The following is a 122185-nucleotide window of genomic DNA, read 5'->3' on the forward strand; positions in this document are numbered from 1 at the left end:
AACAACACCATGCCGCATTGAACAACACCATCCTGCACTGAACAACACCATCCTGCACTGAACAACACCATGCCGCACTGAACAACACCATCCTGCACTGAACAACACCATGCCGCATTGAACAACACCATGCCGCACTGAACAACACCATCCTGCACTGAACAACACCATCCCGCACTGAACAACACCATCCCGCATTGAACAACACCATCCTGCACTGAACAACACCATGCCGCACTGAACAACACCATGCCGCACTGAACAACACCATTCTGCACTGAACAACACCATGCCGCACTGAACAACACCATCCTGCACTGAACAACACCATCCCGCACTGAACAACACCATGCCGCATTGAACAACACCATCCTGCACTGAACAACACCATCCTGCACTGAACAACACCATGCCGCACTGAACAACACCATGCCGCACTGAACAGCACCATGCCGCACTGAACAACACCATGCCGCACTGAACAACATTATGCCGCACTGAACAACATTATGTCGCACTGAACAACACCATGCCGCACTGAACAACACCATGCCGCACTGAACAACATTATGCCGCACTGAAAAACACCATGCCGCACTGAACAACACCATCCCGCACTGAACAACACCATGCCGCATTGAACAACACCATGCCGCACTGAACAACACCATGCTGCACTGAACAACATTATGCTGCACTGAACAACACGATCCTGCATTGAACAACACCATGCCGCACTGAACAACACCATCCGGCACTGAACAACACCATCCTGCACTGAACAACACCACCCCGCACTGAACAACACGATCCCGCATTGAACAACACCATCCCGCACTGAACAACACCATGCCGCACTGAACAACACCATTCCGCACTGAACAACACCATGCCGCACTGAACAACACCATGCCGCACTGAACAACACCATGCCGCACTGAACAACACCATGCCGCACTGAACAACATTATGCCGCACTGAACAACACCATGCCGCACTGAACAACACCATCCCGCACTGAACAACACCATGCCGCATTGAACAACGCCATGCCGCACTGAACAACACCATCCTGCACTGAACAACACCATCCCGCACTAAACAACACCATGCACTGAACAACACCATCCCGCACTAAACAACACCATGCCGCACTGAACAACATTATGGCGCACTGGACAACATTATGCCGCACTGAACAACACCATGCCGCACTGAACAACACCATGCCGCACTGAAGAACACCATGCCGCAATGAACAACACCATCCCGCACTGAACAACATTATGCCGCACTGAACAACACCATGCCGCACTGAACAACACCATGCCGCACTGAACAACACGATCCCGCATTGAACAACACCATCCTGCACTGAACAACACCATGCCGCACTGAACAACACCATGCCGCACTGAACAACACCATTCCGCACTGAACAACACCATGCCGCACTGAACAACACCATCCTGCACTGAACAACACCATCCCGCACTGAACAACACCATGCCGCATTGAACAACACCATGCCGCACTGAACAACACCATCCTGCACTGAACAACACCATGCCGCACTGAACAACACCATGCCGCACTGAACAACACCATGCCGCACTGAACAACACCATCCTGCACTGAACAACACCATCCCGCACTAAACAACACCATGCCGCACTGAACAACATTATGGCGCACTGGACAACATTATGCCGCACTGAACAACACCATGCCGCACTGAACAACACCATGCCGCACTGAACACCATGTCGCACTGAACAACACCATGCCGCACTGAACAACATTATGCCGCACTGAACAACACCATGCCGCACTGAACAACACCATGCCGCACTGAACAACACGATCCCGCATTGAACAACACCATCCTGCACTGAACAACACCATGCCGCACTGAACAACACCATGCCGCACTGAACAACACCATGCTGCACTGAACAACATTATGCTGCACTGAACAACACGATCCTGCATTGAACAACACCATGCCGCACTGAAATACACCATCCTGCACTGAACAACACCTTTCCACACTGAACAACACCATGCCGCACTGAACAACATTATGCCGCACTGAACAACACCATGCCGCACTGAACAACACCATGCCGCACTGAACAACACCATGCCGCAATGAACAACACCATCCCGCACTGAACAACACCATGCCGCATTGAACAACACCATGCCGCACTGAACAACACCATCCCGCACTGAACAACACCATCCCGCACTGAACAACACGATCCCGCATTGAACAACACCATCCCGGACTGAACAACACCATGCCGCACTGAACAACACCATTCCGCACTGAACAACACCATGCCGCACTGAACAACACCATGCCGCACTGAACAACACCATTCTGCACTGAACAACACCATGCCGCACTGAACAACACCATCCTGCACTGAACAACACCATCCCGCACTGAACAACACCATGCCGCATTGAACAACACCATCCTGCACTGAACAACACCATCCTGCACTGAACAACACCATGCCGCACTGAACAACACCATCCCGCACTGAACAACACCATGCCGCACTGAACAACACCATGCCGCACTGAACAACACCATGCCGCAATGAACAACACCATTCCGCACTGAACAACACCATGCCGCACTGAACAACATTATGCTGCACTGAACAACACCATGCCGCACTGAACAACACCATGCCGCACTGAACAACACCATGCCGCACTGAACAACACCATGCCGAACTCAACAACAGCATGCCGCATTGAACAACAGCATGCCGCATTGAACAACACCATGCCGCACTGAACAACACCATCCCGCACTGAACAACACCATCCCGCACTGAACAACACCATGCCGCACTGAACAACACCATGCCGCACTGAACAACACCATGCCGCAATGAACAACACCATCCCGCACTGAACAACATTATGCCGCACTGAACAACATTATGCCGCACTGAACAACATTATGCCGCACTGAACAACATTATGCCGCACTGAACAACACTATGCCGCACTGAACAACACCATGCCGCACTGAACAACACCATGCCGCACTGAACAACACCATGCCGCACTGAACAACACCATGCCGCACTGAACAACACGATCCCACATTGAACAACACCATGCCGCACTGAACAACACCATCCCGCACTGAACACCACCATCCCACATTGAACAACACCATGCCGCACTGAACAACACCATGCCGCACTGAACAACATTATGGCGCACTGAACAACATTATGCCGCACTGAACAACATTATGCCGCACTGAACAACACCATGCCGCACTGAACAACACCATGCCGCAATGAACAACACCATCCCGCACTGAACAACACCATGCCGCACTGAGCAACACCATGCCGCGCTGAACAACACCATCCCGCGCTGAACAACACCATGCCGCGCTGAACAACACCATTCCGCACTGAACAACACCATGCCGCACTGAACAACATTACGCTGCACTGAACAACACCATGCCGCACTGAACAACACCATGCCGCACTGAACAACACCATGCCGCATTGAACAACACCATGCCGCACTGAACAACACCATCCTGCACTGAACAACACCATGCCGCATTGAACAACACCATGCCGCACTGAACAACACCATCCTGCACTGAACAACACCATCCCGCACTGAACAACACCATCCCGCATTGAACAACACCATCCTGCACTGAACAACACCATGCCGCACTGAACAACACCATGCCGCACTGAACAACACCATTCTGCACTGAACAACACCATGCCGCACTGAACAACACCATCCTGCACTGAACAACACCATCCCGCACTGAACAACACCATGCCGCATTGAACAACACCATCCTGCACTGAACAACACCATCCTGCACTGAACAACACCATGCCGCACTGAACAACACCATCCTGCACTGAACAACACCATGCCGCATTGAACAACACCATGCCGCACTGAACAACACCATCCTGCACTGAACAACACCATCCCGCACTGAACAACACCATCCCGCATTGAACAACACCATCCTGCACTGAACAACACCATGCCGCACTGAACAACACCATGCCGCACTGAACAACACCATTCTGCACTGAACAACACCATGCCGCACTGAACAACACCATCCTGCACTGAACAACACCATCCCGCACTGAACAACACCATGCCGCATTGAACAACACCATCCTGCACTGAACAACACCATCCTGCACTGAACAACACCATGCCGCACTGAACAACACCATGCCGCACTGAACAGCACCATGCCGCACTGAACAACACCATGCCGCACTGAACAACATTATGCCGCACTGAACAACATTATGTCGCACTGAACAACACCATGCCGCACTGAACAACACCATGCCGCACTGAACAACATTATGCCGCACTGAAAAACACCATGCCGCACTGAACAACACCATCCCGCACTGAACAACACCATGCCGCATTGAACAACACCATGCCGCACTGAACAACACCATGCTGCACTGAACAACATTATGCTGCACTGAACAACACGATCCTGCATTGAACAACACCATGCCGCACTGAACAACACCATCCGGCACTGAACAACACCATCCTGCACTGAACAACACCACCCCGCACTGAACAACACGATCCCGCATTGAACAACACCATCCCGCACTGAACAACACCATGCCGCACTGAACAACACCATTCCGCACTGAACAACACCATGCCGCACTGAACAACACCATGCCGCACTGAACAACACCATGCCGCACTGAACAACACCATGCCGCACTGAACAACATTATGCCGCACTGAACAACACCATGCCGCACTGAACAACACCATCCCGCACTGAACAACACCATGCCGCATTGAACAACGCCATGCCGCACTGAACAACACCATCCTGCACTGAACAACACCATCCCGCACTAAACAACACCATGCACTGAACAACACCATCCCGCACTAAACAACACCATGCCGCACTGAACAACATTATGGCGCACTGGACAACATTATGCCGCACTGAACAACACCATGCCGCACTGAACAACACCATGCCGCACTGAAGAACACCATGCCGCAATGAACAACACCATCCCGCACTGAACAACATTATGCCGCACTGAACAACACCATGCCGCACTGAACAACACCATGCCGCACTGAACAACACGATCCCGCATTGAACAACACCATCCTGCACTGAACAACACCATGCCGCACTGAACAACACCATGCCGCACTGAACAACACCATTCCGCACTGAACAACACCATGCCGCACTGAACAACACCATCCTGCACTGAACAACACCATCCCGCACTGAACAACACCATGCCGCATTGAACAACACCATGCCGCACTGAACAACACCATCCTGCACTGAACAACACCATGCCGCACTGAACAACACCATGCCGCACTGAACAACACCATGCCGCACTGAACAACACCATCCTGCACTGAACAACACCATCCCGCACTAAACAACACCATGCCGCACTGAACAACATTATGGCGCACTGGACAACATTATGCCGCACTGAACAACACCATGCCGCACTGAACAACACCATGCCGCACTGAACACCATGTCGCACTGAACAACACCATGCCGCACTGAACAACATTATGCCGCACTGAACAACACCATGCCGCACTGAACAACACCATGCCGCACTGAACAACACGATCCCGCATTGAACAACACCATCCTGCACTGAACAACACCATGCCGCACTGAACAACACCATGCCGCACTGAACAACACCATGCTGCACTGAACAACATTATGCTGCACTGAACAACACGATCCTGCATTGAACAACACCATGCCGCACTGAAATACACCATCCTGCACTGAACAACACCTTTCCACACTGAACAACACCATGCCGCACTGAACAACATTATGCCGCACTGAACAACACCATGCCGCACTGAACAACACCATGCCGCACTGAACAACACCATGCCGCAATGAACAACACCATCCCGCACTGAACAACACCATGCCGCATTGAACAACACCATGCCGCACTGAACAACACCATCCCGCACTGAACAACACCATCCCGCACTGAACAACACGATCCCGCATTGAACAACACCATCCCGGACTGAACAACACCATGCCGCACTGAACAACACCATTCCGCACTGAACAACACCATGCCGCACTGAACAACACCATGCCGCACTGAACAACACCATGCCGCACTGAACAACACCATGCCGCACTGAACAACATTATGCCGCACTGAACAACACCATGCCGCACTGAACAACACCATCCCGCACTGAACAACATCATGCCGCATTGAACAACACCATGCCGCACTGAACAACACCATCCTGCACTGAACAACACCATCCCGCACTGAACAACACCATGCCGCACTGAACAACATTATGGCGCACTGAACAACATTATGCCGCACTGAACAACACCATGCCGCACTGAACAACACCATGCCGCACTGAACAACACCATGCCGCACTGAACAACATTATGCCGCACTGAACAACATTATGCCGCACTGAACAACACCATGCCGCACTGAACAACACCATCCCGCACTGAACAACACCATGCCGCACTGAACAACATTATGGCGCACTGAACAACATTATGCCGCACTGAACAACACCATGCCGCACTGAACAACACCATGCCGCACTGAACAACACCATGCCGCACTGAACAACATTATGCCGCACTGAACAACATTATGCCGCACTGAACAACACCATGCCGCACTGAACAACACCATGCCGCACTGAACAACACCATGCCGCACTGAACAACACGACGCCGCACAGAACAACACGACGCCGCACAGAATAACACAATACCGCACAGAACAACACAATACCGCACAAACAGTTTTAGATAATATTACGTCGCAGTCATGTGACGCGGACATGACGTCAATAGGCGGAACTCACGGCAAAATTATAATCCGTGGGCGTGGCTTGCAACAGGAAGTAGGAAAGCGGCAATTCTGGCAAACAAGACACAGCGGTTAGTAACACGATGACTAACAAGGCAAATATTTTTGTTTTCAGCTTGCAACTTGACCGTCTAGAGCGTACAAGGTAATTACAACTGTTTTTTTTTAGCCCTGAAAAGCGAGGGAGTGTGGCGTTTGGGAGGAATGTCGAACTCGGCGTCTGCTTCCAGCCACAGACGCCAAATTTCGACGATTATTTCGACTGCTCAACGGTTGTAAATTATTGCGTTGACTAAAAACTTTATTTAACTCTACTCTTAACTTTGCCGTTTCAGATATGCGGGTATTACACCGCGGAAATGACGTCAATAGGCTGAACTCTCGCCAAAATTCAAATCTGTGGGCGCAATGGCCTTGAGCGAGACACCGGATACAAACACGACGATTATCAACAGAAATATCTTTATTTTCCGCTTGCAAGTGGACCGTCTAGAGCGTACACGGTAAGTACAACTCATTGTGTTTAAAAAGATTTACGTTTGTGTAGTTTGCGTTGCGTTGTATCTGTGAATGTTGGTTGAGGCTAAATGTTAATGTTTAATTTCATTCCTTTAGGTTCCACGGTGTTTGTTGGCTGTATGTTTTCCACTGCAAGAAGAGGCTCGTATCATTGACCAGCAAGAGCTACAATGGTGAGTACCCCTTTCGTCTTCCATTTATGTTAAACACTTCCTATTTCATGTCTAACAGTACTCGATTTAACAAATAACCATAAATAAATACAGTGTGGGCAGTCACGTTAACATATGTGATTATCCTGCCTAATATGTTTATCACAAATATGTCACTAATCACTAATATGTTTATTTGTTTATCACAACACCTTTGGACCTTCAGCAATCGATTATTTCCCTTCATCTACATAGAGACAGAACGATGGTGTCTTAAACATCTCATTCATTTCACCAAATAACTTCACGCAGGTGGATAACGGCCGTCTCGGTCACGCTATGTTGCGTGATGCAGTTTTGAAGAACCAAATGCATTTATTCAATGAATAAGTCAAGCTAGTTCTATGTTTATGATGTTGTAAGTTACGGTAGCGATTGAAGTTGAGTTCGAAGCCAGTGGAAAACAGCGCTGCGTTTGTGCTCTCCAGGTACAAATGTTGTGATCTCTGACTGACGACCGGGCGAGACTCGAGTAAGAGATGTCCAAACGAGCTCCGGCAGGGCGGGCCAAGGCGGAGCGAACGGACGCCCTTCAGGCCGCCAATGACGAGCTGAGAACCAAACTGATGGACGTCCAGTTAGAACTTCAGCAGGAGAAGAACAAGGTGAAAACCTCAACAGACAGACACTGCCTGCCTCCCTGCCTGCCTCCCTGCCTGCCTCCCTGCCTGCCTCCCTCCCTCCCAGTTTTCCCGATGTAGATTAGACATGCGTGTGCCATGACTGTGTCAGCCTACATCAACAAATGCACCGAGGACGTCAGCACCACTAAGAATATCATCACCCGGGGCAACCAACGACCCTGGATGACTGAGGAGGTACGTCAAACGCTACGAGCGCGGAACTCTGCCTTCAAGTCTGGCGACAAGGAGACACTGAGGACAGCGAGAGCCAACTTGAACCGTGCCATCAGGATAGCGAAGCGAGACCGCAGTCGAAAATTTCAGGATCGTTTCCACGACGTCAAAAACATCAGGAGTATGTGGCAAGGCATACGGGCGATTACAGACTACAACTCACCCTCCCCCCCCCCCGGTGGGTGTAGTTGATGCTGACTTTCTAAATGGTCTAAATAACTTCTTTGGGAGGTTCGAGGCACTAAACGGCACTCCAGCAGTTAAAACTGTCCCCCATCAGGAAGAGGAGGTACTCTGCCTTGACTCCGCCGATGTGTTGAAGACCCTGAGGAGAGTCAACCCCTGTAAGGCCCCTGGCCCCGACAACATTCCTGGGCGTGTGTTCAGGGAATGTGCAAGTCATCTGGCTGGGGTCATCACAGACATTTTTAACACCTCGCTGGGCCAAGCCACAGTGCCGGCGTGCTTTAAGACTGCCTCCATCATTCCGGTGCCGAAGAAACCTCAAATCACCTCATTTAATGATTACCGGCCTGTTGCACTGACTCCGGTTATGATGAAGTGCTTCGAAAGGCTGCTTAAAGGTCACATCGTTTCCAGACTCCCCCTATTATTTGACCCGTTCCAGTTTGCCGACCGGCAAAACCGCTCCACTCAGGACGCCATCTCCTCCGTTCTTCACCTGAGCCTGGCTCACCTGGAGGAGAAGAACACCCATGTGCGGAGGCTGTTCCTGGACTTCAGCTCAGCGTTTAACACCATCATCCCACAGCATCTGGTAGGAAAATTGGAACACCTGGGCTTCAACACCCCCCTTCGCAACTGGCTGCTAGACTTCCTCACCAACAGACCTCAGTCAGTCCGGGTCGGACAGAACACCTCTGATGTCATCACCCTCAGCACAGGCTCCCTTCAGGGCTGCGTCCTGAGCCCCCTGCTGTGCACCCTGATGACACACGACTGCGTCCTCAGGTTCACCACCAATCACATCGTGAAGTCAGCAGACGACACAACGGTGGTGGGGCTCATCAGAGACAACAACGACCTGGACTACAGAGAGGAGGTGGAGCAGCTGGTGGGCTGGTGCAGAGAAAACAGCCTGATCCTGAATGAGGAGAAGATGAAGGAGATCATCGTCGACTTCAGGAAAAAACAGCCTCACCACGCTCCACTGATCATCAACAGCTCAGCTGTGGAGGTGGTCAGCACCACCAAATTCCTGGGGGTCCACATCACAGAAGACCTCACCTGGACTATGAACACTACGGCACTGGTCAAGAGGGCACAGAAGCGCTTGTACTTCCTGCGGAGGATGAGGAGAGCCCACCTGCCCCCACCCATCATGAGGACGTTCTACAGGAGCACCATAGAGAGCATTCTGACAAGCTGTCTCTCTGTGTGGTGTGGAGGCTGCACCGCCTCCGATTGGAAGAACGTGAGGAGAGTGGTGAGGACAGCAGAGAGGATCATAGGGGCTCCTCTTCCCTCCATTCAGGACATTTCATCTCAGCGCTGCATGTCCCGTGCCCGTAACATCATCAATGACCCATCACACCCCCACCATGGACTGTTCTCCCTGCTGCCCTCTGGGAAGAGGTTTGCAGCATCCGCTGCAGGTCCACCAGGTTCTGCAACAGCTTTTTCCCTGCTGTCATCAGACTGTTGAACACTAGAACTGTTGAGCTCTAAACTGAACTCTGCATCACACATTCACAGAACTGTACTTTATGACACTACGGACCTCTATCTTGCACTATCTCGCACTACCAACTTTACTGAACTTGTATAAACCCTTTAAATAGAAGTTTAATACATGGTTTAGCATTCCTCTGCACACTCTTGAATACTGTTTTGCCTACTTGCACTATTGCATAATTATCACTGCTGCACTTTATACTTATTTTTAATATATATATATATATATATATATAGTATATATGTATATATATATATTTTCATAGGATATGTTACTTCTATTCAACTGCAATATCACTACTTTGTTGTAAGACGTATGCAACGGAATTTCGTTTTGTATGCACCATGTGCAGACAAGATGACAATAAAGTTTGTCTAAGTCTAAGTCATGTCAGGTCAGCTGTCTGGAGAGAGAGAGAAGTCAGGACCTGCGGGCGGAGCACCACCGTGCCACCGCCGCCATGACGGAACTCAAAAGCAAACTCCATGAGGAGAAGCAGAAAGAGTTAGCCATTACCAGGGAGACATTACTGCGGCAGCATGAAATGGAGCTGATGAGAGTGATCAAAATCAAAGATGGAGAGATCCAGCGACTGAATGCCTTGGTCCTCAGCCTGAGGGACGGCTCCATGGACAAGGTGATCCGCTCTATCCGTGTCTGACTATCCGCACGCCACGTCGGGCTTCGATGCGGCCGCTACCGTATTGTGTAGCTTGTCCCCAGTAAGCGTCGCGGCGCTCCGTTGCGGTCTCAACGGCCCGGTGTGGCGCAATGTCTGCTCAGGTGAGGAGGGGGGGCGCTTTGCTGGCGGAGGTGGAGGAGACGCGGCGGTGTCGGGAGACCGAGCGGTGTCGCCTCCACCAGGAGCGCGGAAGAAGCCCTGGCAGCGGCCCAGCAGGCCTGGCAGTCCCGAGCGGCCGAGCTCCGATCGGCTCATCACCAGCATCGGGAGGAGCTGAGCCGAACCAAGAGAGACTGCGAGAGGGAGATCCGCCGACTGGTAGGACTGATCAGATGCGCGGTGCGTGGCTATGTTCCCAATTTCGTTGTATACCTGCAGTGCAATGACACCTAAGGCATTCTATTCTATTCTATTTCACAAGAAGAAAATGTCCGGTTGCTCACTTCGCTTTTGTCACAGCAAAGGTGTTCTAGTCGATTCAAGAAAAAAATTGGCCGGTTGCTCTCTTTGTTTTTGTCACAATTCTGGCAAATGAGTTTGCCCGCCTGCCTGAGCGCTCCCCGTTTGTACATCCAGACGGATGAGATCAAGCTGAAAGACAGAGCGGTTAGTGTTTTGGATGAAGCCCTGGGGCCGGCCACGTCCACCGCCTTCAGCTGCAGACTCAGGCTGCCGAGCAGCAGATCGCTGCCCTGAGGGATTCCCAAAGGGCGGGCCTAAACTACCCTGGAAGTGGGGTCAACGCCGCTACTAGCAATCCTCTTCATTGCGTAAGCCACCTCATCACACACTTGCAGTACGCATGACTTAGTTCGTTGCTGGAGGAAGGTAGCACAAAAACAGTTTTGAACTTTGAACGAGTGCTTGTGTGTGTGTGTTGCGGGGCGTTTTCAGTCTCAGGAGGATCGGGACACGCGACGGTTTCATCTGAAAATCGCTGAGCTCAGCGCAGTCATCAGGAAACTGGAGGATCGAAACGCCCTGCTTTCTGAAGAGCGCAATGAACTGGTAATTTATTGACGGCACGCTTGAAGGTTTGCGCTACGTTTGATGCGCGCCATCCAGCGAGGCACCCATTGCGCTTGCTTATTAGTTGAGCGGCGCGGCGAGTCGGTTGCCTGGTAGATGTCTTTTATTGGGAGCCAAAGCCACGATTCCGTTCAAACCGATGCAAAAGGAATGGATACGTTCTGGCCCGCGTGTTGTGCGTCTTTCACATCCCGCACTTCATGCTTGCAGCTAAAGCGACTGAGAGAAACAGAAAGCCAGTTTCTGCCACTCCTGTACAAAAACAAACGCCTGAGCAGGAAGAATGAAGAACTCTCGCTGGTGCTGTGTCGCCTTGAAAACAAAGTGCGCTTTGTCACCCAGGAGAACGAGGAGATGGCAAGCTTGGTAAGTCGACGCGGACAACGGCGGCGTGCCAACAGAGTCCACTGCATTTGTGTTCCACAGAGAAGGCCTAGTTCGCTCAATGACCTGGACCGCGGTTGCGGCCAGCAGGACGGTGAAATGGAGTTCCTTCAAGTTGTGGAGCAGCGGCACATCATCGACGACTTGTCCAAGGTCTTCAGGCAGGCGACTCGGTGCACGTACGGCAGCGCCGCGCTCGCTCGCTGTCGCCAGGAAACCTTTTCCGTCCAAAGCTTGGCCGGCGGCCGCCATCCAAAAAATTGGCCCCTTAAATTCCGACCTTTCAAGCAGGAGCATTGTGCGCACGCGTTTGAACACGCTTTAGACTTGTTTTGCCGTTTTCAGCAGCTCAAAGCTCCCGTTTTGTCAGCGCCTTTGCCACTCGCTGTGCGCTGAAAACGACGGACTTGCCCGGCTGCTCAGCCCGTCAACCATGAGCCGCGAGCGCGACGTCATTGTCCGTAGGCAGCTAGTGGCAAAATGCACCCTGTTAGAGTTGCGCTCGCTCCAACTTATTTTGCAAGAACCACACGGGAGACAAGTAAGTTCTTTTGGACACCTGCAGGTGGAGAGTCCATCCGTTGTACGAATGAAGTCTGACTCTCGGCTCCTGCACGAGCATTTTAATTAAGAGAAACAGGGTGGGTGTAAGAGTGGATTGAATAGAGGAAGCCCTTGACCTCTAGTCAAAACATAGCAAGGGGTGTTTTACGACTTTGTGTAGGAAGGGATAAGCGATAGGGATAAATAAGGGATAAATAATATTAATTATTACAGGTCGCAGTCAAAGTCAAAGCAACACAATGATACGATAAAGATAATCTGGAAAACCCTGACACACCCTGTAGTTGTCACTTTTGGAAAAGACGAGCGTCCCTCCAATCATCGCCGGTGACGTGTTTTTCAGGCTCTGGAGACAGGAGCTCATGTCAGAAATGTCATTGTGAGTCGCGTTTGTTTCTGCGCCGGAGCCGTTCGTTCCCTTTGCATCCAAAGAATCTCAAAGGCGGATTATTTGTGTCGACAGGAGAGAGATTTGCTGCTACGATACCGACGTCGAGAATCTCTGAGGAGGAACAAAGCGTGAGGTCCTGCAAGGTGAGTCTGTTTGTTTGCGGCTGCTTGGTGTTGCGCAAGATGAAATGGCCTTTTTCTCGCTATCGTTCCTCTCGTCGATTCATCGTGAGGTGTCGCTTCAGTTTGTTCAGAGAGATGTTTGCTTCCGCGCCCGCAGGTCATCGAAACATTTTACGGCTACGACGAAGACGTGTTGGTGGACTCGGACGGATCGTCCTTGTCTTTTCACACCGACAGAACCCCCGACACGGAACCCGAAGAGGTAGCCCGCCATTTCTGCCAGCGTATTGGCACCAAACATTCCTCTTCAGCCTGGAATCGGACTCGTCTTTGCGTCGCGGGTGCTTTGTCGCCGGTCTGACTGATTCTGGTACTAGTGCTGTGTTGCATTGGTGTGTGCATGAAGAGGCGGAGCTTCGCTACCGCCAGCTGACGCAAGAATATCAAGCACTGCAACGAGCCTACGCTCTGCTAGCCCAGACCAGCGAAAGGGGACTACGACGCCGAGAAGGAGATCAAGGTGGCGCCCCTTCCCGCAACCCCCGGCCGGGTCGCAGCCTCCCCGTTCTCACCCAGCCTCGGGTGTTCTCTGGTCTGAAAGGAGGAGGAGGAGCCTCCCTCCTCCTCCTTTCAGACCAGAGAAAAGCTGATGGTAGAAATGGGTCACTATCAAAGCAGAGTAGCAGATCTGGAGTCAGCGCTGAAGCAACAAGGACAGGTAAGCTCATCAATGAGCACACCTTTTTCTCAGACAAAATAGCTACATTCTTCAGTCACTCATCCGTCTGGCATTACTGGACCAACCCCCCCCCCCCCCCCCCCCCCCCGAACGTGGCTGGGAAAATGCGGAGAAAAGCAAATGTCATTTTCCAGTCAACCAAAGAATTTGTGGATGAAAATGACACAACATTCCAAAGCTGTCCACGCGTTTGTCTCTTCTAGAATGTCAAGTGGGTGGAGGAGAAGCAGCTGCTGCGTCAGAGCAATCAGCAGTTGGCCGAAAAGGTGACGGAAAGAAAGGCGCTGGGCGGAGTCGCTTGGCGTCACACCTGTCGGGAAGCCCCGCAGATGAGGTCTGACTGTCTTTTCAGGTCAGGCGGATGGAGGCGGAAGAAGCGCGTCTGAAAGAGCACATCCAGGATATCCGAGACCAAAACGAACTGCTTGAGTTCCGCATCCTGGAGCTGGAGGTGGGAAGACTCGCACAAGCGTGTTGAGGCCAGAGATGTGACGGACGGACGGACGGACGGACGGATGCATGCCTCTGCCTTTCAGGAGAGGGAGTGGCGCTCCCCCGTCTTGAAGTTTCTGCAAGTCCGTTTCCCAGACGGCCTCAGCCCTTTGCAGATCTACTGCGAGGCCGAGGGCGTGAGCGTACGTAAGGCGTCCCTCGCAACCCTAACCTTAACCCGAGGTCCCAGAACACCTTACATTGCTCCTTGCGCCTTTCCCCCGGACATCGTCATCAGTGATCTGATGAAGAAGCTGGACATCCTGGGCTATAACGCCGTAAGTGTATGTCGAACTCCTTATGTTCGCACTCCACGAGACTCGGCGGCTCAAATGTGACTTTTGGAAGGCTTTGCGCTGAAAGAAGCTTGTTGACGCTGTGCCTTTGGGCTCTTGCAGAATCTCACCAACGAGGAGCAGGTGGTCGTGATTCACGCCAGGACCCTTCTCACCCTAGCCGAGAAGGTAACGCGCACGTCCACGCACGCTCTCGCATTCTGCTTATGTGACAGCAGCCTTTCCTCAGTGGTTAGAATACATCAAAGTGACCAAGTCAGCACTTCAACAGAAGATGTTGGACATTGAAAGTGAGAAGGTAGACAGACACGCGACATCAGCCAAGGGGAACTCCGGCAATGTGCCCCAACAATTCTGACCTTGAGCTGTGCTAGGATATGTTCTGCAAGCAGAAGGGCTACCTGGATGAAGAGTTGGACTTCAGGAAGTGTTCCATGGACCAGGCTCATAAGGTAAGCCGCCCTCAAATCTCCCGCCGGACCACTGATGGACGAGGATTGCGGCCCAGAGGATCCTGGAGCTGGAGGCCATGTTGTACGAGGCGCTACCGCAGCGGGACTGCCCCGCCACGGACGGCGAAAAAGCCAGCCACGCTGGCGTGAATGACGTGCTGACGGCGGATCAGAGAGAAGAGCTTAGGAGCGCCGTGGACCAATGGAAGCGAGCCCTGATGTGCGAGTTGAGGGAGCGCGACGCTTGCATCCTCCAAGAGAGAATGGATCTGCTGCACAGCGCGCAACAGGTAAGGGCCCAAAGCCAGCCCGGCACTTACTTGCACGCTTACTGGCTTTTGAATGCCACTTTCCATTTGTCCGTCCTAGAGGAACAAAGAGCTGAAAGAATTCATCGAAGCTCAGAAGAGACAAATCAAACAATTGGAGGAGAAGTTTCTGTTTCTCTTTCTATTCTTCTCCTTGGCCTTCATTCTGTGGCCCTAACACCAGCTGGTGAGTGAGCTCCAGCGGCACCGCACTCGACACCTCCGATACACTGCCAGCCGGTCTCAGACGTTGGCAGACGCTCCGATGCCAACGTATACCCCCCGCCACGGTGACAGAGGCACCGCGTCACACCGGCGCTCATCCAATCAGAAGGCAGGAAAAGCAAATTCACATGCAGGGCACTTTTGAACCAGAAGAGAGCGCCACAAAAAACGGTTGTTGCCCCAAACGCGCACTAAAAAGGGTCAGAATAACAAGAGTCCCACTGGCCAGCCGGGGCCACCCGTGCAGCTGTTTCTTCAGGGGGGAAAAAAATTGGAGTCACCGGTGAGTACATTTTGCATTTAGCTCTGCTTTTCTGCTTCTGTCTTCAAGTGTGTGGCATCCTGCGATCAAAGATTCAGCCAACCCCAAAGCGGTTGACCTCAACGTCCCACCACCATGCCTACCAGAGCAGGTGACGTGATGCTTTGGACATCCTTCCGTCTCAGATGCCCAAAAGTACTCTTTGCCACATCTGCGGCAATACGGTGTCTTTTCAAAGGTGCAAATAAATCCAGCGTGGGCGGAACACGCACGTCTTCGGTTTTTCCTGCTTTGTTTGTGTGACAGCTGTTGTGAAAATTTTATACAAATAAAGTTGTATAGTACAGGTTTGGCCAAGCCGCAACTCCCGAACCGCATGCGGCTCTTTTATGTTCATATCAACATTTGTGTGTGTGTGTGGGGGGGGGGGGGGGGGGGGGGGTTGTGCGTGTTGGCTTCACTTGAGTTCAATTTGGTATTTTGGTCAAAAGCGCATGTGGTGAAATTCCACAAAGTAGGATGGGCAAACACATTTCTTTAAACTATGAGTGTCAATTGGGCTCTCGAAATGGCAGGGAAAAGATGCACAGCAAAACGAAAATACGTAGATGAACACAGGACGTTTTAATCAGAGTGGGAAAGTTTCTATTTTTTGTTGAACGTGATGGCAAACCATTCTGCCTGATATGTCAGACCTCAGCGCATTTCAAAGATTCAAATCTTCAGCGCCATGCACTTCAGCTCACTCCATGCTAACATTGATCAGGCGTCGAACCCGCATCATCATGCTTAAGAGGTGGCCATGCTAACCAGTGCGCCATTATGTCAACGCATAATAACTAAGTCTACTGGTCAAAACAGCGGTTACTATATGACGTCGCTACGTCGTGGTCACGTGACGCAGACAAGACGTCAATGGATGTGGGCAGAGTTAACTTGTTTAAAAGGGAGTAGGCAGAAGAAATATTTAATTTATTTAAATCTATTTTGAGTGCACACCATTATGCCAATGCATAACAACTGTAAATCTACTAAACAAAACAGCGGTTGCTATATGACATCTGCCACGTCGTGGTCACGTGACATACGTGACGTCGATGGGCGTAACTTTCGCCGGAATTCAAATCCGCGGGGAGAGTTAACTTGTTTAAAAGAGAGTGGGCAGAAGAATTATTTAATTTATTTAAATCTATTTGGTGTGTGCGCCATTATGTCAATGCATAACAACTGTAAGTCTACTAAACAAAACAGCGGTTGCTATATGACGTCTGCCACGTCGTGGTCACGTGACGCGGACGTGACGTCGACGCCTACTTTACATCCCACCGATCACAGGACCCCTCGGCTGCATAACCGTGCCCCCTTCCCAACCAATCGGATTTGCTATACGCGAAAACGACGCCAATGGAAAGAGCTTCCGCCCAAATTTAAATCCGTGGGCGTGGCTCGCAGCAGGAAGTAGGAAAATGGCGGCGATGTTGACAAAGACACAGCGGATGGTAACATACGACTAACAAGAGAAATATTTTTATTTTCTGCTTGCAACTGGACCGTCCAGAGCGTACACGGTAAGTACAACTCATCGTTTTTGAAAAGAAGTACTTTTGTTGCCCTGAAAAGCGAGTGAGCGTGGCGTTTGTGGGGGACGTCGAATTTCGACGATTCTTTCTGGTCAACGGTTGTAAATGATTGTGTTGATTAAAAAAGAAAACTTGATGTAACTCTACTTTTAACTGCCGTTTCAGATAGATTTGGAATTGCATCACATCCAATTTTGCCTAGAGCGTACACGGTAAGTAACACTCGTTGTGTTTAAGGAGATTTACGTTTGTAATAGCAGAAGTGTAGCCGCGTTGCGTTGTACGTGTGAATGTTGGTCCGGGCGAAATGTTAATGTTTAATTTCATTCCTTTAGGTTCCACGGTGTTTGTTGGCTGCAAGTTTTCCACTGCAAGAAGAGGCTCATATCATTGACCAGGAGCGAGCTACAATGGTGAGTAGCCATAACATTTATGTTAAACACTTCCTATTTCATGTCTAACAGTACTTGATTTAACAAATAACCATAAATAAATACAGTGTGGGCACTGAAGTTAACATATGTGATTATACTGCCTAATCTGTCACCGAGTAGATTGTTGCAAAGTAATATAAGATCCAAAGTTGTAATTCAGAATAGTTTTCAAAAGAAGGCCATTAGAATTATATACAAGTCTGATTACCCTGAACAAGCTATTAATTAAATCACAGATTCTTCAATTCAAAGATTTGGTAGATTATCAGACAAATAATGTCTAACAGTAATTGATTTAACACATCACGATAAGTAGATTGAGTGTGGGCACTCTCAAGTTAACATATGTGATTATACTGCCTAATCTGTTACAGAGTATGTTGTTGCCAAGTAATGTAGAATAGATCCAAAGTAGTAATCCAGAATAGTTTTGAAGAGGCCATTAGAATGATAAACAAATCTGATTACCTTGAACATAATAACAAGCTAAGTGTTTAATATGTCCTATGAAGTCAAAATTGGGCACCATCATGTGGTGAAATTTGGAATTGCATCACATCCAATTTTGCCTGGGAACAAACAGATTACATAAATCTTAGTTTTGAATAAGCCACTCCTTCTCAAACAAGTAAACTCTGCCCATTTTGCGCAGTAGATGTTCTGTTAATATCTAGTATTTATACAAAGTCATAATTTAAATTGCTTTCAACCTTCATTCATCGGTTCAACCAACATTACTCGCTCTTATTACCAACTTGTATTGATTTAACTAAGCGTTTAATACTTCCTATCAGGTCTCAAATCGAGATTTGGCAAAATACAATTTCAGCAAATCCAATTTTGCCAGGGAACAAAAATAGATTAAATAAACTAAATAAGTCCTCTTCCCATTAAATAAATCAGAAAAGTCTGTCTTGTAACCAGTCCTCTTCAAACAAGTAAAGTCTGCCCATTTTGTGCCGTAGATTTTGTGTCTATGCCTAGTATTTAAACAAAATCATAATTTAAACGACTTCTTTCCTTCATTCACTTTGGAAATTTGGAATTGCAGCAAATCGAATTTTGGCAGGGAACAAAAATAGATCAATTAAACTAAATAAGTCTTCTTCCCATTAAATAAATTAAAAAAGTCTGTCTTGTAACCAGTCCTTTTCAAACAAGTAAAGTCTGCCCATTTTGTGCCGTCGATTTTGTGTTAATGCCTAGTATTTATACAAAATCATAATTTAAAGGACTTCATTCCTTCATTCACTTTGGAAATTTGGAATTGCAGCACATCAAATTTTGCCTGGGAAGAAAAGTAGATTAAATAAATTTAATAAGTCTTACTACTTCCCATTAAATAAATTAAATACGTCTTACTTGTTCCCACTCCTTTTCAAAACAGTAGTTTAAAACGAGGGCCCTTCACTCAATCTTTAACCTCAACCCCGCACGTTGTGTTGTATCTGTGAATGTTGGTTGTGGCCAAATGATAGTTTTCTTTCATTCGTTTAGGTTCCAAGAAAACTTGATGTAACTCTACTTTTAACTGCCGTTTCAGATAAGCGGGTATTACGTCGCAGTCAAATGCCGCGGATATGACGTAATTGCCCGAACCTCCGCCAAAATTCAAATCTGTTGGCGCGATGGCCGTGAGCCACTGAGCAGCGACGATTATCAACAGAAATATCTTTATTTTCTGCTTGCAACTGGACCGTCTAGAGCGTACACGGTAAGTAACACTCATTGTGTTTAAGGAGATCTACGTTTGTAATAGCAGAAGTGTAGCCGCGTTGCGTTGTACGTGTGAAAATTGGTCGAGGCGAAATGTTAATGTTTAATTTCATTCCTTTAGGTTCCACGGTGTTTGTTGGCTGCAAGTTTTCCACTGCAAGAAGAGGCTCGTATCATTGACCAGGAGCGAGCTACAATGGTGAGTAGCCATAACATTTATGTTAAACACTTCCTATTTCATGTCTAACAGTACTTGATTTAACAAATAACCATAAATAAATACAGTGTGGGCACTGAAGTTAACATATGTGATTATACTGCCTAATCTGTCACGGAGTAGATTGTTGCAAAGTAATATAAGATCCAAAGTTGTAATTCAGAATAGTTTTCAAAAGAAGGCCATTAGAATTATATACAAGTCTGATTACCCTTAACATAACAACAAGCTATTAATTAAATCACAAATTCTTCAATTCAAAGATTTGGTAGATTATCAGACAAATAATGTCTAACAGTAATTGATTTAACACATCACGATAAGTAGATTGAGTGTGGGCACTCTCAAGTTAACAGATATGATTATACTGCCTAATCTGTTACAGAGTATGTTGTTGCCAAGTAATGTAGAATAGATCCAAAGTAGTAATCCAGAATAGTTATGAAGAGGCCATTAGAATAATAAACAAATCTGATTACCTTGAACATAATAACAAGCTAAGTGTTTAATATGTCCTATGAAGTCAAAATTGGGCACCATCATGTGGTGAAATTTGGAATTGCATCACATCCAATTTTGCCTGGGAACAAACAGATTAAATAAATCTTAGTTTTGAATAAGCCACTCCTTCTCAAACAAGTAAACTCTGCCCATTTCGCGCAGTAGATGTTCTGTTAATATCTAGTATTTATACAAAGTCATAATTTAAATTGCTTTCAACCTTCATTCATCGGTTCAACCAACATTACTCGCTCTTATTACCAACTTGTATTGATTTAACTAAGCGTTTAATACTTCCTATCAGGTCTCAAGGCAAGATTTGGCAAAATACAATTTCAGCAAATCCAATTTTGCCAGGGAACAAAAATAGATTAAATAAACTAAATAAGTCTTCTTCCCATTAAATAAATCAGAAAAGTCTGTCTTGTAACCAGTCCTCTTCAAACAAGTAAAGTCTGCCCATTTTGTGCCGTAGATTTTGTATCTATGCCTAGTATTTAAACAAAATCATAATTTAAACGACTTCTTTCCTTCATTCACTTTGGAAATTTGGAATTGCAGCAAATCGAATTTTGCCAGGGAACAAAAATAGATCAATTAAACTAAATAAGTCTTCTTCCCATTAAATAAATTAAAAAAGTCTGTCTTGTAACCAGTCCTTTTCAAACAAGTAAAGTCTGCCCATTTTGTGCCGTCGATTTTGTGTTAATGCCTAGTATTTATACAAAATCATAATTTAAAGGACTTCATTCCTTCATTCACTTTGGAAATTTGGAATTGCAGCACATCAAATTTCGCCTGGGAAGAAAAGTAGATTAAATAAATTTAATAAGTCTTACTACTTCCCATTAAATAAATTAAATACGTCTTACTTGTTCCCACTCCTTTACAAAAAAGTAGTTTAAAACGAGGTCCCTTCACTCAACCTTTAACCCTATTTATTCACCTTCTAGGCTAAGTGTTAAAGGCTAAGTGTTAAAGGCTAAGTGTTAAAGGCTAAGTGTTAGAGGCTAAGTGCCAGAGGCTAGGCGCCAGAGGCGAGTTTTTGTGGGCTGAAGTTTTAGTGGGGTTAGTGTGAATACAATCCAAAAGAATACAACAGAATACAATACAATAGAATATAATACATAGATTAAATTCAATAGCTCTTACTACTTCCCATTAAATAAATTAAATACGTCTTACTTGTTCCCAATCCTTTTCAAAAAAGTAGTTTAAAACGAGGGCCCTTCACTCAACCTTTAACCTCAACCCCGCACGTCACATTGTGTTGTATCTGTGAATGTTGGTTGTGGCCAAATGATAGTTTTCTTTCATTCGTTTAGGTTCCACGGTGTTTGTTGGCTATGTTTTCCACTGTCAGAAGGATGAAAATACAAAGTACAACGCTTGGACGTGGGCGAAGGCGTCACCGGTGAGTCCTTCCTTCCTATTTATTTACCTTCTAGATGCTAGAGGCTAAGTGTTAGAGGCTAAGTGTTAGAGGCTAAGTGTTAAACACAATACGAACAACACAACGATACTGCACTGAACAACACGATACCGCACTGAGAAACACGATACCGCACTGAACAACACGATACCGCACTGAACAACACCATGCCGCACTGAACACCATGCCACACTGAACAACACCATCCCGCACTGAACAACACCATGCCGCACTAAACAACACCATGCCGCACTGAACAACACCATGCCTCACTGAACGACACCATGCCGCACTGAAAGACACCATGCCGCACTGAACGACACCATGCCGCACTGAAAGACACCATCCCGCACTGAACACCATGCCGCACTGAACAACACCATGCCGCACTGAACAACACCATCCCGCACTGAACAACACCATGCCGCACTGAACAACATTATGCCGCACTGAACATTATGCCGCACTGAACAACACCATGCCGCACTGAACAACACCATGCCGCACTGAACAACATTATGCCGCACTGAACAACACCATGCCGCACTGAACAACACCATGCCGCACTGAACAACACCATGCCGCACTGAACAACATTATGCCGCACTGAACAACACCATGCCGCACTGAACAACACCATCCTGCACTGAACAACACCATTCCGCATTGAACACCATGCCGCACTGAACAACACCATCCCGCACTGAACAACACCATCCCGCACTGAACAACACCATGCCGCACTGAACAACATTATGCCGCACTGAACAACATTATGCCGCACTGAACAACACCATGCCGCACTGAACAACACCATGCCGCACTGAACAACACCATGCCGCACTGAACAACACCATTCCGCACTGAACAACACCATGCCGCACTGAACAACATTACGCCGCACTGAACAACATTACGCCGCACTGAACAACACCATGCCGCACTGAACAACACCATGCCGCATTGAACAACACCATGCCGCATTGAACAACACCATGCCGCACTGAACAACACCATCCTGCACTGAACAACACCATGCCGCATTGAACAACACCATGCCGCACTGAACAACACCATCCTGCACTGAACAACACCATCCCGCACTGAACAACACCATCCCGCATTGAACAACACCATCCTGCACTGAACAACACCATGCCGCACTGAACAACACCATGCCGCACTGAACAACACCATTCCGCACTGAACAACACCATGCCGCACTGAACAACACCATCCTGCACTGAACAACACCATCCCGCACTGAACAACACCATGCCACATTGAACAACACCATCCTGCACTGAACAACACCATCCTGCACTGAACAACACGATCCTGCATTGAACAACACCATGCCGCACTGAACAACACCATCCTGCACTGAACAACACCATCCTGCACTGAACAACACCACCCCGCACTGAACAACACGATCCCGCATTGAACAACACCATCCCGCACTGAACAACACCATGCCGCACTGAACAACACCATTCCGCACTGAACAACACCATGCCGCACTGAACAACACGATCCCGCATTGAACAACACCATCCCGCACTGAACAACACCATGCCGCACTGAACAACACCATTCCGCACTGAACAACACCATGCCGCACTGAACAACACCATGCCGCACTGAACAACACCATGCCGCACTGAACAACACCATGCCGCACTGAACAACATTATGCCGCACTGAACAACACCATGCCGCACTGAACAACACCATCCCGCACTGAACAACACCATGCCGCATTGAACAACACCATGCCGCACTGAACAACACCATCCTGCACTGAACAACACCATCCCGCACTAAACAACACCATGCCGCACTGAACAACATTATGGCGCACTGGACAACATTATGCCGCACTGAACAACACCATGCCGCACTGAACAACACCATGCCGCACTGAACAACACCATGCCGCACTGAACAACACCATGCCGCACTGAACAACATTATGCCGCACTGAACAACACCATGCCGCACTGAACAACACCATGCCGCACTGAACAACACGATCCCGCATTGAACAACACCATCCTGCACTGAACAACACCATGCCGCACTGAACAACACCATGCCGCACTGAACAACACCATTCCACACTGAACAACACCATGCCGCACTGAACAACACCATCCTGCACTGAACAACACCATCCCGCACTGAACAACACCATGCCGCATTAAACAACACCATGGCGCACTGAACAACACCATCCTGCACTGAACAACACCATGCCGCACTGAACAACACCATGCCGCACTGAACACCATGCCGCACTGAACAACATTATGCCGCACTGAACAACATTATGCCGCACTAAACAACATTATGTCGCACTGAACAACACCATGCCGCACTGAACAACACCATGCTGCACTGAACAACATTATGCCGCACTGAACAACACGATCCCGCATTGAACAACACCATCCCGCAGTGAACAACACCATGCCGCATTGAACAACACCATGCCGCACTGAACAACACCATGCTGCACTGAACAACATTATGCCGCACTGAACAACACGATCCTGCATTGAACAACACCATGCCGCACTGAACAACACCATCCTGCACTGAACAACACCATGCCGCACTGAACAACACCATGCCGCACTGAACAACATTATGCCGCACTGAAAAACACCATGCCGCACTGAACAACACCATCCCGCACTGAACAACACCATGCCGCATTGAACAACACCATGCCGCACTGAACAACACCATGCTGCACTGAACAACATTATGCTGCACTGAACAACACGATCCTGCATTGAACAACACCATGCCGCACTGAACAACACCATCCTGCACTGAACAACACCATCCTGCACTGAACAACACCACCCCGCACTGAACAACATGATCCCGCATTGAACAACACCATCCCGCACTGAACAACACCATGCCGCACTGAACAACACCATTCCGCACTGAACAACACCATGCCGCACTGAACAACACCATGCCGCACTGAACAACACCATGCCGCACTGAACAACATTATACCGCACTGAACAACACCATGCCGCACTGAACAACACCATCCCGCACTGAACAACACCATGCCGCATTGAACAACACCATGCCGCACTGAACAACACCATCCTGCACTGAACAACACCATCCCGCACTAAACAACACCATGCCGCACTGAACAACATTATGGCGCACTGGACAACATTATGCCGCATGGTGTTCAATGCGGAATGGTGTTGTTCAGTGCAGGATGGTGTTGTTCAGTGCGGCATGGTGTTGTTCAGTGCGGCATAATGTTGTTCAGTGCGGCATGGTGTTGTTCAGTGCGGCATGGTGTTGTTCAGTGCGGCATGGTGTTGTTCAGTGCGGCATGGTGTTGTTCAGTGCGGCATAATGTTGTTCAGTGCGGCATGGTGTTGTTCAGTGCGGCATGGTGTTGTTCAGTGCGGCATAATGTTCAGTGCGGCATAATGTTGTTCAGTGCGGCATGGTGTTGTTCAGTGCGGGATGGTGTTGTTCAGTGCAGGATGGTGTTGTTCAGTGCGGCATGGTGTTCAGTGCGGGATGGTGTCTTTCAGTGCGGCATGGTGTCGTTCAGTGCGGCATGGTGTCTTTCAGTGCGGCATGGTGTTGTTCAGTGCGGCGTGGTGTTGTTCAGTGCAGCGTAATGTTGTTCAGTGCGGCATGGTATTGTTCAGTGCGGAATGGTGTTGTTCAGTGCGGCATGGTGTTGTTCAGTGCGGGATGGTGTTGTTCAGTGCGGCATGGTGTTGTTCAGTGCGGCTTGGTTTTGTTCATTGCGGGATGGTGTTGTTCATTGCGGCATGGTGTTGTTCAGTGCGGCATGGTGTTGTTCAGTGCGGCATGGTGTTGTTCAGTGCGGCATAATGTTGTTCAGTGCGGCATAATGTTGTTCAGTGCGGCATGGTGTTGTTCAGTGCGGGATGGTGTTGTTCAGTGCAGGATGGTGTTGTTCAGTGCGGCATAATGTTGTTCAGTGCGGCATGGTGTTGTTCAGTGCGGCATGGTGTTGTTCAGTGCGGCATGGTGTTGTTCAGTGTGGCATGGTGTTGTTCAGTGCAGGATGGTGTTGTTCAGTGCAGGATGGTGTTTTTCAATGCGGCATGGTGTTGTTCAGTGCGGGATGGTGTTGTTCAGTGCAGGATGGTGTTGTTCAGTGGGCATGGTGTTGTTCAGTGCGGAATGGTGTTGTTCAGTGCGGCATGGTGTTGTTCAGTGCGGCATGGTGTTGTTCAGTGCAGGATGGTGTTGTTCAATGCGGGATGGTGTTGTTCAGTGCGGGATGGTGTTGTTCAGTGCAGGATGGTGTTGTTCAGTGCGGCATGGTGTTGTTCAATGCGGCATGGTGTTGTTCAGTGCAGGATGGTGTTGTTCAGTGCGGCATGGTGTTGTTCAATGCGGCATGGTGTTGTTCAATGCGGCATGGTGTTGTTCAGTGCGGCATGGTGTTGTTCAGTGCGGCGTGGTGTTGTTCAGTGCAGCGTAATGTTGTTCAGTGCGGCATGGTATTGTTCAGTGCGGAATGGTGTTGTTCAGTGCGGCATGGTGTTGTTCAGTGCGGGATGGTGTTGTTCAGTGCGGCATGGTGTTGTTCAGTGCGGCTTGGTTTTGTTCATTGCGGGATGGTGTTGTTCATTGCGGCATGGTGTTGTTCAGTGCGGCATGGTGTTGTTCAGTGCGGCATGGTGTTGTTCAGTGCGGCATAATGTTGTTCAGTGCGGCATAATGTTGTTCAGTGCGGCATGGTGTTGTTCAGTGCGGGATGGTGTTGTTCAGTGCAGGATGGTGTTGTTCAGTGCGGCATGGTGTTGTTCAATGCGGGATCGTGTTGTTCAGTGCGGCATGGTGTTGTTCAGTGCGGCATGGTGTTGTTCAGTGCGGCATGGTGTTGTTCAGTGCGGCATGGTGTTGTTCAGTGCGGCAAAATGTTGTTCAGTGCGGCATAATGTTGTTCAGTGCGGCATAATGTTGTTCAGTGCGGCATAATGTTGTTCAGTGCGGCATAATGTTGTTCAGTGCGGGATGATGTTGTTCATTGCGGCATGGTGTTGTTCAGTGCGGCATGGTGTTGTTCAGTGCGGCATGGTGTTGTTCAGTGCGGGATGGTGTTGTTCAGTGCAGGATGGTGTTGTTCAGTGCGGCATGGTGTTGTTCAATGCGGCATGGTGTTGTTCAGTTCGGCATGGTGTTGTTCAGTGCGGCATGGTGTTGTTCAGTGCGGCATAATGTTGTTCAGTGCGGCATGGTGTTGTTCAGTGCGGCATGGTGTTGTTCAGTGCAGCATAATGTTGTTCAGTGCGGCATGGTGTTGTTCAGTGCGGAATGGTGTTGTTCAGTGCGGCATGGTGTTGTTCAGTGCGGCATGGTGTTGTTCAGTGCGGCATGGTGTTGTCCAGTGCGGCATGGTGTTGTTCAGTGCGGGATGGTGTTCAATGCGGGATCGTGTTGTTCAGTGCGGCATGGTGTTGTTCAGTGCGGCATGGTGTTGTTCAGTGCGGCATGGTGTTGTTCAGTGCGGCATGGTGTTGTTCATTTCGGCATAATGTTGTTCAGTGCGGCATAATGTTGTTTAGTGCGGCATGGTGTTGTTCAGTGCGGGATGGTGTTGTTCAGTGCGTTATAATGTTGTTCAGTGCGGCATGGTGTTGTTCCGTGCGGCATGGTGTTGTTCAGTGCGGCATGGTGTTGTTCAGTGCGGCATAATGTTGTTCAGTGCGGCATAATGTTGTTCAGTGCGGCATGGTGTTGTTCAGTGCGGGATGGTGTTGTTCAGTGCGGGATGGTGTTGTTCAGTGCGGCATGGTGTTCAATGCGGAATGGTGTTGTTCAGTGCAGGATGGTGTTGTTCAGTGCGGCATGGTGTTGTTCAGTGCGGCATAATGTTGTTCAGTGCGGCATGGTGTTGTTCAGTGCGGCATGGTGTTGTTTAGTGTGGCATGGTGTTGTTCAGTGCGGCATGGTGTTGTTCAGTGCGGCATAATGTTGTTCAGTGCGGCATGGTGTTGTTCAGTGCGGCATGGTGTTGTTCAGTGCGGCATAATGTTCAGTGCGGCATAATGTTGTTCAGTGCGGCATGGTGTTGTTCAGTGCGGGATGGTGTTGTTCAGTGCAGGATGGTGTTGTCCAGTGCGGCATGGTGTTCAGTGCGGGATGGTGTCTTTCAGTGCGGCATGGTGTCGTTCAGTGCGGCATGGTGTCTTTCAGTGCGGCATGGTGTCGTTCAGTGAGGCATGGTGTTGTTCAGTGCGGCATGGTGTTATTTAGTGCGGCATGGTGTTGTTCAGTGCGGGATGGTGTTGTTCAGTGTGGCATGGTGTTCAGTGCGGCATGGTGTTGTTCAGTGCGGTATCGTGTTGTTCAGTGCGGTATCGTGTTTCTCAGTGCGGTATCGTGTTGTTCAGTGCAGTATCGTTGTGTTGTTCGTATTGTGTTGTGTTGTTTGAATGTGTTGTGTTGTTCGTATTGTGTTGTGTTGTTCATATTGTGTTGTTCATATTGTGTTGAGTTGTTCGTATTGTGTTGTGTTGTTCGTATTGTGTTGCCTTTAACACTTAGCCTCTAACACTTAGCCTCAAACACTTAGCCTCTAGCATCTAGAAGGTAAATAAATAGGAAGGAAGGACTCACCGGTGACGTCTTCGCCCACGTCCAAACGTTGTACTTTGTATTCTCATCCTTCTGACAGTGGAAAACATAGCCAACAAACACCGTGGAACCTAAACGAATGAAAGAAAACTATCATTTGGCCACAACCAACATTCACAGATACAACACAATGTGACGTGCGGGGTTGAGGTTAAAGGTTGAGTGAAGGGCCCTCGTTTTAAACTACTTTTTTGAAAAGGATTGGGAACAAGTAAGACGTATTTAATTTATTTAATGGGAAGTAGTAAGAGCTATTGAATTTAATCTATGTATTATATTCTATTGTATTGTATTCTGTTGTATTCTTTTGGATTGTATTCACATTAACCCCACTAAAACTTCAGCCCACAAAAACTCACCTCTGGCGCCTAGCCTCTGGCACTTAGCCTCTAACACTTAGCCTTTAACACTTAGCCTTTAACACTTAGCCTTTAACACTTAGCCTAGAAGGTGAATAAATAGGGTTAAAGGTTGAGTGAAGGGACCTCGTTTTAAACTACTTTTTTGAAAAGGAGTGGGAACAAGTAAGACGTATTTAATTTATTTAATGGGAAGTAGTATGACTTATTAAATTTATTTAATCTACTTTTCTTCCCAGGCAAAATTTGATGTGCTGCAATTCCAAATTTCCAAAGTGAATGAAGGAATGAAGTCCTTTAAATTATGATTTTGTATAAATACTAGGCATTAACACAAAATCGACGGCACAAAATGGGCAGACTTTACTTGTTTGAAAAGGACTGGTTACAAGACAGACTTTTTTAATTTATTTAATGGGAAGAAGACTTATTTAGTTTAATTGATCTATTTTTGTTCCCTGGCAAAATTCGATTTGCTGCAATTCCAAATTTCCAAAGTGAATGAAGGAAAGAAGTCGTTTAAATTATGATTTTGTTTAAATACTAGGCATAGACACAAAATCTACGGCACAAAATGGGCAGACTTTACTTGTTTGAAGAGGACTGGTTACAAGACAGACTTTTCTGATTCATTTAATGGGAAGAAGACTTATTTAGTTTATTTAATCTATTTTTGTTCCCTGGCAAAATTGGATTTGCTGAAATTGTATTTTGCCAAATCTTGCCTTGAGACCTGATAGGAAGTATTAAACGCTTAGTTAAATCAATACAAGTTGCTAATAAGAGCGAGTAATGTTGGTTGAACCGATGAATGAAGGTTGAAAGCAATTTAAATTATGACTTTGTATAAATACTAGACATTAACAGAACATCTACTGCGCGAAATGGGCAGAGTTTACTTGTTTGAGAAGGAGTGGCTTATTCAAAACTAAGATTTATTTAATCTGTTTGTTCCCAGGCAAAATTGGATGTGATGCAATTCCAAATTTCACCACATGATGGTGCCCAATTTTGACTTCATAGGACATATTAAACACTTAGCTTGTTATTATGTTCAAGGTAATCAGATTTGTTTATTATTCTAATGGCCTCTTCAAAACTATTCTGGATTACTACTTTGGATCTATTCTACATTACTTGGCAACAACATACTCTGTAACAGATTAGGCAGTATAATCATATCTGTTAACTTGAGAGTGCCCACACTCAATCTACTTATCGTGATGTGTTAAATCAATTACTGTTAGACATTATTTGTCTGATAATCTACCAAATCTTTGAATTGAAGAATTTGTGATTTAATTAATAGCTTGTTCAGGGTAATCAGACTTGTATATAATTCTAATGGCCTTCTTTTGAAAACTATTCTGAATTACAACTTTGGATCTTATATTACTTTGCAACAATCTACTCGGTGACAGATTAGGCAGTATAATCACATATGTTAACTTCAGTGCCCACACTGTATTTATTTATGGTTATTTGTTAAATCAAGTACTGTTAGACATGAAATAGGAAGTGTTTAACATAAATGTTATGGCTACTCACCATTGTAGCTCGCTCCTGGTCAATGATACGAGCCTCTTCTTGCAGTGGAAAACTTGCAGCCAACAAACACCGTGGAACCTAAAGGAATGAAATTAAACATTAACATTTCGCCTCGACCAATTTTCACACGTACAACGCAACGCGGCTACACTTCTGCTATTACAAACGTAAATCTCCTTAAACACAATGAGTGTTACTTACCGTGTACGCTCTAGACGGTCCAGTTGCAAGCAGAAAATAAAGATATTTCCGTTGATAATCGTCGCTGCTCAGTGGCTCACGGCCATCGCGCCAACGGATTTGAATTTTGGCGGAGGTTCGGGCAATTACGTCATATCCGCGGCACATGACTGCGACGTAATACCCGCTCATCTGAAACGGCAGTTAAAAGTAGAGTTACATCAAGTTTTCTTGGAACCTAAACGAATGAAAGAAAACTATCATTTGGCCACAACCAACATTCACAGATACAACACAACGTGCGGGGTTGAGGTTAAAGATTGAGTGAAGGGCCCTCGTTTTAAACTACTGTTTTGAGAAGGAGTGGGAACAAGTAAGACGTATTTAATTTATTTAATGGGAAGTAGTAAGACTTATTAAATTTATTTAATCTACTTTTCTTCCCAGGCAAAATTTGATGTGCTGCAATTCCAAATTTCCAAAGTGAATGAAGGAATGAAGTCCTTTAAATTATGATTTTGTATAAATACTAGGCATTAACACAAAATCGACGGCACAAAATGGGCAGACTTTACTTGTTTGAAAAGGACTGGTTACAAGACAGACTTTTTTAATTTATTTAATGGGAAGAAGACTTATTTAGTTTAATTGATCTATTTTTGTTCCCTGGCAAAATTCGATTTGCTGCAATTCCAAATTTCCAAAGTGAATGAAGGAAAGAAGTCGTTTAAATTATGATTTTGTTTAAATACTAGGCATAGACACAAAATCTACGGCACAAAATGGGCAGACTTTACTTGTTTGAAGAGGACTGGTTACAAGACAGACTTTTCTGATTTATTTAATGGGAAGAAGACTTATTTAGTTTATTTAATCTATTTTTGTTCCCTGGCAAAATTGGATTTGCTGAAACTGTATTTTGCCAAATCTTGCCTTGAGACCTGATAGGAAGTATTAAACGCTTAGTTAAATCAATACAAGTTGGTAATAAGAGCGAGTAATGTTGGTTGAACCGATGAATGAAGGTTGAAAGCAATTTAAATTATGACTTTGTATAAATACTAGATATTAACAGAACATCTACTGCGCGAAATGGGCAGAGTTTACTTGTTTGAGAAGGAGTGGCTTATTCAAAACTAAGATTTATTTAATCTGTTTGTTCCCAGGCTAAATTGGATGTGATGCAATTCCAAATTTCACCACATGATGGTGCCCAATTTTGACTTCATAGGACATATTAAACACTTAGCTTGTTATTATGTTCAAGGTAATCAGATTTGTTTATTATTCTAATGGCCTCTTCAAAACTATTCTGGATTACTACTTTGGATCTATTCTACATTACTTGGCAACAACATACTCTGTAACAGATTAGGCAGTATAATCATATATGTTAACTTGAGAGTGCCCACACTCAATCTACTTATCGTGATGTGTTAAATCAATTACTGTTAGACATTATTTGTCTGATAATCTACCAAATCTTTGAATTGAAGAATTTGTGATTTAATTAATAGCTTGTTCAGGGTAATCAGACTTGTATATAATTCTAATGGCCTTCTTTTGAAAACTATTCTGAATTACAACTTTGGATCTTATATTACTTTGCAACAATCTACTCGGTGACAGATTAGGCAGTATAATCACATATGTTAACTTCAGTGCCCACACTGTATTTATTTATGGTTATTTGTTAAATCAAGTACTGTTAGACATGAAATAGGAAGTGGTTAACATAAATGTTATGGCTACTCACCATTGTAGCTCGCTCCTGGTCAATGATATGAGCCTCTTCTTGCAGTGGAAAACTTGCAGCCAACAAACACCGTGGAACCTAAAGGAATGAAATTAAACATTAACATTTCGCCTGGACCAACATTCACACGTACAACGCAACGCGGCTACACTTCTGCTATTACAAACGTAAATCTCCTTAAACACAACGAGTGTTACTTACCGTGTACGCTCTAGGCAAAATTGGATGTGATGCAATTCCAAATCTATCTGAAACGGCAGTTAAAAGTAGAGTTACATCAAGTTTTCTTTTTTAATCAACACAATCATTTACAACCGTTGACCAGAAAGAATCGTCGAAATTCGACGTCCCCCACAAACGCCACGCTCACTCGCTTTTCAGGGCAACAAAAGTACTTCTTTTTAAAAACGATGAGTTGTACTTACCGTGTACGCTCTGGACGGTCCAGTTGCAAGCAGAAAATAAAAATATTTCTCTTGTTAGTCGTATGTTACCATCCGCTGTGTCTTTGTCAACATCGCCGCCATTTTCCTACTTCCTGCTGCGAGCCACGCCCACGGATTTAAATTTGGGCGGAAGCTCTTTCCATTGGCGTCGTTTTCGCGTATAGCAAATCCGATTGGTTGGGAAGGGGGCACGGTTATGCAGCCGAGGGGTCCTGTGATCGGTGGGATGTAAAGTAGGCGTCGACGTCACGTCCGCGTCACGTGACCACGACGTGGCAGACGTCATATAGCAACCGCTGTTTTGTTTAGTAGACATACAGTTGTTATGCATTGACATAATGGCGCACACACCAAATAGATTTAAATAAATTAAATAATTCTTCTGCCCACTCTCTTTTAAACAAGTTAACTCTCCCCGCGGATTTGAATTCCGGCGAAAGTTACGCCCATCGACGTCACGTATGTCACGTGACCACGACGTGGCAGATGTCATATAGCAACCGCTGTTTTGTTTAGTAGATTTACAGTTGTTATGCATTGGCATAATGGTGTGCACTCAAAATAGATTTAAATAAATTAAATATTTCTTCTGCCCACTCCCTTTTAAACAAGTTAACTCTGCCCACGTCCATTGACGTCTTGTCTGCGTCACGTGACCACGACGTAGCGACGTCATATAGTAACCGCTGTTTTGATCAGTAGACTTAGTTATTATGCGTTGACATAATGGCGCACTGGTTAGCATGGCCACCTCTTAAGCATGATGTTGCGGGTTCGACGCCTGATCAATGTTAGCATGGAGTGAGCTGAAGTGCATGGCGCTGAAGATTTGAATCTTTGAAATGCGCTGAGGTCTGACATATCAGGCAGAATGGTTTGCCATCACGTTCAACAAAAAATAGAAACTTTCCCACTCTGATTAAAACGTCCTGCGTTCATCTACGTATTTTCGTTTTGCTGTGCATCTTTTCCCTGCCATTTCGAGAGCCCAATTGACACTCATAGTTTAAAGAAATGTGTTTGCCCATCCTACTTTGTGGAATTTCACCACATGCGCTTTTGACCAAAATACCAAATTGAACTCAAGTGAAGCCAACACGCACAACCCCCCCCCCCCCCCCCCCCCACACACACACACACAAATGTTGATATGAACATAAAAGAGCCGCATGCGGTTCGGGAGTTGCGGCTTGGCCAAATCTGTACTATACAACTTTATTTGTATAAAATTTTCACAACAGCTGTCACACAAACAATGCGGGAAAAACCGAAGACGTGCGTGTTCCGCTCACGCTGGATTTATTTGCACCTTTGAAAAGACACCGTATTGCCGCAGATGTGGCAAAGAGTACTCTTGGGCATCTGAGACGGAAGGATGTCCAAAGCATCACGTCACCTGCTCTGGTAGGCATGGTGGTGGGACGTTGAGGTCAACCGCTTTGGGGTTGGCTGAATCTTTGATCGCAGGATGCCACACACTTGAAGACAGAAGCAGAAAAGCAGAGCTAAATGCAAAATGTACTCACCGGTGACTCAATTTTTTTCCCCCCTGAAGAAACAGCTGGACGGGTGGCCCCGGCTGGCCAGTGGGACTCTTGTTATTCTGACCCTTTTTAGTGCGCGTTTGGGGCAACAACCGTTTTTTGTGGCGCTCTTTTCTGGTTCAAAAGTGCCCTGCATGTGAATTTGCTTTTCCTGCCTTCTGATTGGATGAGCGCCGGTGTGACGCGGTGCCTCTGTCACCGTGGCGGGGGGTATACGTTGGCATCGGAGCGTCTGCCAACGTCTGAGACCGGCTGGCAGTGTATCGGAGGTGTCGAGTGCGGTGCCGATGGAGCTCACTCACCAGCTGGTGTTAGGGCCACAGAATGAAGGCCAAGGAGAAGAATAGAAAGAGAAACAGAAACTTCTCCTCCAATTGTTTGATTTGTCTCTTCTGAGCTTCGATGAATTCTTTCAGCTCTTTGTTCCTCTAGGACGGACAAATGGAAAGTGGCATTCAAAAGCCAGTAAGCGTGCAAGTAAGTGCCGGGCTGGCTTTGGGCCCTTACCTGTTGCGCGCTGTGCAGCAGATCCATTCTCTCTTGGAGGATGCAAGCGTCGCGCTCCCTCAACTCGCACATCAGGGCTCGCTTCCATTGGTCCACGGCGCTCCTAAGCTCTTCTCTCTGATCCGCCGTCAGCACGTCATTCACGCCAGCGTGGCTGGCTTTTTCGCCGTCCGTGGCGGGGCAGTCCCGCTGCGGTAGCGCCTCGTACAACATGGCCTCCAGCTCCAGGATCCTCTGGGCCGCAATCCTCGTCCATCAGTGGTCCGGCGGGAGATTTGAGGGCGGCTTACCTTATGAGCCTGGTCCATGGAACACTTCCTGAAGTCCAACTCTTCATCCAGGTAGCCCTTCTGCTTGCAGAACATAGAAGAGCCCAAAGGCACAGCGTCAACAAGCTTCTTTCAGCGCAAAGCCTTCCAAAAGTCACATTTGAGCCGCCGAGTCTCGTGGAGTGCGAACATAAGGAGTTCGACATACACTTACGGCGTTATAGCCCAGGATGTCCAGCTTCTTCATCAGATCACTGATGACGATGTCCGGGGGAAAGGCGCAAGGAGCAATGTAAGGTGTTCTGGGACCTCGGGTTAAGGTTAGGGTTGCGAGGGACGCCTTACGTACGCTCACGCCCTCGGCCTCGCAGTAGATCTGCAAAGGGCTGAGGCCGTCTGGGAAACGGACTTGCAGAAACTTCAAGACGGGGGAGCGCCACTCCCTCTCCTGAAAGGCAGAGGCATGCATCCGTCCGTCCGTCCGTCCGTCCGTCACATCTCTGGCCTCAACACGCTTGTGCGAGTCTTCCCACCTCCAGCCCCAGGATGCGGAACTCAAGCAGTTCGTTTTGGTCTCGGATATCCTGGATGTGCTCTTTCAGACGCGCTTCTTCCGCCTCCATCCGCCTGACCTGAAAAGACAGTCAGACCTCATCTGCGGGGCTTCCCGACGGGTGTGACGCCAAGCGACTCCGCCCAGCGCCTTTCTTTCCGTCACCTTTTCGGCCAACTGCTGATTGCTCTGACGCAGCAGCTGCTTCTCCTCCACCCACTTGACATTCTAGAAGAGACAAACGCGTGGACAGCTTTGGAATGTTGTGTCATTTTCATCCACAAATTCTTTGGTTGACTGGAAAATGACATTTGCTTTTCTCCGCATTTTCCCAGCCACATTCGGGGGGGGGGTTGGTCCAGTAATGCCAGACGAATGAGTGACTGAAGAATGTAGCTATTTTGTCTGAGAAAAAGGTGCGCTCATTGATGAGCTTACCTGTCCTTGTTGCTTCAGCGCTGACTCCAGATCTGCTACTCTGCTTTGATAGTGACCCATTTCTACCATCAGCTTTTCTCTGGTCTGAAAGGAGGAGGAGGGAGGCTCCTCCTCCTCCTTTCAGACCAGAGAACACCCGAGGCTGGGTGAGAACGGGGAGGCTGCGACCCGGCCGGGGGTTGCGGGAAGGGGCGCCACCTTGATCTCCTTCTCGGCGTCGTAGTCCCCTTCGCTGGTCTGGGCTAGCAGAGCGTAGGCTCGTTGCAGCGCTTGATATTCTTGCGTCAGCTGGCGGTAGCGAAGCTCCGCCTCTTCATGCACACACCAATGCAACACAGCACTAGTACCAGAATCAGTCAGACCGGCGACAAAGCACCCGCGACGCAAAGACGAGTCCGATTCCAGGCTGAAGAGGAATGTTTGGTGCCAATACGCTGGCAGAAATGGCGGGCTACCTCTTCGGGTTCCGTGTCGGGGGTTCTGTCGGTGTGAAAAGACAAGGACGATCCGTCCGAGTCCACCAACACGTCTTCGTCGTAGCCGTAAAATGTTTCGATGACCTGCGGGCGCGGAAGCAAACATCTTTCTGAACAAACTGAAGCGACACCTCACGATGAATCGACGAGAGGAACGATAGCGAGAAAAAGGCCATTTCATCTTGCGCAACACCAAGCAGCCGCAAACAAACAGACTCACCTTGCAGGACCTCACGCTTTGTTCCTCCTCAGAGATTCTCGACGTCGGTATCGTAGCAGCAAATCTCTCTCCTGTCGACACAAATAATCCGCCTTTGAGATTCTTTGGATGCAAAGGGAACGAACGGCTCCGGCGCAGAAACAAACGCGACTCACAATGACATTTCTGACATGAGCTCCTGTCTCCAGAGCCTGAAAAACACGTCACCGGCGATGATTGGAGGGACGCTCGTCTTTTCCAAAAGTGACAACTACAGGGTGTGTCAGGGTTTTCCAGATTATCTTTATCGTATCATTATGTTGCTTTGACTTTGACTGCAACCTGTAATAAATAATATTATTTATCCCTTATTTATCCCTATCGCTTATCCCTTCCTACACAAAGTCGTAAAACACCCCTTGCTATGTTTTGACTAGAGGTCAAGGGCTTCCTCTATTCAATCCACTCTTACACCCACCCTGTTTCTCTTAATTAAAATGCTCGTGCAGGAGCCGAGAGTTAGACTTCATTCGTACAACGGATGGACTCTCCACCTGCAGGTGTCCAAAAGAACTTACTTGTCTCCCGTGTGGTTCTTGCAAAATAAGTTGGAGCGAGCGCAACTCTAACAGGGTGCATTTTGCCACTAGCTGCCTACGGACAATGATGTCGCGCTCGCGGCTCATGGTTGACGGGCTGAGCAGCCGGGCAAGTCCGTCGTTTTCAGCGCACAGCGAGTGGCAAAGGCGCTGACAAAACGGGAGCTTTGAGCTGCTGAAAACGGCAAAACAAGTCTAAAGCGTGTTCAAACGCGTGCGCACAATGCTCCTGCTTGAAAGGTCGGAATTTAAGGGGCCAATTTTTTGGATGGCGGCCGCCGGCCAAGCTTTGGACGGAAAAGGTTTCCTGGCGACAGCGAGCGAGCGCGGCGCTGCCGTACGTGCACCGAGTCGCCTGCCTGAAGACCTTGGACAAGTCGTCGATGATGTGCCGCTGCTCCACAACTTGAAGGAACTCCATTTCACCGTCCTGCTGGCCGCAACCGCGGTCCAGGTCATTGAGCGAACTAGGCCTTCTCTGTGGAACACAAATGCAGTGGACTCTGTTGGCACGCCGCCGTTGTCCGCGTCGACTTACCAAGCTTGCCATCTCCTCGTTCTCCTGGGTGACAAAGCGCACTTTGTTTTCAAGGCGACACAGCACCAGCGAGAGTTCTTCATTCTTCCTGCTCAGGCGTTTGTTTTTGTACAGGAGTGGCAGAAACTGGCTTTCTGTTTCTCTCAGTCGCTTTAGCTGCAAGCATGAAGTGCGGGATGTGAAAGACGCACAACACGCGGGCCAGAACGTATCCATTCCTTTTGCATCGGTTTGAACGGAATCGTGGCTTTGGCTCCCAATAAAAGACATCTACCAGGCAACCGACTCGACGCGCCGCTCAACTAATAAGCAAGCGCAATGGGTGCCTCGCTGGATGGCGCGCATCAAACGTAGCGCAAACCTTCAAGCGTGCCGTCAATAAATTACCAGTTCATTGCGCTCTTCAGAAAGCAGGGCGTTTCGATCCTCCAGGTTCCTGATGACTGCGCTGAGCTCAGCGATTTTCAGATGAAACCGTCGCGTGTCCCGATCCTCCTGAGACTGAAAACGCCCCGCAACACACACACACAAGCACTCGTTCAAAGTTCAAAACTGTTTTTGTGCTACCTTCCTCCAGCAACGAACTAAGTCATGCGTACTGCAAGTGTGTGATGAGGTGGTTTACGCAATGAAGAGGATTGCTAGTAGCGGCGTTGACCCCACTTCCAGGGTAGTTTAGGCCCGCCCTTTGGGAATCCCTCAGGGCAGCGATCTGCTGCTCGGCAGACTGAGTCTGCAGCTGAAGGCGGTGGACGTGGCCGGCCCCAGGGCTTCATCCAAAACACTAACCGCTCTGTCTTTCAGCTTGATCTCATCCGTCTGGATGTACAAACGGGGAGCGCTCAGGCAGGCGGGCAAACTCATTTGCCAGAATTGTGACAAAAACAAAGAGAGCAACCGGCCAATTTTTTTTCTTGAATCGACTAGAACACCTTTGCTGTGACAAAAGCGAAGCGAGCAACCGGACATTTTCTTCTTGTGAAATAGAATAGAATAGAATGCCTTAGGTGTCATTGCACTGCAGGTATACAACGAAATTGGGAACATAGCCACGCACCGCGCATCTGATCAGTCCTACCAGTCGGCGGATCTCCCTCTCGCAGTCTCTCTTGGTTCGGCTCAGCTCCTCCCGATGCTGGTGATGAGCCGATCGGAGCTCGGCCGCTCGGGACTGCCAGGCCTGCTGGGCCGCTGCCAGGGCTTCTTCTTCCTGGTGGAGGCGACACCGCTCGGTCTCCCGACACCGCCGCGTCTCCTCCACCTCCGCCAGCAAAGCGCCCCCCCTCCTCACCTGAGCAGACATTGCGCCACACCGGGCCGTTGAGACCGCAACGGAGCGCCGCGACGCTTACTGGGGACAAGCTACACAATACGGTAGCGGCCGCATCGAAGCCCGACGTGGCGTGCGGATAGTCAGACACGGATAGAGCGGATCACCTTGTCCATGGAGCCGTCCCTCAGGCTGAGGACCAAGGCATTCAGTCGCTGGATCTCTCCATCTTTGATTTTGATCACTCTCATCAGCTCCAGTTCATGCTGCCGCAGTAATGTCTCCCTGGTAATGGCTAACTCTTTCTGCTTCTCCTCATGGAGTTTGCTTTTGAGTTCCGTCATGGCGGCGGTGGCACGGTGGTGCTCCGCCCGCAGGTCCTGACTTCTCTCTCTCTCCAGACAGCTGACCTGACATGACTTAGACTTAGACTTAGACAAACTTTATTGTCATCTTGTCTGCACATGGTGCATACAAAATGAAATTCCGTTGCATACGTCTTACAACAAAGTAGTGATATTGCAGTTGAATAGAAGTAACATATCCTATGAAAATATATATATATACATATATACTATATATATATATATATATATATATATATATATTAAAAATAAGTATAAAGTGCAGCAGTGATAATTATGCAATAGTGCAAGTAGGCAAAACAGTATTCAAGAGTGTGCAGAGGAATGCTAAACCATGTATTAAACTTCTATTTAAAGGGTTTATACAAGTTCAGTAAAGTTGGTAGTGCGAGATAGTGCAAGATAGAGGTCCGTAGTGTCATACAGTTCTGTGAATGTGTGATGCAGAGTTCAGTTTAGAGCTCAACAGTGTTCAACAGTCTGATGACAGCAGGGAAAAAGCTGTTGCAGAACCTGGTGGACCTGCAGCGGATGCTGCAAACCTCTTCCCAGAGGGCAGCAGGGAGAACAGTCCATGGTGGGGGTGTGATGGGTCATTGATGATGTTACGGGCACGGGACATGCAGCGCTGAGATGAAATGTCCTGAATGGAGGGAAGAGGAGCCCCTATGATCCTCTCTGCTGTCCTCACCACTCTCCTCACGTTCTTCCAATCGGAGGCGGTGCAGCCTCCACACCACACAGAGAGACAGCTTGTCAGAATGCTCTCTATGGTGCTCCTGTAGAACGTCCTCATGATGGGTGGGGGCAGGTGGGCTCTCCTCATCCTCCGCTGTAAGTACAAGCGCTTTTGTGCCCTCTTGACCAGTGCCGTAGTGTTCATAGTCCAGGTGAGGTCTTCTGTGATGTGGACCCCCAGGAATTTGGTGGTGCTGACCACCTCCACAGCTGAGCTGTTGATGATCAGTGGAGCGTGGTGAGGCTGTTTTTTCCTGAAGTCGACGATGATCTCCTTCATCTTCTCCTCATTCAGGATCAGGCTGTTTTCTCTGCACCAGCCCACCAGCTGCTCCACCTCCTCTCTGTAGTCCAGGTCGTTGTTGTCTCTGATGAGCCCCACCACCGTTGTGTCGTCTGCTGACTTCACGATGTGATTGGTGGTGAACCTGAGGACGCAGTCGTGTGTCATCAGGGTGAACAGCAGGGGGCTCAGGACGCAGCCCTGAAGGGAGCCTGTGCTGAGGGTGATGACATCAGAGGTGTTCTGTCCGACCCGGACTGACTGAGGTCTGTTGCTGAGGAAGTCTAGCAGCCAGTTGCGAAGGGGGGTGTTGAAGCCCAGGTGTTCCAATTTTCCTACCAGATGCTGTGGGATGATGGTGTTAAACGCTGAGCTGAAGTCCAGGAACAGCCTCCGCACATGGGTGTTCTTCTCCTCCAGGTGAGCCAGGCTCAGGTGAAGAACGGAGGAGATGGCGTCCTGAGTGGAGCGGTTTTGCCGGTCGGCAAACTGGAACGGGTCAAATAATAGGGGGAGTCTGGAAACGATGTGACCTTTAAGCAGCCTTTCGAAGCACTTCATCATAACCGGAGTCAGTGCAACAGGCCGGTAATCATTAAATGAGGTGATTTGAGGTTTCTTCGGCACCGGAATGATGGAGGCAGTCTTAAAGCACGCCGGCACTGTGGCTTGACCCAGCGAGGTGTTAAAAATGTCTGTGATGACCCCAGCCAGATGACTTGCACATTCCCTGAACACACGCCCAGGAATGTTGTCGGGGCCAGGGGCCTTACAGGGGTTGACTCTCCTCAGGGTCTTCAACACATCGGCGGAGTCAAGGCAGAGTACCTCCTCTTCCTGATGGGGGACAGTTTTAACTGCTGGAGTGCCGTTTAGTGCCTCGAACCTCCCAAAGAAGTTATTTAGACCATTTAGAAAGTCAGCATCAACTACACCCACCGGGGGGGGGGAGAGTGAGTTGTAGTCTGTAATCGCCCGTATGCCTTGCCACATACTCCTGATGTTTTTGACGTCGTGGAAACGATCCTGAAATTTTCGACTGCGGTCTCGCTTCGCTATCCTGATGGCACGGTTCAAGTTGGCTCTCGCTGTCCTCAGTGTCTCCTTGTCGCCAGACTTGAAGGCAGAGTTCCGCGCTCGTAGCGTTTGACGTACCTCCTCAGTCATCCAGGGTCGTTGGTTGCCCCGGGTGATGATATTCTTAGTGGTGCTGACGTCCTCGGTGCATTTGTTGATGTAGGCTGACACAGTCATGGCACACGCATGTCTAATCTACATCGGGAAAACTGGGAGGGAGGGAGGGAGGCAGGCAGGGAGGCAGGCAGTGTCTGTCTGTTGAGGTTTTCACCTTGTTCTTCTCCTGCTGAAGTTCTAACTGGACGTCCATCAGTTTGGTTCTCAGCTCGTCATTGGCGGCCTGAAGGGCGTCCGTTCGCTCCGCCTTGGCCCGCCCTGCCGGAGCTCGTTTGGACATCTCTTACTCGAGTCTCGCCCGGTCGTCAGTCAGAGATCACAACATTTGTACCTGGAGAGCACAAACGCAGCGCTGTTTTCCACTGGCTTCGAACTCAACTTCAATCGGTACCGTAACTTACAACATCATAAACATAGAACTAGCTTGACTTATTCATTGAATAAATGCATTTGGTTCTTCAAAACTGCATCACGCAACATAGCGTGACCGAGACGGCCGTTATCCACCTGCGTGAAGTTATTTGGTGAAATGAATGAGATGTTTAAGACACCATCGTTCTGTCTCTATGTAGATGAAGGGAAATAATCGATTGCTGAAGGTCCAAAGGTGTTGTGATAAACAAATAAACATATTAGTGATTAGTGACATATTTGTGATAAACATATTAGGCAGGATAATCACATATGTTAACGTGACTGCCCACACTGTATTTATTTATGGTTATTTGTTAAATCGAGTACTGTTAGACATGAAATAGGAAGTGTTTAACATAAATGGAAGACGAAAGGGGTACTCACCATTGTAGCTCCTGCTGGTCAATGATACGAGCCTCTTCTTGCAGTGGAAAACATACAGCCAACAAACACCGTGGAACCTAAAGGAATGAAATTAAACATTAACATTTAGCCTCAACCAACATTCACAGATACAACGCAACGCAAACTACACAAATGTAAATCTTTTTAAACACAATGAGTTGTACTTACCGTGTACGCTCTAGACGGTCCACTTGCAAGCAGAAAATAAAGATATTTCTGTTGATAATCGTCGTGTTTGTATCCGGTGTCTCGCTCAAGGCCATTGCGCCCACAGATTTGAATTTTGGCGAGAGTTCAGCCTATTGACGTCATTTCCGCGGTGTAATACCCGCATATCTGAAACGGCAAAGTTAAGAGTAGAGTTAAATAAAGTTTTTAGTCAACGCAATAATTTACAACCGTTGACCAGTCGAAATAATCGTCGAAATTTGGCGTCTGTGGCTGGAAGCAGACGCCGAGTTCGACATTCCTCCCAAACGCCACACTCCCTCACTTTTCAGGGCTAAAAAAAAACAGTTGTAATTACCTTGTACGCTCTAGACGGTCAAGTTGCAAGCTGAAAACAAAAATATTTGCCTTGTTAGTCATCGTGTTACTAACCGCTGTGTCTTGTCTGCCAGAATTGCCGCTTTCCTACTTCCTGTTGCAAGCCACGCCCACGGATTATAATTTTGCCGTGAGTTCCGCCTATTGACGTCATGTCCGCGTCACATGACTGCGACGTAATATTATCTAAAACTGTTTGTGCGGTATTGTGTTGTTCTGTGCGGTATTGTGTTATTCTGTGCGGCGTCGTGTTGTTCTGTGCGGCGTCGTGTTGTTCAGTGCGACGTCGTGTTGTTCAGTGCGGCATGGTGTTGTTCAGTAAGGCATGGTGTTGTTCAGTGCGGCATGGTGTTGTTCAGTGCGGCATAATGTTGTTCAGTGCGGCATGGTGTTGTTCAGTGCAGGATGGTGTTGTTCAGTGCGGCATGGTGTTGTTCAATGCAGGATCGTGTTGTTCAGTGCAGCATAATGTTGTTCAGTGCAGCATGGTGTTGTTCAGTGCGGCATGGTGTTGTTCAATGCGGCATGGTGTTGTTCACTGCGGGATGGTGTTGTTCAATGCGGGATCGTGTTGTTCAGTGCGGCATAATGTTGTTCAGTGCGGCATGGTGTTGTTCAGTGCGGCATGGTGTTGTTCAGTGCGACATAATGTTGTTTAGTGCGGCATAATGTTGTTCAGTGCGGCATAATGTTGTTCAGTGCGGCATGGTGTTGTTCAGTGCGGCATGGTGTTGTTCAGTGCGGCATGGTGTTGTTCAGTGCAGGATGGTGTTGTTCAGTGCGGCATGGTGTTGTTCAATGCGGCATGGTGTTGTTCAGTGCGGGATGGTGTTGTTCATTGCGGCATGGTGTTGTTCAGTGCGGCATGGTGTTGTTCAGTGCGGCATGGTGTTGTTCAGTGCGGCATGGTGTTGTTCAGTGCGGCATAATGTTGTTCAGTGCGGCATGGTGTTGTTCAGTGCAGGATGGTGTTGTTCAGTGCGGCATGGTGTTGTTCAATGCAGGATCGTGTTGTTCAGTGCAGCATAATGTTGTTCAGTGCAGCATGGTGTTGGTTAGTGCGGCATGGTGTTGTTCAATGCGGCATGGTGTTGTTCACTGCGGGATGGTGTTGTTCAATGCGGGATCGTGTTGTTCAGTGCGGCATAATTTTGTTCAGTGCGGCATGGTGTTGTTCAGTGCGGCATGGTGTTGTTCAGTGCGACATAATGTTGTTTAGTGCGGCATAATGTTGTTCAGTGCGGCATAATGTTGTTCAGTGCGGCATGGTGTTGTTCAGTGCGGCATGGTGTTGTTCAGTGCGGCATGGTGTTGTTCAGTGCAGGATGGTGTTGTTCAGTGCGGCATGGTGTTGTTCAATGCGGCATGGTGTTGTTCAGTGCGGGATGGTGTTGTTCAGTGCGGGATGGTGTTGTTCAGTGCGGCATGGTGTTGTTCAGTGCGGAATGGTGTTCAGTGCGGCATGGTGTTGTTCAGTGCGGCATGGTGTTGTTCAATGCGGCATTGTGTTGTTCAGTGCGGGATGGTGTTGTTCAGTGCGGCATGGTGTTGTTCAGTGCGGCATGGTGTTGTTCAGTGCGGCAAGGTGTTGTTCAGTGCGGCATGGTGTTGTTCAGTGCGGCATGGTGTTGTTCAGTGCGGCATTGTGTTGTTCAATGCGGCATGGTGTTGTTCAGTGCGGGATGGTGTTGTTCAGTGCAGGATGGTGTTGTTCAGTGCGGCATGGTGTTGTTCAATGCGTCAGTGCGGCATAATGTTGTTCAGTGCGGCATGGTGTTGTTCAGTGCGGCATGGTGTTGTTCAGTGCGGCATGGTGTTGTTCAGTGCAGGATGGTGTTGTTCAGTGCGGCATGGTGTTGTTCAATGCGGCATGGTGTTGTTCAGTGCGGGATGGTGTTGTTCAGTGCAGGATGGTGTTGTTCAGTGCGGCATGGTGTTGTTCAGTGCGGAATGGTGCTGTTCAGTGCGGCATGGTGTTGTTCAGTGCGGCATGGTGTTGTTCAGTGCAGGATGGTGTTGTTCAATGCGGGATCGTGTTGTTCAGTGCGGCATGGTGTTGTTCAGTGCGGCATGGTGTTGTTCAGTGCGGCATAATGTTGTTCAGTGCGGCATGGTGTTGTTCAGTGCGGCATGGTGTTGTTCAGTGCGGCATGGTGTTGTTCAGTGCGGCATGGTGTTGTTCAGTGCGGCATAATGTTGTCCAGTGCGCCATAATGTTGTTCAGTGCGGCATGGTGTTGTTCAGTGCGGGATGGTGTTGTTCAGTGCGGCATGGTGTTGTTCAATGCGGCATGGTGTTGTTCAGTGCGGGATGGTGTTGTTCAGTGCAGGATGGTGTTGTTCAGTGCGGCATGGTGTTGTTCAATGCGGCATGGTGTTGTTCAGTGCGGGATGGTGTTGTTCAGTGCGGCATGGTGTTGTTCAGTGCGGCATGGTGTTGTTCAGTGCGGCATAATGTTGTTCAGTGCGGCATAATGTTGTTCAGTGCGGCATAATGTTGTTCAGTGCGGCATAATGTTGTTCAGTGCGGCATAATGTTGTTCAGTGCGGCATAATGTTGTTCAGTGCGGGATGGTGTTGTTCAATGCGGGATCGTGTTGTTCAGTGCGGAATGGTGTTGTTCAGTGCAGGATGGTGTTGTTCAGTGCAGGATGGTGTTGTTCAGTGCGGCATGGTGTTGTTCAATGCAGGATCGTGTTGTTCAGTGCAGCATAATGTTGTTCAGTGCAGCATGGTGTTGTTCAGTGCGGCATGGTGTTGTTCAATGCGGCATGGTGTTGTTCAGTGCGGGATGGTGTTGTTCAGTGCGGCATGGTGTTTTTCAGTGCGGCATAATGTTGTTCAGTGCAGCATGGTGTTGTTCAGTGCGGCATGGTGTTGTTCAGTGCGACATAATGTTGTTCAGTGCGGCATAATGTTGTTCAGTGCGGCATGGTGTTGTTCAGTGCGGCATGGTGTTGTTCAGTGCGGCATGGTGTTGTTCAGTGCGGCATGGTGTTGTTCAGTGCAGGATGGTGTTGTTCAGTGCAGGATGGTGTTGTTCAATGCGGCATGGTGTTGTTCAGTGCGGGATGGTGTTGTTCAGTGCAGGATGGTGTTGTTCAGTGGGCATGGTGTTCAGTGCGGAATGGTGTTGTTCAGTGCGGTATGGTGTTGTTCAGTGCGGGATGGTGTTGTTCAGTGCAGGATGGTGTTGTTCAGTGCGGCATGGTGTTGTTCAGTGCGGGATGGTGTTGTTCAGTGGGCATGGTGTTGTTCAGTGCGGAATGGTGTTGTTCAGTGCGGCATGGTGTTGTTCAGTGCGGGATGGTGTTGTTCAGTGCGGGATGGTGTTGTTCAGTGCGGCATGGTGTTGTTCAGTGCGGAATGGTGCTGTTCAGTGCAGCATGGTGTTGTTCAGTGCGGCATGGTGTTGTTCAGTGCGGCATGGTGTTGTTCAGTGCGGCATGGTGTTGTTCAGTGCGGCATAATGTTGTTCAGTGCGGCATAATGTTGTTCAGTGCGGCATAATGTTGTTCAGTGCGGCATAATGTTGTTCAGTGCGGCATAATGTTGTTCAGTGCGGCATAATGTTGTTCAGTGCGGGATGGTGTTGTTCAGTGCGGCATGGTGTTGTTCAGTGCGGCATGGTGTTGTTCAGTGCGGCATGGTGTTGTTCAGTGCGGCATAATGTTGTTCAGTGCGGCATAATGTTGTTCAGTGCGGCATAATGTTGTTCAGTGCGGCATAATGTTGTTCAGTGCGGCATAATGTTGTTCAGTGCGGCATAATGTTGTTCAGTGCGGGATGGTGTTGTTCATTGCGGCATGGTGTTGTTCAGTGCGGCATGGTGTTGTTCAGTGCGGCATGGTGTTGTTCAGTGCGGGATGGTGTTGTTCAGTGCAGGATGGTGTTGTTCAGTGCGGCATGGTGTTGTTCAATGCGGCATGGTGTTGTTCAGTTCGGGATGGTGTTGTTCAGTGCGGCATGGTGTTGTTCAGTGCGGCATAATGTTTTTCAGTGCGGCATGGTGTTGTTCAGTGCGGCATGGTGTTGTTCAGTGCAGCATAATGTTGTTCAGTGCGGCATGGTGTTGTTCAGTGCGGAATGGTGTTGTTCAGTGCGGCATGGTGTTGTTCAGTGCGGCATGGTGTTGTTCAGTGCGGCATGGTGTTGTTCAGTGCGGCATGGTGTTGTTCAGTGTGGCATGGTGTTGTTCAGTGCGGCATAATGTTCAGTGCGGCATAATGTTGTTCAGTGCGGCATGGTGTTCAGTGCGGGATGGTGTTGTTCAGTGCAGGATGGTGTTGTTCAGTGCGGCATGGTGTTCAGTGCGGGATGGTGTCTTTCAGTGCGGCATGGTGTCGTTCAGTGCGGCATGGTGTCTTTCAGTGCGGCATGGTGTCGTTCAGTGAGGCATGGTGTTGTTCAGTGCGGCATGGTGTTATTTAGTGCGGCATGGTGTTGTTCAGTGCGGCATGGTGTTGTTCAGTGCGGGATGGTGTTCAATGCGGGATCGTGTTGTTCAGTGCGGCATGGTGTTGTTCAGTGCGGCATGGTGTTGTTCAGTGCGGCATGGTGTTGTTCAGTGCAGCATGGTGTTGTTCATTTCGGCATAATGTTGTTCAGTGCGGCATAATGTTGTTTAGTGCGGCATGGTGTTCAGTGCGGGATGGTGTTGTTCAGTGCGTTATAATGTTGTTCAGTGCGGCATGGTGTTGTTCAGTGCGGCATGGTGTTGTTCAGTGCGGCATGGTGTTGTTCAGTGCGGCATGGTGTTGTTCAGTGCGGGATGGTGTTGTTCAGTGCGGCATGGTGTTCAATGCGGAATGGTGTTGTTCAGTGCAGGATGGTGTTGTTCAGTGCGGCATGGTGTTGTTCAGTGCGGCATAATGTTGTTCAGTGCGGCATGGTGTTGTTCAGTGCGGCATGGTGTTGTTCAGTGCGGCATGGTGTTGTTCAGTGCGGCATGGTGTTGTTCAGTGCGGCATAATTTTGTTCAGTGCGGCATGGTGTTGTTCAGTGCGGCATGGTGTTGTTCAGTGCGGCATAATGTTCAGTGCGGCATAATATTGTTCAGTGCGGCATGGTGTTCAGTGCGGGATGGTGTTGTTCAGTGCAGGATGGTGTTGTTCAGTGCGGCATGGTGTTCAGTGCGGGATGGTGTCTTTCAGTGCGGCATGGTGTCGTTCAGTGCGGCATGGTGTCTTTCAGTGCGGCATGGTGTCGTTCAGTGCGGCATGGTGTTATTTAGTGCGGCATGGTGTTGTTCAGTGCGGCATGGTGTTGTTCAGTGCGGGATGGTGTTCAATGCGGGATCGTGTTGTTCAGTGCGGCATGGTGTTGTTCAGTGCGGCATGGTGTTGTTCAGTGCGGCATGGTGTTGTTCAGTGCAGCATGGTGTTGTTCATTTCGGCATAATGTTGTTCAGTGCGGCATAATGTTGCTTAGTGCGGCATGGTGTTGTTCAGTGCGGGATGGTGTTGTTCAGTGCGTTATAATGTTGTTCAGTGCGGCATGGTGTTGTTCAGTGCGGCATGGTGTTGTTCAGTGCGGCATGGTGTTGTTCAGTGCGGCATAATGTTGTTCAGTGCGGCATAATGTTGTTCAGTGCGGCATGGTGTTGTTCAGTGCGGGATGGTGTTGTTCAGTGCGGGATGGTGTTGTTCAGTGCGGCATGGTGTTCAATGCGGAATGGTGTTGTTCAGTGCAGGATGGTGTTGTTCAGTGCGGCATGGTGTTGTTCAGTGCGGCATAATGTTGTTCAGTGCGGCATGGTGTTGTTCAGTGCGGCATGGTGTTGTTCATGTCGGCATGGTGTTGTTCAGTGCGGCATGGTGTTGTTCAGTGCGGCATAATGTTGTTCAGTGCGGCATGGTGTTGTTCAGTGCGGCATGGTGTTGTTCAGTGCGGCATAATGTTCAGTGCGGCATAATGTTGTTCAGTGCGGCATGGTGTTGTTCAGTGCGGGATGGTGTTGTTCAGTGCAGGATGGTGTTGTTCAGTGCGGCATGGTGTTCAGTGCGGGATGGTGTCTTTCAGTGCGGCATGGTGTCGTTCAGTGCGGCATGGTGTCTTTCAGTGCGGCATGGTGTCGTTCAGTGAGGCATGGTGTTGTTCAGTGCGGCATGGTGTTGTTTAGTGCGGCATGGTGTTGTTCAGTGCGGGATGGTGTTGTTCAGTGTGGCATGGTGTTCAGTGCGGCATGGTGTTGTTCAGTGCGGTATCGTGTTGTTCAGTCCGGTATCGTGTTTCTCAGTGCGGTATCGTGTTGTAGGCAGTATAAGTGCGTTATCGGTATGTAGGCAGTATAATCATATATGTTAACTTGAGAGTGCCCACACTCAATCTACTTATCGTGATGTGTTAAATCAATTACTGTTAGACATTATTTGTCTGATAATCTACCAAACCTTTGAATTGAAGAATTTGTGATTTAATTAATAGCTTGTTCAGGGTAATCAGACTTGTATATAATTCTAATGGCCTTCTTTTGAAAACTATTCTGAATTACAACTTTGGATCTTATATTACTTTGCAACAATCTACTCGGTGACAGATTAGGCAGTATAATCACATATGTTAACTTCAGTGCCCACACTGTATTTATTTATGGTTATTTGTTAAATCAAGTACTGTTAGACATGAAATAGGAAGTGTTTAACATAAATGTTATGGCTACTCACCATTGTAGCTCGCTCCTGGTCAATGATACGAGCCTCTTCTTGCAGTGGAAAACTTGCAGCCAACAAACACCGTGGAACCTAAAGGAATGAAATTAAACATTAACATTTCGCCTCGACCAATTTTCACACGTACAACGCAACGCGGCTACACTTCTGCTATTACAAACGTAAATCTCCTTAAACACAATGAGTGTTACTTACCGTGTACGCTCTAGACGGTCCAGTTGCAAGCAGAAAATAAAGATATTTCCGTTGATAATCGTCGCTGCTCAGTGGCTCACGGCCATCGCGCCAACAGATTTGAATTTTGGCGGAGGTTCGGGCAATTACGTCATATCCGCGGCACATGACTGCGACGTAATACCCGCTTATCTGAAACGGCAGTTAAAAGTAGAGTTACATCAAGTTTTCTTGGAACCTAAACGAATGAAAGAAAACTATCATTTGGCCACAACCAACATTCACAGATACAACACAACGTGCGGGGTTGAGGTTAAAGATTGAGTGAAGGGCCCTCGTTTTAAACTACTGTTTTGAAAAGGAGTGGGAACAAGTAAGACGTATTTAATTTATTTAATGGGAAGTAGTAAGACTTATTAAATTTATTTAATCTACTTTTCTTCCCAGGCAAAATTTGATGTGCTGCAATTCCAAATTTCCAAAGTGAATGAAGGAATGAAGTCCTTTAAATTATGATTTTGTATAAATACTAGGCATTAACACAAAATCGACGGCACAAAATGGGCAGACTTTACTTGTTTGAAAAGGACTGGTTACAAGACAGACTTTTTTAATTTATTTAATGGGAAGAAGACTTATTTAGTTTAATTGATCTATTTTTGTTCCCTGGCAAAATTCGATTTGCTGCAATTCCAAATTTCCAAAGTGAATGAAGGAAAGAAGTCGTTTAAATTATGATTTTGTTTAAATACTAGGCATAGACACAAAATCTACGGCACAAAATGGGCAGACTTTACTTGTTTGAAGAGGACTGGTTACAAGACAGACTTTTCTGATTTATTTAATGGGAAGAAGACTTATTTAGTTTATTTAATCTATTTTTGTTCCCTGGCAAAATTGGATTTGCTGAAACTGTATTTTGCCAAATCTTGCCTTGAGACCTGATAGGAAGTATTAAACGCTTAGTTAAATCAATACAAGTTGGTAATAAGAGCGAGTAATGTTGGTTGAACCGATGAATGAAGGTTGAAAGCAATTTAAATTATGACTTTGTATAAATACTAGATATTAACAGAACATCTACTGCGCGAAATGGGCAGAGTTTACTTGTTTGAGAAGGAGTGGCTTATTCAAAACTAAGATTTATTTAATCTGTTTGTTCCCAGGCAAAATTGGATGTGATGCAATTCCAAATTTCACCACATGATGGTGCCCAATTTTGACTTCATAGGACATATTAAACACTTAGCTTGTTATTATGTTCAAGGTAATCAGATTTGTTTATTATTCTAATGGCCTCTTCAAAACTATTCTGGATTACTACTTTGGATCTATTCTACATTACTTGGCAACAACATACTCTGTAACAGATTAGGCAGTATAATCATATATGTTAACTTGAGAGTGCCCACACTCAATCTACTTATCGTGATGTGTTAAATCAATTACTGTTAGACATTATTTGTCTGATAATCTACCAAATCTTTGAATTGAAGAATTTGTGATTTAATTAATAGCTTGTTCAGGGTAATCAGACTTGTATATAATTCTAATGGCCTTCTTTTGAAAACTATTCTGAATTACAACTTTGGATCTTATATTACTTTGCAACAATCTACTCGGTGACAGATTAGGCAGTATAATCACATATGTTAACTTCAGTGCCCACACTGTATTTATTTATGGTTATTTGTTAAATCAAGTACTGTTAGACATGAAATAGGAAGTGTTTAACATAAATGTTATGGCTACTCACCATTGTAGCTCGCTCCTGGTCAATGATATGAGCCTCTTCTTGCAGTGGAAAACTTGCAGCCAACAAACACCGTGGAACCTAAAGGAATGAAATTAAACATTAACATTTCGCCTGGACCAACATTCACACGTACAACGCAACGCGGCTACACTTCTGCTATTACAAACGTAAATCTCCTTAAACACAACGAGTGTTACTTACCGTGTACGCTCTAGGCAAAATTGGATGTGATGCAATTCCAAATCTATCTGAAACGGCAGTTAAAAGTAGAGTTACATCAAGTTTTCTTTTTTAATCAACACAATCATTTACAACCGTTGACCAGAAAGAATCGTCGAAATTCGACGTCCCCCACAAACGCCACGCTCACTCGCTTTTCAGGGCAACAAAAGTACTTCTTTTTAAAAACGATGAGTTGTACTTACCGTGTACGCTCTGGACGGTCCAGTTGCAAGCAGAAAATAAAAATATTTCTCTTGTTAGTCGTATGTTACCATCCGCTGTGTCTTTGTCAACATCGCCGCCATTTTCCTACTTCCTGCTGCGAGCCACGCCCACGGATTTAAATTTGGGCGGAAGCTCTTTCCATTGGCGTCGTTTTCGCGTATAGCAAATCCGATTGGTTGGGAAGGGGGCACGGTTATGCAGCCGAGGGGTCCTGTGATCGGTGGGATGTAAAGTAGGCGTCGACGTCACGTCCGCGTCACGTGACCACGACGTGGCAGACGTCATATAGCAACCGCTGTTTTGTTTAGTAGACTTACAGTTGTTATGCATTGACATAATGGCGCACACACCAAATAGATTTAAATAAATTAAATAGTTCTTCTGCCCACTCTCTTTTAAACAAGTTAACTCTCCCCGCGGATTTGAATTCCGGCGAAAGTTACGCCCATCGACGTCACGTATGTCACGTGACCACGACGTGGCAGATGTCATATAGCAACCGCTGTTTTGTTTAGTAGATTTACAGTTGTTATGCATTGGCATAATGGTGTGCACTCAAAATAGATTTAAATAAATTAAATATTTCTTCTGCCCACTCCCTTTTAAACAAGTTAACTCTGCCCACGTCCATTGACGTCTTGTCTGCGTCACGTGACCACGACGTAGCGACGTCATATAGTAACCGCTGTTTTGGTCAGTAGACTTAGTTATTATGCGTTGACATAATGGCGCACTTAGTTATTATGCGTTGACATAATGGCGCACTGGTTAGCATGGCCACCTCTTAAGCATGATGTTGCGGGTTCGACGCCTGATCAATGTTAGCATGGAGTGAGCTGAAGTGCATGGCGCTGAAGATTTGAATCTTTGAAATGCGCTGAGGTCTGACATATCAGGCAGAATGGTTTGCCATCACGTTCAACAAAAAATAGAAACTTTCCCACTCTGATTAAAACGTCCTGCGTTCATCTACGTATTTTCGTTTTGCTGCGCATCTTTTCCCTGCCATTTCGAGAGCCCAATTGACACTCATAGTTTAAAGAAATGTGTTTACCCATCCTACTTTGTGGAATTTCACCACATGCGCTTTTGACCAAAATACCAAATTGAACTCAAGTGAAGCCAACACGCACAACCCCCCCCCCCCCCACACACACACACACACAAATGTTGATATGAACATAAAAGAGCCGCATGCGGTTCGGGAGTTGCGGCTTGGCCAAACCTGTACTATACAACTTTATTTGTATAAAATTTTCACAACAGCTGTCACACAAACAAAGCGGGAAAAACCGAAGACGTGCGTGTTCCGCCCACGCTGGATTTATTTGCACCTTTGAAAAGACACCGTATTGCCGCAGATGTGGCAAAGAGTACTTTTGGGCATCTGAGACGGAAGGATGTCCAAAGCATCACGTCACCTGCTCTGGTAGGCATGGTGGTGGGACGTTGAGGTCAACCGCTTTGGGGTTGGCTGAATCCTTGATCGCAGGATGCCACACACTTGAAGACAGAAGCAGAAAAGCAGAGCTAAATGCAAAATGTACTCACCGGTGACTCAATTTTTTTCCCCCCTGAAGAAACAGCTGGACGGGTGGCCCCGGCTGGCCAGTGGGACTCTTGTTATTCTGACCCTTTTTAGTGCGCGTTTGGGGCAACAACCGTTTTTTGTGGCGCTCTTTTCTGGTTCAAAAGTGCCCTGCATGTGAATTTGCTTTTCCTGCCTTCTGATTGGATGAGCGCCGGTGTGACGCGGTGCCTCTGTCACCGTGGCGGGGGGTATACGTTGGCATCGGAGCGTCTGCCAACGTCTGAGACCGGCTGGCAGTGTATCGGAGGTGTCGAGTGCGGTGCCGATGGAGCTCACTCACCAGCTGGTGTTAGGGCCACAGAATGAAGGCCAAGGAGAAGAATAGAAAGAGAAACAGAAACTTCTCCAATTGTTTGATTTGTCTCTTCTGAGCTTCGATGAATTCTTTCAGCTCTTTGTTCCTCTAGGACGGACAAATGGAAAGTGGCATTCAAAAGCCAGTAAGCGTGCAAGTAAGTGCCGGGCTGGCTTTGGGCCCTTACCTGTTGCGCGCTGTGCAGCAGATCCATTCTCTCTTGGAGGATGCAAGCGTCGCGCTCCCTCAACTCGCACATCAGGGCTCGCTTCCATTGGTCCACGGCGCTCCTAAGCTCTTCTCTCTGATCCGCCGTCAGCACGTCATTCACGCCAGCGTGGCTGGCTTTTTCGCCGTCCGTGGCGGGGCAGTCCCGCTGCGGTAGCGCCTCGTACAACATGGCCTCCAGCTCCAGGATCCTCTGGGCCGCAATCCTCGTCCATCAGTGGTCCGGCGGGAGATTTGAGGGAGGCTTACCTTATGAGCCTGGTCCATGGAACACTTCCTGAAGTCCAACTCTTCATCCAGGTAGCCCTTCTGCTTGCAGAACATAGAAGAGCCCAAAGGCACAGCGTCAACAAGCTTCTTTCAGCGCAAAGCCTTCCAAAAGTCACATTTGAGCCGCCGAGTCTCGTGGAGTGCGAACATAAGGAGTTCGACATACTGTTGGATTCTGTCCACAATTTAGGGAGCGCGTTATCTGCGCCTCACGGCAAAAGCCTTTGCCAATCACCTGTTATTCAATTTACTCACTGCGTGCTCGTTTGATTTCTTCAGATTTAGGAAAATGCAAAGACACTGAAGCAGAAATTAGACTTAGACAGCTTGGTTGAGTTCAATCACAATTCTTGTTCAAAAAGCTCTGTTTTCAGGAAAGTGCAATACAGCGCTGGGCCCTTCAAGAGCGGAAAGTCTCCATTCAGAAAAGGCCAAGTCCAAGGTTATTAGATCAGTTTTATATTCAGTAGCACATTGTGGGCTGGGATTGATGGGCGATGAGTCTTCGGGGTGGGGCAAGTTCGAAGGAGAGTCTGCTTCCATGGGAGTGGTGCTGGTTATGGGCGATTCGGTGTGTTGGTGGGGGGCTGTTGGTGTGTGTGTGTGGAGGGGGCTGTTGTCTTCCATCCCGTCTCTCGGCCTTGGCGATCATCTTTGGCCGAGTTCTCGGGTGGCTCCTTCTGGCACCCACTGGTTTTATCTCCACGTGACCTTCCTGTGAACATTCTTCTCCAATCTTGGACATACACTGTCGTACCGCATTCAACCGTATCTTTTCTTTGTTAGGCAAACTATTTCCCTCTGTGCAGAGCGTTCAGTAGTAATCAAAAACTGGCGTCTAGCATTAGTCAAAACATAAGATACAATCAAGTACTGAACGGTCAAGACGACTCTGGCCGTGTCCATGATTCACAGAAAAAACATCAGGCATGCATTCCACAGTTCCTTAAGGGTCATTGAGCTATTTAGGCAATATATCAAAAGTCATTTGTTATTTCAAAGTCCTCAGAAATATATATATCAGATCATAAAGTTATAAAAACCTTTCTCATCACCACTTATCAAAAATGTCTAGTTATGTCTTCTTTATTGATTTGGTGTGTAGGTATAATTATATGCTTCAAATGTTTCTTTTATTTATTTAATATGTGAATATACTTGTCTGCTTATGTACTTTATTCAATGAGGTTTGAGCATATCTGTTTTTGTAGCGAGGCAGGACTTTTTGTATTTCGACCTCATTCCTTCAATACACTTACGGCGTTATAGCCCAGGATGTCCAGCTTCTTCATCAGATCACTGATGACGATGTCCGGGGGAAAGGCGCAAGGAGCAATGTAAGGTGTTCTGGGACCTCGGGTTAAGGTTAGGGTTGCGAGGGACGCCTTACGTACGCTCACGCCCTCGGCCTCACAGTAGATCTGCAAAGGGCTGAGGCCGTCTGGGAAACGGACTTGCAGAAACTTCAAGACGGGGGAGCGCCACTCCCTCTCCTGAAAGGCAGAGGCATGCATCCGTCCGTCCGTCCGTCCGTCCGTCCGTCACATCTCTGGCCTCAACACGCTTGTGCGAGTCTTCCCACCTCCAGCTCCAGGATGCGGAACTCAAGCAGTTCGTTTTGGTCTCGGATATCCTGGATGTGCTCTTTCAGACGCGCTTCTTCCGCCTCCATCCGCCTGACCTGAAAAGACAGTCAGACCTCATCTGCGGGGCTTCCCGACGGGTGTGACGCCAAGCGACTCCGCCCAGCGCCTTTCTTTCCGTCACCTTTTCGGCCAACTGCTGATTGCTCTGACGCAGCAGCTGCTTCTCCTCCACCCACTTGACATTCTAGAAGAGACAAACGCGTGGACAGCTTTGGAATGTTGTGTCATTTTCATCCACAAATTCTTTGGTTGACTGGAAAATGACATTTGCTTTTCTCCGCATTTTCCCAGCCACATTCGGGGGGGGGGTTGGTCCAGTAATGCCAGACGAATGAGTGACTGAAGAATGTAGCTATTTTGTCTGAGAAAAAGGTGTGCTCATTGATGAGCTTACCTGTCCTTGTTGCTTCAGCGCTGACTCCAGATCTGCTACTCTGCTTTGATAGTGACCCATTTCTACCATCAGCTTTTCTCTGGTCTGAAAGGAGGAGGAGGGAGGCTCCTCCTCCTCCTTTCAGACCAGAGAACACCCGAGGCTGGGTGAGAACGGGGAGGCTGCGACCCGGCCGGGGGTTGCGGGAAGGGGCGCCACCTTGATCTCCTTCTCGGCGTCGTAGTCCCCTTCGCTGGTCTGGGCTAGCAGAGCGTAGGCTCGTTGCAGCGCTTGATATTCTTGCGTCAGCTGGCGGTAGCGAAGCTCCGCCTCTTCATGCACACACCAATGCAACACAGCACTAGTACCAGAATCAGTCAGACCGGCGACAAAGCACCCGCGACGCAAAGACGAGTCCGATTCCAGGCTGAAGAGGAATGTTTGGTGCCAATACGCTGGCAGAAATGGCGGGCTACCTCTTCGGGTTCCGTGTCGGGGGTTCTGTCGGTGTGAAAAGACAAGGATGATCCGTCCGAGTCCACCAACACGTCTTCGTCGTAGCCGTAAAATGTTTCGATGACCTGCGGGCGCGGAAGCAAACATCTCTCTGAACAAACTGAAGCGACACCTCACGATGAATCGACGAGAGGAACGATAGCGAGAAAAAGGCCATTTCATCTTGCGCAACACCAAGCAGCCGCAAACAAACAGACTCACCTTGCAGGACCTCACGCTTTGTTCCTCCTCAGAGATTCTCGACGTCGGTATCGTAGCAGCAAATCTCTCTCCTGTCGACACAAATAATCCGCCTTTGAGATTCTTTGGATGCAAAGGGAACGAACGGCTCCGGCGCAGAAACAAACGCGACTCACAATGACATTTCTGACATGAGCTCCTGTCTCCAGAGCCTGAAAAACACGTCACCGGCGATGATTGGAGGGACGCTCGTCTTTTCCAAAAGTGACAACTACAGGGTGTGTCAGGGTTTTCCAGATTATCTTTATCGTATCATTATGTTGCTTTGACTTTGACTGCAACCTGTAATAAATAATATTATTTATCCCTTATTTATCCCTATCGCTTATCCCTTCCTACACAAAGTCGTAAAACACCCCTTGCTATGTTTTGCTATGTTATGGTCAAGGGCTTCCTCTATTCAATCCACTCTTACACCCACCCTGTTTCTCTTAATTAAAATGCTCGTGCAGGAGCCGAGAGTCAGACTTCATTCGTACAACGGATGGACTCTCCACCTGCAGGTGTCCAAAAGAACTTACTTGTCTCCCGTGTGGTTCTTGCAAAATAAGTTGGAGCGAGCGCAACTCTAACAGGGTGCATTTTGCCACTAGCTGCCTACGGACAATGATGTCGCGCTCGCGGCTCATGGTTGACGGGCTGAGCAGCTGGGCAAGTCCGTCGTTTTCAGCGCACAGCGAGTGGCAAAGGCGCTGACAAAACGGGAGCTTTGAGCTGCTGAAAACGGCAAAACAAGTCTAAAGCGTGTTCAAACGCGTGCGCACAATGCTCCTGCTTGAAAGGTCGGAATTTAAGGGGCCAATTTTTTGGATGGCGGCCGCCGGCCAAGCTTTGGACGGAAAAGGTTTCCTGGCGACAGCGAGCGAGCGTGGCGCTGCCGTACGTGCACCGAGTCGCCTGCCTGAAGACCTTGGACAAGTCGTCGATGATGTGCCGCTGCTCCACAACTTGAAGGAACTCCATCTCACCGTCCTGCTGGCCGCAACCGCGGTCCAGGTCATTGAGCGAACTAGGCCTTCTCTGTGGAACACAAATGCAGTGGACTCTGTTGGCACGCCGCCGTTGTCCGCGTCGACTTACCAAGCTTGCCATCTCCTCGTTCTCCTGGGTGACAAAGCGCACTTTGTTTTCAAGGCGACACAGCACCAGCGAGAGTTCTTCATTCTTCCTGCTCAGGCGTTTGTTTTTGTACAGGAGTGGCAGAAACTGGCTTTCTGTTTCTCTCAGTCGCTTTAGCTGCAAGCATGAAGTGCGGGATGTGAAAGACGCACAACACGCGGGCCAGAACGTATCCATTCCTTTTGCATCGGTTTGAACGGAATCGTGGCTTTGGCTCCCAATAAAAGACATCTACCAGGCAACCGACTCGACGCGCCGCTCAACTAATAAGCAAGCGCAATGGGTGCCTCGCTGGATGGCGCGCATCAAACGTAGCGCAAACCTTCAAGCGTGCCGTCAATAAATTACCAGTTCATTGCGCTCTTCAGAAAGCAGGGCGTTTCGATCCTCCAGGTTCCTGATGACTGCGCTGAGCTCAGCGATTTTCAGATGAAACCGTCGCGTGTCCCGATCCTCCTGAGACTGAAAACGCCCCGCAACACACACACACAAGCACTCGTTCAAAGTTCAAAACTGTTTTTGTGCTACCTTCCTCCAGCAACGAATTAAGTCATGCGTACTGCAAGTGTGTGATGAGGTGGCTTACGCAATGAAGAGGATTGCTAGTAGCGGCGTTGACCCCACTTCCAGGGTAGTTTAGGCCCGCCCTTTGGGAATCCCTCAGGGCAGCGATCTGCTGCTCGGCAGCCTGAGTCTGCAGCTGAAGGCGGTGGACGTGGCCGGCCCCAGGGCTTCATCCAAAACACTAACCGCTCTGTCTTTCAGCTTGATCTCATCCGTCTGGATGTACAAACGGGGAGCGCTCAGGCAGGCGGGCAAACTCATTTGCCAGAATTGTGACAAAAACAAAGAGAGCAACCGGCCAATTTTTTTTCTTGAATCGACTAGAACACCTTTGCTGTGACAAAAGCGAAGCGAGCAACCGGACATTTTCTTCTTGTGAAATAGAATAGAATAGAATGCCTTAGGTGTCATTGCACTGCAGGTATACAACGAAATTGGGAACATAGCCACGCACCGCGCATCTGATCAGTCCTACCAGTCGGCGGATCTCCCTCTCGCAGTCTCTCTTGGTTCGGCTCAGCTCCTCCCGATGCTGGTGATGAGCCGATCGGAGCTCGGCCGCTCGGGACTGCCAGGCCTGCTGGGCCGCTGCCAGGGCTTCTTCCGCGCTCCTGGTGGAGGCGCCCCCCCTCCTCACCTGAGCAGACATTGCGCCACACCGGGCCGTTGAGACCGCAACGGAGCGCCGCGACGCTTACTGGGGACAAGCTACACAATACGGTAGCGGCCGCATCGAAGCCCGACGTGGCGTGCGGATAGTCAGACACGGATAGAGCGGATCACCTTGTCCATGGAGCCGTCCCTCAGGCTGAGGACCAAGGCATTCAGTCGCTGGATCTCTCCATCTTTGATTTTGATCACTCTCATCAGCTCCATTTCATGCTGCCGCAGTAATGTCTCCCTGGTAATGGCTAACTCTTTCTGCTTCTCCTCATGGAGTTTGCTTTTGAGTTCCGTCATGGCGGCGGTGGCACGGTGGTGCTCCACCCGCAGGTCCTGACTTCTCTCTCTCTCCAGACAGCTGACCTGACATGACTTAGACTTAGACAAACTTTATTGTCATCTTGTCTGCACATGGTGCATACAAAATGAAATTCCGTTGCATACGTCTTACAACAAAGTAGTGATATTGCAGTTGAATAGAAGTAACATATCCTATGAAAATATATATATATACATATATACTATATATGTATATATATATATATATATATTAAAAATAAGTATAAAGTGCAGCAGTGATAATTATGCAATAGTGCAAGTAGGCAAAACAGTATTCAAGAGTGTGCAGAGGAATGCTAAACCATGTATTAAACTTCTATTTAAAGGGTTTATACAAGTTCAGTAAAGTTGGTAGTGCGAGATAGTGCAAGATAGAGGTCCGTAGTGTCATACAGTTCTGTGAATGTGTGATGCAGAGTTCAGTTTAGAGCTCAACAGTTCTAGTGTTCAACAGTCTGATGACAGCAGGGAAAAAGCTGTTGCAGAACCTGGTGGACCTGCAGCGGATGCTGCAAACCTCTTCCCAGAGGGCAGCAGGGAGAACAGTCCATGGTGGGGGTGTGATGGGTCATTGATGATGTTACGGGCACGGGACATGCAGCGCTGAGATGAAATGTCCTGAATGGAGGGAAGAGGAGCCCCTATGATCCTCTCTGCTGTCCTCACCACTCTCCTCACGTTCTTCCAATCGGAGGCGGTGCAGCCTCCACACCACACAGAGAGACAGCTTGTCAGAATGCTCTCTATGGTGCTCCTGTAGAACGTCCTCATGATGGGTGGGGGCAGGTGGGCTCTCCTCATCCTCCGCAGGAAGTACAAGCGCTTCTGTGCCCTCTTGACCAGTGCCGTAGTGTTCATAGTCCAGGTGAGGTCTTCTGTGATGTGGACCCCCAGGAATTTGGTGGTGCTGACCACCTCCACAGCTGAGCTGTTGATGATCAGTGGAGCGTGGTGAGGCTGTTTTTTCCTGAAGTCGACGATGATCTCCTTCATCTTCTCCTCATTCAGGATCAGGCTGTTTTCTCTGCACCAGCCCACCAGCTGCTCCACCTCCTCTCTGTAGTCCAGGTCGTTGTTGTCTCTGATGAGCCCCACCACCGTTGTGTCGTCTGCTGACTTCACGATGTGATTGGTGGTGAACCTGAGGACGCAGTCGTGTGTCATCAGGGTGAACAGCAGGGGGCTCAGGACGCAGCCCTGAAGGGAGCCTGTGCTGAGGGTGATGACATCAGAGGTGTTCTGTCCGACCCGGACTGACTGAGGTCTGTTGGTGAGGAAGTCTAGCAGCCAGTTGCGAAGGGGGGTGTTGAAGCCCAGGTGTTCCAATTTTCCTACCAGATGCTGTGGGATGATGGTGTTAAACGCTGAGCTGAAGTCCAGGAACAGCCTCCGCACATGGGTGTTCTTCTCCTCCAGGTGAGCCAGGCTCAGGTGAAGAACGGAGGAGATGGCGTCCTGAGTGGAGCGGTTTTGCCGGTCGGCAAACTGGAACGGGTCAAATAATAGGGGGAGTCTGGAAACGATGTGACCTTTAAGCAGCCTTTCGAAGCACTTCATCATAACCGGAGTCAGTGCAACAGGCCGGTAATCATTAAATGAGGTGATTTGAGGTTTCTTCGGCACCGGAATGATGGAGGCAGTCTTAAAGCACGCCGGCACTGTGGCTTGGCCCAGCGAGGTGTTAAAAATGTCTGTGATGACCCCAGCCAGATGACTTGCACATTCCCTGAACACACGCCCAGGAATGTTGTCGGGGCCAGGGGCCTTACAGGGGTTGACTCTCCTCAGGGTCTTCAACACATCGGCGGAGTCAAGGCAGAGTACCTCCTCTTCCTGATGGGGGACAGTTTTAACTGCTGGAGTGCCGTTTAGTGCCTCGAACCTCCCAAAGAAGTTATTTAGACCATTTAGAAAGTCAGCATCAACTACACCCACCGGGGGGGGGGGGAGAGTGAGTTGTAGTCTGTAATCGCCCGTATGCCTTGCCACATACTCCTGATGTTTTTGACGTCGTGGAAACGATCCTGAAATTTTCGACTGCGGTCTCGCTTCGCTACCCTGATGGCACGGTTCAAGTTGGCTCTCGCTGTCCTCAGTGTCTCCTTGTCGCCAGACTTGAAGGCAGAGTTCCGCGCTCGTAGCGTTTGACGTACCTCCTCAGTCATCCAGGGTCGTTGGTTGCCCCGGGTGATGATATTCTTAGTGGTGCTGACGTCCTCGGTGCATTTGTTGATGTAGGCTGACACAGTCATGGCACACGCATGTCTAATCTACATCGGGAAAACTGGGAGGGAGGGAGGGAGGCAGGCAGGGAGGCAGGCAGTGTCTGTCTGTTGAGGTTTTCACCTTGTTCTTCTCCTGCTGAAGTTCTAACTGGACGTCCATCAGTTTGGTTCTCAGCTCGTCATTGGCGGCCTGAAGGGCGTCCGTTCGCTCCGCCTTGGCCCGCCCTGCCGGAGCTCGTTTGGACATCTCTTACTCGAGTCTCGCCCGGTCGTCAGTCAGAGATCACAACATTTGTACCTGGAGAGCACAAACGCAGCGCTGTTTTCCACTGGCTTCGAACTCAACTTCAATCGGTACCGTAACTTACAACATCATAAACATAGAACTAGCTTGACTTATTCATTGAATAAATGCATTTGGTTCTTCAAAACTGCATCACGCAACATAGCGTGACCGAGACGGCCGTTATCCACCTGCGTGAAGTTATTTGGTGAAATGAATGAGATGTTTAAGACACCATCGTTCTGTCTCTATGTAGATGAAGGGAAATAATCGATTGCTGAAGGTCCAAAGGTGTTGTGATAAACAAATAAACATATTAGTGATTAGTGACATATTTGTGATAAACATATTAGGCAGGATAATCACATATGTTAACGTGACTGCCCACACTGTATTTATTTATGGTTATTTGTTAAATCGAGTACTGTTATACATGAAATAGGAAGTGTTTAACATAAATGGAAGACGAAAGGGGTACTCACCATTGTAGCTCCTGCTGGTCAATGATACGAGCCTCTTCTTGCAGTGGAAAACATACAGCCAACAAACACCGTGGAACCTAAAGGAATGAAATTAAACATTAACATTTAGCCTCAACCAACATTCACAGATACAACGCAACGCAAACTACACAAACGTAAATCTTTTTAAACACAATGAGTTGTACTTACCGTGTACGCTCTAGACGGTCCACTTGCAAGCAGAAAATAAAGATATTTCTGTTGATAATCGTCGTGTTTGTATCCGGTGTCTCGCTCAAGGCCATTGCGCCCACAGATTTGAATTTTGGCGAGAGTTCAGCCTATTGACGTCATTTCCGCGGTGTAATACCCGCATATCTGAAACGGCAAAGTTAAGAGTAGAGTTAAATAAAGTTTTTAGTCAACGCAATAATTTACAACCGTTGACCAGTCGAAATAATCGTCGAAATTTGGCGTCTGTGGCTGGAAGCAGACGCCGAGTTCGACATTCCTCCCAAACGCCACACTCCCTCGCTTTTCAGGGCTAAAAAAAAACAGTTGTAATTACCTTGTACGCTCTAGACGGTCAAGTTGCAAGCTGAAAACAAAAATATTTGCCTTGTTAGTCATCGTGTTACTAACCGCTGTGTCTTGTTTGCCAGAATTGCCGCTTTCCTACTTCCTGTTGCAAGCCACGCCCACGGATTATAATTTTGCCGTGAGTTCCGCCTATTGACGTCATGTCCGCGTCACATGACTGCGACGTAATATTTTCTAAAACTGTTTGTGCGGTATTGTGTTGTTCTGTGCGGTATTGTTATTCTGTGCGGCGTCGTTTTGTTCTGTGCGGCGTCGTGTTGTTCAGTGCGACGTCGTGTTGTTCAGTGCGGCATGGTGTTGTTCAGTGCGGCATGGTGTTGTTCAGTGCGGCATGGTGTTGTTCAGTGCGGCATAATGTTGTTCAGTGCGGCATAATGTTGTTCAGTGCGGCATGGTGTTGTTCAGTGCGGCATGGTGTTGTTCAGTGCGGCATGGTGTTGTTCAGTGCGGCATAATGTTGTTCAGTGCGCCATAATGTCGTTCAGTGCGGCATGGTGTTGTTCAGTGCGGGATGGTGTTGTTCAGTGCAGGATGGTGTTGTTCAGTGCGGCATGGTGTTCAATGCGGCATGGTGTTGTTCAGTGCGGGATGGTGTTGTTCAGTGCGGCATGGTGTTGTTCAGTGCGGCATAATGTTGTTCAGTGCGGCATGGTGTTGTTCAGTGCGGCATGGTGTTGTTCAGTGCGGCATGGTGTTGTTCAGTGCGGCATGGTGTTGTTCAGTGCGGAATGGTGTTGTTCAGTGCAGCATGGTGTTGTTCAGTCCGGGATGGTGTTGTTCAATGCGGGATGGTGTTGTTCAGTGCGGGGTGGTGTTGTTCAGTGCGGGATGGTGTTGTTCAGTGCGGCATAATGTTGTTCAGTGCGGCATGGTGTTGTTCAGTGCGGCATGGTGTTGTTCAGTGCGGCATGGTGTTGTTCAGTGCGGCATGGTGTTGTTCAGTGCGGCATGGTGTTGTTCAGTGCGGCATAATGTTGTTCAGTGCGGCATGGTGTTGTTCAGTGCAGGATGGTGTTGTTCAGTGCGGCATGGTGTTGTTCAATGCAGGATCGTGTTGTTCAGTGCAGCATAATGTTGTTCAGTGCAGCATGGTGTTGTTCAGTGCGGCATGGTGTTGTTCAATGCGGCATGGTGTTGTTCACTGCGGGATGGTGTTGTTCAATGCGGCATGGTGTTGTTCAGTGCGGCATAATGTTGTTCAGTGCGGCATGGTGTTGTTCAGTGCGGCATGGTGTTGTTCAGTGCGACATAATGTTTAGTGCGGCATAATGTTGTTCAGTGCGGCATAATGTTGTTCAGTGCGGCATGGTGTTGTTCAGTGCGGCATGGTGTTGTTCAGTGCGGCATGGTGTTGTTCAGTGCAGGATGGTGTTCAGTGCGGCATGGTGTTGTTCAATGCGGCATGGTGTTGTTCAGTGCGGGATGGTGTGTTTCAGTGCGGGATGGTGTTGTTCAGTGCGGCATGGTGTTGTTCAGTGCGGAATGGTGTTGTTCAGTGCGGCATGGTGTTGTTCAGTGCGGCATGGTGTTGTTCAGTGCAGGATGGTGTTGTTCAATGCGGGATCGTGTTGTTCAGTGCGGCATGGTGTTGTTCAGTGCGGCATGGTGTTGTTCAGTGCGGCATAATGTTCAGTGCGGCATGGTGTTGTTCAGTGCGGCATGGTGTTGTTCAGTGCGGCATGGTGTTGTTCAGTGCGGCATGGTGTTGTTCAGTGCGGCATAATGTTGTCCAGTGCGCCATAATGTTGTTCAGTGCGGCATGGTGTTGTTCAGTGCGGGAAGGTGTTGTTCAGTGCGGCATGGTGTTGTTCAATGCGGCATGGTGTTGTTCAGTGCGGGATGGTGTTGTTCAGTGCAGGATGGTGTTGTTCAGTGCGGCATGGTGTTGTTCAATGCGTCAGTGCGGCATAATGTTGTTCAGTGCGGCATGGTGTTGTTCAGTGCGGCATGGTGTTGTTCAGTGCGGCATGGTGTTGTTCAGTGCAGGATGGTGTTGTTCAGTGCGGCATGGTGTTGTTCAATGCGGCATGGTGTTGTTCAGTGCGGGATGGTGTTGTTCAGTGCAGGATGGTGTTGTTCAGTGCGGCATGGTGTTGTTCAGTGCGGAATGGTGCTGTTCAGTGCGGCATGGTGTTGTTCAGTGCGGCATGGTGTTGTTCAGTGCAGGATGGTGTTGTTCAATGCGGGATCGTGTTGTTCAGTGCGGCATGGTGTTGTTCAGTGCGGCATGGTGTTGTTCAGTGCGGCATAATGTTGTTCAGTGCGGCATGGTGTTGTTCAGTGCGGCATGGTGTTGTTCAGTGCGGCATGGTGTTGTTCAGTGCGGCATGGTGTTGTTCAGTGCGGCATAATGTTGTCCAGTGCGCCATAATGTTGTTCAGTGCGGCATGGTGTTGTTCAGTGCGGGATGGTGTTGTTCAGTGCGGCATGGTGTTGTTCAATGCGGCATAATGTTGTTCAGTGCGGCATGGTGTTGTTCAGTGCGGCATGGTGTTGTTCAGTGCGGCATGGTGTTGTTCAGTGCGGCATGGTGTTGTTCAGTGCAGGATGGTGTTGTTCAGTGCAGGATGGTGTTGTTCAATGCGGCATGGTGTTGTTCAGTGCGGGATGGTGTTGTTCAGTGCAGGATGGTGTTGTTCAGTGCGGCATGGTGTTGTTCAGTGCGGAATGGTGTTGTTCAGTGCGGCATGGTGTTGTTCAGTGCGGCATGGTGTTGTTCAGTGCAGGATGGTGTTGTTCAATGCGGGATGGTGTTGTTCAGTGCGGGATGGTGTTGTTCAGTGCAGGATGGTGTTGTTCAGTGCGGCATGGTGTTGTTCAATGCGGCATGGTGTTCAGTGCAGGATGTGGTTGTTCAGTGCGGCATGGTGTTGTTCAATCCGGCATGGTGTTGTTCAATGCGGCATGGTGTTGTTCAGTGCGGCATGGTGTTGTTCAGTGCGGCATGGTGTTGTTCAGTGCAGCGTAATGTTGTTCAGTGCGGCATGGTGTTGTTCAGTGCGGAATGGTGTTGTTCAGTGCGGCATGGTGTTGTTCAGTGCGGGATGGTGTTGTTCATTGTGGCATGGTGTTGTTCAGTGCGGCATGGTGTTGTTCAGTGCGGCATGGTGTTGTTCAATGCGGCATGGTGTTGTTCAGTGCAGGATGGTGTTCAGTGCGGGATGGTGTCTTTCAGTGCGGCATGGTGTCGTTCAGTGCGGCATGGTGTCTTTCAGTGCGGCATGGTGTCGTTCAGTGAGGCATGGTGTTGTTCAGTGCGGCATGGTGTTATTTAGTGCGGCATGGTGTTGTTCAGTGCGGGATGGTGTTGTTCAGTGTGGCATGGTGTTCAGTGCGGCATGGTGTTGTTCAGTGCGGTATCGTGTTGTTCAGTGCGGTATCGTGTTTCTCAGTGCGGTATCGTGTTGTTCAGTGCAGTATCGTTGTGTTGTTCGTATTTTGTTGTGTTGTTCGTAATGTGTTGTGTTGTTCGTATTGTGTTGTGTTGTTCGTATTGTGTTGTGTTGTTCGTATTGTGTTGTGTTGTTCATATTGTGTTGTTCATATTGTGTTGAGTTGTTTGTATTGTGTTGTGTTGTTCGTATTGTGTTGCCTTTAACACTTAGCCTCTAACACTTAGCCTCTAACACTTAGCCTCTAGCATCTAGAAGGTAAATAAATAGGAAGGAAGGACTCACCGGTGACGTCTTCGCCCACGTCCAAGCGTTGTACTTTGTATTTTCATCCTTCTGACAGTGGAAAACATAGCCAACAAACACCGTGGAACCTAAACGAATGAAAGAAAACTATCATTTGGCCACAACCAACATTCACAGATACAACACAATGTGACGTGCGGGGTTGAGGTTAAAGGTTGAGTGAAGGGCCCTCGTTTTAAACTACTTTTTTGAAAAGGATTGGGAACAAGTAAGACGTATTTAATTTATTTAATGGGAAGTAGTAAGAGCTATTGAATTTAATCTATGTATTATATTCTATTGTATTGTATTCTGTTGTATTCTTTTGGATTGTATTCACACTAACCCCACTAAAACTTCAGCCCACAAAAACGCCTAGCCTCTGGCACTTAGCCTCTAACACTTAGCCTTTAACACTTAGCCTTTAACACTTAGCCTTTAACACTTAGCCTTTAACACTTAGCCTAGAAGGTGAATAAATAGGGTTAAAGGTTGAGTGAAGGGACCTCGTTTTAAACTACTTTTTTGAAACGGAGTGGGAACAAGTAAGACGTATTTAATTTATTTAATGGGAAGTAGTAAGACTTATTAAATTTATTTAATCTACTTTTCTTCCCAGGCAAAATTTGATGTGCTGCAATTCCAAATTTCCAAAGTGAATGAAGGAATGAAGTCCTTTAAATTATGATTTTGTATAAATACTAGGCATTAACACAAAATCGACGGCACAAAATGGGCAGACTTTACTTGTTTGAAAAGGACTGGTTACAAGACAGACTTTTTTAATTTATTTAATGGGAAGAAGACTTATTTAGTTTAATTGATCTATTTTTGTTCCCTGGCAAAATTCGATTTGCTGCAATTCCAAATTTCCAAAGTGAATGAAGGAAAGAAGTCGTTTAAATTATGATTTTGTTTAAATACTAGGCATAGACACAAAATCTACGGCACAAAATGGGCAGACTTTACTTGTTTGAAGAGGACTGGTTACAAGACAGACTTTTCTGATTTATTTAATGGGAAGAAGACTTATTTAGTTTATTTAATCTATTTTTGTTCCCTGGCAAAATTGGATTTGCTGAAATTGTATTTTGCCAAATCTTGCCTTGAGACCTGATAGGAAGTATTAAACGCTTAGTTAAATCAATACAAGTTGGTAATAAGAGCGAGTAATGTTGGTTGAACCGATGAATGAAGGTTGAAAGCAATTTAAATTATGACTTTGTATAAATACTAGATATTAACAGAACATCTACTGCGCGAAATGGGCAGAGTTTACTTGTTTGAGAAGGAGTGGCTTATTCAAAACTAAGATTTATTTAATCTGTTTGTTCCCAGGCAAAATTGGATGTGATGCAATTCCAAATTTCACCACATGATGGTGCCCAATTTTGACTTCATAGGACATATTAAACACTTAGCTTGTTATTATGTTCAAGGTAATCAGATTTGTTTATTATTCTAATGGCCTCTTCAAAACTATTCTGGATTACTACTTTGGATCTATTCTACATTACTTGGCAACAACATACTCTGTAACAGATTAGGCAGTATAATCATATATGTTAACTTGAGAGTGCCCACACTCAATCTACTTATCGTGATGTGTTAAATCAATTACTGTTAGACATTATTTGTCTGATAATCTACCAAATCTTTGAATTGAAGAATTTGTGATTTAATTAATAGCTTGTTGTTATGTTCAGGGTAATCAGACTTGTATATAATTCTAATGGCCTTCTTTTGAAAACTATTCTGAATTACAACTTTGGATCTTATATTACTTTGCAACAATCTACTCGGTGACAGATTAGGCAGTATAATCACATATGTTAACTTCAGTGCCCACACTGTATTTATTTATGGTTATTTGTTAAATCAAGTACTGTTAGACATGAAATAGGAAGTGTTTAACATAAATGTTATGGCTACTCACCATTGTAGCTCGCTCCTGGTCAATGATACGAGCCTCTTCTTGCAGTGGAAAACTTGCAGCCAACAAACACCGTGGAACCTAAAGGAATGAAATTAAACATTAACATTTCGCCTCGACCAATTTTCACACGTACAACGCAACGCGGCTACACCTCTGCTATTACAAACGTAAATCTCCTTAAACACAATGAGTGTTACTTACCGTGTACGCTCTAGACGGTCCAGTTGCAAGCAGAAAATAAAGATATTTCCGTTGATAATCGTCGCTGCTCAGTGGCTCACGGCCATCGCGCCAACAGATTTGAATTTTGGCGGAGGTTCGGGCAATTACGTCATATCCGCGGCACATGACTGCGACGTAATACCCGCTTATCTGAAACGGCAGTTAAAAGTAGAGTTACATCAAGTTTTCTTGGAACCTAAACGAATGAAAGAAAACTATCATTTGGCCACAACCAACATTCACAGATACAACACAACGTGCGGGGTTGAGGTTAAAGATTGAGTGAAGGGCCCTCGTTTTAAACTACTGTTTTGAAAAGGAGTGGGAACAAGTAAGACGTATTTAATTTATTTAATGGGAAGTAGTAAGACTTATTAAATTTATTTAATCTACTTTTCTTCCCAGGCAAAATTTGATGTGCTGCAATTCCAAATTTCCAAAGTGAATGAAGGAATGAAGTCCTTTAAATTATGATTTTGTATAAATACTAGGCATTAACACAAAATCGACGGCACAAAATGGGCAGACTTTACTTGTTTGAAAAGGACTGGTTACAAGACAGACTTTTTTAATTTATTTAATGGGAAGAAGACTTATTTAGTTTAATTGATCTATTTTTGTTCCCTGGCAAAATTCGATTTGCTGCAATTCCAAATTTCCAAAGTGAATGAAGGAAAGAAGTCGTTTAAATTATGATTTTGTTTAAATACTAGGCATAGACACAAAATCTACGGCACAAAATGGGCAGACTTTACTTGTTTGAAGAGGACTGGTTACAAGACAGACTTTTCTGATTTATTTAATGGGAAGAGGACTTATTTAGTTTATTTAATCTATTTTTGTTCCCTGGCAAAATTGGATTTGCTGAAATTGTATTTTGCCAAATCTCGATTTGAGACCTGATAGGAAGTATTAAACGCTTAGTTAAATCAATACAAGTTGGTAATAAGAGCGAGTAATGTTGGTTGAACCGATGAATGAAGGTTGAAAGCAATTTAAATTATGACTTTGTATAAATACTAGATATTAACAGAACATCTACTGCGCAAAATGGGCAGAGTTTACTTGTTTGAGAAGGAGTGGCTTATTCAAAACTAAGATTTATGTAATCTGTTTGTTCCCAGGCAAAATTGGATGTGATGCAATTCCAAATTTCACCACATGATGGTGCCCAATTTTGACTTCATAGGACATATTAAACACTTAGCTTGTTATTATGTTCAAGGTAATCAGATTTGTTTATCATTCTAATGGCCTCTTCAAAACTATTCTGGATTACTACTTTGGATCTATTCTACATTACTTGGCAACAACATACTCTGTAACAGATTAGGCAGTATAATCACATATGTTAACTTGAGAGTGCCCACACTCAATCTACTTATCGTGATGTGTTAAATCAATTACTGTTAGACATTATTTGTCTGATAATCTACCAAATCTTTGAATTGAAGAATTTGTGATTTAATTAATAGCTTGTTCAGGGTAATCAGACTTGTATATAATTCTAATGGCCTTCTTTTGAAAACTATTCTGAATTACAACTTTGGATCTTATATTACTTTGCAACAATCTACTCGGTGACAGATTAGGCAGTATAATCACATATGTTAACTTCAGTGCCCACACTGTATTTATTTATGGTTATTTGTTAAATCAAGTACTGTTAGACATGAAATAGGAAGTGTTTAACATAAATGTTATGGCTACTCACCATTGTAGCTCGCTCCTGGTCAATGATATGAGCCTCTTCTTGCAGTGGAAAACTTGCAGCCAACAAACACCGTGGAACCTAAAGGAATGAAATTAAACATTAACATTTCGCCTGGACCAACATTCACACGTACAACGCAACGCGGCTACACTTCTGCTATTACAAACGTAAATCTCCTTAAACACAACGAGTGTTACTTACCGTGTACGCTCTAGGCAAAATTGGATGTGATGCAATTCCAAATCTATCTGAAACGGCAGTTAAAAGTAGAGTTACATCAAGTTTTCTTTTTTAATCAACACAATCATTTACAACCGTTGACCAGAAAGAATCGTCGAAATTCGACGTCCCCCACAAACGCCACGCTCACTCGCTTTTCAGGGCAACAAAAGTACTTCTTTTTAAAAACGATGAGTTGTACTTACCGTGTACGCTCTGGACGGTCCAGTTGCAAGCAGAAAATAAAAATATTTCTCTTGTTAGTCGTATGTTACCATCCCCTGTGTCTTTGTCAACATCGCCGCCATTTTCCTACTTCCTGCTGCGAGCCACGCCCACGGATTTAAATTTGGGCGGAAGCTCTTTCCATTGGCGTCGTTTTCGCGTATAGCAAATCCGATTGGTTGGGAAGGGGGCACGGTTAGGGTTAGGGTTAGGGTTAGGTATTTTGAGTTTTACTCGCTAAACCTTCCCCAAAGGGTCCGCCGACCCTGTCGGTTAGATAGAAGGCAACGGAAGGCACGGGCCTACGCATGTCTCACCAGTAAACCTCGCCGTACCAGGTCACATAAAATCTGGATTGGGTACGAAGGACGGCGAAGTGAGACTGCACTTCTGCCAGAACCTCCCCCGAGTAGCTGAGGCGCCACGCAGGTCTTCGGCCAGCAAGATGGAAAAAATGAGAGAAGAAGAAAAAAATGAGAGAAGAAAAAAAAGCAACCTAAAGTCCTACCCTTGGATTACATTATGTCTATTCACTTTGAATCATTGTTTACCTCATATCTTGTCTTTATATTCAACCAACCGCTTTCTTAGAAGTTAGGGGTTAGGGTCCGCTAAAGAGTTCCTCCCCCGAAGGAGAGGAGCAAAGGCACAGTCCTCCTATCCTTACCTGCCACCCATAACCGGCTCCAAAGTATCCTACCCATTGCGGACACGCCAGCCATGTTGGCCCGGACGACGTTGGGGTTGAGAAAGATATTTCTTTTACCTTGAACTTGTGTTTGTGCTTATTGTATGTTTGATTTTGACTGTACTTACCCGATCTGGTCACCTCTGAGGAAAAAAAACCTAATTTAAAGTCCTACCCTTGGATTACCTTTGTCTATTCCCTTTGAACTATTTTTGAACTAATATTTCGTTTTTATATTCAACCAACCATTTTCTTTAGAGGTTAAGGTTAGGGATTAGGGGTTAGGGGTTAGGTTTAGGGATTAGGAGTTAGGTTTAGGGATTAGGGGTTAGTTTCCTCTTTTTAGGGATTAGGGGTTAGGTTTAGGGTTAGGTTTAGGGATTAGGTTTAGGGATCAGGGGTTAGATCTAGGGATTAAGGGTTAGGTTTAGGGATTAGGGGTTAGGTTTAGGGATTAGGGGTTAGGACTAGGTCTATAAGGTTTACTCGCTACACATTCCCCAAAGGGTCCGCCGACCCAGCCGGCCAGACAGAAGGCCGCGGAGGGCACAGGCCGACGCGTGTCCCCCTCAACAAACCCCGCCGCACCGGAGTCGCACAAACTCCGGAACGAAGGACAGCGAAGCGAGACCGCACCTCAACCAGAACCCCCCCCGGAGCAGCCGAGGCGCCCCCCCCCCGGGGACTCCAGCCAGCAAGACAAAAAAACAGCGAGACACGAGAGAAGAAAGTCCCACCCCTGGACCACATCACGTCTACCAACCTTGCAGCATTCTTGACCCAATATCTTGTTTCTATACTCAACCAACCACTTTCTTCAAAAGGGGTCCCATTAAGTCGTCCTTATTGTCCTGGGTAATTTGAACGTCATAATTTTGTAGACACGTCATCAGTAGTGGACCTTGGGGTCACAGAGTGTTTCGGCCATTATCACCAGACACCCTCGCCCAAGGGAGGCCCCGCCGGGGTCGATCAAGCCCCGGAGTGTGTCTACATCCTCAATCGAAATCTCAGTAATTGTCTAGTCAACTGTCCAGCTTTACCGCAGACAGCATAAATCAATTGGTCAGTCTGTTAGTCCTTTTGTTGTGCTGATTTGTTCAACCGTTAAACATATGTACAAAACCTTTGTATTCCTTTGTATGGCATGCCCCAAGTCTGGTAAAACATAGTTTAGGGCTAACCTGGTATAGTTTTGCTTCGCCCGCTCCCGCATATCTTATCTCAATAAAGTCTAGCATAGCGTAGTCCAGCATAGCCTAGTCTTGACGATTAAACAAGTTTCACCTGTTACTCTCAAAGAATCGGAAGAATCTTCCATATTAACCGGAAGCCAAATTCTTCCCCAATGCCCCTCCCCCGAGTCACAGTCTTACCGCCGAGCACCTCCTCCCAAGAGCCTCAGCGAAGCAACTGACAGCTCTCGTCATAAAATCACGTTCCCACATCTAACTGATAAGCACTAAAAAAATATATCGGCAAACCCTATTGGTACTGTTTAATTGGGTTAGTCGTGCAACATTTAAATGTAAATTGAATTCACAATCTAAATCCAATCACATATTCAGGAATACATTCATCTACATAAATCGCGATTCCCCTAAGTCCCGCCCCCCGGAAACACTCAAACTCCTGTCAATCACTCTAGCGGCTGTTTTTTCTGTAAACCCCCTATCTTCCAAACCCTCCCATCGCCCCAATCAACGATCAATATGAAACAAAATTCTCCTAAAACCCCTGGTATTATTAAAGTGTATAACCCGATTCCCTTCATTCGTAAAAGTAATTTATAACATTAATACGATCGTATATTCGTAACCAAATCCCCGTAAGCGTATCGTAGCTAATGTTTTGAGCGTTAGCTGTGTTTCCTTTATTGATATCCGGTCCCATTCATCCGGCAATTTAATATTTTCTCTTTTCGTTCTCTTTTAGCTTAGCATACTCCCGCACATCCTATACCAATAAATTCCAGCATAGCGTAGTACCGCATAACGTAGCTTTAGCAATTAAAAAGAATCGGAAGAATCTTCCACCTTACCTGGAAAGAAGGTCTTCCCCAGTACCCCACTCCTGAGTCACAGCGCTACCGCCGAACGCCATCCCCCCACGAGCCTCAGCGAATTAACTGACGGCTCTCGTCATCCCATCACGTTCCCACCTCTATCAGACAAGCCCTAAAACATTCGGTAAACCCTATTGGTACCGTTTAATTGGGTTAGTCATGAAACATTTAAATGTAAATTGAATTCATCCTCTAAATCGAATCATATATTTAGAAATACATTCCTCTAACTAAATTGCCATCCCCCTAAGTCCCGCCCCCCGGAAACACTCGTAAACTCCTGTCAATCACTCTGGCGGCTCTTTTTTCCGTAATCACCCTATCTTACAAAACCTCACAACGCCCAAATAAACGATCAATATGCAATAAAATTTTCCTAAATCCCCTGGTATTATTAAAGTGTGTAATCCGATCCCCTTCATTCGTAGAATTAATTTATAACATTACTACGATCGTATATTCGTAACAAAATCCCCGTAAACGTATCGTAGCTAATGTTATGAGCGTTAGCTGTGTTTCCTTTATTGATATCCGGTCCCATTCATCCGGCAATTTAATATTTTCTCTTTTCGTTCTCTTTTAGCTTAGCATACTCTCACATATCCTATGCCAATAAAGGCTAGCATAGCGTAGTACCGTATAATTTAGCTTTAGCGATTAAAAAGGGTTCACCTGTTTTTCTCAAAAAGAATCGGAAGAATCTTCCACAGTACCTGGAAAGAAGGACTTCCCCAGTGCCACTCTCCTGAGTCACAGCGCCACCGCCGAAAGCCAACCCTTCCTTTCTCTTTTCTTTTCTCTCCCACGAGCCTCAGCGAAGCAACTGACGGCTCTCGTCATCCAATCACGTTCCCACATCTAACTGATAAGCACTAAGACATTCGGTAAATCCTATTGGTACCATTTAATTAAGTTAGTCGTGAAACATTTAAGTGTAAATTGAATTCATCATCTAAATCAAATTATATATTTAGAAATACATTCATCTACGTAAATCGCGATCCCCCTAGGTCCCGCCCCCCGGAAGTACTCGTACGCTCCTGTCAATTACTCTGCCGGCTCTTTTTTTCTAATCCCCCTATTTTCCCAAACCTCCCCTCGTCCAAATAAATAATTCACATGGAATAAAATTCTCCTCCACCCCCTGGTATCATTAAAGTGTGTTACCCGATTCCATTAATTCGTAGAATACGATCGTATATTCGTAACGAAATCACTATAAGCGTATCGTGGCTAATGTTATGAGCATTAGCGATGCGGAAGTACCCATAAGCCCCAGCAAAGCCCAATGGCGTCTCCCCTAGCCACTAATAGTACCGAAGCCGTTCCATAATTCATAAGAATTAAATAAATTGTAATTCCACCGCTTGCCACCGTTCCTTTATTTATACCCGGTCCCATTGATCCACCAATTTAATAGCGATCATTGAAATAGTTACCTATTTGGGGCGATATCGTCCTGCGCGTACTGCAGCTAACAAGCATTAGCAACCCCGAAGTACCCATAAGCCTTTGCGAAAAGTCATGGCGGCCCCCTTAATACAATATTATTATTAAACTTGCCCCTCGCAATCACCATAATAAAATCCATTTAGATCAGTATTGTTTACTTGCACCACCCGGTCCCCTCCGTCCGTAAAAAAACACACTCACTCACCTTAATCCGACTTTGCATTCGGAGTCAGTAGCCCCGTATACAACGTAGCTAGTCAATATTAGCCAAACCGGAAGTTTCACACTCCCCATTGCGTCATGGCAACCCTCCGTCAACCATTCTGCAAATCAAAGTATCCGTTAGAACAAACCAGATTAAAATCACGTCTAGAGTTGAAAAACCTTTCCATACCACTTAATAGTGTTTTCCAACGTATTCATTTCTGAATTTAAAGGGTATCATTAATCCCCTAATATTTGCGTCTAGCCGAGCCCTATTCGTACCACCGCGATTTAGTGTGCCAAGGGCGCCCTCAAGCGTCCCATCACGTACTATGTTTTCCTTTTATGTGTTTGAAGAGAAATCCTTCTTTTTTTTATATTTTTTTCTTTTTCTTTTAAAGTTTGCTTAAAATCCAAAATATAATTCGATTATAGTTCCCCCTTTTTTTTGTTTTGCAATTTAATTAAATTTAATCGTAAATGTTTAGATTTGGTAGGATTAAAATTCATTCTGGAATCTCACTGCATTTAGGATCAAAATAAGGTTCAGTTTAGACTAATTTTGTTGAAATTTGGTACAATTTCCTAATTAATTTAGAGTTAAGGGTTAGGGTCAGAGGTCAAGGGTAGAATTAGGGTTTGGGTTAGGTTTCCTTTCTGAATCTGAATTTATGTAAGTTTTGTGAATTGATTAAGTGTTAGGATTTAATGTTAGAGTAGAGTCCAAATAAGAATGAAGATTAGAATTTGGTGTCCGAGTTGGGCACTTTATCTATGTTGTCAGGAAAACCAGCCAACCAGAGTTAGACTCTTTGACTAAATGGAAAGTGTCAGGAGCCCCCGGATGTGACGTACAATGTCATACCTCTGTCAGGGCTAAGTTCCTCATTCACCTTCAGTCCCGGTCCAAACTCCTTTCAGCCGTCTCCCAACACATAAACCTCCCCCACAAGAACTTAAACCCAGGAACAATTATGATATTTTCCCTAATTTCTATATATCGTTTTGGGAGGGCATTCCCTTTAAATTTTCTTAAACGTGTAAACTCTAACCCTAGAATTTCCATTTTAACCCAGATATTCAAGTGTTTTCCGTTTCCGTTGTTGTTAAATTGAGTCCCAGTGGATATTTAGTTTTCAGCCGCTTGACCCATCTCATTTCCGCGTTTTCCCTATCCCTTTGTGTCCAGCCCGCACAGTTTTCCAAAATCCGTATTCTCAAGTTACGTAATCCGTGCAGGCGGAAATGGCGTACTACATGAGTGTTACGCTTCTGGTTATGTGTGATGCTATAGCGGTGCGAATGCAGTCTGCTTCTGACATCATTTCGAGTCTGTCCCACATACATAACTCCACACAACCGACAGCTCATACAGTAGACCGCATTCCGCGTAGACAAGGCCTTACCCGTCTGTGTGAAGAAATGTTCTTTCTTCTGAGAGTCTGTTATCACTCCTATTGATCTCCTGGCTGCACGAGAGGACCCACTTTTCATTTTAGTGCTAACCAACAAATCTTTTAAATTTGGATTCCTTTTGAAGGCTGAAACCACCTTATGTTTCGCCTTCAGGTCAGTCAGCGCCGACGCTTCCAAATTCTGTTTAATTTTTCTGTGAACATTGACTGTGTAAGAGTTGTAAGTCGAAATTAGAGGAAGTACCATCTTTTTAACCCCCTGAGTGTCCCCTCTTCTTCCTTTTTTCCTTGTCTGTAGCTTAATCGTGCGAAGAAATGACCGAGAATAACCTCGTTGTTGTAATGACCTGAACAAGACTTTGGTCGCTTCTTCCCTATCTTCTGTGCGAGTGCAAATCCTCCCGAATCTCAAGAGTTGTGAATAAACCAAACCCCCAAACGTGTGTCTAGGGTGAAAACTCTTTTTGTGTAGTAGCGCATGAGTATCTGTGGATTTAAAAAATACTCTGACATCAAGTACCCCTGTTGTATGAAATTCCGGTCCCTTATATGTAGTTGTGTCAAGAAAATTTATTTCCCTCTCGCTAATCTGTGCCGTCAGCTTAATTGAAGGGTGGTGGCCATTTACGGTTTTAAGAAACACGTCAAATTCTTCCCTAGAATCTCCCCAAATTCCCCAAATATCATCTAAGAACCTCAGGTAAGCTATAGGTTTCTTAGAGCACTGTGTCAAGGCGTTCTCCTCCCATTCAGCCATATAGATATTGGCATAGGCTGGAGAGAAACGTTTCCCCATTGCTGTCCCCTTGACCTGTAAAAAATACTCATTGTCAAATTGAAAATCATTCTTAGTCAGATTGAGTTCCAGCAATGCCAAAATGTGTTCATCCGGGCGGCCCACAATCGGATTACGTGCCAAAACATTGCGTACCGCCTCTAAACCCTTAGCAGTTTCAATATTAGTATACAAGTTTTCAACATCCATGGAAAACAACCAACAGGTCTGTGGCAAGGTCAAGGTCCGTACTTTTGAAACAAAATCATTAGTATCTTTGATGTAACTCGGATGTAGAATTGACAAGGGATTCAAGTAATAATCTACTAGCTCAGCCGAGCCGTAGGATTCGCTACTACAATCTGATACGATGGGACGTCCTGGCGGCATTTCATAGGGCCAGGGCCACGATGCCGGGTCTTTATGAATCTTGGGTAGGAGATAAAAGTATCTCGGACGTGACGGGGACGCTCCTGTTAAATACAAGAATTGTTTTTTAGTAATGTGGTGCTCTTTTCTCATTTGATCTAATATTGTGTGGACTAACTTTTCTGTATCCGGATAAATCGGTTTTTGGATCGAATGGTAATACTCCGTATTGCGAAGTTGTCGATGAGCCTCTCTCACGTAATTTTTCCGGTCCATAATGACCACCGCTGACCCTTTATCTGCTGGCTTAATAATCAATTCCTCTGCCGAACTTAATTCGTCCAGGGCTCTTCTTTCGCCCTCTGTCAAATTTGGCATCTCTCTTGGGACTTCCACTTGTTTTAGGACCGCTCTGTCTTTGTGTATTAATACTTTCATCTCCCTAGGTACTTCATCATCCTTGGGCTCCCACATTGAAGCCGACTGGAATTTGGGTGGTGCTGCCGTCGTTGAAGTTCCAAAATAAGAGTCTAGTTTTAACCTTCTATGGTACTGTCGCACATGGGCCTTGGTGATCTTTCTCTGATCCGTCATCATGGTTGCGGTGGGGACGAATGTAAGCCCCTTCCCCAGAAGCTCCCTATGATCTTTCGTCAAACTAAAGGAGGTTGACAGGTTGACCACTGGATCAGTCAGGGTTATCTCCTTGAGTGGGGGGAGGCTTCTTGGCATAAAAAAGGTTTTCCACAAGGTCCACATTTCTTCAGCCGTGTCCGTTGTCCAATGGATGTTGTCCGGTCCTGTGGTAAACAGTCTTGATGGTAAGCGTTGAATCGAATGGCCCGTTTCCTCTATTATATCATTCAGTTCCCTAAGGTTGGCTTGGATCTCCAAAGGAAGTGATTGGGAATAATTAATTTTAGGAATGAATATTTTAGCATAAGGAAAAGTGGCCTTAGCTGCTCCCAGCAATCTGGCTATCTCCTTGGATATGAATATTGGGATGACCCTACCTCTATTGTTAAGGCCAAAGGATAAAATGACCCCTAGCACGTTGGGAGAGGTCGCAGTTCTGTTTCTGAGTAGGTGAATCCCATGGCTGATTTTAGCTCCCGGATAACAGTCCACTTGTACTTCACGGTCTTCGATTTTCGGCAATTTGGCTAAGTTTGAATCACCTACAATCAACCATCTTCTCTGGGGAAACAAAAACCAATTTGCCCTCTTATTCCCTTCATGTTCGTGTCTGGTGTACATCGATTGTGGTTCGGTTTGTGTGTCACGTGACTGGAAGGATGTTGTTTCCAGTAATTTCGGTCGTGGTGTCTCACTTCTCCTACTTGGTGTTTCTGACGCGTTAGGACCAGTAGGTTCCTGGTATTTCCTCATTATTCCCTCAATGCGCTTCATTAGAGTCTCTGTCGTCGGTTCGTGGAAAGCTGTCGAGTTCTCCTCTTGAGTCGGTGAAGGTAAGTCCTCCATCTGCTCGTCAAGGTAAGTCGTTTGGGGCGCCCTCCCTTCCTCCATGTGTTGGGCATCCCTCTGTTCCCCTGAGTGGTGGGTGAGCTTCCTACTCCTCTTTTTCTTTTTCTTCATCTTCTTAACTTCACCTTGTTGAGTGTGGTGGGTGAGTGTCTTACTTCTCTTTCTCTTTTTCTTAATCTTCTTAATCTTCTTAACTTCACCTTGTTGAGTGTCTTTTTTTAGGTAACTTGGTTCAACTGCGGAGCTGGACTTCTCAGGTGCCCTCTTCCTGGGCCTCCTTACCCGGCGTCTCATCCGCCTCCTCCCAGGCAGCAATGGGAGAGGTCCTGTCATTCCCAGCGATTCCAGCACTTTCACTGTTGCTGACCCCACTTGCGGGTTGACCACCCGGTAGCGTCTGAGGACCCAACGTTGGGCAACTTGCCACGCTCTTGATCCATCCACCAAAGGAAGGGAGCCTATTCTCTTTCTCAGGGATTGCTCCCCTTGTTCATAGTGCTCCTGTAAAATCTGAGAAGCGGACTCACCCCAGGTACGTGCAATATCGGTCAAACGCTTGGCTGTGTCCGGCTTAGGTTGACTGGGGGTCACTGCTTTCTCAAGTCGGTCCTGTAGACGACTCAGGTGTTGAGTTGTAGTTGTTGTACCTCTCTGTTCACACCGATTCCATGTGTTCCACTGAAACTTGTAGAGGCTAAAGATGGCTCTAACCAGGCTCCCAAACTCGTCTCTCTGCGTCATTTTTATCCTAGCCAATAACAAGAAAGTGAGAATTAGAGAAATCTAAAAGAGAGGGACCATGGATAGGCACTGGGAAATGGAACCATTTCAACCAAAACCCTGGGGTTTCTGACCCCACACATGGTCCTCTCCCTCTCCGACCCTTGACAGAAGGGGAGGAGGGACGGGAGGGAGAAGCTGTTTACCAAGAAAGTAAGAGTTAGAGAAAATTTAAGAAAAGAGAGATACCACGGAAAGGCAATGGGAAATGCGAGCATCTCAACCAAAGCCCGCAAAGCATGCGACCCGATAATTTGGCTTAAGGTAATACTGAGATGTCCGAAGGGCACTGGCTGGTTAGGTATTTTGAGTTTTACTCGCTAAACCTTCCCCAAAGGGTCCGCCGACCCTGTCGGTTAGATAGAAGGCAACGGAAGGCACGGGCCTACGCATGTCTCACCAGTAAACCTCGCCGTACCAGGTCACATAAAATCTGGATTGGGTACGAAGGACGGCGAAGTGAGACTGCACCTCTGCCAGAACCTCCCCCGAGTAGCTGAGGTGCCACCCAGGTCTTCGGCCAGCAAGATGGAAAAAATGAGAGAAGAAGAAAAAAATGAGAGAAGAAAAAAAAGCAACCTAAAGTCCTACCCTTGGATTACATTATGTCTATTCACTTTGAATCATTGTTTACCTCATATCTTGTTTTTATATTTAACCAACCGCTTTCTTAGAAGTTAGGGGTTAGGGTCCGCTAAAGAGTTCCTCCCCCGAAGGAGAGGAGCAAAGGCACAGTCCTCCTATCCTTACCTGCCACCCATAACCGGCTCCAAAGTATCCTACCCATTGCGGACACGCCAGCCATGTTGGCCCGGACGACGTTGGGGTTGAGAAAGATATTTCTTTTACCTTGAACTTGTGTTTGTGCTTATTGTATGTTTGATTTTGACTGTACTTACCCGATCTGGTCACCTCTGAGGAAAAAAAACCTAATTTAAAGTCCTACCCTTGGATTACCTTTGTCTATTCCCTTTGAACTATTTTTGAACTAATATTTCGTTTTTATATTCAACCAACCATTTTCTTTAGAGGTTAGGGTTAGGGGTTAGGGTTAGGGTTAGGGTTAGGGGTTAGGGTTAGGGTTAGGGGTTAGGGTTAGGGTTAGGGTTAGGGTTAGGGTTAAGAAGGGAGTTCCTCCCCCGAAGGAGAGGAGCAAAGGCACGGTCCTACCATCCACGCCCACGTCCCACAACCAGCCCCAGAGCACACTGTACGTCGTGGCTGCGCCAGCCATGCTGGTCAGGCCTAATTGGGCTTAATAAACATGTACTTGCTTTGTAGTTGTTGTTTGTTTTTGTGTTTGTACTTTGCCTATCCGGTCGCCTTTGTTATATATGTAATAAATGAGTCTCGACTTGGCATGATCAAAGTCAAAGTCAAAGTCAAAGTCAGCTTTATTGTCAATTTCTCCACATGCCAAAGACACACAAAGAAACCGAAATTTCGTTCCCCCCTATCCCACGGTGACAAGACATGGCTCACAACAGACAAACAGTAAACAAGTATAACAAAAGCGTGCTGAATAAATAATGAATAAATAACACAACAATAAATAAATAAATAATTAATTAAGAGGAGCGTAAAAACGCGTACAGCAGACATTCCCGAAAATAGGGCAACAGTGCCGCACGCTACGCAGAAGGGGGTAGCGAGTTCAGGGCCCTAACAGCCTGGAGAAAGAAGCTGTTGGCGAGTCTGGTGGTGCGGGAGCGCAGGCTCCTGTACCTCTTCCCAGAGGGCAGAAGGTCAAACAAGGAGTGAGCCGGGTGACTCACATCTCTGGCAATCGAGGTTGCCTTGCGGGCGAGATGGGAGGTGTAAATGTCCTTCAGGGAGGGAAGCGAAGCACCAATAATCTTACCAGCCGTATTCACTATGCGCTATGATAGATTGACAGCTGCATTTGCGGTCAAATTAGTCGTACCTCGCACTTAATTCATCGACTCCCCTATCTGGGTGGAGCGAGAGCATCTTGCTCTGTGCGGCATCCATGCGCTCTCCTATCTGGGTAGAGCGTGGGTAAATTATAATTTTGCGTCTAATTGTTTTCCTATCGGCGCTAGTTTGCGCTCCCTTTTATTTCCTCCGTGTGGCCATTGACAACGTTTCGGCATCTTTTGTGCCTTCCTCAGGTCTGGCACACGGGAATTGCAGCTAAATTTAGTTTTATTGCATGTGGAGCTGTTTCCTCCTTCATGGCCGCATCGAGACTGAGTTTCCTGCTTTGAGCGGTCCTTATATAGTTTTATGTCAGCAATTTGCGTTTCGTTCCGGATAATTTCCCATCTACTTATTTTAGCTTATTAACTTGTTGTTTTCGCTCTTGTGCATTTTTGTTTCTTTTCTTGCAGGTACCGATTGGGCGTGAATATGTGATCTCGGCATAGGTAAGTATAACTGTGTTTCCTTTTTTCAGGTTTGTACCAGGTAAGTATTGTTTTTTGATATTGTAAATATTTACATCCAACCACTTTTTAGTTTATGTTCAATTTTGTGTTTATGTTTCCTTTTTTCAGGTTTGTATCAGGTAAGTATTGTTTTTTGATAGTGTAAATATTTACTTCCAACCACTTTTTAGTTTATATTCAATTTTGTGTTTGTGTTCAAATTTTTGACTTCTTAAGTTCCAATTTTTGACTTACAGGTTGAAATTTTTTTCATATTGGGAGTCAGGGAGGGATTTGGATTAGGGTTAGGGTTGGGGTTAGGGTTTGGGTTAGGGTTAGGGTTAGGGTTAGGGTTTGGGGTTAGGTTAGGGTTAGGGTTAGGGTAGGATCGGTTTAGGGGACAGCGCACAGACGCAGCAGAAGCTGAATGGAAACTGGAAACGTGGGGGGGCAGTGGAGGTGGCACAGGCGAGTTAGGATTAAGAAGGGAGTTCCTCCCCCGAAGGAGCGGAGCAAAGGCACGGTCCTACCATCCACGCCCACGTCCCACAACCAGCCCCAGAGCACACTGTACGTCGTGGCTGCGCCAGCCATGCTGGTCAGGCCTAATTGGGCTTAATAAACATGTACTTGCTTTGTAGTTGTTGTTTGTTTTTGTGTTTGTACTTTGCCTATCCGGTCGCCTTTGTTATATATGTAATAAATGAGTCTCGACTTGGCATGATAGATTGACAGCTGCATTTGCGGTCAAATTAGTCGTACCTCGCACTTAATTCATCGACTCCCCTATCTGGGTGGAGCGAGAGCATCTTGCTCTGTGCGGCATCCATGCGCTCTCCTATCTGGGTAGAGCGTGGGTAAATTATAATTTTGCGTCTAATTGTTTTCCTATCGGCGCTAGTTTGCGCTCCCTTTTATTTCCTCCGTGTGGCCATTGACAACGTTTCGGCATCTTTTGTGCCTTCCTCAGGTCTGGCACACGGGAATTGCAGCTAAATTTAGTTTTATTGCATGTGGAGCTGTTTCCTCCTTCATGGCCGCATCGAGACTGAGTTTCCTGCTTTGAGCGGTCCTTATATAGTTTTATGTCAGCAATTTGCGTTTCGTTCCGGATAATTTCCCATCTACTTATTTTAGCTTATTAACTTGTTGTTTTCGCTCTTGTGCATTTTTGTTTCTTTTCTTGTAGGTACCAATTGGGCGTGAATATGTGATCTCGGCATAGGTAAGTATAACTGTGTTTCCTTTTTTCAGGTTTGTACCAGGTAAGTATTGTTTTTTGATATTGTAAATATTTACATCCAACCACTTTTTAGTTTATGTTCAATTTTGTGTTTATGTTTCCTTTTTTCAGGTTTGTATCAGGTAAGTATTGTTTTTTGATAGTGTAAATATTTACTTCCAACCACTTTTTAGTTTATATTCAATTTTGTGTTTGTGTTCAAATTTTTGACTTCTTAATTTCCAATTTTTGACTTACAGGTTGAAATTTTTTTCATATTGGGAGTCAGGGAGGGATTTGGATTAGGGTTAGGGTTAGGGTTGGGGTTAGGGTTAGGGTTTGGGTTAGGGTTAGGGTTGGGGTTGGGGTTAGGGTTTGGGGTTAGTTTCGGCATCTTTTGTGCCTTCCTCAGGTCTGGCACACGGGAATTGCAGCTAAATTTAGTTTTATTGCATATGGAGCTGTTTCCTCCTTCATGGCCGCATCGAGACTGAGTTTCCTGCTTTGAGCGGTCCTTATATAGTTTTATGTCAGCAATTTGCGTTTCGTTCCGGATAATTTCCCATCTACTTATTTTAGCTTATTAAGTTGTTGTTTTCGCTCTTGTGCATTTTTGTTTCTTTTCTTGCAGGTACCGATTGGGCGTGAATATGTGATCTCGGCATAGGTAAGTATAACTGTGTTTCCTTTTTTCAGGTTTGTACCAAAAATGCACAAGAGCGAAAACAACAAGTTAATAAGCTAAAATAAGGAGATGGGAAATTATCCGGAACGAAACGCAAATTGCTGACATAAAACTATATAAGGACCGCTCAAAGCAGGAAACTCAGTCTCGATGCGGCCATGAAGGAGGAAACAGCTCCACATGCAATAAAACTAAATTTAGCTGCAATTCCCGTGTGCCAGACCTGAGGAAGGCACAAAAGATGCCGAAACGTTGTCAATGGCCACACGGAGGAAATAAAAGGGAGCGCAAACTAGCGCCGATAGGAAAACAATTAGACGCAAAATTATAATTTACCCACGCTCTACCCAGATAGGAGAGCGCATGGATGCCGCACAGAGCAAGATGCTCTCGCTCCACCCAGATAGGGGAGTCGATGAATTAAGTGCGAGGTACGACTAATTTGACCGCAAATGCAGCTGTCAATCTATCATGCCAAGTCGAGACTCATTTATTACATATATAACAAAGGCGACCGGATAGGCAAAGTACAAACACAAAAACAAACAACAACTACAAAGCAAGTACATGTTTATTAAGCCCAATTAGGCCTGACCAGCATGGCTGGCGCAGCCACGACGTACAGTGTGCTCTGGGGCTGGTTGTGGGACGTGGGCGTGGATGGTAGGACCGTGCCTTTGCTCCTCTCCTTCGGGGGAGGAACTCCCTTCTTAATCCTAACTCGCCTGTGCCACCTCCACTGCCCCCCCACGTTTCCAGTTTCCATTCAGCTTCTGCTGCGTCTGTGCGCTGTCCCCTAAACCGATCCTACCCTAACCCTAACCCTAACCTAACCCCAAACCCTAACCCTAACCCTAACCCTAACCCAAACCCTAACCCCAACCCTAACCCTAATCCAAATCCCTCCCTGACTCCCAATATGAAAAAAATTTCAACCTGTAAGTCAAAAATTGGAACTTAAGAAGTCAAAAATTTGAACACAAACACAAAATTGAATATAAACTAAAAAGTGGTTGGAAGTAAATATTTACACTATCAAAAAACAATACTTACCTGATACAAACCTGAAAAAAGGAAACATAAACACAAAATTGAACATAAACTAAAAAGTGGTTGGATGTAAATATTTACAATATCAAAAAACAATACTTACCTGGTACAAACCTGAAAAAAGGAAACACAGTTATACTTACCTATGCCGAGATCACATATTCACGCCCAATCGGTACCTGCAAGAAAAGAAACAAAAATGCACAAGAGCGAAAACAACAAGTTAATAAGCTAAAATAAGTAGATGGGAAATTATCCGGAACGAAACGCAAATTGCTGACATAAAACTATATAAGGACCGCTCAAAGCAGGAAACTCAGTCTCGATGCGGCCATGAAGGAGGAAACAGCTCCACATGCAATAAAACTAAATTTAGCTGCAATTCCCGTGTGCCAGACCTGAGGAAGGCACAAAAGATGCCGAAACGTTGTCAATGGCCACACGGAGGAAATAAAAGGGAGCGCAAACTAGCGCCGATAGGAAAACAATTAGACGCAAAATTATAATTTACCCACGCTCTACCCAGATAGGAGAGCGCATGGATGCCGCACAGAGCAAGATGCTCTCGCTCCACCCAGATAGGGGAGTCGATGAATTAAGTGCGAGGTACGACTAATTTGACCGCAAATGCAGCTGTCAATCTATCATAGCGCATAGTGAATACGGCTGGTAAGATTATTGGTGCTTCGCTTCCCTCCCTGAAGGACATTTACACCTCCCATCTCGCCCGCAAGGCAACCTCGATTGCCAGAGATGTGAGTCACCCGGCTCACTCCTTGTTTGACCTTCTGCCCTCTGGGAAGAGGTACAGGAGCCTGCGCTCCCGCACCACCAGACTCGCCAACAGCTTCTTTCTCCAGGCTGTTAGGGCCCTGAATTCGCTACCCCCTTCTGCGTAGCGCGCGGCACTGTTGCCCTATTTTCGGGAATGTCTGCTGTACGCGTTTTTACGCTCCTCTTAATTAATTATTTATTTATTTATTGTTGTGTTATTTATTCATTATTTATTCAGCACGCTTTTGTTATACTTGTTTACTGTTTGTCTGTTGTGAGCCATGTCTTGTCACCGTGGGATAGGGGGGAACGAAATTTCGGTTTCTTTGTGTGTCTTTGGCATGTGGAGAAATTGACAATAAAGCTGACTTTGACTTTGACTTTGACTTTGATCATGCCAAGTCGAGACTCATTTATTACATATATAACAAAGGCGACCGGATAGGCAAAGTACAAACACAAAAACAAACAACAACTACAAAGCAAGTACATGTTTATTAAGCCCAATTAGGCCTGACCAGCATGGCTGGCGCAGCCACGACGTACAGTGTGCTCTGGGGCTGGTTGTGGGACGTGGGCGTGGATGGTAGGACCGTGCCTTTGCTCCTCTCCTTCGGGGGAGGAACTCCCTTCTTAACCCTAACCCTAACCCTAACCCTAACCCCTAACCCTAACCCTAACCCCTAACCCTAACCCTAACCCCTAACCCTAACCTCTAAAGAAAATGGTTGGTTGAATATAAAAACGAAATATTAGTTCAAAAATAGTTCAAAGGGAATAGACAAAGGTAATCCAAGGGTAGGACTTTAAATTAGGTTTTTTTTCCTCAGAGGTGACCAGATCGGGTAAGTACAGTCAAAATCAAACATACAATAAGCACAAACACAAGTTCAAGGTAAAAGAAATATCTTTCTCAACCCCAACGTCGTCCGGGCCAACATGGCTGGCGTGTCCGCAATGGGTAGGATACTTTGGAGCCGGTTATGGGTGGCAGGTAAGGATAGGAGGACTGTGCCTTTGCTCCTCTCCTTCGGGGGAGGAACTCTTTAGCGGACCCTAACCCCTAACTTCTAAGAAAGCGGTTGGTTAAATATAAAAACAAGATATGAGGTAAACAATGATTCAAAGTGAATAGACATAATGTAATCCAAGGGTAGGACTTTAGGTTGCTTTTTTTTCTTCTCTCATTTTTTTCTTCTTCTCTCATTTTTTCCATCTTGCTGGCCGAAGACCTGGGTGGCACCTCAGCTACTCGGGGGAGGTTCTGGCAGAGGTGCAGTCTCACTTCGCCGTCCTTCGTACCCAATCCAGATTTTATGTGACCTGGTACGGCGAGGTTTACTGGTGAGACATGCGTAGGCCCGTGCCTTCCGTTGCCTTCTATCTAACCGACAGGGTCGGCGGACCCTTTGGGGAAGGTTTAGCGAGTAAAACTCAAAATACCTAACCAGCCAGTGCCCTTCGGACATCTCAGTATTACCTTAAGCCAAATTATCGGGTCGCATGCTTTGCGGGCTTTGGTTGAGATGCTCGCATTTCCCATTGCCTTTCCGTGGTATCTCTCTTTTCTTAAATTTTCTCTAACTCTTACTTTCTTGGTAAACAGCTTCTCCCTCCCGTCCCTCCTCCCCTTCTGTCAAGGGTCGGAGAGGGAGAGGACCATGTGTGGGGTCAGAAACCCCAGGGTTTTGGTTGAAATGGTTCCATTTCCCAGTGCCTATCCATGGTCCCTCTCTTTTAGATTTCTCTAATTCTCACTTTCTTGTTATTGGCTAGGATAAAAATGACGCAGAGAGACGAGTTTGGGAGCCTGGTTAGAGCCATCTTTAGCCTCTACAAGTTTCAGTGGAACACATGGAATCGGTGTGAACAGAGAGGTACAACAACTACAACTCAACACCTGAGTCGTCTACAGGACCGACTTGAGAAAGCAGTGACCCCCAGTCAACCTAAGCCGGACACAGCCAAGCGTTTGACCGATATTGCACGTACCTGGGGTGAGTCCGCTTCTCAGATTTTACAGGAGCACTATGAACAAGGGGAGCAATCCCTGAGAAAGAGAATAGGCTCCCTTCCTTTGGTGGATGGATCAAGAGCGTGGCAAGTTGCCCAACGTTGGGTCCTCAGACGCTACCGGGTGGTCAACCCGCAAGTGGGGTCAGCAACAGTGAAAGTGCTGGAATCGCTGGGAATGACAGGACCTCTCCCATTGCTGCCTGGGAGGAGGCGGATGAGACGCCGGGTAAGGAGGCCCAGGAAGAGGGCACCTGAGAAGTCCAGCTCCGCAGTTGAACCAAGTTACCTAAAAAAAGACACTCAACAAGGTGAAGTTAAGAAGATTAAGAAGATTAAGAAAAAGAGAAAGAGAAGTAAGACACTCACCCACCACACTCAACAAGGTGAAGTTAAGAAGATGAAGAAAAAGAAAAAGAGGAGTAGGAAGCTCACCCACCACTCAGGGGAACAGAGGGATGCCCAACACATGGAGGAAGGGAGGGCGCCCCAAACGACTTACCTTGACGAGCAGATGGAGGACTTACCTTCACCGACTCAAGAGGAGAACTCGACAGCTTTCCACGAACCGACGACAGAGACTCTAATGAAGCGCATTGAGGGAATAATGAGGAAATACCAGGAACCTACTGGTCCTAACGCGTCAGAAACACCAAGTAGGAGAAGTGAGACACCACGACCGAAATTACTGGAAACAACATCCTTCCAGTCACGTGACACACAAACCGAACCACAATCGATGTACACCAGACACGAACATGAAGGGAATAAGAGGGCAAATTGGTTTTTGTTTCCCCAGAGAAGATGGTTGATTGTAGGTGATTCAAACTTAGCCAAATTGCCGAAAATCGAAGACCGTGAAGTACAAGTGGACTGTTATCCGGGAGCTAAAATCAGCCATGGGATTCACCTACTCAGAAACAGAACTGCGACCTCTCCCAACGTGCTAGGGGTCATTTTATCCTTTGGCCTTAACAATAGAGGTAGGGTCATCCCAATATTCATATCCAAGGAGATAGCCAGATTGCTGGGAGCAGCTAAGGCCACTTTTCCTTATGCTAAAATATTCATTCCTAAAATTAATTATTCCCAATCACTTCCTTTGGAGATCCAAGCCAACCTTAGGGAACTGAATGATATAATAGAGGAAACGGGCCATTCGATTCAACGCTTACCATCAAGACTGTTTACCACAGGACCGGACAACATCCATTGGACAACGGACACGGCTGAAGAAATGTGGACCTTGTGGAAAACCTTTTTTATGCCAAGAAGCCTCCCCCCACTCAAGGAGATAACCCTGACTGATCCAGTGGTCAACCTGTCAACCTCCTTTAGTTTGACGAAAGATCATAGGGAGCTTCTGGGGAAGGGGCTTACATTCGTCCCCACCGCAACCATGATGACGGATCAGAGAAAGATCACCAAGGCCCATGTGCGACAGTACCATAGAAGGTTAAAACTAGACTCTTATTTTGGAACTTCAACGACGGCAGCACCACCCAAATTCCAGTCGGCTTCAATGTGGGAGCCCAAGGATGATGAAGTACCTAGGGAGATGAAAGTATTAATACACAAAGACAGAGCGGTCCTAAAACAAGTGGAAGTCCCAAGAGAGATGCCAAATTTGACAGAGGGCGAAAGAAGAGCCCTGGACGAATTAAGTTCGGCAGAGGAATTGATTATTAAGCCAGCAGATAAAGGGTCAGCGGTGGTCATTATGGACCGGAAAAATTACGTGAGAGAGGCTCATCGACAACTTCGCAATACGGAGTATTACCATTCGATCCAAAAACCGATTTATCCGGATACAGAAAAGTTAGTCCACACAATATTAGATCAAATGAGAAAAGAGCACCACATTACTAAAAAACAATTCTTGTATTTAACAGGAGCGTCCCCGTCACGTCCGAGATACTTTTATCTCCTACCCAAGATTCATAAAGACCCGGCATCGTGGCCCTGGCCCTATGAAATGCCGCCAGGACGTCCCATCGTATCAGATTGTAGTAGCGAATCCTACGGCTCGGCTGAGCTAGTAGATTATTACTTGAATCCCTTGTCAATTCTACATCCGAGTTACATCAAAGATACTAATGATTTTGTTTCAAAAGTACGGACCTTGACCTTGCCACAGACCTGTTGGTTGTTTTCCATGGATGTTGAAAACTTGTATACTAATATTGAAACTGCTAAGGGTTTAGAGGCGGTACGCAATGTTTTGGCACGTAATCCGATTGTGGGCCGCCCGGATGAACACATTTTGGCATTGCTGGAACTCAATCTGACTAAGAATGATTTTCAATTTGACAATGAGTATTTTTTACAGGTCAAGGGGACAGCAATGGGGAAACGTTTCTCTCCAGCCTATGCCAATATCTATATGGCTGAATGGGAGGAGAACGCCTTGACACAGTGCTCTAAGAAACCTATAGCTTACCTGAGGTTCTTAGATGATATTTGGGGAATTTGGGGAGATTCTAGGGAAGAATTTGACGTGTTTCTTAAAACCGTAAATGGCCACCACCCTTCAATTAAGCTGACGGCACAGATTAGCGAGAGGGAAATAAATTTTCTTGACACAACTACATATAAGGGACCGGAATTTCATACAACAGGGGTACTTGATGTCAGAGTATTTTTTAAATCCACAGATACTCATGCGCTACTACACAAAAAGAGTTTTCACCCTAGACACACGTTTGGGGGTTTGGTTTATTCACAACTCTTGAGATTCGGGAGGATTTGCACTCGCACAGAAGATAGGGAAGAAGCGACCAAAGTCTTGTTCAGGTCATTACAACAACGAGGTTATTCTCGGTCATTTCTTCGCACGATTAAGCTACAGACAAGGAAAAAAGGAAGAAGAGGGGACACTCAGGGGGTTAAAAAGATGGTACTTCCTCTAATTTCGACTTACAACTCTTACACAGTCAATGTTCACAGAAAAATTAAACAGAATTTGGAAGCGTCGGCGCTGACTGACCTGAAGGCGAAACATAAGGTGGTTTCAGCCTTCAAAAGGAATCCAAATTTAAAAGATTTGTTGGTTAGCACTAAAATGAAAAGTGGGTCCTCTCGTGCAGCCAGGAGATCAATAGGAGTGATAACAGACTCTCAGAAGAAAGAACATTTCTTCACACAGACGGGTAAGGCCTTGTCTACGCGGAATGCGGTCTACTGTATGAGCTGTCGGTTGTGTGGAGTTATGTATGTGGGACAGACTCGAAATGATGTCAGAAGCAGACTGCATTCGCACCGCTATAGCATCACACATAACCAGAAGCGTAACACTCATGTAGTACGCCATTTCCGCCTGCACGGATTACGTAACTTGAGAATACGGATTTTGGAAAACTGTGCGGGCTGGACACAAAGGGATAGGGAAAACGCGGAAATGAGATGGGTCAAGCGGCTGAAAACTAAATATCCACTGGGACTCAATTTAACAACAACGGAAACGGAAAACACTTGAATATCTGGGTTAAAATGGAAATTCTAGGGTTAGAGTTTACACGTTTAAGAAAATTTAAAGGGAATGCCCTCCCAAAACGATATATAGAAATTAGGGAAAATATCATAATTGTTCCTGGGTTTAAGTTCTTGTGGGGGAGGTTTATGTGTTGGGAGACGGCTGAAAGGAGTTTGGACCGGGACTGAAGGTGAATGAGGAACTTAGCCCTGACAGAGGTATGACATTGTACGTCACATCCGGGGGCTCCTGACACTTTCCATTTAGTCAAAGAGTCTAACTCTGGTTGGCTGGTTTTCCTGACAACATAGATAAAGTGCCCAACTCGGACACCAAATTCTAATCTTCATTCTTATTTGGACTCTACTCTAACATTAAATCCTAACACTTAATCAATTCACAAAACTTACATAAATTCAGATTCAGAAAGGAAACCTAACCCAAACCCTAATTCTACCCTTGACCTCTGACCCTAACCCTTAACTCTAAATTAATTAGGAAATTGTACCAAATTTCAACAAAATTAGTCTAAACTGAACCTTATTTTGATCCTAAATGCAGTGAGATTCCAGAATGAATTTTAATCCTACCAAATCTAAACATTTACGATTAAATTTAATTAAATTGCAAAACAAAAAAAGGGGGGAACTATAATCGAATTATATTTTGGATTTTAAGCAAACTTTAAAAGAAAAAGAAAAAAATATAAAAAAAAGAAGGATTTCTCTTCAAACACATAAAAGGAAAACATAGTACGTGATAGGACGCTTGAGGGCGCCCTTGGCACACTAAATCGCGGTGGTACGAATAGGGCTCGGCTAGACGCAAATATTAGGGGATTAATGATACCCTTTAAATTCAGAAATGAATACGTTGGAAAACACTATTAAGTGGTATGGAAAGGTTTTTCAACTCTAGACGTGATTTTAATCTGGTTTGTTCTAACGGATACTTTGATTTGCAGAATGGTTGACGGAGGGTTGCCATGACGCAATGGGGAGTGTGAAACTTCCGGTTTGGCTAATATTGACTAGCTACGTTGTATACGGGGCTACTGACTCCGAATGCAAAGTCGGATTAAGGTGAGTGAGTGTGTTTTTTTACGGACGGAGGGGACCGGGTGGTGCAAGTAAACAATACTGATCTAAATGGATTTTATTATGGTGATTGCGAGGGGCAAGTTTAATAATAATATTGTATTAAGGGGGCCGCCATGACTTTTCGCAAAGGCTTATGGGTACTTCGGGGTTGCTAATGCTTGTTAGCTGCAGTACGCGCAGGACGATATCGCCCCAAATAGGTAACTATTTCAATGATCGCTATTAAATTGGTGGATCAATGGGACCGGGTATAAATAAAGGAACGGTGGCAAGCGGTGGAATTACAATTTATTTAATTCTTATGAATTATGGAACGGCTTCGGTACTATTAGTGGCTAGGGGAGACGCCATTGGGCTTTGCTGGGGCTTATGGGTACTTCCGCATCGCTAATGCTCATAACATTAGCCACGATACGCTTATAGTGATTTCGTTACGAATATACGATCGTATTCTACGAATTAATGGAATCGGGTAACACACTTTAATGATACCAGGGGGTCGAGGAGAATTTTATTCCATGTGAATTATTTATTTGGACGAGGGGAGGTTTGGGAAAATAGGGGGATTAGAAAAAAAGAGCCGGCAGAGTAATTGACAGGAGCGTACGAGTACTTCCGGGGGGCGGGACCTAGGGGGATCGCGATTTACGTAGATGAATGTATTTCTAAATATATAATTTGATTTAGATGATGAATTCAATTTACACTTAAATGTTTCACGACTAACTTAATTAAATGGTACCAATAGGATTTACCGAATGTCTTAGTGCTTATCAGTTAGATGTGGGAACGTGATTGGATGACGAGAGCCGTCAGTTGCTTCGCTGAGGCTCGTGGGAGAGAAAAGAAAAGAGAAAGGAAGGGTTGGCTTTCGGCGGTGGCGCTGTGACTCAGGAGAGTGGCACTGGGGAAGTCCTTCTTTCCAGGTACTGTGGAAGATTCTTCCGATTCTTTTTGAGAAAAACAGGTGAACCCTTTTTAATCGCTAAAGCTAAATTATACGGTACTACGCTATGCTAGCCTTTATTGGCATAGGATATGTGAGAGTATGCTAAGCTAAAAGAGAACGAAAAGAGAAAATATTAAATTGCCGGATGAATGGGACCGGATATCAATAAAGGAAACACAGCTAACGCTCATAACATTAGCTACGATACGTTTACGGGGATTTTGTTACGAATATACGATCGTAGTAATGTTATAAATTAATTCTACGAATGAAGGGGATCGGATTACACACTTTAATAATACCAGGGGATTTAGGAAAATTTTATTGCATATTGATCGTTTATTTGGGCGTTGTGAGGTTTTGTAAGATAGGGTGATTACGGAAAAAAGAGCCGCCAGAGTGATTGACAGGAGTTTACGAGTGTTTCCGGGGGGCGGGACTTAGGGGGATGGCAATTTAGTTAGAGGAATGTATTTCTAAATATATGATTCGATTTAGAGGATGAATTCAATTTACATTTAAATGTTTCATGACTAACCCAATTAAACGGTACCAATAGGGTTTACCGAATGTTTTAGGGCTTGTCTGATAGAGGTGGGAACGTGATGGGATGACGAGAGCCGTCAGTTAATTCGCTGAGGCTCGTGGGGGGATGGCGTTCGGCGGTAGCGCTGTGACTCAGGAGAGGGGTACTGGGGAAGACCTTCTTTCCAGGTAAGGTGGAAGATTCTTCCGATTCGTTTTAATTGCTAAAGCTACGTTATGCGGTACTACGCTATGCTGGAATTTATTGGTATAGGATGTGCGGGAGTATGCTAAGCTAAAAGAGAACGAAAAGAGAAAATATTAAATTGCCGGATGAATGGGACCGGATATCAATAAAGGAAACACAGCTAACGCTCAAAACATTAGCTACGATACGCTTACGGGGATTTGGTTACGAATATACGATCGTATTAATGTTATAAATTACTTTTACGAATGAAGGGAATCGGGTTATACACTTTAATAATACCAGGGGTTTTAGGAGAATTTTGTTTCATATTGATCGTTGATTGGGGCGATGGGAGGGTTTGGAAGATAGGGGGTTTACAGAAAAAACAGCCGCTAGAGTGATTGACAGGAGTTTGAGTGTTTCCGGGGGGCGGGACTTAGGGGAATCGCGATTTATGTAGATGAATGTATTCCTGAATATGTGATTGGATTTAGATTGTGAATTCAATTTACATTTAAATGTTGCACGACTAACCCAATTAAACAGTACCAATAGGGTTTGCCGATATATTTTTTTAGTGCTTATCAGTTAGATGTGGGAACGTGATTTTATGACGAGAGCTGTCAGTTGCTTCGCTGAGGCTCTTGGGAGGAGGTGCTCGGCGGTAGGCCTGTGACTCGGGGGAGGGGCATTGGGGAAGAATTTGGCTTCCGGTTAATATGGAAGATTCTTCCGATTCTTTGAGAGTAACAGGTGAAACTTGTTTAATCGTCAAGACTAGGCTATGCTGGACTACGCTATGCTAGACTTTATTGAGATAAGATATGCGGGAGCGGGCGAAGCAAAACTATACCAGGTTAGCCCTAAACTATGTTTTACCAGACTTGGGGCATGCCATACAAAGGAATACAAAGGTTTTGTACATATGTTTAACGGTTGAACAAATCAGCACAACAAAAGGACTAACAGACTGACCAATTGATTTATGCTGTCTGCGGTAAAGCTGGACAGTTGACTAGACAATTACTGAGATTTCGATTGAGGATGTAGACACACTCCGGGGCTTGATCGACCCCGGCGGGGCCTCCCTTGGGCGAGGGTGTCTGGTGATAATGGCCGAAACACTCTGTGACCCCAAGGTCCACTACTGATGACGTGTCTACAAAATTATGACGTTCAAATTACCCAGGACAATAAGGACGACTTAATGGGACCCCTTTTGAAGAAAGTGGTTGGTTGAGTATAGAAACAAGATATTGGGTCAAGAATGCTGCAAGGTTGGTAGACGTGATGTGGTCCAGGGGTGGGACTTTCTTCTCTCGTGTCTCGCTGTTTTTTTGTCTTGCTGGCTGGAGTCCCCGGGGGGGGGGGCGCCTCGGCTGCTCCGGGGGGGGTTCTGGTTGAGGTGCGGTCTCGCTTCGCTGTCCTTCGTTCCGGAGTTTGTGCGACTCCGGTGCGGCGGGGTTTGTTGAGGGGGACACGCGTCGGCCTGTGCCCTCCGCGGCCTTCTGTCTGGCCGGCTGGGTCGGCGGACCCTTTGGGGAATGTGTAGCGAGTAAACCTTATAGACCTAGTCCTAACCCCTAATCCCTAAACCTAACCCCTAATCCCTAAACCTAACCCTTAATCCCTAGATCTAACCCCTGATCCCTAAACCTAATCCCTAAACCTAACCCTAAACCTAACCCCTAATCCCTAAAAAGAGGAAACTAACCCCTAATCCCTAAACCTAACTCCTAATCCCTAAACCTAACCCCTAACCCCTAATCCCTAACCTTAACCTCTAAAGAAAATGGTTGGTTGAATATAAAAACGAAATATTAGTTCAAAAATAGTTCAAAGGGAATAGACAAAGGTAATCCAAGGGTAGGACTTTAAATTTGGTTTTTTTTCCTCAGAGGTGACCAGATCGGGTAAGTACAGTCAAAATCAAACATACAATAAGCACAAACACAAGTTCAAGGTAAAAGAAATATCTTTCTCAACCCCAACGTCGTCCGGGCCAACATGGCTGGCGTGTCCGCAATGGGTAGGATACTTTGGAGCCGGTTATGGGTGGCAGGTAAGGATAGGAGGACTGTGCCTTTGCTCCTCTCCTTCGGGGGAGGAACTCTTTAGCGGACCCTAACCCCTAACTTCTAAGAAAGCGGTTGGTTGAATATAAAAACAAGATATGAGGTAAACAATGATTCAAAGTGAATAGACATAATGTAATCCAAGGGTAGGACTTTAGGTTGCTTTTTTTTCTTCTCTCATTTTTTTCTTCTTCTCTCATTTTTTCCATCTTGCTGGCCGAAGACCTGGGTGGCGCCTCAGCTACTCGGGGGAGGTTCTGGCAGAAGTGCAGTCTCACTTCGCCGTCCTTCGTACCCAATCCAGATTTTATGTGACCTGGTACGGCGAGGTTTACTGGTGAGACATGCGTAGGCCCGTGCCTTCCGTTGCCTTCTATCTAACCGACAGGGTCGGCGGACCCTTTGGGGAAGGTTTAGCGAGTAAAACTCAAAATACCTAACCCTAACCCTAACCCTAACCGTGCCCCCTTCCCAACCAATCGGATTTGCTATACGCGAAAACGACGCCAATGGAAAGAGCTTCTGCCCAAATTTAAATCCGTGGGCGTGGCTCGCAGCAGGAAGTAGGAAAATGGCGGCGATGTTGACAAAGACACAGCGGATGGTAAGATACAACTAACAAGAGAAATATTTTTATTTTCTGCTTGCAACTGGACCGTCCAGAGCGTACACGGTAAGTACAACTCATCGTTTTTAAAAAGAAGTACTTTTGTTGCCCTGAAAAGCGAGTGAGCGTGGCGTTTGCTGGGGACGTCGAATTTCGACGATTCTTTCTGGTCAACGGTTGTAAATGATTGTGTTGATTAAAAAAGAAAACTTGATGTAACTCTACTTTTAACTGCCGTTTCAGATAGATTTGGAATTGCATCACATCCAATTTTGCCTAGAGCGTACACGGTAAGAAACACTCGTTGTGTTTAAGGAGATTTACGTTTGTAATAGCAGAAGTGTAGCCGCGTTGCGTTGTACGTGTGAATGTTGGTCCAGGCGAAATGTTAATGTTTAATTTCATTCCTTTAGGTTCCACGGTGTTTGTTGGCTGCAAGTTTTCCACTGCAAGAAGAGGCTCATATCATTGACCAGGAGCGAGCTACAATGGTGAGTACCCATAACATTTATGTTAAACACTTCCTATTTCATGTCTAACAGCACTTGATTTAACAAATAACCATAAATAAATACAGTGTGGGCACTGAAGTTAACATATGTGATTATACTGCCTAATCTGTCACCGAGTAGATTGTTGCAAAGTAATATAAGATCCAAAGTTGTAATTCAGAATAGTTTTCAAAAGAAGGCCATTAGAATTATATACAAGTCTGATTACCCTGAACAAGCTATTAATTAAATCACAAATTCTTCAATTCAAAGATTTGGTAGATTATCAGACAAATAATGTCTAACAGTAATTGATTTAACACATCACAAAGTCAAAGTCAAAGTCAAAGTCAGCTTTATTGTCAATTTCTCCACATGCCAAAGACACACAAAGAAACCGAAATTTCGTTCCCCCCTATCCCACGGTCACAAGACATGGCTCACAACAGACAAACAGTAAACAAGTATAACAAAAGCGTGCTGAATAAATAATGAATAAATAACACAACAATAAATAAATAAATAATTAATTAAGAGGAGCGTAAAAACGCGTACAGCAGACATTCCCGAAAATAGCGCAACAGTGCCGCACGCTACGCAGAAGGGGGTAGCGAGTTCAGGGCCCTAACAGCCTGGAGAAAGAAGCTGTTGGCGAGTCTGGTGGTGCGGGAGCGCAGGCTCCTGTACCTCTTCCCAGAGGGCAGAAGGTCAAACAAGGAGTGAGCCGGGTGACTCACATCTCTGGCAATCGAGGTTGCCTTGCGGGCGAGATGGGAGGTGTAAATGTCCTTCAGGGAGGGAAGCGAAGCACCAATAATCTTACCAGCCGTATTCACTATGCGCTGCAGGGCCTTCAAGTTCTGGTCAGTGCAGTTACCACCCCAGACAGCGATGCAACTGGTGAGGACGCTCTCAATGGTGCCACGGTAGAATGTAGACAGGACTGCCTGAGGAGCACATGCACGCCTGAGCTTCCGCAGGAAATACAGGCGGCGCTGAGCTTTCTTTGCCAGTGACGAGGTGTTCGCGGACCAGGAGAGGTCCTCACTGATGTGCACCCCCAGGAACTTGGTGCAGCTCACCCTCTCCACCACAGCACCGTCGATGATCAGCGGCAGGTGTGTTGTGTGACCCTTCCGGAAGTCCACAATGATTTCCTTGGTCTTACTGACGTTCAGCAGGAGGTTGTTGTCCCTGCACCACGTGGTCAGAAGGTCAACTTCCGACCTGTACCGAGTCTCGTCGCCCTTCGTGATGAGACCCACCAGAGTCGTGTCGTCAGCAAACTTCACTATGCGGTTGTCGCTGTAGGTCGCAGTGCAGTCATGCGTCAGCAGGGTGAAGAGCAATGGACTGAGCACGCAGCCCTGGGGGGCCCCCGTGCTCAGCGTGATGCTGGCGGAGATTTTGTCGCCAACACGCACCACCTGAGGCCTCTGACAGAGGAAGTCCAGTATCCAGTTGCAGAGGGAGGTACTGAGGCCCAGCTCGTCGAGTTTGGAGATGAGTCGCTGCGGCACAATGGTGTTGAAGGCAGAGCTGAAGTCCACAAACAGCAACCTCACATATGAGTCCTTTCTCTCCAGGTGGGTGAGGGCCGAGTGGAGGGCAGAGCAGATGGCATCCTCAGAGGACCGCTTGGCACGGTACGCAAACTGGAAAGGGTCAATGGTGGGGGGGAGAACGGACTTGATGTGCTCCAAGACCAGCCGCTCAAAGCACTTCATGATGATGGGCGTCAGTGCCACAGGGCGGTAGTCATTGAAGCAGGACGGTGCAGGTTTCTTCGGCACAGGAACGATGGTGGCAGCCTTGAAACACGAGGGGACGATGGCCTGCTGCAGGGAAACGTTAAAGATGTCTGTGAAGACACCCGACAGCTCCCCAGCGCAGTCCTTCAGCGCTCGACCCGGGATGTTGTCAGGGCCCGCCGCCTTACGGGTGTCAATAGCGGCAAGCGCCCTCCTCACACCGTCGGCAGAGAGGCGCAGGGGCTGCTCGTGTGGGGGGGGGAGTGGTCTTCAGCGGGCAAGTGCTGTTCTGGGCGTCGAAGCGAGCAAAGAAGCGGTTCAGATCGTTCAGCAGGCGGACGTCGCCCTCACAGCTCCTCGGCGCGGGCTTGTAGTCTGAGATGGTCTGAATGCCCCGCCAAAGGCTACGTGCGTCCTTGCTGTCCTTGAAATGGGTGGAGACCTTGCACGAGAACGCCTTCTTCGCTTCTTTGATGCCTCGGGACAGGTCGGCCCTCGCTGTCCTCAAGCCAGCCTCATCCCCTGCTCTGAAAGCCTTGTCCCTGGCCCTCAACAGTCTGAGGACAGCCCCCGTCAGCCACGGCTTCCAGTTCGCGCGAGTGACGACGGATTTCGAGCAAGTCACATCATCGATGCACTTCGTGATGTAAGAGGTAACAGAGTCAGTATATTCCTCTATGTCCGTCCAATCGTTGTAGGTGGCTGCCTGCTTAAACAAGTCCCAGTCAGTGGTGTCGAAGCAGTCACGAAGTGCATCGGAGGCACCCTCAGGCCACACTCGAACCTGCCTCCGAACCGGCCTGGATGCGTTTACCAATTGTCTGTATGCGGGCAAAATCACGATAAGTAGATTGAGTGTGGGCACTCTCAAGTTAACATATGTGATTATACTGCCTAATCTGTTACAGAGTATGTTGTTGCCAAGTAATGTAGAATAGATCCAAAGTAGTAATCCAGAATAGTTTTGAAGAGGCCATTAGAATGATAAACAAATCTGATTACCTTGAACATAATAACAAGCTAAGTGTTTAATATGTCCTATGAAGTCAAAATTGGGCACCATCATGTGGTGAAATTTGGAATTGCATCACATCCAATTTTGCCTGGGAACAAACAGATTACATAAATCTTAGTTTTGAATAAGCCACTCCTTCTCAAACAAGTAAACTCTGCCCATTTCGCGCAGTAGATGTTCTGTTAATATCTAGTATTTATACAAAGTCATAATTTAAATTGCTTTCAACCTTCATTCATCGGTTCAACCAACATTACTCGCTCTTATTACCAACTTGTATTGATTTAACTAAGCGTTTAATACTTCCTATCAGGTCTCAAGGCAAGATTTGGCAAAATACAGTTTCAGCAAATCCAATTTTGCCAGGGAACAAAAATAGATTAAATAAACTAAATAAGTCTTCTTCCCATTAAATAAATCAGAAAAGTCTGTCTTGTAACCAGTCCTCTTCAAACAAGTAAAGTCTGCCCATTTTGTGCCGTAGATTTTGTGTCTATGCCTAGTATTTAAACAAAATCATAATTTAAACGACTTCTTTCCTTCATTCACTTTGGAAATTTGGAATTGCAGCAAATCGAATTTTGCCAGGGAACAAAAATAGATCAATTAAACTAAATAAGTCTTCTTCCCATTAAATAAATTCAAAAAGTCTGTCTTGTAACCAGTCCTTTTCAAACAAGTAAAGTCTGCCCATTTTGTGCCGTCGATTTTGTGTTAATGCCTAGTATTTATACAAAATCATAATTTAAAGGACTTCATTCCTTCATTCACTTTGGAAATTTGGAATTGCAGCACATCAAATTTTGCCTGGGAAGAAAAGTAGATTAAATAAATTTAATAAGTCTTACTACTTCCCATTAAATAAATTAAATACGTCTTACTTGTTCCCACTCCTTTTCAAAACAGTAGTTTAAAACGAGGGCCCTTCACTCAATCTTTAACCTCAACCCCGCACGTTGTGTTGTATCTGTGAATGTTGGTTGTGGCCAAATGATAGTTTTCTTTCATTCGTTTAGGTTCCAAGAAAACTTGATGTAACTCTACTTTTAACTGCCGTTTCAGATAAGCGGGTATTACGTCGCAGTCATGTGCCGCGGATATGACGTAATTGCCCGAACCTCCGCCAAAATTCAAATCTGTTGGCGCGATGGCCGTGAGCCACTGAGCAGCGACGATTATCAACGGAAATATCTTTATTTTCTGCTTGCAACTGGACCGTCTAGAGCGTACACGGTAAGTAACACTCATTGTGTTTAAGGAGATTTACGTTTGTAATAGCAGAAGTGTAGCCGCGTTGCGTTGTACGTGTGAAAATTGGTCGAGGCGAAATGTTAATGTTTAATTTCATTCCTTTAGGTTCCACGGTGTTTGTTGGCTGCAAGTTTTCCACTGCAAGAAGAGGCTCGTATCATTGACCAGGAGCGAGCTACAATGGTGAGTAGCCATAACATTTATGTTAAACACTTCCTATTTCATGTGTAACATTACTTGATTTAACAAATAACCATAAATAAATACAGTGTGGGCACTGAAGTTAACATATGTGATTATACTGCCTAATCTGTCACCGAGTAGATTGTTGCAAAGTAATATAAGATCAAAAGTTGTAATTCAGAATAGTTTTCAAAAGAAGGCCATTAGAATTATGTACAAGTCTGATTACCCTGAACATAACAACAAGCTATTAATTAAATCACAAATTCTTCAATTCAAAGATTTGGTAGATTATCAGACAAATAATGTCTAACAGTAATTGATTTAACACATCACGATAAGTAGATTGAGTGTGGGCACTCTCAAGTTAACATATATGATTATACTGCCTAATCTGTTACAGAGTATGTTGTTGCCAAGTAATGTAGAATAGATCCAAAGTAGTAATCCAGAATAGTTTTGAAGAGGCCATTAGAATAATAAACAAATCTGATTACCTTGAACATAATAACAAGCTAAGTGTTTAATATGTCCTATGAAGTCAAAATTGGGCACCATCATGTGGTGAAATTTGGAATTGCATCACATCCAATTTTGCCTGGGAACAAACAGATTAAATAAATCTTAGTTTTGAATAAACCACTCCTTCTCAAACAAGTAAACTCTGCCCATTTCGCGCAGTAGATGTTCTGTTAATATCTAGTATTTATACAAAGTCATAATTTAAATTGCTTTCAACCTTCATTCATCGGTTCAACCAACATTACTCGCTCTTATTACCAACTTGTATTGATTTAACTAAGCGTTTAATACTTCCTATCAGGTCTCAAGGCAAGATTTGGCAAAATACAATTTCAGCAAATCCAATTTTGCCAGGGAACAAAAATAGATTAAATAAACTAAATAAGTCTTCTTCCCATTAAATAAATCAGAAAAGTCTGTCTTGTAACCAGTCCTCTTCAAACAAGTAAAGTCTGCCCATTTTGTGCCGTAGATTTTGTGTCTATGCCTAGTATTTAAACAAAATCATAATTTAAACGACTTCTTTCCTTCATTCACTTTGGAAATTTGGAATTGCAGCAAATCGAATTTTGCCAGGGAACAAAAATAGATCAATTAAACTAAATAAGTCTTCTTCCCATTAAATAAATTTAAAAAGTCTGTCTTGTAACCAGTCCTTTTCAAACAAGTAAAGTCTGCCCATTTTGTGCCGTCGATTTTGTGTTAATGCCTAGTATTTATACAAAATCATAATTTAAAGGACTTCATTCCTTCATTCACTTTGGAAATTTGGAATTGCAGCACATCAAATTTTGCCTGGGAAGAAAAGTAGATTAAATAAATTTAATAAGTCTTACTACTTCCCATTAAATAAATTAAATACGTCTTACTTGTTCCCACTCCTTTTCAAAAAAGTAGTTTAAAACGAGGTCCCTTCACTCAACCTTTAACCCTATTTATTCACCTTCTAGGCTAAGTGTTAAAGGCTAAGTGTTAAAGGCTAAGTGTTAAAGGCTAAGTGTTAAAGGCTAAGTGTTAGAGGCTAAGTGCCAGAGGCTAGGCGCCAGAGGCGAGTTTTTGTGGGCTGAAGTTTTAGTGGGGTTAGTGTGAATACAATCCAAAAGAATACAACAGAATACAATACAATAGAATATAATACATAGATTAAATTCAATAGCTCTTACTACTTCCCATTAAATAAATTAAATACGTCTTACTTGTTCCCAATCCTTTTCAAAAAAGTAGTTTAAAACGAGGGCCCTTCACTCAACCTTTAACCTCAACCCCGCACGTCACATTGTGTTGTATCTGTGAATGTTGGTTGTGGCCAAATGATAGTTTTCTTTCATTCGTTTAGGTTCCACGGTGTTTGTTGGCTATGTTTTCCACTGTCAGAAGGATGAAAATACAAAGTACAACGCTTGGACGTGGGCGAAGACGTCACCGGTGAGTCCTTCCTTCCTATTTATTTACCTTCTAGATGCTAGAGGCTAAGTGTTAGAGGCTAAGTGTTAGAGGCTAAGTGTTAAAGGCAACACAATACGAACAACACAACACAATACGAACAACTCAACACAATATGAACAACACAATACGAACAACACAACACAATACGAACAACACAACACAATACGAACAACACAACACAATACGAACAACACAACACAATACGAACAACACAACACATTACGAACAACACAACACAATACGAACAACACAACGATACTGCACTGAACAACACGATACCGCACTGAGAAACACGATACCGCACTGAACAACACGATACCGCACTGAACAACACCATGCCGCACTGAACACCATGCCACACTGAAAGACACCATCCCGCACTGAACACCATGCCGCACTGAACAACACCATCCTGCACTGAACAACACCATCCCGCACTGAACAACACCATGCCGCACTGAACAACATTATGCCGCACTGAACATTATGCCGCACTGAACAACACCATGCCGCACTGAACAACACCATGCCGCACTGAACAACATTATGCCGCACTGAACAACACCATGCCGCACTGAACAACACCATGCCGCACTGAACAACACCATGCCGCACTGAACAACACCATGCCGCACTGAACAACATTATGCCGCACTGAACAACACCATGCTACACTGAACAACACCATCCTGCACTGAACAACACCATTCCGCATTGAACACCATGCCGCACTGAACAACACCATCCCGCACTGAACAACACCATCCCGCACTGAACAACACCATGCCGCACTGAACAACATTATGCCGCACTGAACAACATTATGCCGCACTGAACAACACCATGCCGCACTGAACAACACCATGCCGCACTGAACAACACCATGCCGCACTGAACAACATTATAACGCACTGAACAACACCATCCCGCACTGAACAACACCATGCCGCACTAAACAACATTATGCCGCACTGAACAACATTATGCCGAAATGAACAACACCATGCCGCACTGAACAACACCATGCCGCACTGAACAACACCATGCCGCACTGAACAACACCATGCCGCACTGAACAACACCATGCCGCACTGAACAACACGATCCCGCATTGAACACCATCCCGCACTGAACAACACCATGCCGCACTGAACAACACCATGCCGCACTGAACAACACCATGCCGCACTGAACAAATCCATGCCGCACTGAACAACACCATTCCGCACTGAACAACACCATGCCGCACTGAACAACATTATGCTGCACTGAACAACACCATGCCGCACTGAACAACACCATGCCGCACTGAAAAATATTATGCCGCACTGAACAACACCATGCCGCACTGAACAACACCATCCCGAACTGAACAACACCATGCCGCATTGAACAACACCATGCCGCACTGAACAACACCATCCCGCACTGAACAACACCATCCCGCACTGAACAACACCATGCCGCACTGAACAACACCATGCCGCACTGAACAACACCATGCCGCAATGAACAACACCATCCCACACTGAACAACATTATGCCGCACTGAACAACATTATGCCGCACTGAACAACATTATGCCGCACTGAACAACATTATGCCGCACTGAACAACATTATGCCGCACTGAACAACATTATGCCGCACTGAACAACACCATGCCGCACTGAACAACACCATGCCGCACTGAACAACACCATGCCGCACTGAACAACACCATGCCGCACTGAACAACACCATGCCGCACTGAACAACAATATGCCGCACTGAACAACACCATGCCGCACTGAACAACACCATCCCGCACTGAACAACACCATGCCGCATTGAACAACACCATGCCGCACTGAACAACACCATCCTGCACTGAACAACACCATCCCGCACTGAACAACACCATGCCGCATTGAACAACACCATGCCGCACTGAACAACACCATCCCGCACTGAACAACACCATGCCGCACTGAACAACATTATGGCGCACTGGACAACATTATGCCGCACTGAACAACACCATGCCGCACTTAACAACACCATGCCGCACTGAACAACACCATGCCGCACTGAACAACACCATGCCGCAATGAACAACACCATCCCGCACTGAACAACACCATGCCGCAATGAACAACACCATGCCGCACTGAACAACACCATCCCGCACTGAACAACACCACCCCGCACTGAACAACACGATCCCGCATTGAACAACACCATCCCCAACTGAACAACACCATGCCGCACTGAACAACACCATTCCGCACTGAACAACACCATGCCGCACTGAACAACACCATGCCGCACTGAACAACACCATGCCGCACTGAACAACACCATGCCGCACTGAACAACATTATGCCGCACTGAACAACACCATGCCGCACTGAACAACACCATCCCGCACTGAACAACACCATGCCGCATTGAACAACACCATGCCGCACTGAACAACACCATCCTGCACTGAACAACACCATCCCGCACTGAACAACACCATGCCGCACTGAACAACATTATGGCGCACTGAACAACATTATGCCGCACTGAACAACACCATGCCGCACTGAACAACACCATGCCGCACTGAACAACACCATGCCGCACTGAACAACATTATGCCGCACTGAACAACATTATGCCGCACTGAACAACATTATGCCGCACTGAACAACACCATGCCGCACTGAACAACACCATGCCGCACTGAACAACACGACGTCGCACTGAACAACACGACGCCGCACAGAACAACACGACGCCGCACAGAATAACACAATACCGCACAGAACAACACAATACCGCACAAACAGTTTTAGATAATATTACGTCGCAGTCATGTGACGCGGACATGACGTCAATAGGCGGAACTCACGGCAAAATTATAATCCGTGGGCGTGGCTTGCAACAGGAAGTAGGAAAGCGGCAATTCTGGCAAACAAGACACAGCGGTTAGTAACACGATGACTAACAAGGCAAATATTTTTGTTTTCAGCTTGCAACTTGACCGTCTAGAGCGTACAAGGTAATTACAACTGTTTTTTTTTAGCCCTGAAAAGCGAGGGAGTGTGGCGTTTGGGAGGAATGTCGAACTCGGCGTCTGCTTCCAGCCACAGACGCCAAATTTCGACGATTATTTCGACTGGTCAACGGTTGTAAATTATTGCGTTGACTAAAAACTTTATTTAACTCTACTCTTAACTTTGCCGTTTCAGATATGCGGGTATTACACCGCGGAAATGACGTCAATAGGCTGAACTCTCGCCAAAATTCAAATCTGTGGGCGCAATGGCCTTGAGCGAGACACCGGATACAAACACGACGATTATCAACAGAAATATCTTTATTTTCTGCTTGCCAGTGGACCGTCTAGAGCGTACACGGTAAGTACAACTCATTGTGTTTAAAAAGATTTACGTTTGTGTAGTTTGCGTTGCGTTGTATCTGTGAATGTTGGTTGAGGCTAAATGTTAATGTTTAATTTCATTCCTTTAGGTTCCACGGTGTTTGTTGGCTGTATGTTTTCCACTGCAAGAAGAGGCTCGTATCATTGACCAGCAGGAGCTACAATGGTGAGTACCCCTTTCGTCTTCCATTTATGTTAAACACTTCCTATTTCATGTCTAACAGTACTCGATTTAACAAATAACCATAAATAAATACAGTGTGGGCAGTCAAGTTAACATATGTGATTATCCTGCCTAATATGTTTATCACAAATATGTCACTAATCACTAATATGTTTATTTGTTTATCACAACACCTTTGGACCTTCAGCAATCGATTATTTCCCTTCATCTACATAGAGACAGAACGATGGTGTCTTAAACATCTCATTCATTTCACCAAATAACTTCACGCAGGTGGATAACGGCCGTCTCGGTCACGCTATGTTGCGTGATGCAGTTTTGAGGAACCAAATGCATTTATTCAATGAATAAGTCAAGCTAGTTCTATGTTTATGATGTTGTAAGTTACGGTACCGATTGAAGTTGAGTTCGAAGCCAGTGGAAAACAGCGCTGCGTTTGTGCTCTCCAGGTACAAATGTTGTGATCTCTGACTGACGACCGGGCGAGACTCGAGTAAGAGATGTCCAAACGAGCTCCGGCAGGGCGGGCCAAGGCGGAGCGAACGGACGCCCTTCAGGCCGCCAATGACGAGCTGAGAACCAAACTGATGGACGTCCAGTTAGAACTTCAGCAGGAGAAGAACAAGGTGAAAACCTCAACAGACAGACACTGCCTGCCTCCCTGCCTTCCTCCCTGCCTGCCTCCCTCCCTCCCTCCCTCCCAGTTTTCCCGATGTAGATTAGACATGCGTGTGCCATGACTGTGTCAGCCTACATCAACAAATGCACCGAGGACGTCAGCACCACTAAGAATATCATCACCCGGGGCAACCAACGACCCTGGATGACTGAGGAGGTACGTCAAACGCTACGAGCGCGGAACTCTGCCTTCAAGTCTGGCGACAAGGAGACACTGAGGACAGCGAGAGCCAACTTGAACCGTGCCATCAGGATAGCGAAGCGAGACCGCAGTCGAAAATTTCAGGATCGTTTCCACGACGTCAAAAACATCAGGAGTATGTGGCAAGGCATACGGGCGATTACAGACTACAACTCACCCTCACCCTCCCCCGGTGGGTGTAGTTGATGCTGACTTTCTAAATGGTCTAAATAACTTCTTTGGGAGGTTCGAGGCACTAAACGGCACTCCAGCAGTTAAAACTGTCCCCCATCAGGAAGAGGAGGTACTCTGCCTTGACTCCGCCGATGTGTTGAAGACCCTGAGGAGAGTCAACCCCTGTAAGGCCCCTGGCCCCGACAACATTCCTGGGCGTGTGTTCAGGGAATGTGCAAGTCATCTGGCTGGGGTCATCACAGACATTTTTAACACCTCGCTGGGCCAAGCCACAGTGCCGGCGTGCTTTAAGACTGCCTCCATCATTCCGGTGCCGAAGAAACCTCAAATCACCTCATTTAATGATTACCGGCCTGTTGCACTGACTCCGGTTATGATGAAGTGCTTCGAAAGGCTGCTTAAAGGTCACATCGTTTCCAGACTCCCCCTATTATTTGCCGACCGGCAAAACCGCTCCACTCAGGACGCCATCTCCTCCGTTCTTCACCTGAGCCTGGCTCACCTGGAGGAGAAGAACACCCATGTGCGGATGCTGTTCCTGGACTTCAGCTCAGCGTTTAACACCATCATCCCACAGCATCTGGTAGGAAAATTGGAACACCTGGGCTTCAACACCCCCCTTCGCAACTGGCTGCTAGACTTCCTCACCAACAGACCTCAGTCAGTCCGGGTCGGACAGAACACCTCTGATGTCATCACCCTCAGCACAGGCTCCCCTCAGGGCTGCGTCCTGAGCCCCCTGCTGTTCACCCTGATGACACACGACTGCGTCCTCAGGTTCACCACCAATCACATCGTGAAGTCAGCAGACGACACAACGGTGGTGGGGCTCATCAGAGACAACAACGACCTGGACTACAGAGAGGAGGTGGAGCAGCTGGTGGGCTGGTGCAGAGAAAACAGCCTGATCCTGAATGAGGAGAAGATGAAGGAGATCATCGTCGACTTCAGGAGAAAACAGCCTCACCACGCTCCACTGATCATCAACAGCTCAGCTGTGGAGGTGGTCAGCAGCACCAAATTCCTGGGGGTCCACATCACAGAAGACCTCACCTGGACTATGAACACTACGGCACTGGTCAAGAGGGCACAGAAGCGCTTGTACTTCCTGCGGAGGATGAGGAGAGCCCACCTGCCCCCACCCATCATGAGGACGTTCTACAGGAGCACCATAGAGAGCATTCTGACAAGCTGTCTCTCTGTGTGGTGTGGAGGCTGCACCGCCTCCGATTGGAAGAACGTGAGGAGAGTGGTGAGGACAGCAGAGAGGATCATAGGGGCTCCTCTTCCCTCCATTCAGGACATTTCATCTCAGCGCTGCATGTCCCGTGCCCGTAACATCATCAATGACCCATCACACCCCCACCATGGACTGTTCTCCCTGCTGCCCTCTGGGAAGAGGTTTGCAGCATCCGCTGCAGGTCCACCAGGTTCTGCAACAGCGTTTTCCCTGCTGTCATCAGACTGTTGAACACTAGAACTGTTGAGCTCTAAACTGAACTCTGCATCACACATTCACAGAACTGTATGACACTACGGACCTCTATCTCGCACTACCAACTTTACTGAACTTGTATAAACCCTTTAAATAGAAGTTTAATACATGGTTTAGCATTCCTCTGCACACTCTTGAATACTGTTTTGCCTACTTGCACTATTGCATAATTATCACTGCTGCACTTTATACTTATTTTTAAATATATATATATATATATATATATATATATATAGTATATGTATATATATATATTTTCATAGGATATGTTACTTCTATTCAACTGCAATATCACTACTTTGTTGTAAGACGTATGCAACGGAATTTCGTTTTGTATGCACCGTGTGCAGACAAGATGACAATAAAGTTTGTCTAAGTCTAAGTCTAAGTCATGTCAGGTCAGCTGTCTGGAGAGAGAGAGAAGTCAGGACCTGCGGGCGGAGCACCACCGTGCCACCGCCGCCATGACGGAACTCAAAAGCAAACTCCATGAGGAGAAGCAGAAAGAGTTAGCCATTACCAGGGAGACATTACTGCGGCAGCATGAAATGGAGCTGATGAGAGTGATCAAAATCAAAGATGGAGAGATCCAGCGACTGAATGCCTTGGTCCTCAGCCTGAGGGACGGCTCCATGGACAAGGTGATCCGCTCTATCCGTGTCTGACTATCCGCACGCCACGTCGGGCTTCGATGCGGCCGCTACCGTATTGTGTAGCTTGTCCCCAGTAAGCGTCGCGGCGCTCCGTTGCGGTCTCAACGGCCCGGTGTGGCGCAATGTCTGCTCAGGTGAGGAGGGGGGGCGCTTTGCTGGCGGAGGTGGAGGAGACACGGCGGTGTCGGGAGACCGAGCGGTGTCGCCTCCACCAGGAGCGCGGAAGAAGCCCTGGCAGCGGCCCAGCAGGCCTGGCAGTCCCGAGCGGCCGAGCTCCGATCGGCTCATCACCAGCATCGGGAGGAGCTGAGCCGAACCAAGAGAGACTGCGAGAGGGAGATCCGCCGACTGGTAGGACTGATCAGATGCGCGGTGCGTGGCTATGTTCCCAATTTCGTTGTATACCTGCAGTGCAATGACACCTAAGGCATTCTATTCTATTCTATTTCACAAGAAGAAAATGTCCGGTTGCTCGCTTCGCTTTTGTCACAGCAAAGGTGTTCTAGTCGATTCAAGAAAAAAATTGGCCGGTTGCTCTCTTTGTTTTTGTCACAATTCTGGCAAATGACTTTGCCCGCCTGCCTGAGCGCTCCCCGTTTGTACATCCAGACGGATGAGATCAAGCTGAAAGACAGAGCGGTTAGTGTTTTGGATGAAGCCCTGGGGCCGGCCACGTCCACCGCCTTCAGCTGCAGACTCAGGCTGCCGAGCAGCAGATCGCTGCCCTGAGGGATTCCCAAAGGGCGGGCCTAAACTACCCTGGAAGTGGGGTCAACGCCGCTACTAGCAATCCTCTTCATTGCGTAAGCCACCTCATCACACACTTGCAGTACGCATGACTTAGTTCGTTGCTGGAGGAAGGTAGCACAAAAACAGTTTTGAACTTTGAACGAGTGCTTGTGTGTGTGTGTGTGTTGCGGGGCGTTTTCAGTCGCAGGAGGATCGGGACACGCGACGGTTTCATCTGAAAATCGCTGAGCTCAGCGCAGTCATCAGGAAACTGGAGGATCGAAACGCCCTGCTTTCTGAAGAGCGCAATGAACTGGTAATTTATTGACGGCACGCTTGAAGGTTTGCGCTACGTTTGATGCGCGCCAACCAGCGAGGCACCCATTGTGCTTGCTTATTAGTTGAGCGGCGCGGCGAGTCGGTTGCCTGGTAGATGTCTTTTATTGGGAGCCAAAGCCACGATTCCGTTCAAACCGATGCAAAAGGAATGGATACGTTCTGGCCCGCGTGTTGTGCGTCTTTCACATCCCGCACTTCATGCTTGCAGCTAAAGCGACTGAGAGAAACAGAAAGCCAGTTTCTGCCACTCCTGTACAAAAACAAACGCCTGAGCAGGAAGAATGAAGAACTCTCGCTGGTGCTGTGTCGCCTTGAAAACAAAGTGCGCTTTGTCACCCAGGAGAACGAGGAGATGGCAAGCTTGGTAAGTCGACGCGGACAACGGCGGCGTGCCAACAGAGTCCACTGCATTTGTGTTCCACAGAGAAGGCCTAGTTCGCTCAATGACCTGGACCGCGGTTGCGGCCAGCAGGACGGTGAAATGGAGTTCCTTCAAGTTGTGGAGCAGCGGCACATCATCGACGACTTGTCCAAGGTCTTCAGGCAGGCGACTCAGTGCACGTACGGCAGCGCCGCGCTCGCTCGCTGTCGCCAGGAAACCTTTTCCGTCCAAAGCTTGGCCGGCGGCCGCCATCCAAAAAATTGGCCCCTTAAATTCCGACCTTTCAAGCAGGAGCATTGTGCGCACGCGTTTGAACACGCTTTAGACTTGTTTTGCCGTTTTCAGCAGCTCAAAGCTCCCGTTTTGTCAGCGCCTTTGCCACTCGCTGTGCGCTGAAAACGACGGACTTGCCCGGCTGCTCAGCCCGTCAACCATGAGCCGCGACCGCGACGTCATTGTCCGTAGGCAGCTAGTGGCAAAATGCACCCTGTTAGAGTTGCGCTCGCTCCAACTTATTTTGCAAGAACCACACGGGAGACAAGTAAGTTCTTTTGGACACCTGCAGGTGGAGAGTCCATCCGTTGTACGAATGAAGTCTGACTCTCGGCTCCTGCACGAGCATTTTAATTAAGAGAAACAGGGTGGGTGTAAGAGTGGATTGAATAGAGGAAGCCCTTGACCTCTAGTCAAAACATAGCAAGGGGTGTTTTACGACTTTGTGTAGGAAGGGATAAGCGATAGGGATAAATAAGGGATAAATAATATTATTTATTACAGGTTGCAGTCAAAGTCAAAGCAACATAATGATACGATAAAGATAATCTGGAAAACCCTGACACACCCTGTAGTTGTCACTTTTGGAAAAGACGAGCGTCCCTCCAATCATCGCCGGTGACGTGTTTTTCAGGCTCTGGAGACAGGAGCTCATGTCAGAAATGTCATTGTGAGTCGCGTTTGTTTCTGCGCCGGAGCCGTTCGTTCCCTTTGCATCCAAAGAATCTCAAAGGCGGATTATTTGTGTCGACAGGAGAGAGATTTGCTGCTACGATACCGACGTCGAGAATCTCTGAGGAGGAACAAAGCGTGAGGTCCTGCAAGGTGAGTCTGTTTGTTTGCGGCTGCTTGGTGTTGCGCAAGATGAAATGGCCTTTTTCTCGCTATCGTTCCTCTCGTCGATTCATCGTGAGGTGTCGCTTCAGTTTGTTCAGAGAGATGTTTGCTTCCGCGCCCGCAGGTCATCGAAACATTTTACGGCTACGACGAAGACGTGTTGGTGGACTCGGACGGATCGTCCTTGTCTTTTCACACCGACAGAACCCCCGACACGGAACCCGAAGAGGTAGCCCGCCATTTCTGCCAGCGTATTGGCACCAAACATTCCTCTTCAGCCTGGAATCGGACTCGTCTTTGCGTCGCGGGTGCTTTGTCGCCGGTCTGACTGATTCTGGTACTAGTGCTGTGTTGCATTGGTGTGTGCATGAAGAGGCGGAGCTTCGCTACCGCCAGCTGACGCAAGAATATCAAGCGCTGCAACGAGCCCAGCTCTGCTAGCCCAGACCAGCGAAGGGGACTACGACGCCGAGAAGGAGATCAAGGTGGCGCCCCTTCCCGCAACCCCCGGCCGGGTCGCAGCCTCCCCGTTCTCACCCAGCCTCGGGTGTTCTCTGGTCTGAAAGGAGGAGGAGGAGCCTCCCTCCTCCTCCTTTCAGACCAGAGAAAAGCTGATGGTAGAAATGGGTCACTATCAAAGCAGAGTAGCAGATCTGGAGTCAGCGCTGAAGCAACAAGGACAGGTAAGCTCATCAATGAGCACACCTTTTTCTCAGACAAAATAGCTACATTCTTCAGTCACTCATTCGTCTGGCATTACTGGACCAACCCCCCCCCCCCCGAACGTGGCTGGGAAAATGCGGAGAAAAGCAAATGTCATTTTCCAGTCAACCAAAGAATTTGTGGATGAAAATGACACAACATTCCAAAGCTGCCCACGCGTTTGTCTCTTCTAGAATGTCAAGTGGGTGGAGGAGAAGCAGCTGCTGCGTCAGAGCAATCAGCAGTTGGCCGAAAAGGTGACGGAAAGAAAGGCGCTGGGCGGAGTCGCTTGGCGTCACACCCGTCGGGAAGCCCCGCAGATGAGGTCTGACTGTCTTTTCAGGTCAGGCGGATGGAGGCGGAAGAAGCGCGTCTGAAAGAGCACATCCAGGATATCCGAGACCAAAACGAACTGCTTGAGTTCCGCATCCTGGAGCTGGAGGTGGGAAGACTCGCACAAGCGTGTTGAGGCCAGAGATGTGACGGACGGACGGACGGACGGACGGATGCATGCCTCTGCCTTTCAGGAGAGGGAGTGGCGCTCCCCCGTCTTGAAGTTTCTGCAAGTCCGTTTCCCAGACGGCCTCAGCCCTTTGCAGATCTACTGCGAGGCCGAGGGCGTGAGCGTACGTAAGGCGTCCCTCGCAACCCTAACCTTATCCCGAGGTCCCAGAACACCTTACATTGCTCCTTGCGCCTTTCCCCCGGACATCGTCATCAGTGATCTGATGAAGAAGCTGGACATCCTGGGCTATAACGCCGTAAGTGTATGTCGAACTCCTTATGTTCGCACTCCACGAGACTCGGCGGCTCAAATGTGACTTTTGGAAGGCTTTGCGCTGAAAGAAGCTTGTTGACGCTGTGCCTTTGGGCTCTTGCAGAATCTCACCAACGAGGAGCAGGTGGTCGTGATTCACGCCAGGACCCTTCTCACCCTAGCCGAGAAGGTAACGCGCACGTCCACGCACGCTCTCGCATTCTGCTTATGTGACAGCAGCCTTTCCTCAGTGGTTAGAATACATCAAAGTGACCAAGTCAGCACTTCAACAGAAGATGTTGGACATTGAAAGTGAGAAGGTAGACAGACACGCGACATCAGCCAAGGGGAACTCCGGCAATGTGCCCCAACAATTCTGACCTTGAGCTGTGCTAGGATATGTTCTGCAAGCAGAAGGGCTACCTGGATTAAGAGTTGGACTTCAGGAAGTGTTCCATGGACCAGGCTCATAAGGTAAGCCGCCCTCAAATCTCCCGCCGGACCACTGATGGATGAGGATTGCGGCCCAGAGGATCCTGGAGCTGGAGGCCATGTTGTACGAGGCGCTACCGCAGCGGGACTGCCCCGCCACGGACGGCGAAAAAGCCAGCCACGCTGGCGTGAATGACGTGCTGACGGCGGATCAGAGAGAAGAGCTTAGGAGCGCCGTGGACCAATGGAAGCGAGCCCTGATGTGCGAGTTGAGGGAGCGCGACGCTTGCATCCTCCAAGAGAGAATGGATCTGCTGCACAGCGCGCAACAGGTAAGGGCCCAAAGCCAGCCCGGCACTTACTTGCACGCTTACTGGCTTTTGAATGCCACTTTCCATTTGTCCGTCCTAGAGGAACAAAGAGCTGAAAGAATTCATCGAAGCTCAGAAGAGACAAATCAAACAATTGGAGGAGAAGTTTCTGTTTCTCTTTCTATTCTTCTCCTTGGCCTTCCTTCTGTGGCCCTAACACCAGCTGGTGAGTGAGCTCCAGCGGCACCGCACTCGACACCTCCGATACACTGCCAGCCGGTCTCAGACGTTGGCAGACGCTCCGATGCCAACGTATACCCCCCGCCACGGTGACAGAGGCACCGCGTCACACCGGCGCTCATCCAATCAGCAGACAGGAAAGGCAAATTCACATGCAGGGCACTTTTGAACCAGAAGAGAGCACCACAAAAAACGGTTGTTGCCCCAAACGCGCACTAAAAAGGGTCAGAATAACAAGAGTCCCACTGGCCAGCCGGGGCCACCCGTCCAGCTGTTTCTTCAGGGGGGAAAAAAATTGGAGTCACCGGTGAGTACATTTTGCATTTAGCTCTGCTTTTCTGCTTCTGTCTTCAAGTGTGTGGCATCCTGCGACCAAAGATTCAGCCAACCCCAAAGCGGTTGACCTCAACGTCCCACCACCATGCCTACCAGAGCAGGTGACGTGATGCTTTGGACATCCTTCCGTCTCAGATGCCCAAAAGTACTCTTTGCCACATCTGCGGCAATACGGTGTCTTTTCAACTGTGCAAATAAATCCAGCGTGGGCGGAACACGCATGTCTTCGGTTTTTCCCGCTTTGTTTGTGTGACAGCTGTTGTGAAAATTTTATACAAATAAAGTTGTATAGTACAGGTTTGGCCAAGCCGCAACTCCCGAACCGCATGCGGCTCTTTTATGTTCATATCAACATTTGTGTGTGTGTGTGTGGGGGGGGGGGGGGGGGGGTATGTGCGTGTTGGCTTCACTGGAGTTCAATTTGGTATTTTGGTCAAAAGCGCATGTGGTGAAATTCCACAAAGTAGAATGGGCAAACACATTTCTTTAAACTATGAGTGTCAATTGGGCTCTCGAAATGGCAGGGAAAAGATGCACAGCAAAACGAAAATATGTAGTGTGGTATATGGTTTTTTCTGCTTCGCTGGTCTTCAAAAAACACTCGGTGATCGGTGGCTGTTTCCCGACGAATGAGCACTTCAGGGACCACGGCTGATTGGGAAAAGATTTTATTTAACCGATGTCAGAGTGAAGTCTTTCCAAAAAGTTGAGTGGCCCAAGGCATGGATGTAAAAAAGCCCCCCACCCCTGTCAGGCCCGTATCTTTTATACCTGGCAAGGAGCTGATGTCATGGCTTTGTGCACCAGCTGTGGTTTTCAATCTACTAGTTTACTTCAGTCCTAAAAAGGAGATCTTGACCAGCGCTGTTGGTGATGGACGACAACAGCCACTTTACCTTATTATAGGATTGCACACATTGCTGAAACTGAATTCTCCCTGACCAGCAAATATAGAATAGAACCGTGTCACTGACGCCAGGTGGACATCCTAAGGCCACCTACAGGAATAGAGAGGGAATTCCAAATTACACTTCATTCCCCCCTTCCGGGACAAAGTAATAGTCCCGGAAACGGTCTAACAAAAGATGACATCGGTAAAGGTCCAAACATCTTCCCTCAACCAAATTTTATATATGCTCACGTCTACAATTTGGCCTAAAATCTTCAGCCTAAATCACGCTCAAGGCATGCTACGTAAGGTTATTTTAACTAGGAAAGCTCAAACCATTCAGTTAGCCAATTGCCCCCTGACAACAATCTGAGGCATCTCGGGAACCACAAGCAAAGAAAATTGAAGTCCACATTATCCAAACGACGATACCACCCCCCTTAGGTAATACCCTTACAACGGCGACAAATTGCAAAGTAATAAATTTGGTGTGGCCCGTTAGAAGCCCCAAAAAGCTGTCGGCCCTACCTCTAGAAAAAACTTCGCCCGTTTAGTGACAAAGAAAAAGAGGAGGCCCCTTCTACTAACGCCAGTGGTTCCCCCCACCTGGTGTCCCCCAGGTGTAAGGAGCCCCGGCACATTACAATCCACAAAACAGTATGAGCTCACCAAACAGTGTGAAAATGGAATGACATGTCCCCCTATCACCAAACAGTGAAATTGTACCGTCACATGATCAGCCGGCCAGCAGGTAACAAAATGAGGTAAAAATATTGGAATAAACAATGAGGTATATAGTAATGAGGTATCAAAACATGCTATCAAAACAAGCCCCCGAAATGTCGCCCCCCTTCTTCATGTGTAAGTGCGTGCCGAGGCAGAGTCCATTCCCCGAATCTTCAGCGATAGAACGTGTTGGGCATCACTGCCCAGGGCCTGCTGTCCATACAAAGTCCTTATGTCCAGGTCACTGTCCATAGAGTCCCTTGCACGGCCCCGGTCAGCATTCAGAGGTTCTGGAACGAATAAGAACTCCTGCCAGTATCGTGTGATGACAATGGCACTCAACGCAAAACACATGCAACTTTGACCCAATAACGATGGTAAACCGGTCGCGGGCCGGGCAACAACATACGGTGGATCACATTCCAGTGGAATCATGCAACACATCACACAAAAAGGAAAATAAAAACCCAAGGAAGTGGCGCTACGCCGATGTTCCCACTCCTTCATCCCCTAACTTTGGGTTTTCATTTTCGTGTATAGCTCTATTTTTTGTATTTTTCTGATATTAATTCTCCTCTCCCATGCACTCCCCTTATCATTTTATTATGTTTAATCCGAGTACCTGTCAGTCACTATCATTTCACCAGAGTAAGTCAGATCAGTCTTACAGTCGATCGGGAGCAGCGGCATCTGGGTCTGGTCCCTTGGCATTACCACGCCTATCCACCGTAATATCATGGCCTTCGCGCAAGTCATTATCACAGTGCAAAAACAAAGCATCACACATAGTGATATTCCGAGCGCCCCCAACACCTGCGCCACTATCGTCCCTATAGGTCCCAGTCTATCCTGTATCCAGCTGGTTGCTGACCAACCAGCGCCCTCAGACGGCCCAAAAGAATCTCGAATGACTTTAAGCGCGTCGATGATACTGGTAATGTTGTCGGTGTTATCAGGGATCAAAGTGTAGCAGGCGTCATCTGTCAAGTTTAGGGCTATGCACAACCCCCCTTGCCTCGCCAAGATATAATCCAAAGCCATGTCATGTTTAAGCAGGGTCAGCCGATGGCTCTTTTGGGTAAGTGACAACTGTCGGAAGCCCTTGATCGTCTCATTCGCAAATCCCTGGAGGGTATACGTAATATTATCAATGTGATCTGCCAAAAATGTCACCCCATACCAGGGAAAGATCCCAAGGCCCCATTTTTCTCCCAAGCTAATTCTCCAATGGTACGCCTCCGTGGTGTGAAACGCCGCCATCTCCCTCTTGGCCCTGCTTGGGACCGCCTGATAAGTCTCCCCCTCTGGCTTGTGGCCCCTCTTTATCGTCATCACCTCAAACGGGAGCTTCAGGGTAGCAGAATAGCAGCAACCCAACCATCCATAAGGCAAAAACAAATAAGCTTTAGTCCCACATACCCACCAGATGTCTCTAAGGTTACCTATGGTTGTGTTTCCAGGCACCGTGCGATTCTCCACCATCACCGTAATCGCATTATAGGAGTCGGGTAGAGGAAAGGTCACCGGATGGATGGCCCCCCTTTCCCCCCATGCTTCCCCTGGGAATTGCATAGAGTAATAGTCGCAATCTGCCACCCCCATAGGCACCCCCGGACCACCGTGAGTCACATTAGAGCAAAAACAGGCGGGCACCTTTATAGACGGCACATCTATGGATTCTGGCACTGCAACCTGAATGTCCTCATGCACGGCGAGCATATCCAAATAGGGAAGTTCACTTATCCACGCGCACACCCCTGTGGGCTTAAAAATCTTCCTGACCTGAGCGTCAGTTTCAGGTGCTTTCCACGACTGCTCGTACACCAACCAAAGCAGTAGCCTAAGTTGGCAATCGTCGGATACCGGCACCGGAACAGTCTGAAAAACAGCTTTCAGCGTACTTGGTGATTTTACCCTTACCAAGCACGGCCCACTCACTGCCTTGGACGACTTGATCGAATGCACCATCAGTTGATACCACATGTTTCTTCCTGCCCATTCATCAACCCCCGGTAATGCCAAAGCATCGAACCCATAAGCCTTCCAAGCAGCTTCCCGTCTTGCCATAGCATGCAAATTGGTTCGCACCTCCGCCGGGGACCAGTCCGAGTCCGCAAACGCTTCGTGGACAGGTCCTGGAACGTCAGGCGTCGGCTTTACCGCCTCCGCCGTTGTCATGAGCGTCCCTGACGTGGCCGACTGCGTTTCAATGTTGTCGCCAATCGTTGTCATGGAAACATTGTCAATTTTGATTGTGACTGCCCTCTCCGTCTTAACATACTCCGTGACTGGGCTGTCTGGTTGTTCGTCATCAATTTCTTTTTTCACCATCAATGTCACAAAAGTAACACTATCTACCGTCGTTTGGTCGCCCATGCGTTCTGCTTTTCCCACTCCCCTTTTGAAACAGGTACACGTATAGTTTCCGAAATCAGTCATGCCAATTTTTGTCAGAAATAGAGCGCAATCTCCTACCACCTCAAATCGCCTATATGTATTTAGTAACAGTACATTGTCCACATGAGTTCGCTGGGCCAGGGCGAGGGTGTTACCGGTGTTGTCTTCCCATTTGGCGGTGTGTCTGCACAGGGACCTTCCTGCCCTTGCGCAATTACATGGCAGTATGACAGCTCTTCCCAACACTCCCTCAACATTGCTCAATGTAACGCTCCGGCCGGACTCTGTGGCGGACTGGGCGTCCGTCACTGGGTCCTGTTGGGTGACCGTGTCCATTGGGGACACCATCTCCGGTGGTAGTTGGCTCGGTGTCGCTGTGTTGGGGAGAGTCACCTGCATCTGGGGAGGGCGCGTCGTCAAGATTGACATTGTCGAACTGTTGGCTTCCTCGATCGTCGGCTGTGTTGCCCCCGATGTCCTCAGGAACAGATACAGCAGACACGTTATCCACCACAGCTCGACCTTGCCCGTCTTCCTCCCGATCTGGGCCCCTGGGCGACTCTTGTTCTGGCAGTTGTTCGGAGTTCTCGCAGCCGCGACTCCCTCTTTGGGGTTCTTCATCTTTGGGCACCTTGACGCAGTGTGTCAGATGGTACCAAGTTGGCGACCCTTTCACTTGCACCGCTGTTCCGGTACAGCGGACAACTTCAAATGGCCCCTGCCGTCTTTCGTTGTACCACTTGCGGCGGAACACTTTCACATACACCTTGTCTCCTGGCTGAACCGTGTCTTTAGTGTTTGCTTCGAGTCTCTCTTGTGCTTCTTCTTGTTTCTGCCTGTCAACAACATAGGTGGAAATATTCCTATGTATCTTGGTTAAATGTTTGACATAGGCTTTCATTTCGTCCTCCAAAATTGACAGGCTTGGGCCTTTCCCACTGGTACGCAAACACGGCGAAGGCATGCGTCTACCAGTTACCAATTCATGTGGGGTCAAATGCAAATCGCGTAGTTCACTCGACCGGCAAACCATCAGCGCCAGTGGTAAGGCAGCTATCCAATTCAAGCCTGTATGTTGACAAATTTTGGAAATTCGATTTTTTATGACGCCGTTCATTTTTTCACAAATGCCTTGGCTTTGTGGATGATACACTGCTCCGAGCCGCTGTTTAATTCCCAATTTTTGCATTATGATTTTGACCGTTTTATCCACAAACTCTCTCCCGTTATCTGAAGAAATCCTATCCGGCAGACCCCATCTGCTGATAACTTCGCGGCA

The 122185-nt window shown here is 46.9% G+C and overlaps 5 protein-coding genes and 1 long non-coding RNA gene across 27 annotated transcripts; 3 read left to right on the forward strand and 3 right to left on the reverse strand.

The window, feature by feature from the left end:
* The first annotated feature begins 13575 nt into the window (after window positions 1–13575).
* LOC148383109 (janus kinase and microtubule-interacting protein 3-like) lies at window positions 13576–16205 on the forward strand. Its single transcript, XM_088358162.1, has 11 exons — window positions 13576–13677; window positions 13822–13935; window positions 14091–14133; window positions 14358–14420; window positions 14507–14605; window positions 14691–14924; window positions 15045–15110; window positions 15172–15240; window positions 15317–15394; window positions 15451–15684; window positions 15764–16205. Exons 5-11 carry the CDS (start codon window positions 14516–14518, stop codon window positions 15878–15880), a joined length of 888 nt encoding a protein of 295 aa, XP_088214288.1. The 5' UTR covers window positions 13576–13677; window positions 13822–13935; window positions 14091–14133; window positions 14358–14420; window positions 14507–14515; the 3' UTR covers window positions 15881–16205.
* Window positions 16206–17179: 974 nt separating this feature from the next.
* LOC148383110 (uncharacterized) lies at window positions 17180–22051 on the forward strand. Its single transcript, XR_015853544.1, has 6 exons — window positions 17180–17757; window positions 17939–17981; window positions 18105–18182; window positions 19747–19917; window positions 20041–20118; window positions 21963–22051. It is a non-coding gene; the product is annotated as an uncharacterized LOC148383110 (long non-coding RNA).
* Window positions 22052–34295: 12244 nt separating this feature from the next.
* On the reverse strand, window positions 34296–38812 carry LOC148383111 (janus kinase and microtubule-interacting protein 3-like). Of its 6 annotated transcripts, XM_088358746.1 has the most exons (15): window positions 38779–38812; window positions 38541–38654; window positions 38154–38309; window positions 37983–38093; window positions 37193–37570; window positions 37038–37108; window positions 36797–36901; window positions 36342–36652; window positions 36069–36131; window positions 35884–35982; window positions 35565–35798; window positions 35372–35431; window positions 35082–35315; window positions 34877–35002; window positions 34296–34508 (listed from the first exon to the last, which is right to left on the reverse strand). In XM_088358746.1, the coding sequence occupies exons 8-14, from the start codon at window positions 36408–36410 to the stop codon at window positions 34886–34888; spliced, it is 876 nt and encodes a 291-aa protein (XP_088214872.1). In that variant the 5' UTR covers window positions 36411–36652; window positions 36797–36901; window positions 37038–37108; window positions 37193–37570; window positions 37983–38093; window positions 38154–38309; window positions 38541–38654; window positions 38779–38812; the 3' UTR covers window positions 34296–34508; window positions 34877–34885. The 6 variants fall into 6 exon arrangements, with proteins under 6 accessions (XP_088214872.1, XP_088214871.1, XP_088214874.1 ...); XM_088358745.1 differs by having other exon boundaries at window positions 37983–38309; XM_088358748.1 differs by having other exon boundaries at window positions 36342–36381; window positions 36540–36652; window positions 37193–38309.
* A 32889-nt stretch (window positions 38813–71701) lies between these two features.
* LOC148383112 (uncharacterized) lies at window positions 71702–82284 on the reverse strand. Its single transcript, XM_088358741.1, has 2 exons — window positions 78968–82284; window positions 71702–78893 (listed from the first exon to the last, which is right to left on the reverse strand). The coding sequence occupies exon 2, from the start codon at window positions 78808–78810 to the stop codon at window positions 77311–77313; it is 1500 nt and encodes a 499-aa protein (XP_088214867.1). The 5' UTR covers window positions 78811–78893; window positions 78968–82284; the 3' UTR covers window positions 71702–77310.
* A 5570-nt stretch (window positions 82285–87854) lies between these two features.
* LOC148383113 (janus kinase and microtubule-interacting protein 3-like) lies at window positions 87855–117218 on the forward strand. Of its 17 annotated transcripts, XM_088358740.1 has the most exons (31): window positions 93746–95420; window positions 97720–98169; window positions 98351–98393; window positions 98517–98594; window positions 99443–99712; window positions 99906–100067; window positions 100181–100998; window positions 102423–102593; window positions 102717–102794; window positions 104653–104741; window positions 107760–107789; window positions 107980–108147; window positions 108260–108336; window positions 108804–108980; window positions 111302–111907; window positions 112166–112359; window positions 112488–112601; window positions 112833–112988; window positions 113914–113949; window positions 114034–114104; window positions 114241–114345; window positions 114490–114799; window positions 115013–115075; window positions 115162–115260; window positions 115346–115585; window positions 115700–115765; window positions 115827–115895; window positions 115972–116049; window positions 116106–116339; window positions 116419–116544; window positions 116914–117218. In XM_088358740.1, exons 22-28 carry the CDS (start codon window positions 114731–114733, stop codon window positions 116005–116007), a joined length of 642 nt encoding a protein of 213 aa, XP_088214866.1. In that variant the 5' UTR covers window positions 93746–95420; window positions 97720–98169; window positions 98351–98393; window positions 98517–98594; window positions 99443–99712; window positions 99906–100067; window positions 100181–100998; window positions 102423–102593; window positions 102717–102794; window positions 104653–104741; window positions 107760–107789; window positions 107980–108147; window positions 108260–108336; window positions 108804–108980; window positions 111302–111907; window positions 112166–112359; window positions 112488–112601; window positions 112833–112988; window positions 113914–113949; window positions 114034–114104; window positions 114241–114345; window positions 114490–114730; the 3' UTR covers window positions 116008–116049; window positions 116106–116339; window positions 116419–116544; window positions 116914–117218. The 17 variants fall into 17 exon arrangements, with proteins under 17 accessions (XP_088214853.1, XP_088214855.1, XP_088214851.1 ...); XM_088358739.1 differs by having other exon boundaries at window positions 115972–116339; XM_088358735.1 differs by having other exon boundaries at window positions 115827–116339.
* A 240-nt stretch (window positions 117219–117458) lies between these two features.
* LOC148383114 (uncharacterized) lies at window positions 117459–121645 on the reverse strand. The gene has a single exon (XM_088357929.1). The coding sequence runs from the start codon at window positions 121525–121527 to the stop codon at window positions 119119–119121; it is 2409 nt and encodes an 802-aa protein (XP_088214055.1). The 5' UTR covers window positions 121528–121645; the 3' UTR covers window positions 117459–119118.
* Between the last annotated feature and the right edge of the window lie 540 nt (window positions 121646–122185).

This window comes from Syngnathus floridae, chromosome 17 (assembly GCF_059516105.1).
Source record: "Syngnathus floridae isolate MCC-2025c chromosome 17, RoL_Sflo_1.0, whole genome shotgun sequence".
In the NCBI taxonomy this organism is placed as follows: domain Eukaryota; kingdom Metazoa; phylum Chordata; class Actinopteri; order Syngnathiformes; family Syngnathidae; genus Syngnathus; species Syngnathus floridae.

Bases quoted from the DNA above. Each gene is read 5' to 3' on its own strand.
- LOC148383114 (XM_088357929.1), bottom strand. From the start codon at position 121,527: ATGAAGAACCCCAAAGAGGGAGTCGCGGCTGCGAGAACTCCGAACAAC.
- LOC148383112 (XM_088358741.1), bottom strand. From the start codon at position 78,810: ATGCCGCCAGGACGTCCCATCGTATCAGATTGTAGTAGCGAATCCTAC.
- LOC148383113 (XM_088358727.1), top strand. From the start codon at position 91,161: ATGCCGCCAGGACGTCCCATCGTATCAGATTGTAGTAGCGAATCCTAC.
- LOC148383111 (XM_088358746.1), bottom strand. From the start codon at position 36,410: ATGGTAGAAATGGGTCACTATCAAAGCAGAGTAGCAGATCTGGAGTCA. The intron at 35,799-35,883 runs GTGGGAAGACTC...TCTGCCTTTCAG, and splicing joins TCCGCATCCTGGGGCTGGAG to GAGAGGGAGTGGCGCTCCCC. The intron at 35,316-35,371 runs GTAAGCCGCCCT...ATTGCGGCCCAG, and splicing joins CCATGGACCAGGCTCATAAG to AGGATCCTGGAGCTGGAGGC.
- LOC148383109 (XM_088358162.1), top strand. From the start codon at position 14,516: ATGGAGGCGGAAGAAGCGCGTCTGAAAGAGCACATCCAGGATATCCGA. The intron at 14,606-14,690 runs GTGGGAAGACTC...TCTGCCTTTCAG, and splicing joins TCCGCATCCTGGAGCTGGAG to GAGAGGGAGTGGCGCTCCCC. The intron at 15,395-15,450 runs GTAAGCCGCCCT...ATTGCGGCCCAG, and splicing joins CCATGGACCAGGCTCATAAG to AGGATCCTGGAGCTGGAGGC.